Source organism: Oryx dammah, unplaced genomic scaffold, assembly GCF_014754425.2.
Source record: "Oryx dammah isolate SB20612 unplaced genomic scaffold, SCBI_Odam_1.1 HiC_scaffold_28, whole genome shotgun sequence".
NCBI lineage: Eukaryota > Metazoa > Chordata > Mammalia > Artiodactyla > Bovidae > Oryx > Oryx dammah.
The window spans coordinates 20,950,448-21,094,626 of NW_024070212.1; the positions used below are offsets into that span (position 1 = coordinate 20,950,448).

The 144,179-nt window shown below is 43.3% G+C and overlaps 1 protein-coding gene and 1 pseudogene across 3 annotated transcripts; one reads left to right on the forward strand and one right to left on the reverse strand.

The window, feature by feature from the left end:
- Positions 1–2,363: 2,363 nt before the first annotated feature.
- BCL9 (BCL9 transcription coactivator) lies at positions 2,364–97,630 on the reverse strand. 3 transcript variants are annotated; one of them, XM_040230873.1, is made up of 10 exons: positions 97,288–97,630; positions 24,002–24,121; positions 22,058–22,149; positions 17,450–17,762; positions 16,412–16,506; positions 14,581–14,770; positions 13,592–13,691; positions 7,553–9,794; positions 6,066–6,326; positions 2,364–4,724 (listed from the first exon to the last, which is right to left on the reverse strand). In XM_040230873.1, exons 4-10 carry the CDS (start codon positions 17,500–17,502, stop codon positions 3,607–3,609), a joined length of 4,059 nt encoding a protein of 1,352 aa, XP_040086807.1. In that variant the 5' UTR covers positions 17,503–17,762; positions 22,058–22,149; positions 24,002–24,121; positions 97,288–97,630; the 3' UTR covers positions 2,364–3,606. The 3 variants fall into 3 exon arrangements, with proteins under 3 accessions (XP_040086807.1, XP_040086804.1, XP_040086805.1); XM_040230870.1 differs by having other exon boundaries at positions 16,190–16,506; XM_040230871.1 differs by lacking the exon at positions 97,288–97,630 and having other exon boundaries at positions 16,190–16,506; positions 24,002–27,763.
- A 9,796-nt stretch (positions 97,631–107,426) lies between these two features.
- Positions 107,427–108,298, forward strand: LOC120855980 (annotated as a pseudogene).
- The last annotated feature ends 35,881 nt before the right edge of the window (positions 108,299–144,179 follow it).

The window sequence follows — 144,179 nt, forward strand, 5'->3', positions numbered from 1 at the left end:
AAAGGAAAAGGAAGTGACTAAAGGGTAGACGGTTTAAACAGAACACAGCACCCACCCTGTCTGGGGTCACCCCTGGCCACTGGGATGGAGAAAACACGAAGAGAGACCCGGATCCCAGCACTGCTCTGGAGCTACTGAGAATTCTCTTATTCTAAACAGGGCCAGCTGCTTCATTTGTGGGGCCCAGTATAAAAATGGAAATATGGGGCCTCTGCTCAAAGATTATTAAGAAAGTCAACACGTGACAGCAGAGCATTAACCAACCACTCTGGGGCCTGTGCAGCTGCTTCAGTGACAGAAGTTGTGTCATGATCACAACATCTAGAAGTACAGGAGAGTAGGGAGGATGGCAGAAATTTTGGATCAATTTTTTTAAAGAATAGCTTTAAAATATATAAAATTGTTTTAAAAACTTATTTTTCTTGCCCCTTCATAAGGTGTGTCCAGTTTTGTTTGCTTGTTTTCATTTACAGGTGCAGATTCTTTTAAAAAGTAAATCACTTTGTTTCACGTTATTTTAAGGAAAATACCACATATGCTTCATTAGTTCTTAAGAAATGCTATGATCCACAACCTTACCACTTAGCCTGGAATGAAGCAACACATTATTGCACCTCCTTCATTTAATCCCAAAATTTCAGGAGGGGCAGTGGGTGGGAGAGACTGGCTTGGCTTTCATGGGATTATGTTAACATGAAATATTTTTATCACCCTTTTGTGAATTTTTTAAAAAATCTTGCATCATTTATTCTTCATGCAAAAGCATCCAATCTGCCAAACATGACTTTATTTCATAGCAAGATTAGCAAATTGGAAATTGTGACATTTAAACCCTAAATGAAGTTTATCACATCAGATGGATCATGATGAAACATATATGGCTAATGTAAATGAATGAAGATTTATGGTCTTTTCAAAACCCAACTACTTTGAAATGGTTAAGTTGATCTGCACTGCTGCAAGTTCTCCAGCAGGGGAAGGCCATGCAGAGTGCCACATGTCCAGCCTCTCCCAGTGGGGGTCTACAAAGCTCCTACCTGCCTTTGTCTCCCTCCTTGCGACAGAAGCAAAGGGACCACACAGCATCAGTGTCCACAGCACAGTGAGATGCAACAGGGAGTGGGGCTGCCCATGAAGCCAGACCAGTGGACCAACACCAGGTCCCAGCCTTCCTTTCAGGGCTCTCATCTCGCGTGCCCCACGCTTAGCTGTTTCCCTGTTCTTTTTTATTAGTTCAAAGCCTAGAGAACCTCGGGATAGGGCTAAATCCCTGAAACAAAATCCTTGTACTCTAATTTCTCCACAATGTAAAATTTTCACTGCTTAGGTTCATCTGTAAAGATCTGATTGTGTCAGAATTCTTAAGCCAGTGAGCTTGTCTCCAAATGAGATGATTTACTACCTGCTTCCTATGGCCCCTCAAAAGTTTGCAAGAGAACACGTGGGGTGGAGATGGCTGGTAGAGGAGGTGCTCAAATCTCACTTTTGTGGTCTGGGGCTCTTGAGAAGACAGGGTTGCTGAGGGTAGAAGAGAAAGTGACTCTCAAAACCATTTCACGGCGAGAAACGTTCATAGGTCAAACTCAGACTGGGGCTCCGGCAGAGCCCAATCTGTACAAGTCTGTCTGCAGACGACTGCACCTGCTGCTCCTCACTTAGATTCCCTCACCTGGGAGGAAACACGCACACAGATGCCCACTTGCTCAGCTGAAGATGCCTATAACTCAGAAGAAATACATACACCAGAAGAAACCTAACTGCACAGAACACACAAGCAGCCGGGCCCTTAGACGCTGACCTTGCAGGGCTCATACACTGACGTGCTGAAGGCGTGTGTGTGGAAGGGAACTGTGTAGACTGAGCAGGGCTGGCAGAAGGGGACCGTGATAGGCAAGGAAGCAGGGAGGCAGAACGGACCACAGAAACCCACATTTGCACACAGTAATAATATTTTACTTTAACAAGCTCCAGGGACATTTCATAGTTTTTCAAATGACTGTAACTTTGGCCTTCTTGAATACTTCACACCATTACACTGGCCCTCACAAAAATTCCTAGTAAAGACCATGAGCTGCCTCCAGAGATGAGGCCATGGGGACCAGGGCTGCTCTTCTGCCTACAGCTAAGATTTCATGCCTGAGACAGGAACAGCACTGGATCAATCTACAAGAGTAGTTACTCCTCAACAGCAAGCAGTACGCTTCATCTGCAAAAGCACTTTTCTATACTTTCCCTAACTTTCACCCTGTCGATCAAGTCTGATACAACGGCGCTACGTTTCTGGGTCACATGGCAACCACTATGCCTAATACTCAGCAAAGAAACAGGAATCCAAATGGACAAAAAAATAAAAGGCAATCCAATTTTGTAAGAAACAATATATTTTATTTTTCTGACACCACAGCTCTGGTGAGTGGTTTTGTACCAAATTTAATGGAGGTTACACAGAACGTTTTACGCATGGGAGGGGGAGGAAAGGGAAGGAACCACAAAATTAAAAACAGAAAAACAAAATCCTGGATAGCTTTTAGCATCTGTTCCACTCCCACATTAATAAAATTCACTTGGGAATTCCTAATAAAAGGAGAACAGAAAACAAGGTGGGCAGGGAAGAGTAGGATGGGGAAGAAAAGACTAAGGGCAAAGAAGACCGTCGAGCATCCCAAAGACAGACCTTTCCCTCCTGGAGCCGGGACGATGCTCGGCATGAAGGTGAGGCTTGCTTAGATTTATTTCCCCAAAGTATCCCCGTGTATTGCAGCTGCCAAAGGGAAAAAGAGGGAAGCAGGGGGTCACCAGTGAGGGACACAACAGGGGAAACTCACTCAACCAAGAGACGGGGAAGGAGAGGGGAGGGAAAACAAGAGAAAAATGTGCAGGTGGGTCTGTAGACTGGGAGAGGCAGACAGTGCTGAGAGCACTTAAACTGAAAAACAAAAGTCCTAAGCGTCATTATTTTTAAAAAGAAAAATCTCCCCCTCCCCCCACCCCTTGCTGAACTTAGTTCCTTTTTTTGTGCTTTTCATTAATACTCTGCTCTGAGGTTGTAGTTTGGTTTTTCTATACACTGGAGTTGAAAGAAAATAGTCCAAAGGTCTGAAGATGGATTCTCCACCTAAAGTAAACAGCCCAGCATTCCTGTTCTCCTCTTGTCCCAAAGACTAAAGTCTCTGCTAAAATCCCTTTTACAATATAGTACAGTACACAAAAAAATAAAGCCCCAAGCAAAAACAAAACCAGAAAAGAATCCTGGGAGAAGCCAAGTCCAAAGGACGTAAACATACAGAGAACGGTGCAACACGTGACCCATGGCGATTCTCAAAGCACGGCTACAGATTCCCAAAAGGAGGTGCCATCACGGGATACCCAAGTCCACAAAAATAATTTTTAAAAAATAAATCTTAAAAAAAACACACCTGTTGATTAAATGAATAATTTGTTTTCAGATAAATCCATACATTCTCGAGTTCCCCCCGCCCCCAAAGCAGCCCTTGGGTCTCTGTTCTCCTATTGCATGACCAACAGTGCTCCTGGAACGCCCTCATAGCAGCTCTCAGGACCTGGAATCTCATCTCAACAAGGATGGGCACATCCAGTCTTAGCAGCTTAAAACATCATGTTTCCTGGGTTGCCAGGTCCTTGGCTGAATCCACCCATGCCCACATCAGCGGCCATGCCCCGGGGCCTCATCTGTGGGGGGATCATGATGTTCTGTTGGGGTCCCATCATGCCCTGCATGGACATCATCATGCCTGGAGAGCCCACAGGCCCAGGGTGAGTGTAGAGCCCGGCAGGCCCCCGCTCCTTGCCAGGAATCATGCCCACGGCAGCAGCGGGATTGCTCATCAGGGTGGGCTGGCCGGGCATTGTAGATTGTGCTGGTGACATCATCCGATGGTGAGGTCCCATCATGCCTTGCTGGAGAAAGGCTGGTGGTCTCATAGGGTTGTGGCCTGGCATGGATGGAGCTGTACCAAGAGGGATGTCTGGAGTTCCCACGGGCCCTGGACCTCCCATGCCAGGTAATGCTAGTCCCATTCTGGGGGCTTGTTCACCCATCATCCCCTGCATGTGCGAAAACCCAGGTCCAGGACCCTGGGGCTGTTTACGGCCTGGGACTTCCCCTCGAGGGAAATATTGCAGTGTCTGGCTAGGCTTCTCAGATGGGATAATGCGAGACAGGTCAAACTCAGGTATTCCGGTGGCTCCAGGTCGGATGACCTCCTGTAGATCTGGGTCTGTAAACACTGAAGGCATGCTGTTTCCCAGGACAGCGAAGGAGTCAGGACCCCCTGGGCCTCCAGGCTTGCAAAGTGCTGCATCTGCTGAACTTTGGGGCAGGTTGCTGGGGCGGCCAAGAGGCCCTTCTCCTGGGAAACCCATCCCTCCTGGGAAGTTGCCCTGCCCCCCACTGGGGCCATTGTGAGGAAACGGAACCTGCTGTGGAGGAGACTGAACTGGAGGGAAACCCTGGGGAAAACCCATGCGTCCTTGAGGTACCATTGGCGGCTCCTGGGACCCATGCCCCATGATAGGATTGTGTGACATCAAACCAGGCCCCATAGGGACTCCATGAGGAGGTATGCTGGGTCCCATGGCGTTCGGAGAGGGCATCTGATTGGAGTGAGAAAGTGGCTGGGTCATTCCCATTGGGCTGAGGGTTGGCATTGGAACCACGGGGTTTGGACCTGAAATTCGAGGATTCTGTGTATTAATGCCCATTCCTAGAAAAATAAAGATATCAAAGGAATCAATTTCACCAAAAGTAACTGAGAAAAACTATTATAAATCAAATTAACAAAAAAAGTTACTATGCATCAAATGTGCATGGGACTGTGCTGAGAAAATACACAACGCACAATGTACCCTCAGGAAGGTTATAACACATTCTGGGGCACACAAACGAACAGCTCCACAAGACAATGTATTATTGAGCTTTAAACTGTACGACATATATGTATATAGAAGACACCTAGAAAGAAAGTCTCCTGAGTGAAAAGTTACAAGTTAATACACAAATGAGTACAGTCTTCTTCATTGGAGGTATTTAATTCAGAAGAAAACAATTTGCCTAGATGACCTATAGTACGGTCCTTTTTGGAGAAAGAGGATTCATCAGTCCTACAAGTCCAAGAATCAGAAGTAACAGCAATGAGGAAACCAAACAGGCCTTTTTCAATTGATAACGTGGCATCACTATTCCACAGTGCCTTATAGGGAAAGCATTTAAAACTCTAGATTATATAAAATGGTGAAGAAAAGCTTTTAATGGAAAAGGAAAACACACAGGTTCTACCATGGCCTCTGGGACATTTAAATATTTGGTCTCTCCATGAAATTAACCACCAAGTATGGTAAGAATGATGCTTGTGCCATCCACGGAGAATGCCCTAACCTGATTGATGATAAAAAGCATTCTTAACAATCAGAATGGAACTGGAACCAGAAACTCATGGCTGAAGTTATTATGGTCTCTTTGTTGACCACCTTTGCTCTCCCATATCCTTTCCTGTTAGTGACATTTGGGGAGATGGGAGGTGTAGGAGTGAAGGAGAACAAAATGAGGAGGGAAGGGAGGAATTTTATTTTCTCTCTAGGCCTAAACAAAGTGCTTCTCTAGGAAATAGGGGTTTTCCACTGTCTGAAATCCTGTGGCTGCTTGTGGTTTGAGGCTGCTCTTTCAGGAAAATAGTTGAGGACTCAAGACATTCCTATCAGCATATTAAAAAGATACTGCTTTCAGTCTCGCTCCAGGAGGAGCCACCTAAAAATAAGCACATCGAGGTACACAGAAGCATCAGAACTTCTGTTAAGAAAATGACAAGAACTCTAAAGAAACTTGCTTTCCTATCCACACACACAGAATTAAATAAGCTAATCCAAAAAAGTGTTATTCTCTTCCTCTAGGCAAGACATTTTAGTTTTACTGAAACTAACTCAGATGGTATACTTTTTCAATCTGCTGAACGTCCAGCTTATTGAGGTCTACAGATATCAAGAAAACACAAGACGTTTTTCTTTTGTCAACAGCAATAGGGCCATATCCTATCTTCCTGATTTCTTACCTGGCATATTATTCATTGATGGCAAGTTGGGAGAACGAGCTGGAGGGGAGTCGTCATCTGAGCTGGCCACGGTCTTGATGGCATCGTGGTATAACGGGGTAGAACTGGGCATTGCAAACTTGGACATTCGAGACATCATAATAGACAGTGGGTTCTGGGAAAGGGTCGGCTCTGGAGGCATGGTGTAAGGTGTACTAGAGGGAAGACTTCCCGGGATACTCACAGAGGCAGACTGGCTGGCTGTAGGAGGTGGGGGGCCACCTAGGAGAAGAAAGCAAAATAAAACAGGCAGGGAATTAGATTCTCCTGAAGGTTCTTGGGCCTGTGATTATGAACTAGCAGGGCCAGGAATGAGACAAATGAACGGGACAGTGTTATTAGACCCAGGACATGAATCATCAGTCTTCTAGTCAAGCTCCGTGTGTGTGCAGAGGGAGATGGCAGCGTGAGATGGAGGTGACAGCTCAGCAGATGGCAGGACAACGCACCAAGGATGCATGAGAAATATTAGCTCAAACTTGGGAAAACCACGTCTCACAAACTCCTTCACTAAAACAATGAGAAATAAGTGGATCTCTTACCCTTGCCAATCACAATTCAGAATCTGCCTCTGGCGTTAACTGTGCTTAGAAGCCAGATGAGCCATCCCACCCCAGGTACTGACCAAAGCACCCCACACACGCTCCTGACTGATTTCCACCACCAAGATGTCTGCACTGAAAAGGTCTGAGGGGGCTGCTCCACTGGACTGCTTTATAGAGAACTGCTACCCAACGGAGAGACACACTTTAACCTGGTAGGATAAATCTCCTATCTCATTTTGATTCTAGTCTTTCTCAAGTGGAGGCAGCACAGACCTAGTATTTACACCTCAGCGCTCATCTACTGACCGCCTCTGGTCCTGTCCACAAAACCACCATCATCAGTGAGAACTTCCCCCAGGAAGAAAATACAAATAAATTGCAGCTGATCTGTGAGAATAGCAGTCTACCAAGGAGAAGGTTTTGGAAACTGTTTCGATGGTCAACACATATTTACGAGAACCACTCAAGTCTCTCAGCAGTCTCCCCTCTTTGTTTGGGATGACACTCACACTCTCTTAACACAAAAGCAGACCTCTGAAGTGAGCGGGGCTGGTGTTCAAAGGAAACACATTTATCCACTGTTAAGACATTTTATTCCACCAATAAGAGTTCCCTGTGCAAATGTAAATCGTTCAGTGAAATGATATGCATTTCCCATTCTCCTCTGAGTCCTATCCCATAAACATATTTTGCACTGAAGCCCATAAATCTTCACCAGGATTGGACACTTGAGCATAACCCCATGGGAGTACCAACTCTGCACCTTGCCACAAATACATCCATCTTGGCAAAAGCCCCCTCCTCTGGCTACATAATTAGGACACCAGTTTTCTTAAAGTACGTAAACCAGGCTTTCACAATCTCTGGCTGGAAGCGCAACTGTGAGGATGAGAACATACTGACCTGACTCTACACTTGCCAGCATGGCTGGGGAGGCCATGGTGAGGGGCGCTTTGTGGTTTGGAGGGATCCCAGGACTCTGAAGGGGAGGTTTTGGAGACGAGGTCCATCCAGGTGACGGGGCGGGAAGTGATGGAGACTTGAGGTGAACAGGCGAAGCAGCAGCAGACCCCAAGACGGGCGGGGACTTAATGGAAGCAGCGGCAGCTGGGCCCGCCAGCATGCCTGCCAGCTGCGATGGAGTCTGGGGGGACTTGAGGTTCCCCGAGGGTGAGCCCAGCATCGGTGACTGGACTTGGCGCATCGTGGGAGATTTCAGAGGGTTGATGCCTGGGGAATGCACCTGGCTGCCTGCCACAGATATATCCACGGGCTTCCGCCCCAGGCTGCGCTGAACAGGAGGAGCTGTGTTGAGGCTAGTGGGGTTATTGGAAGGGTTGAGAGGTAGTGGTGGCATATGACTGAGCCGGCTGTTAGTCCTTTGGTCAGGCCCCATGGGTTCTCTGAGATTCCGCAAGCCACTGTTGCTGCCTGGACCCTGAGACATGGGGAGGAACGGCCTGGGGCCCATGCCATACTCTTGCTGCGGGTGCTCGCCGAACGGCAGAGGCACCATCTTCTGCTGAGCAGGCAGCATGTCCGCGCCACCCGCACGGAGCTTCAGCATCTCCTCGGGCCCCGCCCCAGCCTCTCTCATCTTCTGAGGTATCATCTGAGAGTTGGATCCCATGCTGACATTTAGACTGACATCTCCCTTCATCCCACTGGGAACCATTCCAAACTCGAGTTCCCGGCCAGCGCCCAGCTGCGGGGGCATTCCTTTTGGAAAGTCACCCCTGGAAGGGCTCAGTGGGCCCTCCACTGGTATTCGCGGGAAGATGGGATTATTCCCTGGCTCCACGTGGCGCTGGGAGCCTGGGATCATCCTGTTCATCTCCATTCCAGGCCTGATGCCTTCCACGCTCATCCCCGGGGGCAATCCCAGCTGCTTCTCTGCCAGCTGCTGTTGAAACATCTCTTCAGACAATCCTTGGGGGTTTGGGAAGCGCTCCCCTCGGCCAGGACCACTGAAGACGCCCTGGCCAGGCGGGAAGTTTCGACCGTCTGGGATTTTTGGCACATCGTCTGGCCAGCTGACTGCAGAAAGACCTGGTCGCGATGCCGGGTTGGGGACATTGGGCCCCTCCATCTCAGAATTTATCATTCCCGCAAATCCAGGGAGGCGCATTTGGCTCCCTGGCATGTTGGGGTGGGGAGCCATGGCTCTCGGGGGCAGAGAATGGGGCATGTTGATCCCGTCAGCAAAGGGCTCTGCGCCCCCTGGCCCCCAGGCCTCACCAGGGGTCATCTGGTACGGAGGGGGCGGCCCTCGGACCACTCCTCGTGGCCCGTGCTGATGGACCATCATGTCCTGGAGGGAGCACTGTTGCACGACCACTTGCTCCTGCTTCCTCCTCTTCTCTTCGTAGAACTCCTGCTGCAATTTTAGCCATGCTATCTGCTCAGGGGTCATGTGATCCAGATGGTCGGGTCCGATGGGCCCAGACTGGGAGTTCATGGGGGGTGGAACCATTTCATCTGGAGAAAAGGGCACATCTCTGTGTCCTTGAGGGCCAAACGGAACCCCCACATCTGTCCGGGGCCCAGGTCCCTTACCTAGGCTTTGGGATTGAACCATCATGGCCTGTATAGGCCCTTCTGGTTTTTTCTGAGGTCCATCTAATACCCCAGTGTTCTGCTGGGGTCCCCCACTCTGTCCTCCCGGGAATTCCTTCTCATCGGGGAAAAGCATTCGCTGGATATCTCTGAGCGTTTGTAAGGAGCGCTCCCGGTGCTCCAGCTGCTCCTGAGACAGTCCATCAGGGTTCTCCCCCAGTGTGGGGGGCTCTCCACTGGACACCGGCGGAGGCGGGGGGGCTTTGGGATCTGCTGAAGAGCTATTGCTCCCCTGAGAGACAGGGGTCACGGCTCGGTTGTTGGGTGTTGAGTTTGGCCCGGTGCTGTCTGGGGGCAGTGGAGTGGAGCCGGCAGGGCTGCCAACAGAAGGGATCAGTTTGTTTTCTACCCCAGGACTGTCCCGGTCCAGGGGACGAGGGGGCGCGGCAGGCTTGGGTGCTGGTGCCGGAATGGGGGGAGTTGGCTGCAGCCTGGTGTTCTGGGAAGAATTCTGGTCCTGGTTGGCTGGAGCTGGGGGCTGTTGTGGGAGAGGTTTCGGATCATTTCGAAGGGCAGATATCTGTGTGTTCTGAAGACAAACGAGATTTTAAAAATCATTGGTAAATTGAACAGAAGGACAATGAAAAGAGCACGCTATCTTATAAAGGACTGGTCCCAGCCATATAAATCTACACTGACACTTGCTGTAGAAACTGCTCATGTACAAACTCCATGGACATGAAGACATTCTGATTTCTTCCCTCACATTTTACTGTCAAACGGTATCCTCTTTCCCAAGCTAAAGATTAGGTTTCAATAACTTTATAAGCATGCCAAGGGAAAGCCACTCTGCTGGAGTGAATACATCTGAGTATCTATTTCGAGGAACAGGTTTGATATCACATGTCTACTATGTGTTTCTGATTCAGGGAGAGATTAGTTTCTTGGTATGTGGGAGGCTGTACCTAACACCTTTTTCTTTCCCTGAAAGTATAAATGGGTATGTAGACTTCTCACTGTCAATCAAAGAGTCTGACATTTTCAACTGAAAAAGAAAGTCCCTGTCACTTCCAGCTCAGTTTGTCTCATCTACCAGCCAGAGGCAGCAGGTGAGGCCGCTCCACTTCACTGTCTGCCCTGGCACAGTGACTAGTGAAGCACTCCTCTCCTTTAGTTTCCAAGGGGCCTGACATCTCCAATTTCTGTTTTCAGTTTGTGATCACTGATTCAATATTTGATAAGAACTTGCACATTAACTGCAGTAAGATAATCTGTAGGCAAGAAACATCTGTGGAGAAATCTGAGGCTAGCTTGTGGTGTCTCTTGATCTGTTCTTTCCAACAGACAGCACATGGCCCTTTCTACAGGCTGGATGAGTGTCTTATTATTATTTATGAAGTACCAAGCCTACATTTAAGTCCTGGATAAAGGCAGGCTCACCTGTAAGAGGTGACATGGATGTTGCCAGTGTTTGGAAGAGGGATATAAAATGTTCTGCATCTATGCCTTGGCCCTGCTGGAGGTTCGGGTACTAGAGAAGGGCGGTACTGAAGAACAGAAGGGCCCAGCCTACCACTCCATCAAGGGATCTCGAGAGCTGCAGGATCCCTTTTTGATGTTCACTTCCTTCTACCTGTTCACTTAATCCAGTCTGTATTTCCAAACCCCTAAGGCTCTTACTTACATCCCCACCTAACTCTCTGGAATGTTTCTCAAGGTACAAATTTGTACAGAAATCATTACATGTATCCCTGAACACAAACAGCTCACATTCTGTGGACATGTACGTAAATGCTCCACTTGCTGGTATTCTCCATGCATCTATGCCTGCAGACCCAGACTGAGGTGGGGCAGACTGGCTGAACCTAGATAACGCTGGACGTCACAGTGTCCTCAGTGTCTCTGACTATTTTACTGGAGTCTGGAGATCACCTTAATTTTCTCTCCAGAGTCAGTTTACTTTGCTTTTGCTGGCCAGGCTGTGTTTTGTGTTAAGGGTGGACACTCCTTTCCTATAAGGGTGACTGTGAGAGAAGAAATGGTTTAGTGCCACTCTTTTTATTTTAGATTTGGAGCAATGGTGACTGGACTATTCCCAATACCCTCCTTAACTCCTCTTCTGATTTCATGTTAGTACTAGAGGAGGTGGAGGTAAAAACTGTATGAAGATCTGTCATTAAGTCAATAAAACACTGGTTTGAGCTGCAAGTGTGCCCTATATATTCCAGAACAATATAAAATATAAATACCTCTAAAGTATAAATTTAAAATATATACACTTAAAATATTATATATACACATCTTCTTCCCTTGAGTAGTGGAGATACAAAGAGACATGCAATTCCTTTGCTTGGTCTGGGAAAGCCCAAGCCCTGCTATGTCACGGGAAGGCATCCTAAGTTCTTATACAACGTGGACAAAATGTCATCTATTCTATACTGAATTGTCACTTCAGTCATTTAACTTTTCCCATGTTTCAGACTCATCCCAGTTTTTTATTTCATGCTTCCTGAAAGCAGGGATTGTGTCTTGAACCTCCAGTGTTCTCACAGCACTGGGTGCAATGCCTTGACAATCTGAGACACAAGAAATACCATCTGGAATGTGAGACACTACATATATTGAAACAACCACTGCAGGCATGTTCTAATGTAGTTTACAGCAGGTGCTTACATTCCAGAGAGGAAACAAACACTAACTATAATTTTGAAAATATCAAGCAATTAAAAACATTCAATGGTTCTCTCACTCTGAAATAACTAAGAATCATTCTGAAAGTCACTGAGACTCTAACTGTGGCATCAGCAGCATGCACCCCAGTCCTGTAGGGCGGGAGTAAACTGTTTCTTCTGTCACCGTCTGTAGGAAACCACTGTCCACCCTTAACTGCTGTTTTTCCTCTGTTCTTTAAGTAACTCAAGAGTATCTGTTTTTTTTTTTAATTCTGCTGTGTACGCAGGGTCTGAACTCGGAATTTCCCAGAGAGGGCCACATTAAGGAAATCCTAAGATATCCATATGTCTCCTTTTTTTATTTTGCACCTCTTCTCTTCTAGTAATTCATCAATATATCAGCATGCTAGCAGAAAAGGCCAGTGTGATGTGCCTAAAACTACACAACTAGGTTAAATGCTCAAAATGTAGCTGATACCAAGACTGTCTCCCTACTGACCCCTCGTGGATTGTTGGTGGGGATGTATATTGGTATAGGCACTATGGAAAACAGTGTGGAGATTCCACAAAGAATTACAAACACAACTAACATATAATCCAGCAAGTTCACTCCTGGCTATTTATCTGAGTAAAACAAAAACACCAATTAGAAAAGATATCTGTACCCTTATGTTGTTCACTGCAGTATTATTTACAATAGCCAAGATATGGAAGCAACCTAAGTGCCCATTAATAGATGAATAAAGACTATACGGTACACACACACACACACACACACACACACACACACACACACACACACACAATGGAGTATTACTTAGCCATTAAAAAAGAATGAAACCTTGCCATTTTAAAAAACATGGATGGACCTAGAGGGTATTGTGCTAAGTGAAATAAGTCAGAGAAAGACAAACATGTGGAATCTAAAAAAAACAAAGCAAATGCTTCAACATAACTAAACAGGAACAGAGTCACAGATATAGAGAACAAACAGGTCATTTAAAGAGGAGGGGGGCCACGGGAGGAGGACATAAACAGGTGATGGAAATTAAGAGTACAATCTTTCAGTTACAAAATAAATGAGTAATAGGCGTGAAATGTACAGTGTGGGGATATAGTCAATAAGTGTGTGATATCTTTGTACAGTGATACATGGTGACTAGACTTATGGTGATCACTTTGAAATGTATAGAAATATCATTTCACTATGTTGTATACCACAAACTAACACAGTATAGGTCAGTTAAACGTCACAAACAAACGCACAGAAAAACAGATTAGATCTGTGATTACCAGAAGTGGGGGGACTGGGGGAGAGGGAATTGGAGGAGGGCAGCAAAAAGGTATAAACTTCTAGTTATAGGATAAGTAAGTACTAGGAATGTAATGTATAACATGATAAATAATTAATGTTGCTGTATGTTCTACATAAAAATTAAGAAAGTACACCTAAGAGTTCTCATCACAAGACAAAGCAAAATTTTTTTGTCTTAATTTTTGTATGTATATGAGATGATGATAATCATTTCGTAATGTATGTGAGTTAAAGTATACAGTATAGTTGGCTGTACACTTTAACTTATACAGTGCTATCCATCAACTACATCTCAGAACTGGAAGAAGGAAAAAAAGACTATCAGTGAATTCATCATCTCTCACCTTTAGAGTCACCTTATAACCTTTAAACCATTATTCCACTTCTAAGATGACATACCAGAGGGGCTGTGCTTCTCTCGGTCTTGCTGTTAGAGATGTTCTGGATGTGGAAAGAGACGATAGTTTCAACCTGGCCCTTCAATACGGCTTCTGCAGCCCTACAAAGAGAGAAGAGATGCACACACTAGGACTTGTTTCTATTTCACTAACTGAAATTCTAAAGCATTTTAACCCCAGATGGAACCGGTATGAGAGAGGAAGAAGTATAAAGAACCACCAGCAATGCCCAGTGAGAAGAAATCAAGATAAAAAGGTTTTCATTACTTGTCTGTTATTTACTGTAACTCTTCTGAAATTTAAAAATAGCCATTAGCAAATCTCAAAAGAGGCATTAAAAAAATCCAGGGATTTTTCCTTTAAATCCATCCACTCTAGTAGGTGTTTTATAGAGAATCCTAGTTCAAAATCCCAACCCAAGAAGGGTAAAATGAATTCTCACACCTTATCATAATTTAAGGTTGCCAAGATTCACTCTATGTCTTAATTTTAAATATGTTAGATGAAAAAAGTCAGAAAACTATGTAGTGTGTATTCACATTTTAAATAAACAAATATCCAATGATGCATCTGTCTACTAGAAACATGTACCAAAACATTCATAAGTTATTTCTGTAAATTCTTGAGATACATTTTCTAATTATTCTAAAATGGACATGTATTACTTATGTATGCCATTTTAAAAAGAATACTGAGTTGCAGAAAAGTGTGTACTGTGCCATCGATCCTTTTTCTTTTTAAAGAAGTATATATACGTGTATATGTATAAGCCTAAAAAGTTTCTCTGGAAGGAAAGCCAAGGACCTACCACCAATGGTTGCCTCTGGGAGTAGGGGAGTGGAGGGTTTATATTTTATTTTACCGCTTTCTGTAGTGTTAACCTTAAGTAATAATACAAGTGGGCAAAAAAAAGTCTCTTCAAAGGGAATAAAAATTTAGATGCCCAAACACGCAAGCCACACCACCATCAAGACACAGCCATGAACTTACTTATTAGCCATCTCAGTAGAAAACACATACACCACTTTGGCAGGAGTCTTCTGAGCAGGTGTGGGCTCCGGGGCAGTAGTCTGGCCATGGGAGGGGGTGGAAGGCCTGGGGGCTGTAGCATTTGATGGGGTCATCGAGTGTGGCGTGTGCTGGGGATCCTGGGACTTTATGTGGTCAGCAGAATTACATTCTAAAAAATAAAAAGAAGGTTCATCTTATAGAAAGTATAAAGCTTTCTTTTTTCTGCCAGCATTTATAGCATCATAATGCAAACACCTTGAAAATTTCAAGGAGGAATTATCTTGTTAAGAGGAAATTCTTCTGTTCATAAAAATACAAATACACTTCTCCCATTTAAATGACTAAGTACAAAGCACTCTTCCCCACATCCTTACTGCTCTACTACATATTCTTTGAAAAGCATGAAGGTGTTAGTTGCTCAGTCCTATGTGACCCCATGGACTGTAGCCTGACAGGCTCCTCTGTCCCTGGAATTCTCCAGGCAAGAATACTGGAGTGGGTAGCCATTCTCTTCTCCAGGGGATATTCCCGACCCCGGGATGGAACCCAGGTCTCCTGCACTGCAGGCAGAATCTTTACCGTCTGAGCACGAGGGTTTAGATATTAGCATAAATGTCCCTCCTTTCTGGAAACCCTTTTGGAAACTCCTGGGCTAGATGTCCCTGCTAGTTAGACCCATAGCCCCTAATTTCCCTCACTTCAGTATTTGTCTGATTTCATTGTAATTTTTAAATGATCTGCTATCTAGGTGCCTTTAAACCCTTGAGGACAGCAACTGTTTCGGTTTTGCTGACCATGGCGCCCCCAGCACCCAGCGTAGTGCTGGTGCTCAAAACAGGCCTCCAACAAACAACCTGAAGAAGAAAGGCAAGACAGGGGAACAATTACCCAGGTACTCATTTCAAATTTGGGTTGGGGAGTCACCGTGCCACTCCTTGAATATTAGTTTCACACTCTGGCCTACAGTTAAGATGTTTTATTTTACACTAAGTGAGGGACAGCCTAAGAGCATAGCCATGGGTCCCATCCCCTGCTTGGCTCACTCCACTGTGGTACCTCCTGGATCTCTACCACATGGAGCCCCTCATTCCCACCATGGTGAAACTGGCTGGGACAAATCTGGACTTGTGCCAGGGCAGCCTCTTGTACCTACAACCAGCAAAATGGCAGCCAGAGCACATGCAACCCACGTCTTGAAGGACTAATTTCATGGAGAAGAGGAAGAGTTGTCAGAAAAACTGCTCCAGTGTGGGCTCTGGCATAGACAAACTGGAGCTACTGGCTTGACACTCAAGTACACAAAAGCACATAGGCCAGAAACATCCATAAGTACATGGTTAGGGTCGTGCAACATCCTTAAACACTTGCATCCTCAAGGGCGAGAACTCAACAAGGTAGTTCCAAACTATTCTTAAGTTCGTAGGAAAATGACCAGAAGGAGTTCCATCTGAATCTGTGAGAACTCCTGGATCTGATTCCTACTCTCCCCACTTGGCTACTATTAGGCTCTCCGGCATCCGTCCATGTCAGAGGCCCTCCCTCAGGAATACCTACTTCCCTCTGAGTCTCAAAGATCTTATAGACATACCTTTCATGTCAGAGTCATCGTTTGGAGTCCCAGGATCTCTCTGATCAAAGGAGTCGGCGGAAATACTTCGCTCCCTTTTCCCCTTGCCCTTGGCACCATTTCCAGCCCCATTCTTCAGCCCCATGCTCCCACCTGGGCCAGGGAGTGCTTTAGGGGTATGGCCCCCACTCTTGGAGTCACAGGGGGATGGCTGGGATTGGCTGGTTGAGCCCCCCTGTTTACCCTGATTGGAGAATTTGGAATCCAGCTGGGGGTTTCCAGATGGGGACATCACTGTAGGGGGACGGACCATCACCTCCTGCTTTGACTTAGGGCTACTAGAAGAGACAAATAACAAAGGGAGATCAGACACCAGACAAGACTGGGCAGCACAAATCAAAGAGGTCTGATTTCTATCACACGTCAGGGAGACCCAGACAGCTAAAGTAACCACCCCACCTTTCACTAAAGCCGCTTGCTTGTTCTCTTCTCCCCATTCTCATCTCAGACCTCTCAACAGAGAGGAGGATTTGGGCAGAGTGGCCTGCCTCGTCTCGGTAACCCTAGAGTCACATGGGGACCCATCGCTAGGGCTTCTGTCAATAAAGGACAACCGTTTCTATGTACATAGAGAAATGACTCTCACACTAAGACTAGCTCAGAGTAAACAAACAGACATCGTTAAGATCAAAATACTACCCACCCCTCGGCTGATGAACAAGGAACAGCTGTAACAAGAGGCTGGCTTCCCTGCTGGAAACTACGAGCAGGTCTGGGCGAGTGTGAGGAAACCCGCTGTTGACTGGCAGGTTGGGGAAACCCTCCAGGACACTAATCACCAAATAAGAAGTATCACACCAGAGCAGACACACTAACCACTGCCTCCAGGGGAGGAGGAAGAAATTCTTTTAAGATATCAATGTTGCAAAACAGAGGAAAAAGCTTCACAGTGGGGGTCAGGGGCTGGTGTTTTAGTTGTAGGCCCTTAGGCCTCCCCAACATTCCAGGTCTCCTCATTCCAAGTTGAGCACACTGTACTGGATGGTTCTTAATGTTCTGTTGAGGAGAGGGGCTATAATGAGGAGCAGTTAGGTAATGATGGACAAATGAATAAGAGGAGAACGCTAACCTAAACTCTGACTCACTATCCTATCACTGTTTACTTGAGTCTTTTTCTTTTCCCATTTGGGTCTCATGATTCAACATACTGTTCCACCAGTGAATGGATAGGGTCCACTATGATGTCCCCAAGGCGCAGCTGGGCCAGGCCCTAGGCCTCACCTCTGTGTGTTTCCTGATGGAGAGTTCCTCACTTTAGGGTTACTGGAATGCATTGATTGAAATCCTGAGCTTGCAGCCACAAACAGGGACGGGCTCACCGAGTTCCTCTCGGGCTGCAGCAGAAACAGCTGCTGGGGGCAGTGGCAGGGGCCCACTGCGTGCTGGGTGCGTCCCTTAGCGCTGGCTGCCTGCACGCCTTTTTCCTCTTTGTTTTTCTCCGCTGTGGAAGTGGGTCCTGTCCCCTTGCGGCTCCAGCATTCTCTGGGTGTGTGCCTCCGGCTGCCAAAGGAAAATCTCGCATCTCCAGGGCACACTGGGAACAGAAACAGAGACATCCAACACCCTTATAGCAGGACCAAGGCTAAAGCCCCACCTCAACAGTGCAGAGGCAGATGGTTCTTCAGCTTTCCTCAGGGTGAAAGGAAAGGGCGATGTTCATATTCTGGCCAAAAGGCTCTAGTGCTAAACAGCGGAAGAGTGACTAAGACTTTCTGCCAGGCATACAAACCTCCCACCCAAGCATCATATACCAGGCGTTTGTAAGCAGATGAGAAAAACATTTTTATCTTTAGCTGTGTATTCTCCCTTACATTTCTCTACTTCCAAATACAAAACCCTCAAAAACTTGGGTTTTTCTTTCTTCAAAACAATGCTCTGAAACCACTGGGTACTCCAAATCCATAGCAACTATCTGGTGCTTCACCTCTGATGGCACTGAAATGTAACAAACCCATCCCAATTTCAAACCATGAAACAAATTACTCTCTGTTTATATTCTCAGGGCCTCAGGGTGGGGAAGACATTAAAGGAGGTACTTCTAAAATCAACTATTGAGCCAATACCAAATACAATCAGTTCTGCCCCCTGATTTCTATGATCTTTCTATTAAATTATGCTGAGTATGTGTCCTGTGTTCTCACTGCTTAATGACAGGAGCTGTAGGCATGGGTAAGCAAGTGAATGATCCATAATGCGGAGGTGAAAGAACATCTTTGAAGACTAAGATATTTTTTGAGCCAATTTGCAAGGCTAATTTGAAGCATAAAGGTCAAAAAAATATTCCCCAACCTAGTAAGAGAACAAATGAGAAAGCCCTTTATTTAGAGAAACCTAAACTGGTTCAGGGGAAACCAAGATACACTTTCAGTCACTGCTTCTTCCAGGGCAGTTCCAATGTGATTTTTTTTTGGTAACCATGGTCCCCTCACCTCCCTCCCTCCTGCTATCTTTACTGATGAGGTATAGGACTGAAGGAGAATATTAGATGCAGGATTAAAGGCTAAAGAATCAAAAGGAGTTAGAAGTTGCTTCGGTGTTACATACACTACAAGAGTTTCAAGAACTGGACTGAAACTGGGAGAAATCCTTATATTCTAGGAATCAGCAATGAGTATGATCATTGTCAAGTATTAAATGTCTATTTCCTCATTTAGAAATAGTCCCAGCTATTTTACCTGACACCATGAGAGGAATTGATGGATGTTCTGAGTGTACACAATCACATTTTTTTTCTTTTAAATGAAGAAGGCAGGAAAAAAAAATAGAGTAAAATGCTATAGAATATTTCTACACTGACCTTAGGAAAACGCATCCTAAAAACATTTGAGCATCAGTTATATTTAGGGGCGTATGTTTATTCCCTACCACCTTTAGCTCCCTCCCCCCAATTTAGATTCTAAAACTGACTATTACTGTGAAGCTCAACATAATATATGATCATAAACCATACTGTACCTCTCACTAAACATCAGGAATCACTGGTAAAACAGAAGTAGTCGATGAATCTTCCATGGACAAAGCCAACAGAAAACACCTCAGGGAAAGAAAAGTTACCACCTGTATAGTCCCTTCTGGTACTTTCTGTCTATATCACACATTTGAGCACTCTAATCATGTGTCAAACTGAATAGTCCCACGTGTATGATTTACCTTCCTCTGAAGACTATGCTCTTTGAAGACAAGAATCTTGTTTTAAACTTCTTTGGTTTTTCTATAATACTCAATATAATGTACTAAGAATGTGGTTAGATCCTAGGTGAGTTACAGAGCAGAAACGCCTGGCACTTGTGTTACACTCCTTCTAAAGAAACTCTAAACATTAAAAGTACCAAATCAACTCAGTCTGCCAGGTATTTCTGATGAGCTGGTAGCAAAGATTATTTCTAAGTAATAATAATGTGAACAGAAAATACTTATTTTCAAAGTATTTCCACATACAGTTTCTTAAACTCACTATACCGTGATCAATGGCATTTTATAGATGAATGGATGGAGCACATGGGCGTGAATGCCTTCTCCCAGGTTTCCAATCAGTGCTCCCTGACCTGCTCTTTCCTCTAAGCCATTACTTTATGAGTGGAGAAACAGCACAGAAGGTTGAAATAAGTGCATGGGCTCACTAGAGATGGGAATAAAATCCAGCTGTTTTAACCCTTAATCCAAAGGAGTTGTTGAAATAGGTCATCCTAGTTTTAGCCTATCTGACACCAAAAACAACTGAGCAAGAAATCTGCCAAGTATCTTATCAGATAACCCTAAAGAATAAAATGCAACTCTTTCAGCTCCTGCGTGTTCAGGTTAGTGCTCAACTGTTTCCCTTTCAGGACTGAAAAAAGAGATCTTCCTCAGAATGGTTAATTTTAGCCAGAGAGAGATATTTCCCCAATAGAACTAAATCTTCTAAGATCTGCTTATAGAATGTTTCTCTCTTTTTCTCTGTAAATAATACTTAAAATATTTACTAACTGCACATCAGGTACTCTTATAAGCACTCTTCATACATATTAACTCATTCATAACAACTGCAGAAGGCAGGTCCCATTACTATCCCTATTTTATTACTTTTTCTTTTTGATTTTTTTTTTTTGCAGTATAGTTGATTCACTATGCTGTTAGATTCAAGTATACGGCCAAGTGAATCAGTTATACCTATATATATATATCCTATCCCTGTTTCAGAGATGAGGAAACTGAGGCTCTTGGAACAGTACGTAATTTGCCCAAGTAAGTTGGTCACACCCTAGTTAAGTGGTGGAGCTGGAGGTCAGCCAGACACTCAGGCTGCGCTCTTCATCACTGCAGTACTTTGTGAAAAGCATGGACTTGGTGGACACGGTGAGCCAGCACGTAGAAAATGCTGAGCAGCACAACAGAAGCGTTTATGTAAACCATCCTCTAGCAAGCTCACTCACCTGTCCTGCCCAGTGGCATTTCGGGCCTTCACCACTGCCAACCATCATCTTCCTCTCACAGTGCATGGCCTTGCCCAGGACTTAATAGGGAGAAGAGAAGTCACCAGGCAGGCCTCCTTACCACCAAATCTTCAAACCTCTGTTTATCATTGCCTATCCCCTCTTTTTTCTCTATTACTGCAAAAAAAAAAAAAAAAAAAAAAGCCCACTTTTCCCCCAAAGGTTAGTCCTACCACAGGTGGTCTAGTCCCATCCCTTTCAGCTGACTGAGTACTCACTCTCTTCCATGACCACCCTTCTACGTCCTGCATCTCCTGGATATTTCCAATCAGCTTTCAGACATGCTATTCCACGTTCCAGATGAAATAATAATGATAAAGCAAAACAAAACTGGCATTCTAGTCCCCTTTGAAGTCAAGTTTCTTTATAGAGTTGACAAGACATAGTCTTCATTTCCTTACCTGCCATTCACCCTTTAACCATCTTAAACCAACTTCTACCCACAGATCACAAAAACCACGACTTTTGTTAAGGTCACCACTGACCACTTTTGTAACCTCACCGTACTCCGTCTCGTAGACTATGCTGGCTGAGCACGCCTTGAAACTCCTCTCTCCTGGCTTCTATAATACCACATTTTTCCAGTCTTCCTCCTTCCTCTCAAGTCACTCTTCATCTGCTTCCTTGCTGACCCCTTTTCTACCCAATCTCTACAATTTCAAGTTCCTCACAGCTCTACCCCGGGTCGTCTTCTCTTCTCATTCTGTAAGTTCTTTCCATGCCAAGAACTCCCAAATTTCCATCCAGCTCAGCTTCTGCTCTGCTGACCTGTATACACAACTGCCAACTTGGCATCCCACTAGAAGTCTGAAACCTAACAAGGTCAAAGATGAATTCTTCATCCCTATATAGCCTCCCTCCCCAACGTATTTTCCCTTCAGCTTTCTACATTTTAGTAAATGGCACCTTCATGCACCCAGCTGCTCATGCCAGAAATTTGGAGTCATTCTTGACACCTCTCTCCCTCACCCCTAACCTTCCCATGTCAAGTTTGAATATTTTTGCTGTTTCACTGTTTCTTCTTCAGAGATAAACGATACTGTAAAGCCACTAATCTAGACGAAATGCTCCATTACATTCTTTTCACAGCATCCTATGTTTTTCTTTTACAACATTTCTCCTGTTGTATAATTATGTGGTCATCTGCATTAACATTCATCTGTCATGCTAGGCTCCATGAAGGTAGGAGGATCTGTAAAGGATCAAGGCTGATTTATTCATCCTTGTATTCCTAGTACTTGCTATAGTCTCAGATACATGCCTTTTGCTCAGAAAGTATTTGTTGAATAAAAGTTGAAGCTTTTCCCTAAACCAGGCCTGCTTTCTAGGGCCCCCATCCATCCATCAGGCTACTCACCAAAACCCCAAGGGTCACGATAAGGCAGTGCTCATCCTGGAGGTGGGGAGCTTGGGGAGTCCAGGAACCCCTGTCTCAGAGGTGACCCTCACCTGGATAAGGATAAAGGAAAGAAGAGTTTCTAAGGAAGGAAAACAAAATCATCAGTGCCACTTAGTTACTATTCGAAGACCCGGTTTCCTATCTACAGAGTATTAGTTTAAGAGGAAGTTGTCATCTCCCATGTAAACAGCATCAGCTTCCAATTATTTCAGGGTATATCATCCAACCTACAGATACCTCAAGGCCCTTGTAACTTTCCCTCCTTCCAAACTGCATATTTTCTTTTCAGAGACTGGAAAATTAAGGGCAAAGAAAATTGATTTGTCTACTTTTCTGAATATTTAGTAGGAAAAAAATCCTCACATTTTTGCTTCTTCCCATTCCTAATTAGTACAGAGAATTGAGAGCTGACTGTAAAGGTGAAAGAGACAAAATTCCAGACACACTTTTGAATTCACAAAGTGCATACCGTTCACAGTTCCTCCATACTCTCAACTGTAACTTTACATGGCAAGCATTCAGCAAGGAAACTTACTTTCACACACTTTTGGGAGAACATATGACTGAACGACAGGGCCACAAGATCTCCTTTGCTTGAGAGCCTACTGTGTATAAAATGCTATACCAAGTTGAGCTAGGTAAATCGGTAAAACACTAAGTAACTCAGGAGGCAAAACTATTTCCAACATTAGTCCTTGTAACTACAATGATAATGCTGAGCCTCCCCCTTCACTCAGAATTTATAGTTTTGAAATGGCAGGGAAAGCCAAGTTCCAGACTGTCTTAAGGCCAAATTTCTTAGGAATCTTTAAAAGGAGATTCTATAAGGTTGCCGTGAAGCTCAGAATCACCTCTACAATTCCAATTTCAACTTTTCCAATGATCCTTTCCCACTCTCCTGCTCTAAGAAGTCAAGTTTATTACAAGTATGTCATGTTTAACAAATTTCATTTCTATGCTATGACCACTACGCCATAAAAGGCATAGTATCAAACTTAGAATGTGGAAATAAAAGGCCCTGGGATTCCATTCTGAGCTCATTCTTAAGTTCTGGCATACCAGCTACTAAAAGGCTTCCTTCTCAGAAAAAGTACACAATAGGAAGAACCAATCTTTCCCAAATATGTGGAGAAAAGAACACTATACTATAGTCTTATGTAGAAAACCTTGGTCCTAACAAAACGCTAAGATATGTTTTCATACTCAAAGGGTAAAAACTCATCTAATGTCCTTCAAGCTAACAAACTTTAAGCAAGCAAATAAATTTGTATCAAGTTCAAGGGTTCTGATAAAATGTAACTAATAAAAAAATGAACATCATCTATCACGCTTTAGAATAATGGCTACCCAAAGTAAAACTTCAGCACAAATGTCCCTTCTTTGTGAAACTTTGCTTGATTCCAAACCATCCCCAGGAATGTCCTCCATGGCCCCACAGCATTATATTCATGACACTTTTAAAACACTTTGAGAATTGTATCCTTGTTATGTACAGCCAGGGAACCTCCTGAGGAAAAGGTCATCATCTCAGCGCCCAAAAGAAGAAACTCAATAATTGCTAGTTGATCTGCGTATGCTAATGAGCGGGGGGCTTGCGTACGACTACTTCTGCTTCGCATCCCCACATAGCAATGATGACACGATAAATACTTGTTCAATTTCTCACCATCTGTCTTTCCTAGGAAATAAGTGACTGCAGAAGTCCCTGTTCACAGAAAAGTACACGGTAACTGCACTTACAGCTATGACGTGCATTTAACTTGATGACCACTGCCTTGGGAACTGCTACAATAATGAACCAATATAGTTTTAACTTACAAGAGACCCTACGGAAGCAGAAACAAAATCCAAAATACACTGACTGAATAACAGAAGTTACATGTTCGTAATTGGGCTCTTTACCTTTCAAGATGTCCAGCTTGCTCTCTCTTCCAACATTGGGACACAGCGATCTGTGCCTCCCAAACAGAAAGGAATTTTTAGGTCAAAGTGGAGTGACACCAGCTAGTCCCACATTCAGACCTACAGGAATGAGAAGAATGGAAAAGTTCATACCCCATCACAACAAGAGCAAAGAAAACCACCATTCCCCAAGGCTCTGGGACCAAAACAATATCTGGAAGAAAGAACAGTAAGAAAAAAATCAGGTCAAAAATGGAGAAGGCAGGCAAAACCACTAAAACTCAAAATGCAAGAAGATGGAGCACTCTAGCCCACATCTGTCCCACTGAACACTGGGAAGTCTAGAAAAGCAAAATCCATCAGATACAAAAGCCTCATCCTAGTCATTGGCTTTAACTTTCTCCTCAACCAAGAACAGTTATCACAGGATGCAAAATAGACGTTTGTTTCATATCTTCTCTATGCTCTTGTTCTTAGCATGGTGAAGATATTGAGGCTTATAAGGCGAGTGGCCATAAGATAACTGACCTTTCAAAAATCAGCTGGTCTATAGCAGGAGCTCTTATCCGGGTATCCACGACCTCCTAAGCAGTCTGTAGAAAGACTCAGAGGAGGGGAGCCAGCTGTGAACTTGGCTGGAGAATATTTTGATCTTCATACTCACTAACCTCCAAGTAAAAGTTAGCACCACCTTCAACAATGAATGCAGGTAACAACCCACAGTAGTATTAGCTATTTTGTGACTATGTCACCAAGAGTAACCACAAGACACTTCACATTACCGTTATCACGACTTCAAAACTATAGTATCTGCAGCTACAGTTTGTTATTTAATGAGCTATAAACATAGAAACTATTGTATCACAAATGTTTTAACATTTTGATAACTGTTTCTGTGTCATTTGTAATTTCATATACTTTATACATTAAAAAAACCCACAATTCTCAGAAGGGGTCCTAAGCTTCATTAAATTGCCAAAGGAAAGAAGATTAAGAATTTCTGATCTAGAGCAAATAAAGTTTCTATAGACCCCAACATAGTTACCAAGGCAGACAGACAAGTCATTCCACCAGCAGTACTTCATAGATGACGAAAATTAAACCACTAGATTTCCCAGGTGGAGCTAGTGGTAAAGAACCTGCCTGCCAATGGAGGAGAGATAAAGAGATACGGGTTCAGTCCCTGGGTGGGGACAATCCCTGGAGGGCATGGCAACCCACTCCATGGCACTCCAACCCACTCCAATTTCATATCCAGCAGAAAGATATGAAATTTTTTCTGCTTGGAGAATCTCATGGAGAGAGGAGCCTGGCAGGCTATAGTCGTCCACTGGGTCGCAAAGAGTCAGACACAACTGAAGCAACTTATCATGTACGCAAACCAGCAGGAAGACAAGCAACATGTCCAAGGTCACACAAATTTAGCGTCAGCTTCAGCTTAGGTTAGCACTCACAGCATGTATAGTTCTACTTTCCCATGGGGACTGTTGATTACATTTCTACAACTGTCATCACTATTCCTGTCTTACCACTAAATGAGGAAGAGGTATCACCTTTCAAAACTCATGTAAAACCCAAACCCAGACAATAGAACAAGGCAGACAGATAGGTAGAAGGTAGAAGGTACTCCTTTTTATTTCCTGATCAAGCACAGGGCACGTTTCCAAAGCTGAATTTGGTCTGTTCCTGAGAGAGCAATTTTTCATAAGTGAGGAAAAAGTTGGTCTACACAAACTTTCATTCCCAGATGTGTCCAAGGCACTTTGCAGATAATCATTAACTTGTTTGGTGCCACAATGCATTATGAGTGATGAGGGCAGTGGCAACCCCGCTTTATAAAAGGGAAAACTGAAGAATAAATATGAGAGATTTGTTTGAAGTCACATATAAGTCAATGGGAAAGCCAGCGTTCTAATACCAAGTTCAAGGCTCAACCAAATCACCATCATCAAATATTTAGTTGATTACAATGCTTGTGAAACCTCTGTACTTCCCCTGCCCCCCACAAGCCAGAGAACATTTGATTCACAGGACCAGACACTTCTGAAGGCTATGGGGAAAGTATCCCATAGAATAGATTCCAACGTACGTAAGTGCTTTTTCACTTATGCTAGTCATGTAGGAATCGAGGTCAGGAATCTTTAGCTCAACAGCCAAGTTACTACATAAAACTTGCCTTATAAGAAGAGAACAGTATGGAAATTGTTTCTTCATCTTTTACTCAATGACCTCCTTATCATCTACCACATGTTTAGGAACTATTATCATCTTACATTCAACACTGTTATTACAAAATAATATCCTAATGGTTAAATACAATCAGATCCTAGATGCTAAAACTATGAAAGGTCATCTCTACGTCAACTTTGCCTTAAATTTCCTCTTTACCCAAAACACCAATTAATGGAATCCTTACTTCCCAAAGCATCCTTATGCCATCTAACTAACTGCTCCTTTTATTAACCCATTTTTGTTTTTTATAGTTGGGTCTTTTTCAACAGTTAGCAAGATCCTTCTTAAATCTGTACTTAGGATGGTAATGTTTTTCACACTTAACATTAACTCCTTTTTACAAATCACGAGCATCCAATCAAAAACCAAAATCAGAACAATCATGTTGTACAATTTCCAAGAAGAGTGAAAAGTTAACCTACACAGGGGTCTTACCTGCCAATACCCATCTGCACCCCCTACCCCTTACTCTCAACTACTTATCCTTCCTACCCGCTAATTCTGATTCATCACTTCCAGCACAGTGGACAAGAGTCCAAATCTCTGACCCAAGAATGAACAGTTAGTTCTTGAACACATTAAATGCTAACAAACACTCCATTACACACAACTGATCAAAACCTAACTCTTTACATAGCCACTCATTCATTTTCCTTCTAAAGTTACTGCCCAGGGATCTGAATATGTTTACCCTAACGAAAGTTTAACTTTGCACCAATTCTACCCCACCTTAGTCTCTCACTACTGACACAAAGTTTCGTCCATTTCTCTACTTTGTCTAGTAAGTTTATCAATCTCCAACGGGGCTGCAGTCTAGGCTCCAAGTCACTCTTCTCTACAGCAGGCAGGGCCTTGGAAGACAGGTTTCAGGCCTCCTCCTTCAGGCTTGGGAGCCTTCACATAAGGGCCCCAGAAACACTATTATAGGCTTCTGGCCCTTCCCTCTGAACATAATAACCAAGTCTGCTGTTTATTTCCATAGAATATCTCCATTTCACGAGGCTGGTCCAACACCAACCAGTGACATCTTTAATAGTCTTTGCAACTTTCAAAGGTCAACGACTACAGCTCCATTCTGGAAATCACTGGTGTGTCCACGACCCCCACAATGACTCAGTGACCTAGACATCACCACCTCACCTGCTGGAGCCCTTTACTACAGGAACATTCCTCTTAGCTTCGGGTTCCCCCACCCTCCAACAAGTCACTGGCCTGCAAACTCCCCTTTACCTCTCTATCCATCTTCTGGGTCTAACAGACCCCACCAAACTCAACTCGAATTCAGCTCTCCATCTCGTCCCTACGATGTCCCTTCATCCCAGGACCCTGGGACTGTCCCATGTCCTCGTTTAGTCTCTCCAAGCACCGCCTGGGACACAACATCTAAAAAGCTGAGAGACGCCTCAGTCTCTCCCCACCGCTGGTGGGCAGAGGACGCCCCCCCAACCTTCCCCCACAGGTTTCTCTAGACTCAACTCTTAAATTCACAACCTCGACCCCCACCCCTTTTCTCCCCTCACCCCAGCCCCTAGCCCTCCGCGGCTTTGGCTATCCCTGCCCTCAAACCCGCGGAAAACACGCGGACGCGGACTCGGCCCCCCCCGCACCCCCGGCTCCGGTCCTTCCCCTCCCCCTCCCCCTGAGGTGCCACTTACCCCCGAGGCAGGAGTGGGGGAGGGGACAGGAGGAGCGGTGTAGGGGAGGGGGCTTCGGTCCCGGGCGGCTTTCAGCCCCGGGGGGCCGGGGCCGGGGCCAGCGGCAGCGGCGGCGCAGCGTCTCCCCCCGGCGGCGGCAGCGGCGGCGGCGGCGCCGGCCCACTCCCGCAGGCACACATAGGCTCCATTGTCCGCCGGCGCCTCCCCCTTTCCGGCACCCCCCTCCCAGTACCGCCCCTTCCCCCTCCCCTAGGCCCTCCCCCAGCCGCACCGCGCCACGAAAGGTACCGCCGGCCCCGCCTCGGACGCGAGCGGAGAAGTGCCCCCTCCCCCGCTGCTCCGACGTCCCGCCCGGCGGGGGAAGAGGGAACTGGCCCTCCCCACCTAAGCGCAGGGCCCAGCCGCAGGGAAGGGCCCGCCCCGCTCCCAGGGAATGTCACTTGTCCCCCTCCCGAACGCGCATAATGGTACCAACCCGGCTGCTTCCTCCTCCCCCTCCCTAGCTTTACCGGAGAGGCACCGCCCCCGAGCCCCGCCCACCAAGTAGCCTCGCCTCCTCGACCCCGCCCCTCCCTCCAGTATTTTACTATGGAACCGCCCACCGTGGGCACCACCTCCTGCTTTGCATGGACACGCCCTCCAGGTCCCCTCCTCAGTTCGTCACCCGGCCAGAGGTGACGCCTACTCCCCACCTTAAAGCGGCAGAGCCCCCCCTTCTCAACTAAAAGAACCTCCCAAAGGGCCGGCAGGGTGGGAGGTGCGGCCAGGGAGGGGCTCTTCTTTCTTACACCTTTATTTTCACGTTCACAGTCACCGGACCTCCCCACCGCCTCCTGCAGCACCGGGGAGCTACACGGTGGAAAAGGCGCGGAGGGGGGAAGGGCAATGTGGAATTTGGCCATCTTTGACAGAAAAGAATTGGGAGCTGCCAAAGGAAGGGGTTCTTCCCTCACACTTCTCTGCTGTCCTGGTCCCGGCCTAGTCCTTAGTCTTCAAGGAGACCCCTGCCTACCTCCAGGATGCGGTTCCACCCTAACCCAATCCCCTCGCCCGTCCCTGGTCTTCACCCCTCAATCTCTGCACTGCCTTTGCGGTTGCCGGCTTTTTCCCCTCCCAAGAGTGCAGGCCCCTTTCGGGGTTGCACTCTCCTCCACCTTCTCCGAGGCACGTTCTAGCCATGTCCTGCAGACACGTTGGGTAGTGCAGGGTCTCTTCTTCCTTTGGAGCCCGCCCAGCCCCACTCATGCAATGCTATCTAGTGCCCACAGAGAACCTCTGCCCAGATCCTAGAATCGCTTCATGACCGCTTTTGTAATAACTTCCCTGATTTTTGGAAGGCCTGTGCTTTGGAGAGCTCAAACCCCAGGCATTCCGGCACTGCCCCCTGTGAAGTGAGAGGGTAACCCATTAGATTGCACTTTTCTCAGAAGGAAAAATGACGGCATCATGGTGAGCGCATGTTGCTGAATAAAGCTCAGATTCCGACTACTCCTGTTTTATCTTTGTGGCCCTTGTTGCTGCTGTGCCCAGCTGCTATTACAAACCCGTCTGCTCCACAGCCCTCCCCAGAACACAGTTTAAATCTCTCTGTTTGTGCTTTGTAGAATTTTGATCTAAGATGTTTCTGTAACTATGTGCACTGGCCCCACAGCTTTTCTCAGTTAAGTGAAGACTGCCTGTGTTATACTGTACTTCGTATTCTCCCTGAAGATAGACGGAGGCAACATGGCCAAGAGAAGCAGATAAAATTTTCTTCTGTATTTGCTTCCATCACCAAGTTTTAACCAGGTACTTATTTCTAAGAAATGTTAGTTTCCCTGTCTAGAAAATGAGAAACGGTCCTTGTGGCAATCTTTTAACAAATGGTGCTGGTGGTAAAGGATGGTACATCCTCAGTCGTGTCTGACACTTTGTGATCCCATGGACTGTAGCCCACCAGGCTCCTCAATCCATGGGATTTCCCAGGCAAGAATACTGGAGTGGGTTGCCATTTTCTTCTCCAGGGGATCTTCCCGGCCCAGGGACTGAACCCTCGTCTCCTGTGTTGGCAGGCAGGTTCTTTACCTTTAAGCCACCAGGGAAGCCCAAAAGGATGATACAGGAGAGCCCTAAATGATAAAACTTTTGAAACAATTTAAAACTCTGGGCTGGTCATGTAAATTTCTATACCATGGCTCCCCAGCTTAGATTCTATGAAAAACTGTTTTTTTCATAGCAGATGTTTTCTCTTTGTCTTATGTTATGACTGAGCATGCTGTGCTGTGCTTAGTCACTCAGTCGCGTCTTTGCGACCCCATGGACTGTTGCCCCCCAGGCTCTTCTTTCCACGAGGATTCTCCAGTAAGAATACTGGAGTGGGTTGCCATAACCTTCTCCAGGGGATCTTCCCAACCAAGGGATTGAACCCAGGTCTCCCGCATTGCATGCGGAAAGAAAAAAGGCAAAAGCTGGTATAAATATAAATTTAAGATCAATTGAAGGATTCCTAATGGAAAAATATTACAATGCTTTTTGTCAAGTTTTGGTGATAGAATATTTGATGAAACATTGTAAGGACCTCTGTTAAAAAAAAAATGGTAGGAGGAAAGTTAGGTCTGGACATATAAAAAGATAATTAAATCCAGAAATACTCAAGAGGCATTTACAATTACTAATGTAGATAGAAAGAAGGGATTCACAGACTTATCTGTAAGAGAAAACCACTACTAAAATAAACTCTGGGCTAGCGTGTTCCAGACCAGATCACCTCTGCCCAGAAAGGTAAAAAAAAAAACAAGCTCATTATAATAAGTCTTAACCATTTTACAAGGCCTTACACCCTCACTTTACTATATATGTCAAAGTTTGGAATTATTTACTGAACCAGAAGAAAAAGCAAATGAATATTAAATGTGCAACACCAGGCTAAAAGAGCAATAATACTGAGAATTTAAGCAAGCTGAAAGTCATGAAATTCAAAGGTTAGAGACTCCATAGTAATGGTAATTTAGCTACATTGCACATGGGATAGAAATGCATTTAAAATATTATTTACTGTAATGAAATAGTTTATCTATTTTTATTAGTTTTTTTCCTCTGAATTTTCTAACTTCCATGCATCTGCATCTTGCTTGAGAAAGAATTCTATCTATTTTACTAGATAGGGATCTAGCATACTGTTTATACACAAATACTAATTGATAATGATGAAGTCGTTGTGAAAAGCATCCTTTAAATAAAAGCTTCAAACTATTTCTCTTACTGTAGAAATTCTAAGAGAAATCATTTTTTTTAATCCAAATGGCCTAATATTGTTAAAAATAAAAGCTTTCAACACTAAAGAGATCTGGGTTTGATTTTTTACTTTCTGAAATGTGCTTCTCCTAATGATGATAAGCACTCACTGTGATGCAAACATGGATGGTATGTCTGGCTTAGTTCTTCAACTAATCACCGCACCTGTTATTTGTGTGTCACTAATGGCACCCCACTCCAGTACTCTTGCCTGGAAAATCCCATGGACGGAGGAACCTGGTAGGCTGCAGTCCATGGGGTTGCTACAAGTCGGACACGACTGAGCGACTTCACTTTGACTTTTCACTTTCATGCATTGGAGAAGGAAATGGCAACCCACTCCAGTATTCTTGCCTAGAGAATCCCAGGGATGGGGAGCCTGGTGGGCTGCTGTCTATGGGGTTGCACAGGGTCTGACACGACTGAAGCGACTTAGCAGCAGCAGCAGCAGTCTTTTTCACTTGTTAAGTTCCACCCTTGAAATGCTTTTGTTCTCTCAGCTTTTGATAAACTATACCTAAATTTCTGGGTTGGAAAGAACCACATCCTATTTTACAGATGAGAATTCTGAGACATAGAAGTTTCATGACTTGCCAAAATTATGCCCATTTTTAGGGACTAGAATTTAAGTCCAACACTCTAGAGCACTGTTCTAACCTCCGAGGATTATTCACTCCTAACAATATTTACTATTGTAGGAGAGAATATTAGATAATAAAATCAAGACTCGGAAAGGCTGAACCCATTCAGTCAGCTGGTGCTAGGGTTAGAAGTATCTTGCTATTTAGTTCAGAAGTCATGTCCGACTCTTTTGTGACCCCATGGACTGCAGCCCACCAGGTTCCTCTGTCCATGGGATTTCCCAGGCAAGAATACTGAAGTGGGTTGCCATTTCCTTCTCCAGGAGGTCTTCCCAACCCAGGGATCGAATCTGAGTCTCCTGCATTGCAAGCAGATTCTTTACCACTGAGCCACCCAGGACAGCATGGGTTATAAGAGGCCCTAACAAATTATTGGCCTTGGTCAAAGTCCTTAGTTTGTTCATGATTTCCTGCTTCTTAAACTATTTCTTATCAATTTATCTGGGCTTCCCCAGTAGCTTAGCAGTAAAGAATCTACCTGTGATACAAGAGCTGCGGGTTTGATCCCTGGGTAGGGAAGATCACCTGGAGGAGGGTATGGCAACCCACTCCAGTATTCTTGTCTGGAGAATCCCATGGACAGAGTAATACTACCAAGATAGTCATTTATGACTGAAAATGAAGGGATAGAATGGACCAGCATCTTGACTTTCATAGGTACTACCCAATGCTGTACTAAAATAGTCAGGAAGGGATTTCTTCTTTAGGCTGCTCATGAAGCAGATTTCACCAGTCCATTTAAGCCAATGAGAAGTTCCAGAGCTTCATCCTTTCCAGGAATATTGAGGGCTAACTGTCCTTTTTGTAACGAAGAAATCAAAATTCCCATCTCCTTCCTTCCTGCTGCTCCACCTGGGGCCATTTGGCACTCTGATGTGAGCTTGGGTCTTGCTCTATGTCCTCACATATCTGCTTTCCACAACCCAGGCATCAGAGGCGCTCTATCTGTAAAGCTCTGACACATCTGTCATGCGACACGCATTTCCCCTTAGAGGGCACCACCAATGTTTCTCCTTTATTTCCACACTCAAACCGACAGGGTTGTGCCTCCTACCCACATTGCCTGCCTTCTAGAAGCCAAGCTTTGTGACACCCAGTCTGCACATTCTTAAGCCCTAATTGATCGATTACTGTGATTGAATGGTTTGCCTTGGAAACGAACAGAGATCATTCTGTCGTTTTTGAGATTGCATCCAAGTACTGCATTTCAGACTCTTTTGTTGACCATGATGGCTACTCCATTTCTTCTGAGGGATTCCTGCCCGCAGTAGTAGATATAATGGTCATCTGAGTTATATTCACCCATTCCAGTCCATTTTAGTTCGCTGATTCCTAGAATGTCGATGTTCACCCTTGCCATCTCCTGTTTGACTACTTCCAATTTGCCTTGACTCATAGACCTAACATTCCAGGTTCCTATGCAGTATTGCTCTTTACAGCCTCGGACCTTGCTTCTATCACCAGTCACATCCACAACTGGGTATTGTTTTTGCTTTGGCTCCATCCCTTCATTCTTTCTGGAGTTATTTTTCCACTGATCTCCAGTAGCATATTGGGCATCTACCGACCTGGGGATTTCCTCTTTCAGGATCCTATCATTTTGCCTTTTCATACTGTTCATGGGGTTCTCAAGGCAAGAATACTGAAGTGGTTTGCCATTCCCTTCTCCAGTGGACCACAGGAATCAAGGTTGCCAGGAGAAATAACAGTAACCTCAGATATGTAGATGACACCACCCTTATGGCAGAAAGTGAAGAGAAACTAAAAAGTCTCTTGATGAGAGTGAAAGAGGAGAGTGAAAAAGTTGGCTTAAAGCTCAACATTCAGAAAACAAAGATCATGGCATCTGGTCCCATCACTTCATGGGAAATAGATGGGGAAACAGTGGAAACAGTGTCAGACTTTTATTTTGGGGGGCTCCAGAATCACTGCAGATGGTGACTGCAGCCATGAAATTAAAAGACACTTACCCCTTGGAAGGAAAGTTATGACCAACCTAGATAGCATATTCAAAAGCAGAGATATTACTTTGCCAACAAAGGTCTGTCTAGTCAAGGCTATGGTTTTTCCAGTGGTCATGTATGGATGTGAGAGTTGGACTGTGAAGAAAGCTGAGTGCTGAAGAATTGATGCTTTTGAACTGTGGTGTTGGAGAAGACTCTTGAGAGTCCCTTGGACTGCAAGGAGGTCCAGCAGTCCATCCTAAAGGAGATCAGTCCTGGGTGTTCTTTGGAAGGACTGATGTTAAAGCTGAAACGCCAATACTTTGGCCATTTCATGTGAAGAGTTGACTCATTTGAAAAGACTCTGATGCTGGGAGGAATTAGGGGCAGGAGGAAGAGGGGACAACAGAGGATGAGATGGCTGGATGGCATCACCGACTCGATGGACATGAGTTTGAACTCCAGGAGTTGGTGATGGACAGGGAGGCCTGGCGTGCTGCAGTTCATGGGGTTGCAAAGAGTTGGACACGACTGAGCAACTGAACTGAACTAAACTGAATTGATCGATACAGAAATGCCAATTCCCCTTCCCCAGCTTTCCAGTTTAGCCATAGTCCATCATGGCTCAATGAGAAACAACCTATATGTTCCACGTGCTCTAACCATTTCTCCCCTAGATCTCTTGGTCTTCAGGCCGGTTCTTCACATCTCTCCTTACAGTCTCATGTCTCCTTTCTTCTTCAGTTTGCACTAATTTACTATTTCATTTTTTATTCTTAACCTCTTTCCCAAGAATAATTCTCTTCAAGTATTTCTACTATTTAATTTCATTTTCTTCTGCTAGACATTTCTCCAGGAATTTTGCCCATCGGATACACCTATTTTATTTTTTCTGGGTTCTGCCTTCACTACTAAAATCTTCCCACTTCCCACAATCAGTCTCTTCCCAGCTCCTCTGGAGTTGGAACCCAACTATTGCAGCTTTGACCTCACTTCCATGGTTTGAATCCGGGTTGCTCTTACTAGCCACACTGCCTTTTCGAATCCTTGACCACCTACCATTCCAGCAATTGACATTCCTATGGCTGAGATGTACCCACATTTGTTTTCACTCCTGGGCTGGCAGACGTTACTAGAAAAAAAAAAAAAAACATGAAACCAAAAAAAAAAAAGGATCTCAATCAAATTTCAGGTGATGAAAACTTCAGTCAAACTTTATTGGGTTTTACTTGGCAATCCTTTTATGCAGCCTCATTGCCTCCTATATCATTTCCTACAGCAATTATTCCAAACTTTGTCTCCTCCTTCTCCTACTCCTAGATGGGTAAGCTGAGTGGATAGAAATGCAAGACCAACCTTGTCGTCTCATCTCAACTTGGAAGGGTTTTGCTCAGTTATCTGTCTGTCTTCAATTTACTTTTTAGAATCTTTAATAAAATCTTTCTTACACAAATACTCTTTTCCCCCCTTTCTTTTAATTCCCAGTTTATCTAAAGGGTAACCTACATTCTCTCCCATTACAATTCCTTTTCTTCCTCTGTAATTAACCCAACCATCTAACCAAAATCCTTTCTCCAATATGGCCAAACCTAATCACCAAATCCATCCAATGAATATCCTTTCCTTACTCTCTTACGGTTCGAACTCCAAGATACAAAGATATTCTTATTTTGTCTAGCCCCCATTCTCCAATTTTATTGAGATATAATTGACATATAACATTGTGTAAATTTAAGGTATATATATAATGATTGAATATACATATATTGTGAAATAATTACCACCTTAACTTTAGTTAACATCCATCACCTCACATAGTTACGATTTGTGTATGTCTGATGAGAGCTTTTAAGACCTGCTCTGCTAGCAACTTTCAAATATACACTACAGTATTGTTGGTTATAGTTACCATGCTGTACATTACACCCTATTTATCTTATAGATAAATAGACATCCTATTTATCTTATAACTGGAAGTTTGTACCTTTTGAATGCATGTGTGTGTGTGCGTGCTCAGTCTCGTCTGACCTGCCAAGCTCCTCCGTCCATGGAATTTTCTAGGCCAGAATACTGGAGTGGGCTGCCATTCCCTACTCAAAGGAATCTTCTGGACCCAGGGATTGAACCCACTTCTTCTGCATCTCCTGCATTGCCAGGCAGATTCTTTACCATTGAGCCACCTTTTAAATACCTTAATACCTTTCCCCCAACCCTCTGCCTCTGGTAATCACCAATCTGTTCTCTGTTTTTGTGAGTTTGGGGCCTTTTGATTTCATATACAAGTGAGATCACACAGTATTTGTCTTTCTCTGTCTGACTTATTTCACTCAGGATAATGCCCTCAAGTTTCATCCAAGTAATGGCAAATGGCATAACTTCTTTTCTCTGGTTGAGTAATATTTCACTGTATATATATAATACATATCTTCTTTATCCATTCACCTGTTACTTGGCTATTGTAAACGGTGCTGCTGTCAACATGGGGGTGCAGATACCACTTCAAGATCGTGATTTCATTTCCTTCTAATAGATACCTAGAGGTCTGTCTTCTTTTTTGACTTAAATACTTCCTTGACCTGAACATTTCTTGAATGTTCCTTCAACTACTTGGTTCTTTGATCTTTTTTTTCTCCACTTCTCCCTAGGATTTCTCTCTCTCACTCTCCTAAGTTTACCTATCACCTCTTCGCAGTTGATCAACCCATCTGCAAGTTTAACACAGGCCTCTCTTGAGCTTAAATCGTGCATTTCTATCCACTCAGCTTACCCATCTAGGAGTCAATTTAATACATCAAAAAACAAACTCACCATCTTTCAAAATTATACACTGTCTCTCACTTAGGCTTGAAACTTCGGAGTAATCCTGACTCAAAATTTCTACCTGCTATGTATTTTACTCAATCATCAGTGTCCACAAACTCCTCCTTAAATCAGTTTCTTGTTTTCTGTTCCCAAGTTGGGACTGTTGTAATAGTTTCTAAATAGACATTCCTGCCTCCAGCTTCTCCTCTCAGTCAATTCTCCACGTTCTTCCTAACTAGATCTTTCCAAAAGACCTGTGTGTGTATACATACATGTACATACGAGTGTGTGTGTGTGTGTGTAATCATTTGTGCAGTGCTAATTCCTCTCTAATTATTTAAGCCCTACTTGTTCTTCTGGAACCAACTATCCTAACATCCCCACAATATAGTATAGCAGGAAAATCAGTGGCTTTAGAGTTACCAGGACCTGGATTTGAATATTAGACTGCATTTTACTGGCCAAATAACTTCAAACTTTATAGAAAAAAAGTTATTTTCTTTATCAATAAGTCCAGTAGTAGGTGTTTGTATCACCTGTTTTAGAACACAACTTAGATATGCAAACGTTTAATATTAATAGCGTGTGTACATGCGTGCAAAGTCACTTCAGTCCTGTCCACCTCTTTTCGACCCTGTGGACTGTAGCCCACCAGGCTGCTCTGTCCATGGAATTCTCCAGGCAAGAATACTGGAGGGGGTTGCCATGCCCTCCTCTAGGGGATCTTCCAGACCCAAGGATCGAACTTGTGCCTCCTGCAGCTCCGGCATTGCAGGAGGATATTTTACTGCTGAGCCACCAGGGAAGCCCAATAATAATATCATCTACCTTTTGTTGTAGTTGCCAGTCCTTCCCTATATCCCGAGAGCAGAATCTGACACCTCTTTGTGTTTTGAAGTCATTTAGTTATTGCTACATTTATTGAGCATCTATTAGGTGCAGGGCATCTTGAGGGGAACAAAAAATGAATTTTGTCTTCCAAGTATAATCAGACTTATATGGAAGATTCATTCATCGGGGGTGGTGGAGGAGAGAAAAAATGCCTAATTTACCAGGTACTTTGCAAAGTACCAAAGATTCAAATAAGAAGAGGACATGTTCCTTGACATTAGAATCTGGGATCTATCCAGTTAGGGATACTGATAAGCAAACATTTATAATCAAGTATAGTAAATGCTGGTTCAATCCCTGGGTTGGGAAGATCCTCTGGAGCAGGGAATGGCAACCCACTCCAGTATTCTGGCCTGAAGAATCGCCATGGACAGAGGAGCCTGGTGGGCTACAGTCTATGGGGGTCTCAAAGAGTTGGACATGACTGAGTGACTAAGCACAGCACAGCCATAGTAAATGCTATGATATGGATACATACCAGGCATTTGGGGAGCACAGAGGAGGGGTATCTAATTCCGACAGGAGAGTCAGGGGACACAATAAGACCTGAGCAGAATCTTAAAAAATGTGTAGCAGCAATCAGGCAAGACTCAGCAACGAGCAAAGGCTTAGTTGGCTGTACGAGAATGTATATAAATAACCGTAGTACCAGATAGAAAGTAATAACTGGCAGAGCAGAAGCAAAAAGTGGCAGTCAAGAGGAGGTACATTCTTGGGAGCTGGGTGAGGTGAACAGAAACTGCTGTGTGGTAGTGGAGGCATTTGAAGCAATCTGAAGGGTTAAGGGGTCAAGTTCAGACATGTAGTGGGGCCAGATGCCTCTTTATCGTCTGAGCATTCTGTGCTGTGCCCTATACACAGTGACATAGGCCCTTGTTTGCTGTGATGATGGCGATGATTATGATGATGGTGGTGATATCTAGGTTTTTATTATGAAGTTGCCCCTTCCCAGACTGTTTACAAGGGGAGAATCATGAATCAAAAAAGCATTTCGGGGTGGAGAGCCTCTCAGTCAGACTGCCTGGCTTGAATCCCAGCTTTCCATTAGAGGGCTGTGTGACTTTAGAAAAATTACTTAACTTCTCTAGGGTTGAGTTTTTTCTTCCATAAAATGGAGTAATGATAGTGTGTGGAACAAATGAATGACTGCATACAGAAATGTAGAAAGAGTGCCTGGCACACTGTAGGTACCCAATAAACATTGGTTATTATTATTACATTTGTGCATCTCTGGATTATCCACAATGCGGTTGGCCTTAAGAGAGATTTTAGGAGCACTGAAAAGGCCATCTCCTCAATACTTCACTTATTGTCACATCACATCTCACTCACTGGTATCTCTTCAACTCTCCTAATACACTCCTTTAAATTCTGTCATTAGACATTCATACCTTTAGATTTGAGATGTCACTTTTCCAATACCTTGGGAAGGAACATAATAAGGGGTCAGCCCTTTGTCACTTTAAAATTTTATCTGGCCAGACCTCTATCCTTCTTAACTGCCAACTATAGTGAGGAAATACAGAGAACAAAGAAAAGGCTAATTCTGAAACTCGGAGAAACTTTTTCCTCAGAAACTCAAGCTAGAAGGAGATACTCAGAGGGCTTCCTGAGGACAGCAGGTCCTCTGGGATTGGAAAAAGAGGTGAGACAGCAGAGAGAGGCCAAGAAGTGATGACGAAAGCAAAAATAAGGTCATTCGTGTCAGGAAAGACACTAACTTAACAAACAGTGCTGATCTTGACTTTGGAACTCTTTAATCACCAGGCCTTTCTCCTCTCTGTGCTGTGTTTTAGAATAAATAATTTTTCTCAGGATAAATCTTGATTCATATTAATGAAGGAGACCATACAGGTGATCAAGAAATCCCTGGTTTTAAATTTTCATCATGACTTTTACATGTTTGCTTTCTGTGTTATCAAAAACTAATAGAACACCTACTATCTGTCTTAATGCCAAATTAAGGAGAGCGAGAATTTCGTTAGAGGCTGAAGAAATAGTCCCTCTCAGGCACCTTACAGTCCAAATGAGGAAGCATAAAAATTAATAACAACTAATTCCTAAACTGTATAACAGATATGACACGAAACTCTAGACTTGTAGGAAAGAAAAAAAAAGCAATGAGTAGAGTTTGGAGTAGCAAGCAATAATCTGAAGGATCAGATTGAACTGGGCCTTGAAGAATAGGTTTTGGGCAGTTCCAAGAGGGGTTGATGACCTCAGGGGAAGAAAGACAAGGAGCAAGCCACGGACTGAAAGGAGCACAGCACGTGTGTGGACAGAAAATGGTAACAGGAAAGGTCATTACCAACAACCATGATGACAGCTGTCATTTATTGAGTATTAGTATCTGCATGTGCCAGGCACTATTCTAAACACTACATTATGTTGTCTCATTTAATACACATAATGACGTCATGAGATACGAACTGTTATTCTCATTTTACAGTTGAGGCGCCAGATGCTTCAAGGAGTAAGTGACTGTCCTACATCACGCAGCTAAGTGGGAGCTGAGTTTAAAACCCAAGTCAGCCTGAGGTGAAAGCTCTTAACCAGCCCACACTACAGCCTCTCTTCAGCATGGGTGTTGGGAAGCAATGGGGCATAGGATTGGTTAGATAAGTTGGGAGTTCATTATGCAAAATATAATTTAGAGAAAGCATACATGGTGAGTTTTAAAAAAGGTCAGATAAAATCAGCTACAAGGATATATTGTACAACAGGGGGAATATAGCCAATATTATATAATAATTGTAAACGGAGTATAGAAAAAGAAAGTGTTAGTCCCTCAGTCGTGTCCAACTCTTTGCGAGCTCATGGTCTGTCTATGGAATTCTCTAGGCAAGAATACTGGAGTGGGTTGCCATTGCCTTCTCCAGAAATGGAATATATGTAACCAAAATAATTATGAATCACTATGTTGTATACCTGTAACTTATGAAATATTATACAGCAATTATACTTCAATAAAAAGAGTAACGAAGACCTTAGTATTAAAAAATAACACGCTTATATGTTCTTCATGGTTTATTCTATTAGTAACTTTCAACTAAAAGATTGCTCATTCTAAATAAAACAATATTGTAAAAAAAAGCTAACATGCTTAAAAATTTACAACTTTTTGATGAATAATTTTATACTGTTATTTAGTAATAGCCATTTAACAAAAATATGTGTATCTGAAAATACTAACAAATACTGCATTAGATGTCTGTATTTATCAAAACAGAACCAAAGTATGCCTGTCGCCATTGTTGTTAATTTGCTAAGTCGTGTCTGACTCTTTTGTGACTCTAAGGACTGTAGCCCACCAGGCTTCTCTGTCCATGGGATCTCCCAAGCAAGAATGCTGACGTAGGTTGTCATTTCTTTTTCCAGGGGATCTTCCTGATTCAGGGATCTAACTGGTGTCTTCTGCATTGGCAGGCGAATTCTTTACCACTGATGTATATATGTGTTTATCTACCCAAATAACTAGCAGTATAAATCTTAATAAAAAAAAAGTCACAGTGTACTGAACACTGCCTATGGAACAGGCACCTTCCTTACAGCATCATCCTGAATGTGATTTATAATTACACCCATTTTATAGACAAGAAAACCCAAATGCAGAGGTTAAATGACTGCCCAAGCCTCACAATACTTAAACAGCACATTCCAGATTTGAATGCTAGGCTGGTGGCAACACCTGTGCCCTTGCTACTAACCTACACAACCTCTCTCCTGAGCAAGGGAAACACTGTGTAAAAAATAACACCACTGCAATTTACATCGTGTCTTTCAAAGCATTTTCATATTCATAGCAACAGCCAACTCTTAGGATAACCACGTGATAAGGTTCAGACGATACCTCCATCATCAGTTCAGTTCAGTTCAGTTGCTCAGTTGTGTCCGACTCTTTGTGACACCATGAATTGCAGCACACCAGGCCTCCCTGTCCATCACCAACTCCCAGAGTTTACTCAAACTCCGTGAATAATAATAGTAGTTATAGTTATCGTTAAAATAATAGTCTTAGTCAGCACTGACTGAGTGTTCCCCGTGCGCCTGGCACTGTACTGAGGTCTTTAAATGGACTACATGGTTGGTTCACAACAACTCTGTAAGATAGGCTCTATTATTATCCTTACCTTGCCCATGAGGAGATGGGGACTCTCCTAACTGGTGTCAAGAGAGGTTAAGTAACTTAATGAAGGAGACTGGGCTCAGATAAGTTACAGAACTAATTCAAAGTCATGAGATAACGAGTGTGATTCCTGGACCAGAGCACACATCCCCCAATTCCATATCCACGAAATATCCTTTTCATGTTATGATACTAACAATGAATCTGCAGCTACGGGAAGGACAATTTGAAGAGAGAGCTACAACCAGCAAGGAGAGCAGCTGGAAGACTAATGTGTAGGAAATGTGAGATGATGCAGAGCCAGGTAGGATGGAGGAGGGAGGAAAAGGTGGCCAGGCCAGGGGCTATCTGAGGAAGATTATGGTAGCTCACTTCTGCAGCATGAAAGTACAAGAGGAAGGGAAAAACAGCATAAGTTTGGCTTCTAGCCACAAAAATCTGTGAAAAGAGGGACACTGTGGTCAGAAATAGGAGTGGTTTGAAAACGGCACTGGCCCACAGTGAAATAACACTACATACCAACTAGGGATACAGTTTTGAAAAGTCAGGCAATAACAAGTGTTGTGTGAATGGAGAGATGCTGTAATTCTCATACACTGCTGGTGGGACAGTAAAATGGCACAGCCACCTTTGAAAACAGTTCTGTAGTTTCTTAAAAAGTTAAACGTAAGTTTACCAAACAACCCAGCAATTCCACTCCTGCATGTCCACAAACACTTGTATGTGAATGTTCTACAGCAACATTATCTCAATAGCCAAAAGGTGAAAATAATCCGAATGTCCACCAACTGATGAACGGATAAATAAAATGTGGTATGAGGAGGGCATGGCAATCCACTCCAGTATTCTTGCCTGGAGAATCCCATAGAAGCCTGGCAGGCTATGGTCCATAGAGTTGAAAAGAGTCAGACATGACTAAAGTGACTTAGCATGTATGCACACATGTAACAATACTGTAGAATATATTCAACAATAAAAAAAAAATCAAGTACTGATACACACTATAACATGGATGCACCTCAAAATCACTTGCTAAGTGAAAGAAAAGAAAAGTGAAAGTGTTAGTCACTCAGTCGTGTCGGACTCTTTGGGACCCCATAGACTGTACTCCTCTGTCCATGGGATTCTCCAGGAGGAGTACTAGAGTGGATTGCCATTTCCTTCTCCAGCAGATCTTGCCGACCCAGGGATTGAACCCAGGTCTCCAGCATTTGCAGATGGTTTCTTTCCCGCTGCCCCTCCTGAGTGCGCAGTGGCCGCTGTGGCGACTGCCAGAGCACCGTGGGCAGAACTTCCCCCCACCCCACCCCCGCCGCTCCGTGGGAGTGTGCCGCTTGTTGTTTTAGACTTCCCTGGTGGCTCAGATGGTAAAGCATCTGCCTACAATGTGGGAGACCCAGGTTCGATCCCTGGGTTGGGAAGATCCTCTGGAGAAGGAAATGGCAGCCCACTCTAGTACTCTTGCCTGGAAAATCTCATGGACGGAGGAGCGTTGTAGACTACAGTCCATGGGGTCGAGAAGAGTCAGACGCGACTGAGTGACTTCACTTCTTTACTGGTTGAGCCACCAGGGAAGATGCCAGATACAAAAGACTATAATATTGTATAATGTTATTTACATGAAATGTCCAAACAAAGCAAATCTATAAAAGAGAGCAGATTAGTGGGACTGGAAATGGGAATCAACTGCAAATGAGTATGAGGGGTCTTTTTGGGGTGAAGCAAAGTTATCAAAATGGGTTTTGGTGATGGTTGCACAATACTGTAAATTTACCAAAAAAAAAAAAATCATTGATTCATATATACACTTAAAATGAGTGAATTTAGGGTATGCAAGTTACATCTCAATAAAGATGTTCTTTAGAAAGGTGAAGCTGGTTTGTGAAGGAAGAGAGTTAAGTTTTGGAATCATAGGTGATCAGTGGACATTACAGTGGAGATGTCCCACCAGGTAAGAGGTGCAGGTGCAGAGGTGAAAGTCGAAAGAATAAAAATGGATGAGCTCACACTCACACACACACACACAGACACAGACACACACACAAACAGACACACACAAGAGGAAGGGAAAAAAGGAAGAAGCCAATGGCAAACGTTTGGTGTAACTACCATTTAGGGGCAGGGATAATAGTTTACCTGGGCTGACATGGTATTCACCCTGGTAGCAACATATCCAGCTAATATTCAAATTTACTTGTATTGTCTAAGCATACACCTACTAATAGCAAAGGTATGTGCCCCACAGCATGGAAAAGAGTGGGGTAAATTTACTCAGGGGAAAATTGCCGCTAAGTGACTAAAATACACAAGGATAACTGGGAATGGACTGAATATGTTCCCTGTATTCTGGTGCTAAAAAGAACTGCACAAACATTTTTACCCAAATTAGAAATAACATCAGCATTAGGGAGTGCAGTTTTCAAGAACAATGATATTTCACTTAGTCACTAGCAACCAAGAAGGATGGATACTGTGCTGGACCACCCCTAGAATCAGACTCTTTGGCCCCAATATTGACTTCTGAATTTAGAAGGAAGCAGCAGAGATTCTCAGATAAACTACAACTGCTTTTCCACCTCAGAATTCGTGGACCCTTCTTCCTCCTGCCCTGACTCCATCCCTAACCAAAGCTTAGAACTTTGGGGCGGAGACTCTCCCAGGCTAGGGACTAAAGACCCATTCCCTCCCCTAAGGCCTGACAATTCTTCCTTTCTCCTTCTTTCACATTTCTGGTTGGTATAAATGAAGCAAAATTAGACTACAGTCCTTGGCTGTGAAAATAAAGGGAAAAAAAAAATTCAAAGACTCATGAAGCTCAAGATAGAAAAGGAAGCCCAAGATTGAAACTACACTGGCTTCAGGACCATCTACCACCCATACCGCTAAGCAATAGGTTCCAAATCCTGGGTCCAAGGTGGACACTGAGATAGAATTTAGATTGGGTGGGGGGAATAAAACTTAAATTTCACTAACTTCTACCTGAAATTTATAATTCCCTTCAATGATGAAGATAGGCAATAGATCAAGGCAGAGCAACCCATGACTTTTCACCAATAGAATCACAGACATTTTCACATCATCTTACAGTTGTGGTAGATATTCTAAATATTGTTTACACTCATCACTATGACAAAATTACAGTAGTTATTAGATCTGCCAATAGACTTTTTTTAAAAAAATTAATGCCCTAATAAAGAAGCACATAAATTACTATATTACAAATTAGAGGCTTTGAATAGTTTTGATATTTCATTATTGAAATTATTTCATTATGCAGTATCTTTGTATGACTATGTATTTTATTATACATGTTTAAAATCATGATTCTGTCCATAGGCTTCATCAGACTGCTCAAGTGGGTCCATGTCACAAAATAGGTGAAGGACTCCCAGGCTGGAAACCACCCCCAGTCCTCATTCACCGCCACCAAAAGTGAGTCTCCCTGGGTGCCTGCAGTCCCACCATTAGTGAACATTTCCTTTGGGTTTTTAAGATTTCCATTAAATTGCAAATACCCCCAGAGGAGAAGAACTTCTCCAAGCGTTATTAGTTAACCCCTTAAATGGGGTTGTTTAGCAGCTAGCTGAGCACAACGCCCTACAATTCAATTAAGCAAGCATTTACTGAGCTCCTGCCACGGGTAAAGGAGCCAGGCTGGGGAACGGGGAGGGAAACCCTGCAAGGCTTCTTCCCTCAAGGGTGCCTGCAATCTAGGAGGCAAAAAAGCAAGTACAGAAGAGACAAGGGAAGAGCAACGCTAAGGGAAAGGGCAAAGATCAAAGATCGTCCTGGGGGAGGGATGCCTCAGGAGAAAAGAGACTCCCTCTTGCTCGCATTCCAGAAGGAGTGATGAGTATCCACTCGGTGCCAGGGCCGCGGAATACCACCTTAGTCAAGGTCACTGCCTAGGATTAAGCTACACGGGTAAAACACGAAGTAAGCTACTGGCATGGAGTTCTCTAGGAGGTATAGGAGGCCGAGGAAGCACAGGGGAGGGAGTGCCTTAGTGCCGGCGGGGGCGGAGAGAGCCTAGTAAGACTGTTGGTTGTGATGAATGTGGCACGGAGGAAGTGACATATGAGCTGAGCCTAGTAGGATAAGTTTTTTTTTTTAAGGGAGACCAAGAAAGAGATGGGGGAAGGGAGGAAGAGGGGGGAGGGGCACCGCATTCCTGGCAGAGGTATGTGTAAAAGAGTCTGTTCTGAGTGCATTTTCAGTGGGAGTTTAAGGATAGCGGAGGAACCTGGGCAGGAGTCGGGACTGGAACTGTATAGCGGGGATGTTCTGTGTGAACGGACCTTACATTTAATGCTGGGAAGTCTGCATCCTCTCCTTTTGGAACAATCTTAAAGGAGGAGATATTTGAGCTGGGCCTGAAAGCATGAGAAAAATTTCAACAGGTGGAGATGGGGCAGGGTGGGGAGTGTTTCAGGCGAAACGAACAGCACAGCCAGGCCCAGGGGCTGAGAGCATGTGCCTTGGTGAGAACAGTGCTGGAGACGTGCGTGGTCCAGAGCGCGCGGCACGCACTGGGCGCACCCGGCCGGGATGGGCGTAAGAGGGATATGGGGGGATGCTTGTTAACAGCGCGGGTTCTGGGCCCGCAGGCAGACCTGCCGACTCAGGAGCTCTCCCCGCAGGCGCCTGGTTATCAAGCTTCTCTATCCTGATGAGCAGTAAAAGCCCGTTTAGGAGAGAAGGCTAAAAGGAAGGTAGGGTGTGAGAACAGGGTAAGAAGTGTTAGTCTCTCTACCATCTCAGCCACCAGGGCAGGGTAAGAATCTGCACTTCAATCGGAAGACAGTGGGGAGCTCTGGAGAATGGAGGCAGAGGGAGAGTGGTATTTATCAAGGCTGTTCTTAGGGAGACAGGCGAGCTGAGGATGGAAAGTGGGGGCCCAGGTAAGGGCTACTGCAGTACTTCAGGGAGGGGTATTATGATTTAGGACAGTGGCAGGGGGAAGAGGAGAGACGTGACAAACGCAAGGACATGCAGGTGACAGAATCTCCACGGCTCACTGGGCAGCTGAGGTGAGTGGAGCGGCTGAGTCACCAATGACTCCAGGGATCTGAGCTGGGCAGTGAGGAAAACAGTAAGGCCTTTAAAAGCAAAGCAGGAGAGAAAGCGCCCTTACCGTAAAGCAGGTGAGGAAGCGAGGTGTTTAGGTGTAAAGTGGTGCCACAGAGTCAGAGGCCAAGAATAGTGATGATTTTTTATTTTAAGGGAGCAGCCCCTGGCTAGCAGGGTACAGGATAAGAGCAGGTCGCCGAGCAACAGGGAGCTGGGATGGAGGAAGGCTGCGAGGGCTGCCTTCATCACCACTTTGCTGAACAGCCTCTAACAAGGCGACAGGAACTCTGAGCTCTAAACCCAGTCCTTTCTCTTCTCACGAGCTCCCATTCTCCTGCTTGATGGAAAAGCGGGTGATAATAAAACTTAGCACCCACTCATCTCAAGGGAGTGCTGTGGAGGGCAACCAATATACATATATAAATAAGTTGAAGGCACTCAGCAAGAACAAAGTGTGCTGGCACTGCTAAACAATAATAAATTCAGCCACCTCCTCCGTCGTCATAGTAAACAAGGTATCTTCCTATAAAGAAGATGTGGTTAACCAGATCCTAAAATTGAGACCATCTCTAACAACAGACACAGCCTCTAACAACAGGTAATTAAATCTAAACTCTTGATTTTCAAGAATTCCTTCGTCAGAGAGTCTCAGAATGACCCTAATATCTCTATCAAGCTGTGGCCTGGACCAGATGGCAATTAATAAACATGAAAGTTACTTTATCGTCCTCCCTCCCATTCTTAGTATCGATGTGTGACTAACATCAGCATCCAAACTATAGGCAGTCTCCACCATCCCCCTAAGCTGTACTCCCTGTCACACCCCTGAGGTCCCTCTCTTGGCAGAATGGTGCCATATAAAATATTCAGATCCTAGGTAGGATGTGTGCAACCTACACGGGAAAGAAGGCTGTCAGGGGAAAAAAAAAAAAAAAACAGCTCTCCTAAAATGACAAAGATAGCAAATCCATTTAAAAGGACCACATCTCTAATTATATGTTCCATGCATAGCAAATCTCTTAATAAATCCCACCACAATCTCTGCTCCCCTAAAGAGCAGACCTGAGAGGCAATAACTCCCCTCCTCTGTGGTAAAATCCAATTTTCACACCTGGTAAATGAAATAACTCCACTGTGAACTAAGGTCGGGTTGGGGTGAGCCGTTAACAGAAGGTTAGGGGCTGCACATCATGTAACAGCTCTTCTGGGAAGCTCTTCCGGAGACTTGCTCCTTTTATGCCTGCTGATACTACTCGGCCAGAAAACCTCCAACCTCCTAGGTTACGAATGCGAAAGCGTTTGTCACCCGGAGTGGTTATAATTGAGTGCTACAGTTCTCCAGTCATATATGTGCAAGGTCTGGCTTTAGCTTTTATCTCTGGTTTGGTATGAAGTTTCCTTACCGTTTGTGTACTTTCTGGGCATAAGCTTATACCACATTCCTGACTAATTGACCACAAGAAGGGGAGATGCTACTGAAATTTACAATGGTAAAGGAGTAAAATACCTGAGGAACAAAAAAATGTAAAGCTTGAAAATCCAACCAGGATGTATACATTGTACAGAACTAATCAGGAACAACAAAGTGGACATCCACAAGGAACACACATACACACACACATTCTTAAAGATAATTGGAATAATCGCCAGAAACACATCTCAGGCAACGTAAGAATTAGTAAAGGTGACATCACAGATAAGTAGAAAAAGGAAGAATTGCTCAAGAAATACTGAAATAATTGCCCTACTCTTTGGAAAAAACTTCACATCCTTATTTCACATCATATGATAAAAAATTCCAGTGGGATTAAAGTGATAAACATAAAAATGAATCCTTTTTTTTAAAAACTAGAAGAAAACATAGATAAATGTTTTTTACCTAGGATCAGACCTTGGGGACAGGCAAAGATATTCTTAGAATAAAATCAAAGGAAAAAATAAATAATTCAATAGATGTGACTACCTAAAAATGTAAATTTCTGTATGTTTAAAAAATCATAAAACTAAAAGACAAACGACCTAATGAAAAAAAATTTTCAACAAATATGACTGAAAGAAGTTTATGTTCTTAGCATATAAAGAGCTCATACAAAGCAATATGCAAAATGTAAATACCTGAGTTGAAGCTGAACACTTTATTTACATAGAAAATTAACAGAAAAAAAATCACTTGAACTTATGAAAAAATTCATTCTAACTTGTACTCAAAGAGGTAATATAATAAATAAATCATATTTTCTATGCAGACCTGGCACATGATAAACATTTGGTAAATACTCACTGACTTGTTCAAATTAACAAAAAATAAGAAAATCCCAATGTTCAGGATGTGATCAAATGAGTGCTCTAACATGCAACTTGTAGGATTACATACAAAAGCAGGGGTCAGCAAACTGCTTCTGTAAAGAGCAGACAGTAAATATTGAGGGTTTGCAAGTCATACAGTCTCTTGCAACTACTGGGCTCTGCCGTTGTAGGCTGAAAACAGCCAGAGACAGTATGTAAATGAACTAACATGACTGTGTTCCAAAAATATTCTATTTATGGAATTGAAATGAGAATTTCATATAATTTTAATTGTGTCATGAAATATTATCCTTCTTTTGATTTTCCCCCAACCACTGAAACATGTAAAAACCATTCTGAGCTCAAGGACTGGACAAAAACAGACCATGAGACAGATTTGGCTTATGGATGGTAATTTGCCCTGTCCTAGAGCAGCATTTCTGGCAATCAGTTTGGCACTGTACATCAAGAGTCTAAAAAAAGACCATACCCAGGCTTGCCAGTATTAAAATAATCTGGTACAAATAATTTTTAAAATAAAAAATGGAAAGTTTGTACTGTTTTCCCTAATTGTCATGTAATTCCCTTTCTAAGAATTATTTATAAGGAAAAACAAAATAAGGAAACTCAGACAGCTATATATACAGAGAAGCAGCTAAACATCCAGCAGAATGGGAATGGTTAAATAAACAACCTTGGTTATGTTCATATTAATATACATATATGTGTACATAGAGAAAAGACTGGAGGAAATATAATAAAATGTGAATAGTGCCCTGGATGCTGAGTTCATGAGTGATTTTATATTTCTTTATTCTTTTCTTCTAACAGTTCTCTATAGTAAGTAGTTATTACCCTTGTAATTAGGAAGATACTCTCATATTATATTTATTTATTTATTTATTTATTCATATTATATTTAAAATAAACTGAAAAAAATAATCCAGAGACTAATTTACACAGAACAGTCAGAGAAGGAGAAAAAAAGAAAACCTGTCCAATGCAACCTAGATGTAAAATCTTGACAAAATGTGCAATGAAAAACAGACTGAAAGTTGCCTGGGTCTAAAACTCAAGCACCACCAAAGTAAAAAAAAAGTTCTGATCAAAAGCAGCTGAGACCTGGAATCTACAATTGACCCTCTACCGAACATAACTCGAAAAGCATGAGATTAAAGGACGTATCCTTGTGCACAGTGTGGCTAGGGGCAGTCAGATGCTTCTTTTTCCTTCTCTGCCAACAACCCCACTCCCCCAAAATAAACTCCAAACAACTGTTGTCTCAAGCTTTAGAAAGACAATTCTGCAAGGAAAGCTTGCTTCTTTTATTTCTGCAGAGGATGGCTTCTCTCTTCCAAGTGTTAACTAGCCATTTACACTTGGATGCATCTTTTGCTGCAAAGGGAGAGAGGAGCTAGGGCAGTTTCAGGAAATGGAAGGCTCCCTTAAACAAACTTCAGCTCTTTGAGTTTGGTCCAGAAGCTGACTTACACACAATGAGTACATGGCTATATTTTGGGGAATTTAAAGTTTGCCAGTCCATTTGCTACCTCTTTATATGGGTTGCTTCTTTTAGTTCCAAAAGGAAGCCGATAAAGAGGATTGATTTTCGTCAACACTATATAAATCAGCAGTCCCCAACCTTTTTGGAACCAGGGACTGGTTTTGTGGAAGACAATTTTTCCACAGACTTGTTGAGGGGAGATTAGGGGTAGGTGGTGGTTTCAGGATGATTCAAGCAGATCACGTTTTTTGTGCACTTCAGTTCTAATATTATTACATCAGCTCCACCTCAGATCATCAAGCATTAAATCCTGGAGGCTGGGGACCCCTGATCTAAGCAAGTGTTGTATCAGTCAAGACCTACCAGATAAGTTAGACCTTAGAGGGGTCAAATAATTTGCCCAGGGTCATCTAGGAAAAGCCTGGTTTCAAATCTTACTTCGAAGTTTGCGGCATCAGTGGCTGAAATGTTTCTAAAGCTAGATTTTAAGGAAAGGCAGGGTAGAGGTCAAATATGTTACCATCAAACCCACCTGAGTTCAAGGTTCAAGATCATGGTATGAGTTGATTTTTCTTATCCTCAGTTTTCCCAGCTACAGAAACAGGGGATATTAAAATCTCTCAAAACTTTTGGAAATTCAGAGACAGTATAAAGAAAATAGCCAGCATATTCTAAGTGCTCAGTGAATGGCTGCTATTAGGAGAACACAACTACTACTCATTTCCTTCGCTAAGTTAAAGCTTAGTCAAAAGGTCTCTTCTAGGAAAACAGAGAGTTAAAGGAGGAAAATTGCTACGGTGACTTGGGAAAAGGCTTTTCCTTCCCTTTATTTCCCAGAGAGCTTTAAGTCTTTGCTTTTCTATTTAAGATAAGGGAAGCCTGTTTGGGACAACAAGTTTGGAAATGGAAGTACTTTACGGCATGTTTATGCTTTAAAAATCAAGTCTCAACTCTGTAAGACCACAAACCACTGCGTATGGTGCTTTTCTCAGAGGATAAGAGCGATAAACGTATTCCTACAGGAAGACGTAGCCTCACAGAGCCCATGAGATGAGCCAAAGGAGACTCTTCTGCCCACAAGGAGGAAGGTGGTAACGTCCTTCACTTCCTTTGTGGTTTTAACCTAAACCACAGCTCCTCCCTTCTAGTTATGTCTTTTCTTTACATACATTCAGATGTGTGTTCGCTTTTTTCCACCTAATATGTCATTCCCTTCCCTGCCATATGGAAAAATAGCATGTGTTTCTCTCCCTCCTAGGAAAGCTCCTGCAGCACACAGGAACGGTTCTGAGGCGCTCTCACAACCCATCTATTCTATCCAGAGCTGGCTGCTTGAGTGTCTGCTCCCAGAGACCTCTGGAAGATTCCAGAGTTCTTCCAATGTCCAGGCCCTTGGCTTGGAGGCAGGGAGGATGAATGTATGAACTATGTATGCGTGCGTGTATGTGTTGTGTGCTCAGTCACTCAGTTGTGTCTGATGTTTGCGACCCCGAGGACTACTGTAGCCCGCCAGGCTCTTCTGTTTAGGGGATTCTCTAGGCAAGAATACTGGAGTGAGTAGCTGTTTCCTTCTCCGGGGGATCGTCCCAACCCAGGGATCAAACCTGAGTCTCCTGCGTTCCAGGAGGATTCTTTACCATCTGAGCCACCAGGGAAGTGCTGTACATCACTTAGGCAAAAGAGGAACAGACTTGCTCTGAAATGAATGAGAACATCACGGCTTCCAGCTGGGGATAAATGGAGGAAATATAATGTCTTATTTTGTTTTTGCCTTTTTTTTTTTTAAAGGAGGAAAGAAGAATGAATGAAAGGGGAAAGAAGCACAATGCTCAAGCCAACTAAAAGAAAATACCCTAAAAGTAGTGATAGGTTCAGGAAGGTGGGCAGACTGCTGTCTCCTAACTGCTGCTGTGGTTCCTGAGTTAATATTTGCCAGACTTAGCATTCCTGGGCGTGCCGGTGGGAAAACGGCCCTGCTCAGCATCACGTGAGCTCTCCATCCCAGCTGAGGGACGAGATTGCAACCGTATCACACACAGCTCTCATTACTTGTAAGGAAATGATCTTCCTGAGGAAAGCAGCACAAACCATAAACACACTTACTTAAAAAGGCAAAGCTGTTAGGTGTACCCCTTAACTTCATGACTAATACAGTGTGCTGTTCTTCGCTGCCAATGTCTGAGTCTGGAATAGCATTTCCCAGAGCAGATTTGAAGACCCTTTCAGGTCATGGGCTATGATACGAGTGGGGCACCCTCGGGTTTAACTTTCTTGCCAGAAGGAGTAGAATAGCAGTCATTTTCTAAGGAGGAATTTATTAAGCACCATCTATGTCAGGCAGCGTATGTATAGCATAATGTAGAAAAAGGAAATTCTTTGCCTTTGAGAACTATCATCTTGTGTTAGTCTTTCAGTCCTGTCTGACTCTTTATGACCCCATGGACTGTAGCCCGCCAGGCTCCTCTGTCCATGGGATTCTCCAGGCAAGAATACTGGAGTGGGTTGCCATTCCTTTTTCCAGGGGAGCTTCCCGACCCAGGGATTGAGCCCATGTCTCCTGAATTGCAAACAGATTCTTTTACCATCTGAGCCACGAGAAACACCCATAATCTTGTTAAGGAACCAATGTGCTAAATATCAATTCTAAGGCTAGAATCATTTGATCCTTTTGCAACTTTTCCCTCCCTCCATCTTTTAGGTTAAACAAAAACAATTACTCTGAAACTTAGGGAGGGTGACTGATTGTCCTCAGTCGCTCAACTAGCAAATTAGCAGAGTTAAAATCAACATTTCATAACTCCAGGTCTGGGTACTGTTCCTTTATGGTTCACTCATACTTCAAAAGGAACAACTTGAACAAATAACTAAACAAGTTAATGTGATACAAACCACGTGTACAGAAGTACTGTGAAAGACAAATTAAGGGAATGCAAAGTCTGATTTTGTTCAGAAAGGTTTCTTTGGAGGAAGGTCTGAAGCATGTGCTGGGTAGGAATTGTCAGAAATTCTGTTTAATTCAACAGCCATTTTCTGAGTGCCGAATGTGTACAAAGCACTAGGCATAGAGAATAGGAAGCCCCAAAAGATGAACATCAGTGTGTACCTTAAAAGCAGTACAAATTAAATTTATTAATGGTGAGAAGGGCATGACTGAAGTAAGTTACACAGAAAGTTATAAGCCAACAGGAGGAAAAAGCAGATTCTTGGAAATATTGTGATGGCAAAGAAAAGCTGGCCAGGAAATATACAGTGAGAAGGAGGATGCAGATTGTATTAATGTTTTACCGGGGACGGAGGTAGGGGGGGCTTCTAAATATAAGCTGGGTAAAAAGGGAAATAATCAATTAACTTACACTTCAAAGATTTTTGGAGTTTGTCCCTACAGACATAGTCTTTTCATTTCTTTTTGTTTTTGACATAATGTCTTGATACATCATACGACTATAGCCAAATTCACTCAGAGATTGGTATCATGAAGGCTTATTTAAAACACACACACACACACACACACACACACAATAGGTAGGGACTTCCCCTGGTGGTGTGGTGACAAAGAATCCACTGCCCGATGCAGGGGACAGGGATTTGATCCCTGGTCTGGGAAGATTCCACATGCTGCGGAGCAATTAAGCCCTTGAGCTGCAACAACTGAAACCCACAGCCAAGAGCCCGTACTGTATAAAAGAGAAGCCACTGCAGAAGAATGCCAACCACCACCAGGAAAAGCAGCCCCCGCTTGCTCCCACTAGAGAAAGCCTGCTCACAGCACTGAAGACGCAGTGCCACCAAAAGTAAACAAATACAATTTTTAAAAGAGAGAGACAATAGGTAGAAAACTTTGAAAGCACTACTCCAAAGCTCATACTGTTAAAATGTTAAAAACAAAAGAGCCCTTCAAGATCACTTGGTCCAACATCTCACTACAAATGGAAAGATTAAGGTCCAGAGAAACAAAGCAAAAACTTAGCTTTTCACTTAGGAAAGTAAAAAAGGATCAGGTCCCAAACTAGAGCCACTTTGTTCTAGCTCTAGTGTTTATATTTTCTAAGTCAAAAATTGGGACACAAAATACAAGAGCACTTATAGACATAATGGAACAGAACATTTAAAATAAAAATAAAAGTTTACTGTGGTCCTTGATGATGCCCTTGATGGTGCTTCCAGAGGATGCCACCATGTTGGTCCTTCTGTTTGCCAAAGACATATTTCAGAAGGTAATCATAGTCTACTCAGAGTCATGAGATCCTTCCACCGTCCTAATAGAAGCATCAGAGTCTATCACCACCCAAGGTGAGCCTTGGTGAAAAGAAATGCTAGAGGGACTACAGGCAAGTTCTTCATAAACAAAATGAGATGATAAATAACATAAGACTTTCAGTTTCCAGGCACCAGATTTTCTACAAAGCCTAACATGTGCAGGGCTCAATAAATTCTAAATATAAACTAGAGTAAGCTGATGATGACCTTGGCCAGGGCACTCCTTGGGCATCATAAGATACTCACTGCAATTTTAACCTGGTTTATCTGTAACTTGTACAAATACAAATCCAATTATTTTAATATCATGGTTAGATCATTTCTGGCTATTCAAAAGTTAAAATTAAAATTCCCCAATATTTATGTAATAACTGTCAGAAGATTTGTGGGTTATTCTTGCACTAAAATAGTCATCCAAGATAAGCATCAAGCCCTGTCCATGAAAACTAATATATAATGGTGATGTCCTTTATGTAGACATTTCTCTTTTGATGGTAATAGATTTACATGAATTCATACTCACTTTCTCACCTAACTCCTCTAGAGACAGAGATCAGCAGTAAGTTAAGTTGCTAACAGTAACTGGAACCCACAGCTGCTGCCTCGTCATGCTGATACTGAACAAAGAGGTATATAGAACCATCATTCTGAGAGTTAGAACAGAACATCTAGGCTGATTCAGGACTCACGCTTGATGATGTCATTACTGTCCTAAGTCACGCAGCATTTCTCATCCATTAGAACCATGTTTCAAATTTCAATAGCCATGATGTTTAGTAGTAGTTTCTAAGAAAATAGACTTAAAGAGCTTTGTGCTTTTGGGTTCTATATATTGAATTCCTCCCTCTCACTTCCTGTCTTTGCCTAGACTAGGAAGTGAGCTAATTCACTTTTATGATTCAGTCTGTACTGTGGTGTTTTATTAAGAGATAATACCTTTTAAAAAGTATATGTTTGCATATTCTTAGACTATATCCAGAAAAACATATGCAAAACTGGTTATCTCTAAAGTGGCTAGGGGATGGGACAAGGTCAAAGGGGGCCTTTTCATTTTTATCTTTCTTTGAATTTTACATTACTTTGTGTATCATCTACTTGTTTAAAGAATATGTTTAAAAATTTTAATGAATAAACAAATATTCTCATCGAGCTTCTTAATCCCGAAATATGTTGCATCAGTGACCAAGAATAAATAGCAGTTGATTTTCGAAGTTTTAAAGGCATCGGCTCCATTCTGGTCTGCTGCTACTGCTGCTAAGTCGCTTCAATCGTGTTCGACTCTTGGCGACCGCATGGACTGCAGCCTCCCAGGCTCCTCCGCCCCTGGGATTTTCCAGGCAAGAGTACTGGAGTGGGGTGTCATTGCCTTCTCTCTAGCCTGCCTCTTATTACTCTGCAATGTTTCTTGTGCCATATGCGTGCATGCAAAGTCACTTCAGTCGTGTCCTAGTGCCTTTTAAACATCCAGCAAAGTTATGAAAAAAAAAATTCTCAAGAATCGTGCGTCACTGTTCAAAATAACTGGACATTCTTGGAGTGTGCCAGAACTACAGCTAGGAATCAATGAAATACAGATTCTAAGAGTGCTAGTTACATTTTTTAAAATTTACAGAATCCAATGACACATAAATGCACATGAATTTTATCTGGTTTACCCCAACTCTCTTGGGTTTATTAGATTCAATTACCTATTATTTGGGGCTTCCCACGTGGCGCTAGTGGTAAAGAACCCACCTGCCAGTGCAGGAGACACAAGAGACTCAGGTTTGATCCCTGGGTTGGGAAGATCCCCTGGAGAAGGAAATGACAACCCACTGCAGTATTCTTGCCTGGAGAATCCCACGGACAGAGGAGCCTGGCGGCTACATTCCATAGGGTTGCAATTAGCATGCAACACCAATTATTTGAATATGGACAAAAATCTCTAAATTGTAAGATAAGGCTGAAGCATTGAATAGATAAATATGATGACTCGTTAAGGGACCTATTGCAAAACTGTAATACAGCATTTTAAAATGAGAGAAAAGAAAATCTATTCCTCTATCCCTCCCCTCCAATGCATATTCATTGTACCTGTACTACCAAGAGACTTAAGCTTGGAATTTGAAAAACTAAAAAAAGGAAGCATGATGCAATGGAAAACACAGAGACCACAGAACCACACATAGCTAAGTTTGAATCACCCGTCTTATTAGTCGGGTGTCTTTGACAATTCATTTAGCTCTTACTTGTTAAATACCTGCTACATTGCAGGCACTTCGCTGGGTGCTGGGCACTCAGCATAGAGTAGAGAACAAAGGAGAAATGAGTTAGTTTATCATTTGGGGGGGAAGACGGACAATTAAATTATAGTGGAGTTTGTGAGGGAAACTGACAAGGAGCTAACCTAGCCTAGGGGTCAGAGGTGGCCTTCTGGAGGAGTGATGCTCAAGGTAAGACTGGAAGGATGACCTGGAGTTGGCAAGTGAAGCAACTCCCTCATCTTCAGGTCCTTGTCTGTAAAGGAGGGATTATGGCTGCTATTATATCTCAGAGGTTTTCTCGAAAGATTTAATGCATTTTGACATTGAAAGCGTTTGGTGCAGCACCTAGCACATAGAACATGCTCAGTGGGTGCATGCTCAGTCAGTCAATCAAGTTCGACTCTGCGACCTCAAGGACTGTAGCCCACCATACTCATCTATCCATGGGATTTTCCTGGCAAAAACACTGGAGGGGGCTGCCAGTTCCTACTGCAGAGTATCTGCCCAGGGATCGAACCTGCATCTCCTGCACTGGCAGGCAGATTCTCTACCACTGAACCCCCGGGAAGACCACACACCCAGTAAACAAGAGCTATTATTGTTTAGCTATTGTTTAATAGCTATTATTGGGACTTCCCTGGTGGCCCAGTGGTTAAGAATTCGCTTAACAATGCAAGGGACATAGGTTCAACCCCTGATTCTGGGAACTAAGATCCCACATGCAGCACAGCCAAATAAATAACAAGTACTTTAAGAAATAAACCATTTGGTGTACCTTCTGGCATGTAGTAAGTGCTCAATAAACGATGGCTAGTATTATTTGTTCACTCTGTACAGCCTTCTCCAGTTTATAGATGAGGCAGCCCTCAAAAGTATAAAACTTACCCAAATGAACCTTCAGCCAAACACTTAGGCTCTCCTGCACGTGCCGCACAGGAGGGGACAGGATAAGCAAGCCAAGTACACGTCCTCTTGGCAGGAACACCCTCAGGCTCAGGGCTGCACACTCACCATGGCAGGGAGGCAGGGGCCCCAAATCTTTTTTGTCACAGGGTTAACATGTTGTATGAGTCAGATCTAAAGTCCTGGCCCCCTCAAAGGCTGCTGGGTCTCCCTGTTTAATCAGACATGAAACAAATCGCGTGCTGCGGCAGAGGCGTACAAACACGCTTTAATTACAATATTGTAACACCAATTAGAGATCTATCTAATCGAGGACTCGGCACTTCCTGCTCGGATATTACTCCCATGTTGGGATAATTACTGCTAATTAAGCTTGGAACTAATTAGGCTAAATGATCTCATTTATACCAACAAAGATGACTTCTAGGAGTTCATAAGAAAAACCAGGGTGATTTTATCATTCTTGGACTATTTGGCATTTCACACTGGAAATAAAGCCCCATCCCCCGCCACCAAGGTGAGCAGATAAGTTTACTCCCCTGGAATGCTGGTCCCAGATGGCAGCAGGTTCTTCATCTGTCTACACAGATTCTCCTCCGCAGAGAAACAAATACTGTAAAAACACTGTCCACTCAAATCACTCTGTGTCCTTCCATGGACGACTGTCACAGCCCCTTGAAGGGGCAGCCACTGAGGTCAGTGTGACTACGCACAGCCTTGTTTAAAGTCCTTTTTGCTTTCCACTTACATGTCATATTCCTCCAGTCTTACCACAGTCAGTGAAGAGTAAGGCATGGGTTTGAGGGGCCAGGCAGGCAGACCTGCGTTTGGGTAAATTATTTATTCTACCTAATTCTCAGTTTGACATCTCTAGTGCAGGGATAAGAATAATGCAGCATTTCTGTGGGGATTAATAAGGCAATACATATGGAATGCAGGATAGTACTTGGCACACGCGTGCGTGTGTGCTAAATCGCTTCGGACGTGTCCAAATCTTTTGTGACCCCATGGACTGTAACCCACCAGGCTCCTCTCTCTATGGTAGTCTCCAGGCAAGAATACTGGAGTGGGGTGCCATTTCTTTCTTCAGGGGATCTTCCCAACCCAGGAATCGAGTGGTGTCTCCTGCAGTGCAGGTGGATTCTTTATCCACTGAGCCACCTGGGAAGCCCCACGTGGCACACAGTAGCCCTCAGTAAGTAATAGGACCTTTTTTTCCCTTTAAGTCACCATCATACTCACTTCTAAGTCCTCATGTTACCTGTCTTGCTACTCTTTTCTGGCATAGCGCAGTGGTGGTGGAAAAAGCACGTGACAGGGAGTTAGGAAACATAGTTATTTTCAGGTTTATCTCTAACTAGCCCTGTGACTTGAGCAAGTCACTTCTCCTTCCTGGAAAATAACATTTGGTGCATGTACTGAGCCAGGTCCAGTACTGACTGTTTTATGTGAATTTTCTGACTTCACCTTTCTAGCAATATTCTTCATTTCAGAGATCAGGAGTCCGAGACCTAAGTAAATAATTTTCAAAAACAAAAGCCAAAATCTGTCACTGTTGTTATAGGACTACATCAGAAATCAAACCTACGTCTCACTCCAGAGCCTACCCTGTTAATCACTGTTATGCTGAATTGCTTTTTTTCCCCTTCCCATTTGTAACTGAAGGAACTGGAGAAGGTATCTCCAAGATCTCTCTTGGCTCTGACAATCTGTGGTTCTGTCCTATGGGGTGAGCCCTCTTTATATATATATGTGTGGACAGTTTTTAAAGTCTTTATTGAATTTGTTACAATATTGCTTCTGTTTTGTGTTTTGGTTACTTGGCCACAAGGCATGTGGGATCTTAGCTCCCAATCAGGAATTGAACCCACACCACCTGAACTGTGAAGTTTTAACCACTGGACCACCAGGGAAGTCCCTCAGCCTTACTCTTAGCCAGCAATACTAATCAATCATGAAGTCTTTATTGTGTGTCTAATATGTGCTGCATTCTAAGGAGAATAAGATGCCTCCTCCCCAACACAAACACCCCAAGAACTTCATTATTAGACCACCTGTCTTAGAGTCCCTGTGCTTTGACAAATGTTTGCCTCATCAGAATTACATATTTTAACTCTTTTCACAACAATGAAACTAACTTCTGTGTTGTAGAAAATCCTTACTGATACTATCTTCTTCAGGCTCTAGCACTTGGACATTTTTTTCTTAGAGAAAAAAGTTCTAGGGACTCTGGTTCTCTATTATCATCAGTCTAATTAGAGCCTCTAGAAATATTGGGTACTTATACACAGATATTCTTTGCCAGATTGTTCTACTGGGGGAAACAAAAACCATAAGCAAAGCCCCAAACTCTGTTCTTAAACATTAAGAGAGAATTGAAACCTTCCACCTTTTCTTCTAGAGAAGTGTTAAGGCGATGAAAAATGCAATGCTGGCTGGTCCACTATGGTCAGCTCAGACCAAGAACTTCCTGCACTCTATCCTGGGAGGAATTTCTGTTGTTGGAGGAGGAGATGAATGTGACACATTGGTCACCTAACTCTTAGGGGCCTTGGCAGCAAAAGCCTGCTCTAAAGCTGGCCTCTAGTCTATACCCCACTAGAACCTAAACTCCAGGAGGACAGAATTGTTTTGTATCATGTTTCATCTCCAGTACCCAGAACAGAGCCTAGTATACAGTAGATGTTCAATAAATGTATGTGGAGCAAATGACTAGGGCTTCCCAGGTAGCTCAGTGGTAAAGAATCTGTCTGTCAATGCAGGAGACGCCGGATCCCCTGGAGGAGGAAATGGCGACCCATTCCAGTATTCTGGCTGGAATAATCCCATGCACAAAGGAGCCTGGTGGGCTGCAGACCATGAGGTCTCAAAGAGCCGGACATGACTGAGCACAGTACAGGAGCAAGTGACTCGCGTACTGGGTTCCAGTACAGGAGTTTGGGGCAAAAACTAAAGAAGCTTCTACACCTTCTCAGACATGGGGAAGTGTGGGAAAGTACATCTTCCCTCCTTTGGTGCATGCTTCCTCTGGTATCTCCCCAGGCGGTAACCCTGAGTAGTGTGGTCTGTTCTTTGACTCCTCTGTCTGGAGGGTTGCCCACAGCCACATCCCATGGTGACTCCCTCACCCCAGAGTCTCTCTGTGGAGGAAAAGGTATGGGATGAGGGAAGAGGTTGCTTTTTCATTTGTTGAGGAAGAATCCAAGAACCTCAACATCACCCTGCAGAAGGGCTGGTGGTAGACCCTGGCCGAAGGCCCAGAACACTAAGCATTTCCTAACCCAGGAGTGTGGCTTTGATGGAAAAAGAGGGTCTCTGTCTGCAGCCAACTCTCGGGAGATTGGAAAACACTTAACTATCCCTGCCTCAGTCTGAGATAGACTGCCCAGGGGTGATTCAAGTTGGTTCCATGCCTGCAAGGTGAGAGCCTCAGAGATGGTTGGTCAGAAAGCACAAAGAGAAGGAAGAAACAGTGGATTTGGGACCAGAAAACTCAAGTCTCAGGCTGGGCAGCTCAACTTCTTTCCAGTGTGCATCCTAAGTCACTTCAGTTGTGTCCAGCTCTTTCTGACCCCATGGACTGTAGCCTACCAGGCTCCTCTGTCCATGAGATTCTCCAGGCAAGAACACTGGAGTGGGGTGCCATTTCCTCCTCCAGGGGATCTTCCCGACCCAGGGAAGAACCTACATTTCCTGCCTCTCCTACATTGCAGGTGGATTCTTCACCGCTCGAGCCACCAGTGTGTTCTTCCAGTGTAAAATGAGGATAAGAGCCATCCTTCTCCCATCCCTCACCCCTACCCAGAGTTATAAGAATCAAAAGGGATAGTAAATGCCACAGCCGATTGCACATTGCAAATGTCATATAACAGTGAGTTTCCACCTCTTGCCCACTAGTGAATCGTCTCTAATTGTAATGGGACCTGGCTAGGAATGTCTGTGACCCACTCTGTCCTCAGGGATGCCTAGGTGGGCCCCACGGTGTACAGCTGGTGGATGGCAGGTATGCAGGCAGGTTCCCTGAGACCAAGCATGACCCTGTCTTTGCCAGAGACTGGTTTGGCTGCTCATCTGGCAGGATGGCTCCGGAGATTCCCACCTAAGAAGCAGATAACACCCATATGGTATTCCTGGCCTCTATTTCTTTGCTGGAGATGGATTTTTATGGATGTAGACTTATGGGAGTTAAGAAGTTCTTCCTTATTTCCCACTGGTCACAAGGATTGGTTCCTTACCATTCCTAAGAGCATGGGCAACCCAGGCAAGTGAGGGATTCAAGAGAAAGGCCCTTAGTTACAGAGAACCCCAGTCTGACATATGAGAAGAACACAATTTTAAGGAATCCTGAAAGGGAACAGGAATTAGCACAGGCCTTAAAATATAATAGGTGATTCTTACATGTGCAATCTAAAATATAGCACAGATGAACCTATCCACAAAACAGAAATAGACTCACAGACATAGAGAACAGATTTATGGTTGTCAAGGAGGCTGGGGGAAGGAGAGGCATAGACTGGGAGTTTGGGGCTGGTACATGCAAACTGTTACATTTAGAATGGGTAAACAACAGGTGCTACTGTATGGCACAGAGAACTATAGTCAGGACCCTATGATAAACCATAATGGAAAAGAATAGGAAAAAAAGAAAGTGTACATGTGTATAACTGAGTCACTATGCTGTACAGAAGAGATTGGTACAACATGGTAAATTAATTATACTTTAATTAAAATGTTTTTAAAAATAATAGATGATTAACTTAAGAGGACAAAAAATGAATAAATAAATATTTGGGTAAAATGAAGAAACCTATAAAAGGAATGGTTGTGCCATCCTCCTGATTGTCATTTTGTCTTTTGTGTGAATACAGTTTCAATGTATCATTTTTGTATCCATAACTCAGCTTTCTGTGCTAGGTAGGGCATGCCAGACAGAGAGCCAAGGGCCTCTGTGACTAGGGTTGTGAGGGAAATATTCTGAACCCCCAAATCACAGCATAGCAGGTCTAAGGGGGAACTTGGGTAAGTCAACCAGCCCCTTCATCTGACAACCGAGGAAACTGGCACAGAAAGGTCACATGATGAACCCAAGTCCAGAGGACTACGCTCCACTGAAGACAGCATGTTGGGGTGTTTGCCCGAGAAAACTATACCAGCTTTCCTCATCTGAAGCAAAAGAGAGACAAAAATGTTTTAGATTTTTTGCTACAGGAGGAAAAAAAAAATCAATAAGTTGCCAAAAAAAACAAGTCCTCCCATTTAAAGGTGTAGGAGAAATGACCCAGTAAATATGGGACTCTGAGCAATCCAAGACCAGTTCCTACGAATGACAGAGGTACCAGGAAGTCCCCTGAGGCAGAGGTGTCAGGGAGACCATGTCTTATCCTTTCACTCCATTTGGCCAGTAAAAGCCCCAAATGGGGCTGGTATCTTCAGGACTATGTAGGTCCATCCATTCCTCTTCAAGGAGTATGCCTGTCCCTGAAAATATGAGACACTGTTGCTTCAAGTATCCATTAGAAGAATATGATCACACATGGGGAGGGCTGCAGGGCTAGAGTTTCCCTAGTAAGAAGCTCATCATGAGGCCGAACTTTAAAATGGGTCATCCCCAAAAGTCCTTCCAGTTAATTTTCCCTGGTAGAAAGAGTGGTTCTTCTTTGAGCTTGGGGGTCTAATTGACACTTCTCAGCCTTCAAGCTTTGGCTCATTCATTTATTCACTAGTCCAGTTGGCACTTACTGGGTTAATTTCTTTCTTTCTTTTTTTTTCCTTTTAAAATATTCTTTATTTGGCTGTGCCAGGTCTTCGTTGTGGCACATGGGGTCTTCAGTCTTCATTGCAGCATGCAGGATTTTTAGTTGCAGCATGAGAACAAACTCTGAGTTGCGGCATGGGGTCTAGTTCCCTGATCAGAGTTTGAATCCAGAACCCCTGCATTGGGAGTGCAGAGTTTTAGCCACTGGACCAGGGAAGTCTCTGGATTTCTATTCTGAGCCACAAAACAGGGTAACTTTGGGAAGGTAGGGGGGCTTCCCTGGTGGATGTGAGGGTAAAGAATCTGCTTACAATGCAGGAGACCCGGGTTCGACCCCTCAGTTGGGAAGATTCCCTGGAGAAGGGAATTCTTGCCTGGAGAATCTCATGGACAGAAGAGCCTGGCAGGTTACAGTCCATGGTGTTGCAAAGAGTCTGACACGACTGAGTGACTAATACTTGGGAAGACAGAATCCTTGCCATGGAGAGGTAATTACTCTTCGGAGTAACTGGTGGCTCAGATGGCAGAGCCTGACTGCAATGTGGGAGACCTGAGTTTGATTCCTGGGTCTGGAAAATCCCATGGAGAAGGAAAAGGTAACCTACTCCAGTATTACTACCTAAAAAATCCTGGACGAGCCTGAAGGGCTACAGTGCATGGGATTGCCAAGATTCAGACACAACTGAGTGACTACACCACACCTCTGAAGACTAGGTTATCTATCACTCCTCTCATCTGAGAAATGTTTTCCTCTGTTGGAGGGGGTGAAGAGGGTAAGTTTATAACTTAATGCATCTGATCATCTTCATGCAAAGGTCACATGTCATCCAACTGGAGCTAAAGTGTCATCCAACTGGAGCTAAAGTGAAGGAAGGAGGTTGGCAGACAGATCAGAGAGCAGAAAGGGCAGACCACAGGCAGAGAAAGGGTTCCATAAGCTTCTGGCCAGCCAAGCAAATGTCAAGTATGAAAAGGTCTTGTCATTCATTCACTCAACAAACGTGCTGAGCATCTGCTGAGTGCCTGACACGACACTAGGGACACAGTTATACGATTAAATAAAGGGATGACCTTATTCTCAAGCCTCTGGATTTAGAGGAGGAAACACGAACATACACAACATTATGAGGAAATGAATTAAGTCCCAGAAGTGCTAGATGGAGAAAGTAAATGCTGAATTTGAAGACTTTTTTTAAGGTAGAGTCAATAGATTCTCATGACTGTTTGGATGTAGAAGGTAAGGAAGAGAAAGAATTCAATGAGCCAAGATTTCTAGCTTAGGAGACCAGATGAAAGGTGGGATTATTTAACTAGGAAAGGAAACACAGGAAAAGATTCTGGATTTTTAGATAAAAGTGCATGCATTTTGTTTTGCTTATGGTGTCCCTGGGTAGCTGTAAACATGTCTAGAATTGAGGGGAGAAATCAGACAACAATGTTGTGTTTGGGGAGGGGGGTGCAAAGGGATAGGATGAGGAAGAGGAACAAAAGTTAGAGTACAAATGTATAAGAATTTGAAAACATGAGCCCTGCTCCAAAGAAGATGATGCAAAGCTCCTGCCTACCCCACTTCATAAAAATAAAAATTGCTTTCATGTAAATCACAAACAGCTTCAAGTTGTCAACTGCAGATGGCACTTTCCACTCTATATTTTGCCTGGCTTTGCAGGATTCACAGTTGTCTCCTCAAGGCCTTTTGTCTCCCTGTAGCTTCTGTGATGCCAGCTTTCTAATTCCCTTCTCACTTCTCACTTTTTCCCAACTTTCTTTTACTTCCATCCCAAGAGTTCTCTTTTCACTCAACCCACTCTTCCGAGGTGGTATCCTATAGCTTCAATTGCCACTGACAAGGAGATAGTTCTCAAGCCAATATCTATAGCCCGGACATCCTGCTGAACACAATAGTTGGCATATAGCAAGTTGCAATCAACATTTATCTGCTGAAGCTAACTGAGCTCTGGCCAGATTTTTCTCAACCACAAGATCCATTAAGACACCAGGACAGGGACTTCCCTGGTGGTCCAGTGGTTAAGACTCAGTGCTCCCAATTCAGGGGGCCCAGGTTCGATCTCTGGTCAGGGAATTAGATCCTACGTGCTGCAACAAAAGAGCTCACCTGCCACAGCTAAGACCTGGAGCAGCCAAATAAATAAATAAAAAAAAATCTTTTTTTTTTTTTTTTAAGGTATCAGGACATCCTGTAGAGTCTTCAGATTCAAGGTAAACAGACGTAATCTTTTGCTGTGGCTGATCGTCCTTTTTAACCCCTATTCTCTCTCTTTCTTTTTTTTTTCCCTTCAGAAAACCACACTTTTAATACCCAGATGCCTAAACCAGAGTTTAGAGTCATCCCAGCCTCTACTGCCTCTCTACCACATTGTCTTTCAGATTCTACCTCCAAAATGTTTAAAATACACCCCTTCCTCCTCATTCTCACTGTCAATGACCCTCACCACCTCTCTCCTATTTCACTCTGACAGCCTGCTATTTACTCTCTCTGACTCTAGTCTTGTGTGCATGCTCAGGCACTCAGTCACGTCCAACTCTTGCCCTGCTCGAAAGTACTGTCAGAATGATCTTACAGGAGAAAGTTCAAAGTCCTTGTCGTAGGACAGATCTTTCTCTCCTGGCTCTTGTTCACTTCCTTCTACCCTCTCCAAAAACAATCCTTTTCAGGAAAATAGTTATTTACTAAAAAGGCTTGGTTCTGGAATGGCTCTGTGACTTTGCACATTCTGTTGCCCTCTTACTGGACGCTTTTCCTCCACTTGCCTTGGTTCCCTATTTGTTCACTCAGAAGACTCCTCTAAACCTGAAAAGCTCAGGCTATCCCAGCTGCCCGGAGGGCACCTTCCCACCTCCAGGCTTCTATTTATCATCTTAATTGCTTTATATTAATATTGGGCTATTTATTCATCACTACACTATGCAGTATGTTCCCTGAAGGGAAGACATTTATCTATGATTCTTAGGGATCCCTATCACCTGGAACAGTAGTAAGTTCTCAGGGAATGACTGAATAAATGAATGAATGAATGAAAATGATGGGAGGGGGCTTCCCTGGTGGCCCATTGGCTTAAGACTCCATGCTCCCAATGCAGGGTGCCTGTGTTCAATCCCTGGTAAAGAAACTAAGATCCCATATGCCACAACTAAGAGCTGGTACAGGAAAATATATTCATTAAATAAATTTTTTAAAAAAGAAAAAAAAAGAAAATGATGGGAGAAACAGAAATGAAACAGACTTCTGTGTATTAATTTTGTAACCTGCAACTTTACCAAATTCACTGCTGAGCTCTAGCAGTTTTCTGGTAGTATCTTTAGGTTCTTTTGTGTATAGTATCATGTCACCTGCAAACAGTGATAGTTTAACTTCTTTTCCAGTTTAGATTACCTTTACTTCTTTTTCTTCTCTGATTGCTGTAGCTAGGACTTCCAAAACTATGTTGAATAAAAGTGGCGAGAGTGGACATCCTTGTCTTGTTCCTGATCTTAGAGGGAATGCTTTCAGCTTTTCATCATCGAGTATGACGTTAGCTATGGTTTTGTTGTATATGGCCTTTATTATGTTGAGGTGTGTACCCTCTATGCCCACTTTATGGAGAATTCTTTTTAGCATAAATGGGTGCTGAATTTTGTCAAAAGCTTTTTCTGCATCTATTGAGATGATCATTGTTTTTATTTTTCAGTTTGTTGATGTGGTGTATCACATTGACTGATATGCGGATGTTGAAAAATTGTTGCATCCTTGGGATGAATCCCACTTGATCATGGTGTATGTTCTTTTTAATGTATTGTTGGATATGAATGGCTAGCATTTTGTTGAGGATTTTTGCATCTATGTTCAAAAATGATGGGAGAAATAGGACACAAATAAATTAAAAAAAAATACTATGGGAAAGAAGGAAGTAGGTAAAAGAAGTTTGTTCAAAGTCCTCTTAAATTTGCCCTCCCATTTCATCTGATCTGTGTTTCTCTATTTGAAAAAAAAGAAGTAAAAGATTTCCATTCAGATAGGTTTCTAGAAATCACAAGCTGTTATTTTGTGTTCTGTTTGGAACCAAGTAAAATGACAAAGAAACTGACCTGGTTTTAGCTTTTCACCGCAACAACTTTTCTGGTTCAACATGCCCAGGTATGAAATTTAATGCAAGAGGGGATTTAAGCATTCATGAGATGTTGGACCCTATAACTCTGAAATTTTGTGATTCCATGAAGGACAGCATTCTAGATTGAGGATCAATAGGATATTTGTTAAGACTTTGCGTTGTTAGGTTATAAAGCCTCTCAAGGCTGTGGAACTCACATTTTACGAGATCGTTTGACCACAGTTCTGCCCTCAAGCACCTAAATCCGCAAACAGAGCCCTATTGGGAGAAGTAAATCAAATCCCTTATGATTATACAGTGGCAGTGAGAAATAGATTTAAGGGACTAGATCTGATAGAGTGCCTGATGAACTATGGATGGAGGTTCCTGACATTGTACAGGAGACAGGGATCAAGACCATCCCCATGGAAAAGAAATGCAAAAAAGCAAAATGGCTGTCTGAGGAGCCCTTACAAATAGCTGTGAAAAGAAGAGAAGCGAAAAGCAGAGGAGAAAAGGAAAGATAATAAGCATTTCAATGCAGAGTTCCAAGAATAGCAAGGAGAGATAAGAAAGCCTTCCTCAGCGATCAATGCAAAGAAATAGAGGAAAATAACAGAATGGGAAAGACTAAAGATCTCTTCAAGAAAATTAGAGATACCAAGGGAACATTTCATGCAAAGATGGGCTCAATAAAGGACAGAAATGGTATGGACCTAACAGAAACAGAAGATATTAAGAAGAGGTGGCAAGAATACAAGAAGAACTGTACAAAAAAGAGCTTCATGACCCAGATAATCACAATGGTGTGATCACTCACCTAGAGCCAGACATCCTGGAATGTGAAGTCAAGTGGGCCTTAGAAAGCATCCCTACGAACAAAGAGGTGATGGAATTCCAGGGGAGCTATTTCAAATCCTGAAAGATGATGCTGTGAAAGTGCTGCACTCAATATGTCAGCAAATTTGGAAAACTCAGCAGTGGCCACAGGACTGGAAAAGGTCAGTTTTCATTCCAATCCCAAAGAAAGGCAATGCCAAAGAATGCTCAAACTACCACACAATTGTACACATCTCACACGCTAGTAAAGCAGTGCTCAAAATTCTCCAAGCCAGGCTTCAGCAATACGTGAACCATGAACTTCCTGATGTTCAAGCTGGTTTTAGAAAAGGCAGAGGAACCAGAGATCAAATTGCCAACATCCACTGGATCATCGTAAAAGCAAGAGAGTTCCAGAAAAACATCTACTTCGGCTTTATTGACTATGCCAAAGCCTTTGACTGTGTGGATCACAATAAACTGTGGAAGATTCTAAAAGAGATGGGAATATCAGACCACCTGACCTGCCTCTTGAGAAACCTATATGCAGGTCAGGAAGCAACAGTTAGAACTGGACATGGAACAACAGACTGGTTCCAAATAGGAAAAGGAGGACGTCATAGCTGTATATTGTCACCCTTCTTATTTAACTTATATGCAGAGTACATCATGAGAAAAGCTGGGCTGGAAGCATAAGCTGGAATCAAGATTGCTGGGAGAAATATCAATAACCCCAGATATGCAGATGACACCATCCTTATGGCAGAAGGTGAAGAGAGGAACTAAAGAGCCTCCTGATGAAAATGAAAGAGAGAGTGAAAAGTTGGCTTAAAGCTCAACATTCAGAAAACGAAGATCATGGCATCCAGTCCCATCACTTCATGGCAAATAGATGGGGAAACAGTGGAAACAGTGTCAGACTTTATTTTGGGGGGCTCCAAAATCACTGCAGATATGGTGATTGCAGCCATGAAATTAAAAGACGCTTACTCCTTGGAAGGAAAGTTATGACCAACCTAGATAGCATATTACAAAGCAAAGACATTACTTTGCCAACAAAGGTCCGTCTAGCCAAGGCTATGGTTTTTTCAGTGGTCATGTATGGATGTGAAAATTGGACTGTGAAGAAAGCTGAGCACAGAAGAATTGATGCTTTTGAACTGTGGTGTTGAAGAAGACTCTTGAGAGTTCCTTGGACTGCAAGGAGGTCCAACCAGTCCATCCTAAAGGAGATCAGTCCTGGGAGTTCACTGGAAGGACTGATGTTAAAGCTGAAATTCCAATACTTTGGCCACCTCATGCGAAGAGTTGACTCATTGGAAAAGACCCTGATGCTGGGAGGGATTGGGGGCAGGAGGAGAAGGGGACGATAGAAGATGAGACGGCTGGATGGCATCACTGACTCGATGGATGTGAGTCTGAGTGAACTCTGGGAGATGGTGATGGACAGGGAGGCCTGGCGTGCTGCAATTCATGGGGTCGCAAAGAGTCGGACACGACTGAGCGACTGAACTGAACTGCATTAGGAGGCAGGAGAGATTGGTTCCTGAGACTGGGGTGAGGGTGGGGGTCCTAAGACAGGAAAAGATTTAGGTTTCATTATGCAGGAACACTGCTTGCTTTCACCTCTTAGATTCTCATTATTTCCTCACATATTTCCCTTTAACAGAGTTAGGCATTATTTCCTACTGAGTGTCAGTTATAAACCAAGTTTGATGGATTTTTGTAATACTAATTGTTGAACATATCTGGTTTTTAAAATAAAATATTTTTTTTCTTGCTCTTAGTGGACTCAGAAATAAATGAAAAAAGAAAAAATATGAATGGGTTCCATTTTGGTTTTCCCTCAGGCATATATCAAGTATGTGTGAAATGTCAACTCAATTAGAATATTTTGGAAATAAGTCATCTATGATGGTGAAAAGTAGGCCAGACTAGAATTCTCTTCCTAAACTTACTGGTGATATTCCTATCGTAACACTATAGATACTACAGATATAGATATAGTATTGTAACAGCATAATACAACTGCAAACAATGTTAGTATTTGTCCCTTCCCTTCATTGGAAGATGTCCTTGGCCCACTCTTTGGCTTCATACCCATCCAGACTCTATTTCCCACAGGGTCCAATTCAAACTTTATGTTCTAACTTCAATACAAGGTTAGTTAAGAAGAGACGCCTGATAAATAACCTCTCATAACCAGAATCCTTCTCTGATTAGCTTTCACCCAGCATCCCACTGCACCCACACCCCACCCCATGGGACGTTGTAAACGTGAAGACACCTTCTTAGTTAGGCCTAAACTTATGAACAAGACAATGAAGCTTTAACCTCACTTTCACAACCCACCCACAGAGTCCTGTACCTAATTAATTTTGAATAATCTTTTCTTCAGGAGGGTCCCATAAACGGAATAAACTTCCAGCTCCCCCAAACCTGGACCCATCTCTGCCTATACATATATTTTGTTTTCAATTACCCAGCTAACCCCTTTTCCAATAAGCCCCAATGGCCATTTCATGTGAAGAATGAACCCCACTGTTGTTTAATTCACACACAGGTATGGAGGGACAGAGCAATCACATAGTGCGAATTTTCTGGGTCACTTCCTACTTCTGTTGTCTCTAGAAATGCTTTTATACCAATCAGATCCTTTGTCTTGATGATAACAATCTTGAACTATCTCCCCTGCTCCCATACCTCTGCAACTGTTCATACACAGGGTCCTTGATTGTAGGCTCTCAAACAAGGTTGACCAAAGAGGTAAGAATTAAAAGCAAAACCAAAAAAAAAAAAAAAGGACTTTGGGGTTCTGGCAACTTGGGAATTATAAGTGTTATATCATTTATCTCAGAAAGGGCTGGCAGCTGCTAAGGGGACGGTAGTGGAAGTGGATAGAGCTGGAGGGAAGGGAACTAAATGTCTACTGGGCACCTACCAAATACCAAGAGCTGTTTACCATTTTACATCCATATTACATATAACCTTGGGAACAGCAATCCTCATTTTAAATTCCCTAGCAGTTTGCTTAAAGATCCAATGTATCATGATTTAAATGAGTGTAAAGAGGAAGTGAGGCCAATCTCAAGGAATTTGATCTGATCTGGGGGATTCATTCAAATTCTCAACCACAGATACTCTGGTTCTCACGGCAGCCAGCCTTCTAGGGCCTTTGTAACTCAACAGAGGCAGTGGTGGAAGGGTGAGGTGTGCCCGCCAGCTTTCACCATGTCTTCACTATGACTTAGGGAGGGCTCACCAGTAGCACTAGGCCAGACAGGAGAAGGCTGCTGAATGGCAATAGCAAGCAACCTGTAAATTCTGTCTCAGACATATTTTCTTCTGAGATGGATGATATCAGCCACCCTCCAGGAGGAAAATAGTGCTACCCTATTACTCGTGTGTTCAGTTAACTGTGCGAAGAGCGGTGGAAATCCATTGAAGAGTTGTATGAGCTCAAGAAAGTGATCTCACTTCCTTGGGGTTAATTTTTTTAGTGTATAAAATTAGGAAGTTGGGGACCTCCCTGGCAATCCAGTGGTTAAGACTGAACTTCTAATGCAGGAAGTACAGGTTCAGTCCCTGGTCGGGTAACTAAGATCCCACATGCCACTTGGCATGGATAAAAATAAATAAATAAGATTAGGAAGTTGGAATAGATGATGGCCAAGGCGACGGCACCCCACTCCAGTACTCTTGCCTGGAAAATCCCATGGACAGAGAAGCCTGGTAGGTCGCGAAGAGTCAGACACGACTGAGCGACTTCCCTTTCACTTTTCACTTTCATGCATTGGAGAAGGAAATGGCAACCCACTCCAGTGTTCTTGCCTGGAGAATCCCAGAGACGGGGGAGCCTGGTGGGCTGCCGTCTATGGGGTCACACAGAGTTGGACACAACTGAAGTGACTTAGCAGCAGCAGCAGCGAGGTAGACAAAAAGAATCCCCAATTTTGCAGTGGAGGAAACTGAGACTCAGAAGTATAAATACCTTGAACCATGTCAGATCTGAAGTTCAAATTCAGTCTGAGTGACTCCAAAGTCTAATCGTGCTCTGCAGTGAAGTGAGGAGTGGGGCAGTAGAGTTTGTGGAGGGTGAGAAGGCAGTGGGAATCTTTCTTTTCCTTTGAACGCAGATGTGACTTCTGGAAACATACAGGAGCTGTAGTTGTGCCACTCAATAAGCATGTAATCTCAGACTAATAACTTTGTCAGCAATAAAATGCTGCTGAGAATGCTGTGTCATAGAATTTGTTCTGTCAAGTACAATCTGCAAAATGCTTGGCACACAGTGGGACTTAATTTTTCCATTTTTTTTTTTCCTCACAAGAGACACACTGCTAACTCTTGATTCTGTCTGGGTTGGACGATCTTCGGTGGTGGATTACTAAGTTCCTTGCTTTCTCCTTGCTTTCTTATTATTATATTATATTGTATTGTTCAACCTGTAACCACTTCTACAATGAAGTTAGGCAAGAGGTTGGATTGGAGGTTGTACTGTGTGTTAAAGGAACTGGAGACATGAAGTCAGAAGTGATTGATTTAAATTACAGCTTCATTTACTGTTTGACCTTGGGCAAGCATCAGGTCTCAATTTGCTCATCTGTAAAATGAGATAATATTACTTGTCTTCTACATCACAGGGTTTTGGTGAGGACCAAATTATAGTCATGAAAGAACTTTGGAGAGCATAAAGTCATATATAATTGTGTGTGTGTGAGTGACTCTGTGGGCAACTCTAAAATAGGGATTTCAAAATTATGTCTGACAAAGTAGCATTTTTGCTAAAGTCTACCAAGTAGAGAGTCTCTGGAGGACAGAAGACACTCACTTAGATAATGGAGGTTAAGTCAGAGATTGTAGGTTTAAGATTAGTTATTGAGGCAGAAACACTAAAGAGATGCCTTTGCTCAAAAAGGCCTAGGAGTTGTAATACATTTCTTGACTTTTCATCTCCTGGAAGACAGATGTCAAACCTGGCCTTCTCCTGAGCTCTCATCCCATATATCCAAGTATTTGTTGCCTATCTCTACCTCAATGTGAAAGTGAAAAAACTGAAGTGTTAGCCACTCATTTGTGTCCAACTCTTTGAGACCCCATGGACTGTAGCCCACCAGGCTCCTCTGTCCATGGAATTCTCCAGGCAACAATACTGGAGTGGGTTGCCATTCCCTTTTCCAGGGAATCTGCCCGACCCAGGGATTGAACCTGGGTCTCCTGCATGGCAGGCAGATTCTCTACCATCTGAGCCACATGAAAGTGACACCTGAATAAAAAGCCAACATTCTTCAAAGAGAATTCATTAATTCATTCAGCAACTACTTATGAAGCACCTCATTATGTGCTAGGCTTGATTCTAATAACTGGGATATAGTTATGATATAGATACGGTCTTAGAGCTCAGTTTTGTTAGAGGGGAACAGATCCAACATAAACGAATAAGATCATTTCAGACTATGGTAGGTGCTATAAAGAAAAAAGCAGGATGATGTGAGAAAGAGTGGCTGTGGGCAAAGGGTATGGTAACTAATTAGTTAGGAAAGTCTTCTCTGAGGAGATAACGTTGAAGCTGAGACCTGACTGACAAGAAAGGTGAGTTATGTGAGAATAGAGTGTTCTGGGCACAGGGTACAGCAATGCAAAGGCCCTGAGGCAGGAATAAAGTTGGTGCTTTTAAGGAACTGAAAGGTGACCAGTGTGGCTAAAGCTGAAGCATTGGAGAGAGTGCCAAGAGACAAGGTTAGAGTAAATCATAAGGGCCAGATCATGGAGCACTTACACAAGTCCATGATAAGGAGTTTGGATTTCATTCTAAATGCAGTGGAAGGCCATTTGGATATTAAGCAGGGGGCAATAAGATCTGATTTTGCCTTTTAAAAAGATTATTTCTAATCCTGCCATCTCCTCACGCAAATACACAAATGTTAAGTACATAAGTGCACACATCCAGTTTCTCTTAAGAGCATCATCATTTTGCCAGTTATCTGTCATGGGTGAGTCTCTCCCCACCCCCACTTAAGCTGCTGCCAAATCCTATCAACTTGGCCTCTCTGAAGTTCTCAGCCTCTCTGTTTCTGAAGTTACTGCTCCATTGCATTCCCATTGCCATCACCCTAATCCAAGTTCTCACCACTTCTCACCGGAACTACACTAGTATTAATAGCTTTCTAACTGGTCTTTCAGACTCTTGACTGACTCTTCCACACCACAGACCATTGCCAAATAAATCTTCCAAAAGTAAAATCTGCTTATGTCACTGTTTTCGCTCAAGAATTTTCAATGGCTCTCCGCTGCCCAAGAAACTCAATTACAATTCTCTAACCCAAGGTTTAGGATCCTCCACCATGTCTCCTGAGCTGCTGTCCCTCCATGCTTACCTACATCCGACCTATGCTTTGGTCAAATGGTCTACTTACTCTTCTCAGCACATGGCTTGCTTTTACTTGTGCCATTTCCTGGCTCTGAATTGATGCCTCCTCCAGTTATATGTAAGATGCCTTCTACTGTCCAATCCCTGGAGTCAAATGATACCATCTTCCTGAGGCTTTCTCTGCTCTTTCTAACTAGATGTGAACCTCCCACGGGATTTGGTCTGACTCTTTTTAAAGCATTTATTAACTTGTTCTCTGTATTACAGTTATCTGGGTAACATGTCTTACTCCTCTACTAAATTAATAGCTCCTTAAGGATGATGAGTGAACCTTATTCATTTTTTTTTTTTTTATGCTTGTTAGTCCCTAGCAGAGAACATAGTGTACAGGAAAGAAAGTGAAAGTGTCAGTCGCTCAGTCGTGTCTGACTCTTTGCGACCCCAAGGACTGAAGCTCGCCAGGCTCCTCTGTCCATGGGATTCTCCAGGCAAGAATACTGGAGTGGGATGATGGGCCTTGATAAATATTAGTTGAATGAACAAATGAACAGAGCACCAGACTTAAAATTCATCTTTAGGTCGTGCAGTTCAATAAGACCATTTTAGAAAATTATGAATAATCATGAGAGAGAATAAGAAGGGCCTAGCCCTTTAATCTTCACATGGCACTTAAGCTCCTGGGAAACACAAATAAGCATGGAAATAGGTTTCCATTGTTTTACATGGAATGGATGTGATGAAAAAGTCACTTGGGAGTTGCTGAAAATCATACACTGTGTTCACAGTGCCTTAGGACCCAGATTTCATGTCTGTGGCTCCCACCACCCACAGTCCTTCGATCCCCAAGGTAGGTTTATGGGAAATAATGTGGAACCATTTCCCTTCGCAATTAATTTTGAGTTGAGTAGCTCCTTTTTAGAAAAAAAGATAAAAGTTTCAGCTAATTCCCTAATTCTTCACTGTACTGTATTAGCATTCCAGAAAGACTGAATTAGTGTGTTGGGGTTTACCTCAATCAATTGTGTGGGTGAGTTCATTTATCTTCAGCGACTTTGCTTTGGAAGAAAGGTACTGAGCGAACTTTCTCACGGAGCAAAGGCTTCTATTTATGTAGAAAATGGGCACAAATTTGTTTGGGAAGCAACAAGGTGACCTTTCCTCATTCCCTATCTTTTGCTTCATGCACAGACCTTGACTCTGTTTATGAAGGAGGATAACTGGATGTCCCCAGTGTTATTTAAATTAGACATATTGTTAGTATATTGCTTAGTTGTAAACCATCTATTATTACTGGAGGAGGAAATGGCAGCCTGCTCTAGTCTTCTTGCCTAGAGAATTCCATGGACAGAGGAGCCTGGCAAGCTATACAGCCCATGGGGTCGCAGAGTCAGACACAACTGACTTGTGTTATTATTATTATTAATTGTGTTTAAGAACCAAGATGCTCCTATGGGGCTTCCCTGGTGGCTCAGTGATAAAGAATTCACCTGTCAGTACAGGAGATACAGGTTCGATTCCTGGTCCAGGAATATTCCACACGCTGCGGAGCAACTAAGCCGGTGCATCACAACTATTGAAATGTGTGCTCTAGAACCCTGAGGCCGCAACTACTGAAGCCGGCGCACCCTAGGGCCCATGTTCCCCAACAAAAGAAGTCATTGCAATGAGAAGCCCTAGCATCGCAACCAGAGAGTAGTCTCAGCTCGCCACAGCTGGAGAAACACAGCAACAAAGACCCAGCACAGCCAAAATAAAGAAAATTATTTAAAAAGGATTTGAGATCATTTATGTATAAAAAAGGATGCTCCCATGAACTACAATGTCCTGTTTTTATGACTATTTTATGGTTTAAAAGACTCCTCCCAGAAGGTTTTAAGGAATCCTCCAAAGGCCAGTCCCTTAGCGAGAGAGCAGCGTGGCAGTCAACACCTCAGCATATGACTCACCTCCCCCTGGACTGGCAGCCCCTTATGTATCTCATTCATGCTCACCCACCTTGGATTGAACAGTAGGGCTGGTTCTCTGCATCTTCCCTAAATCATTTATGCTGTGTTCTTTCTCTTTATTTTTTAACTTTACAATTATAATTTATTTTGAAATATGAAGTCATCACAGCATGTGCTGAGGCACAGAGAGAAAGTAAGGCTTTCTAACTCTGGCGACTTTATTACCAAGAGTTTAGGTAACTGTAGCTTTTACCAGCTTCTTAACATTTCTGTTTCCTCTAAGTCCAAATACTGCTCAATAGCCCTTTACTGTTCAGGAAAGAATCTTCTTTTTCAAACACTGTTTTTGTGCCTGTTTCTAAAAGAAGTCAACGGAAAGGAAAGGGTGTGAGAACTTCCCATCCTTAGAGAGAAGAGAGCTATCCAGTCTCTTGCCTGCGGTTCTCTGGGAAGGAGGAACAGAGGGCACTTCTTTTATGACATCTGGCTCCTTGAGGTCAGAAATGCTCTCCTGTAGTTCAGGAAAATGAGGTAGAAATACTATTTCTGAATTTCAGCAAAAAAAGATTTGCGATGAGTACGTCCACAGTAGAAGAGAAGGAATGTGAAACCATGGGTTGCAAATCCTGGTTCTGCTTCTAACAAACACTCCTGGGTGAGCTCCTTCACTGCCTGAAGCTCAGTTTATCTAACTGTAAAACAGGGACTGTCTAGTCAAGGCTATGTTTTTTCCAGTGGTCATGTATGGATGTCAGAGTTGGACTATAAAGAAAGCTGAGCACCGAAGAATTGATGCTTTTGAACTGTGGTGTTGGAGAAGACTCTTGAGAGTCCCTTGGACTGCAAGGAGATCCAACCAGTCCATTCTAAAGGAAATCAGTTCTGAATACTCATTGGAAGGACTGATGCTGAAGCTGAAATTCCAATACTTTGGCCACCTGATGCGAAGAACTGATTCATTTGAAAAGACCCTGATGCTGGGAAAGATTGAAGGGAGGAAAAGAAGGGGACAACGGAGGATGAGATGGTTGGATGGCATCACCGACTCAATGGACATGAGTTTGAGTAAACTACAGGAGTTGGTGATGGACAGGGGAATCCTGGTGTGCTGCAGTCCACGGGGTTGCAAAGAGTCAGACACAGCTGAGCAACTGAACTGAACTGAAAACAGGGACAGTCATATCTTGTTATGGACATTTTGCCTGGGTAAAATGAGGTGGCATGTGTAAAGCCCCTGATATTCTTATAAACAAGATAGGGAAATGCAGGGCATAGAAGGATAGGACAGAAGAATATGGTTGACTGGTAACTGAACGACTAAAAGATTTTCTATGACCTCCCAGCCAGCTCTGTCTTTGTCCCTACCCAGCTCAATTTGTGCTGCAATGCTTTTTTATTAATGCTCTGAAAAACCTTTTTTTAAAAAAATCTCACTTGTGGATGTTACAAAATTGGGGAGATGAGTATCAAATGCAAAAAAAAAAAAATTTTTTTTTCAAGAAAACAAAGCAAACACATGCCCAAAGTAAAAAATCCTTAATCAATTCTAATGAAATAAATTTTAAAGTTCAGATGGCCTACATAGCAGTAAGGGCGGTGAAGGGGGAGGGGTGGAGAGAGACGGAAGGAGAAGTCTGTACTTCTGTGATGAGGTTCTGCACACATCAAATGTACTCACAGCTTGTGCCAGGAGATGTGCTGGGCTTAGTCTCTCTGTCGTGTCAGATGCTTTGCGACCCCATGGACTGTAGCCTATCAGGCTTCTCTGTCCATGGGATTCTCCAGGCAAGAATACTGGAGTGGGTTGCCATGTCCTCCTCCAGGGGATCTTCCCAACCCAGGGATTTAACCCAGGTCTCCCACATTGCAGGCAGATTCGGGAGGTGACAGATCTCTATTCCATATGAAACAAAATGACTGAGTATGCCTGTTCAGTCGTGTCCAACTCTTTGTGACCCCATGGATTGCAGCCTGCCAGTCTGTCCTGTCCATGAGATTCTCCAGGCAAGAATACTGGAGTGGGTTGCATGCCTTTCTCCACGGGATCTTCCCGATTCAAGGATTGAACCAGTGTCTCCTGAGACTCCTGGGTTGGCAGGCAGATTCTTTCACCACTGAGCCACCTGGGAAACCCTTCTGAATGCCTCTTTTTTCAAAAGAATACAGACAACAAAGGTTCACCTTGGAAAAGATAAGTCTTGGAGGGGCCCTCATACCTGTTCTCAAATATGGGAAGGGCCACGTGGTGCCAAGACAGTGAGGCCAACTCTAGACTCTCCACACACAGAACCGGACCAGTGAAGACATGAAAGCAAAGCTCACAAAAGATGCACCGAGCTGCCCAAGTGGCCCTGCCCTGCTGGTGCTTCTCATAGGCCACAGGGCTCCCTGGGGGAGTGTGATCATCAGCGTTCAACCACCAGACATAGACTGAACCAGAGGAACTCAAATTGTCCTTTTACTCATAGAAACCCATGCCTCTTACTGACTCTAGTGTCACTCAGTTTTCCCCTGACGAAAGGTTTTGGGGAGACAAGTTCAAAGGTGAGTGCTTTTAGTAGAATATACTGTTTTTATGATTTATTTTCTAAAATCTCTGAATCCTGGGCAAGCACTGGTTTCCATCAGCATCATAGAATTATTTAACTGTGAAAAGGGCATAGAACTATGGAACTATGGAAAGGGCAGTGGATTTGGAGACAGATTAATTTGGGTTCAAGTTCTAACACTTACCTGCTACTTGACTTTAGGCAAATGACTTCTCTGAGCCTCAGTTTCTTCATCTGGCAATAGGAATGCTTAATGTAAGGGTCATTGGGAGGATTAAATGAGATACTATATCTCACTGATTCTCTAAGATGCATATTTATCACGTCTTAATAGCTCTGAAATCAAGATATATTTTAACATTGATGGTGTGCTATGGTTAATTGGGAGTTTTTGTTTTTTTCTTTCATAGCGGCACATAAAGTAATGTTGATCTTAAAAAATCAATTGCAACTTATATCCAAAGGAATATGTTGCTGCTGCTACTGCTAAGTTGTTTCAGTCGTGTCCGACTCTGTGCAACCCCATAGAGGGCAGCCCACCAGGCTCCCCCGTCCCTGGGATTCTCCAGGCAAGAACACTGGAGTGGGTTGCCATTTCCTTCTCCAATGCATGAAAGTGAAAAGTGAAAGTAAAGTCGCTCAGTCGTGTCCGACTCTTCGTGACCCCATGGACTGCAGCCTACCAGGCTCCTCCGTCCATGGGATTTTCCAGGCAAGAGTACTGGAGTGGGGTGCCATTGCCTTCTCCGCAGGAATATGCTAAGCTATATTAAATACTTAGCATAATAACTGGCACACAATGAATGCTCAATACAGTGTTAATTCCATTCTTACTTTTCTAGATGACTGCTTCATAACCTCTTGAAGAATAGGGAGGTCCTCAAGAATTAATTATTGGAATTGGCCAACAGGTACACAATATGGAAAATTAATGAGAAGATTCACACCAGCTCCTATGGAGTGTCATTTCTACTGTATACATACACACATACACACACACTATATATATATTTACTTATTTGTGTATATATATACACATATATGTATATGTATATATACACACACATACATATAATAAGCAAATATATATGTGTGTATATATATACACAAATAGGTAAATATATATATAGTTTGGAGATATATATATACATATATATATATATATGTATTTTCCAGTAGTCTTGTATGGATGTGAGAGTTGGACCATAAAGAAAGCTGAGTGCTGAAGAACTGATGCTTTTGAACTGTGGTGTTGGAGAAGACTCTTGAGAGTCCCTTGGACTGCAAGAAGATCAAACCAGTCAATCCCAAAAGAAATCAGACCTGAATATTCATTGCAAGGACTGATGCTGAAGCTCCAATACTCTGGCCACCTGATGTGAAGAACTGACTCATTGGAAAAGACCCTGATGCTGGGAAAGATCGAAGGCGGGAGAAGAAGGGGACAACAGAGGATGAGATGGTTGGATGGCATAACCAACACAATGGATATGAGTTTGAGCAAGCTCCAGGAGTTGGTGATGGACAGGGAATCCTGGCGTGCTGCAGTTCATGGGGTTGCAAAGTGTTGACATGAATGAGCGACTGAACTGAACCGATACTTTTTCTCATCCCATTTCCTCATCATGGAAACTTTCTGTACTTTTCCAACTATGCTTGCTCTGTTAATTTTGTTTCAAACATTTTTTGAGCACAAGGCTAAATGTTTTTGCCCACTGTTATCTTCTTGTTGTTCAGTTGCTAAGTCATATCCAATTCTGCGACTCCATGGATTGGAGCAGGCCATACTCCCCTGTCCTTCACTATCTCCTGGAGTTTGCTCAAACTCATATCTATTGAATTGGTGATGCCATCTAACCATCTCATCCTCTGCTGCCCCTTTCTCCTTTCGTCTTCAATCCTTCCCAGCATCAAGGTCTTTTCCAATGAGTCGGCTCTGCCTCAGGTGGTCAAAACATTGGTGCTTCAGCATCAGTGCTTCCAATGAATAGTCAGGGTTGATTTCCTTTATCTTAGGAAAGAGGAGATCCCTGCCCTCACCAACATTCTACCTGCATCTCCTAAATCTGCCATCGAGTTTAATATCCTTCAGATCTGACTTCTTTCCTCTTCTGGTGCTCAATTCAAGATGATTTAGTTTGTCACAAGAAGCATATCATAAACTCAACGTTGCAAGGATATGTCAGTCAGGGAAATTTTTTCTTGACCCAGCTGGTCCTGAAAGTAATCATCAGAGAGGCTTTTCATAGTCAAATTCTGTGGTTGTAAGTGTGGATTTTTCCTCATGTAAGAATATTATCTAATCATTTATAAGATGTTATCAAATGTACTGTCTCACTATTATTTTGTGCTAGTGAGTTACCCAGGTTAATTACATATTATACAAAATTCACTTCTTTGTATTGCCTTCCATTCAACTCCTAATGGTATATATCATCTTATCCTACAGCAATATTAGGAATGCTTTTGCTAACTCTTTCTCTCTAATCCAACTTCTACACAGAGGATGGTGCTTAAGACCCTCACCAGAAGATGTGCAGCAACAAAGTTGAGTTTTGCTTTTGTTGGTGTAATCAGTTAGCTAGTTTATCAGTGTTAATTGAGGGTCCACTATACACCCACTGGGCTTCCCAGGTGGTACAGTGATAAAGAATCCGCCTGCCAATACTAGAGATTTGGGTTCAATTCCTGGGTCGGGAAGATCTCCTGGAGTAGGAAATGGCAATTCACTCCAGTATTCTTGCTTGGAAAATTCCATGGACAGAGAAGCCTGGTGGGCTACAGGCCATGGTGTCGCAAAAAGTTGGACATGACCGAGCACATACACACACCTATCACTGTACTGGGTTTTGGGACTAACCAAAAAGATAAAAGCTAAAGTTTCAAGGTATTCATCTTCTAGGCCAGACATGGAAAAGAAGCTATACAGAGTCAGGACTCTCTTAAGTGGCCAGCACTTGACTGAGACTCATCTGTGGTCTCCATTCTCTCTGCAAATGTAAAGACCAGGCCCACAGCATGCTGCCTGATCACAGCCAAGAGTGGCTACTCCAGGAGGTCTGCACCCTGCTTGCTTCCACCAGTGGAGAAAACTATTTATGCTAGTTCTTTCTATCATAATTCCACAATTTAATTAAAGTTACTTAAAATAATGAAATATGAGTCCAAAAGAGAAAATTGTTTCTATGAGATCTATCAATAAGTTGAAAGTTTGGGAAAGGCACATTAAAGGTGAGTTACTAAAAAATGCATTGTCAGCTTAGGTTGTGGGGGTTGTTGCTGTTTAGCTGCTCAGGCATGTCTGACTCTTTGCGACCCCATGGACTGTAGCCTGCCAGGCTCCTCTGTCCATGGGATTCTCCAGGTAAGAATAATGGAGTGGGTTGCCATGTCATCCTCCAAGGGATCTTCCCAACCCAGGGACTGAACTCTTGTTCCCTGCATTGGCAGGCGGGTTCTTTACCACTGAACTACCAGAGAAGAGCCATCATTAAATCTGGAAAAACCTGATTGTCTCACAGAATGTCTTTAAGATCCAGCTCCACTTTAAAGAAACTGAGACAAAATGACTGTGAAAGCCTTGGAGGTGTGGCTTAAATGAGAAATAGGATGAAGAGTGCTACTGGGAGGCCCTAAACTCAAAAGACAAGCCTTGGCCCTACATCAAAAACTTGAGGGATGTTTTAAGTGGAAATAAAGGCTTAAGAGATGATTCCATCACTTTGTATGATTCTTGCTTTAACTAACTTGTTCAGCTAAGTCACCAACTATTCACTGAACAGGGTAAAAGGGTTTCTACTGTTGTTAACATAATAACCTGTTAAGAGCTACAAGACAGGGGTGTGAAGGCAGACAAGATGACTTCTGGTGATGAATCCTGAACTGTATGCCAAAGGATAGAGGAGGAGTTCCCAGGGAAATAAGGAAATGCCAGCCCAGCCACTTCCCAGAAAAGGGATCAATATTGTCACATGAGACAATTTTCTAGACTTTTCAAATCAACCCAGAAGCAAGAAAGCAAAGGTTTGACTCTGAATTCTGCCATTACTATGTGTCCCTAAGCAAGGTGTCTGTGCCATAGTATCTGCACTCTGGAAGGTGAGGATAATTGCAGTATGAGCCTTATAGGGCTATAGAGAAAATCACAGGAGATGACCTTTAAATAATCTTGCATTAATAAAAAAAAACACATGCAAAGTTATCTTAAGGTTTTCTGGAAGCAAGGAAGTAGGCATGCTGCAGATGGTTCTGGAGATGAAGGAAATGTTGCATACTTCTAAAACCTCCTACATGAGCACAAGCGATAACAGATTGAAGAGAAGGGAAGAGTGGTGTGAGCCCCCCTTCTCCTCCCTGGTATTGGGAGCCATGTCTGCTCTCGAGATTGGCAAACCAAGTGGGACAGCACTCTTGACAACCAGCTCTCAAATTCATACATGACCACTCACCAACCACTTCCAATGAACGTATGTAGTTTTCCCAACAAGCTATAATTTTACAGATCCTTCATTTTGCAGATGACAGAACTGGGTCTAATAGAAGTTAAGCATATCACTCAAGGTTGTATGGATGATAAACGGAAATGACAAAACAGAACCCTGTTCACCTTATTCCAAATTCTGTGTGTTTCCCAACATCCCACACTGTCTTTCTCATGAGCCATTTAGTTCAAAAACCCTGGGCTGCTATGTCTTGTATTTATTCATCTGTTAAAACTTTCCATAGGACTGGATCCTACAACTAATATCTGAAATGAGGGTTGGAGATTATCAGGGATTTCAATTATCCTGCCTATCTCTGACCTCCATTACCAGGGATAATCAGAAGCCAGCTCTAGCAATTTTATGAAACTTTCATTAATTTTAAATAAATTTATACAATGTCATTCCCCCCCTTTATCCAAATTAAAATGTCCTTGTCATTTTAGTTTCTCATTACAGGCAAATCCCTTGTATGTCTTGGAGACAGTCTGTTGTTTTTCTCTGGATCCTTTATATTTCTGCTTTGTTTTCTCGGAAATGAAAGGACTCAATGCCGAATTCTGATTTTAAGGTGAAGTCATAACATCAATGTATATCATTAAAATGTTTTATTGTAATTACAGAAATAGTCAATGCCAAATTATGTGCACTATATTATCTCCTGCATTATTCTTTATCCCATTCTCAAAGTTAATACAGCCTATTATATCTCATTCATTCTTCTGACTGCTGCTACACAGCGAGCAGATGTCCCCATTGAGCAATCCACAATGAATCCGAGATCTTTTTCCTGAGCACTTACAAGTAGAGTAATTCAGAGCCCATCAGTGAGTATGAGCTGTTTCAATTGTTCCTTCCAGTATACATTAGCTTGTACTTGTCTACATAAAATTTCAAGGAATCATAGATATTAGAGATGGAAAAGACCAGTTAGTTTACCAAGCCTGCCCACTCAGCCAGCAAAAGCAAGTAAAGAAAATAACCCTATCAGTCCATGCTATGTCAATGATGCTTATTAATAATAATTATAATTACTATTTATATTACATGGTTTCTTTCATCCTAAAATCAGTAAGATGATGCTTTTTTTTTTTCTTTTTTTAAAGCAACATTTCTTTTCCAAAAGGGAACTGGGGGTCAAACATCAAGGTTACCATACCCAAAACCAATCCAATAAAACCAAGAATACAATTAAGTTCAGTTCAATAAACATCTCTGAGCATCAACCACCTGTAAAGCAGGGACCCTGCTGGGTATTTTGAAGGACACACAGATGACTAGAACTCAAGGCCCTGCCCTCTTGTTTATTACCTATTAAGGGATTTGTGATAGCAAACACATATAGATATTATGACCATTCCAAGAAAAGAACAAGATTACATGGATACCATAGAGTTGGAGAGATTTCTTGCTAGAAATTGAGAAAGACTTTGTCATAAGGTGACATTTGAGCCAGACCTTGAAAAAAAAAAAGGATGAACATTAAGACAGAGCTTGGGAAAAGGGGACTTGAGCAAAAACCCAAAATAAATCAAAACGATAGATCTTTTTAGCTGGGTTTCTGCTGCTGCTGCTAAGTCGCTTTAGTCCTGTCCGACTCTGTGCGACCCCATAGTCGGCAGCCCACCAGGCTCCCCCGTCCCTGGGATTCTCTAGGCAAGAACACTGGAGTGGGTTGCCATTTCCTTCTCCAATGCATGAAAGTGAAAGTGAAAGTGAAGTCGCTCAGTCGTGTCTGAGTCTTCCCGACCCCAGGGACTGCAGCCCACCAGGCTCCTCCGTCCATGGGATTCTCCAGGCAAGAGTACTGAAGTGCGTTGCCATTGCCTTCTCCGAGCTGGGTTTCTACTTCACAGCATAAACACAAGTATGGACGTTCTCACTGCAAGTGGATAAGGTCCAGAAGTGGAAGATGTCTTCTTGGCCTCTGTAAACAGGATTAAGATGTGGAAACTCCATCTAATTAACAACCTGAAAGAACATTTGGAAACAGACTACCAATCACAAATAAATTTATGGAAAACAAGACAAAAACGTTTTCAATTAGGACTGTCTCCAAAAAAATTTCAGAAAGCCTGATAATGTATGTAAGGAAAACTGGGAATTCCCAGCTACAGAAAAAAATCTCTAATTGAAGTGTAGATGGATAAATGACCTATGCGCTCATACCTAGTTAATACCACTCAATATAGCTGAGAACAGCTACTGGTGTACCATTTGGCCATTGGATGGATTTGCAGGCTCTTGCTGGATGGCTGGACAACTACATATCCCCAACTGAGGATGCACAGAATAGAGGATTCCACATTCTGATCCCTTCAATAATAATATACACAATTGTAGACCAGAAAAATACCAATATACCTCTATGATTTTTTCCTTTAATTTTAAAAATCATTTTTAATTGAAGTACAGTTGATTTACAATGTTGTGTCAATTTCTGCTACACAGCAAACTGATCCAGGTATACACATACATATGTTCTTTTTTATATTCTTTCCCATTTTGATTTATCACAGGATATTGAATCTAGTTTCCTGTGCTATGCAATAGGACCTTGTTGTTTATTCTCTATGATTAATCAGAGTAGATGTTTCTCTACTTTTAGGCAAAGAATTTACTCTTTGAAATCCTATAATCTAGCCATATATTACCACAGTAGTTATCTTCTTTATACCATCCTTTATGAAATCCTTGGTGTGAAGAAAAAGGAAACTATAGAAGGCAGTACTTCCATATCTGTCCCCTCAAAAACCATTGCAAATGCCATCTCCATCACGAAGACTTCCCAAGTTCCTTCCACCAACATACCCTTCATCACCAAATTAATGTTCTCTCTTGACTCCACAGTTCTTTCATCTATTGCCCTCTGCTTTATCACTGGTTGGGTGAGTATCAATCTCCATCCACCAGAATGAAAGCACCTTAAAGGCAGGGAGCCTGCCTTCCTCATCTTGCATTTCCACAGTGCCAAGCCTATTTTTCATTGCCTGACACACAATAGACATTTCCAACACGTGTTTGTTAAATCATTTCAGCAAGTCTGAGATAACTTATTTTAACATATTTCAATTATTTTAAAAAAATTTTCCCTTTGTACCCTTTCCAAAGTTTGCCCTTGCAATCCAATCATGGCACTCAGATTCAGATGCAGCACAAGTGTGTGTACGGCTACCACTATCCTTCATCAGCATGTAGCTCTGGTAATGAACTACAGAATTACTGCCCTAACCAAGACCTTGGTCTTGACTCAGTCATACTCACATTCGTTGATTCTGTGACTTTGGAAAACTTCAGTCAGACTGGTCTAGGTTCAGATAGACTTACACCCAAACTCTGGTTATCACTTACTAGATGTATGATTTGGGGCAAGTTGAACTTGCCAACCAACTTCCCAACTCTAGACCTCAGTTTCCTCAACTAGGAGATGAAGACACGACGAACAGTATCTATCTTGGTTCAAATATGACAACACAAGAAAGGGTTTAGCTCGTGCTTTCCTCACAGCAAATACCAATTCAATATTATTAGTGTATTCTCACTCATAAAGTAGAAATAACAAGTGAACTATATAATACTGTACTTGTACCTCAATAAAAGAAAAAGTAGAAATAATACAAGTCCTGTGGGATTATCCCAAGGAATAAATGATATGACAAGGAAAATTTTGCTCAGAACATTGTTTAGTCAATTCCTTCCTTCCTTTGTGCTAGAATAATTGCTACAATTGACTGAGCACCTAAGACATTCTAAGTAATGTGTACCAGTCACTTTAAATATATTATGCCATCTAATTTAATTCATATAATAAGCTATTGAAATAATAATCATTAACCTATTTTACAGATGAATAAATTGAGTTTGAAAGAGAATAAATAACTAGCCCATGGTCACATCACTAATTCATGACAGATGGTTCCAGAAGCTAAAGTTAAGAGGGATCAAGTACAGAACAGAAAAGAAGAGGGATAAAATACAGGAAGAAAGGATAGGCAGAAACTCCCTAAAAAGCTTAGTATTCCCATTTATCCTCACTCTGGGCCTCAATTCCAGGATTATGCTTGTTTTTTAAACTAGCTTCTGGGATTCATGTCAATATAGTCTCACTTTCACTATTTATCTACCTTCATTCTTTAATAAATGTATGAAATGATGCCACTCATCTAAGAACTAACTCTAATACACTCCCGCTCCCAATTTCTTTCCTGGTTATAAAGTTGCTATTTGTTCCCATGATCTTCTTATCTCAGTTATACTAATCATCATCCATGAAACATTTTAATTTTTAATAATCTGGTTATCCTTAATTTCTCAGTCTTCCCTAAGGACTCATAATAGATACGTCAAGTACATTTGTTGTGAGCTATACGGAAGGGAAGATGGCCCTTCCATAGTTCCTACTAAAAGGCTATCCAGTTTTATACTGACTGACAACCCGTCTGTTCCTACCCACCACCCTCTGCCACAGCATCCTGAACTAAAGGTGCACTTCTGTTCTGTGGGCAACTCCAATCATAGACTGGTTAGAGTCCTATAAGACAGAGCAATGAAAGGCTCAGTTGGATTCTTTCTTGGGAATCTAAATTAGGGAATTCTGAGAATGAAGCAATTCACAGGGAACACTACAAATGAAAGAATATAAGGACAGAAGCCATGGGGAAGAAGCCACGAAGGAAGGAAGGGAGAAAGGGTGTAGGGTTCTCCACATGGGGGGTCCTTGGCAAGTTAAAGAAGCAACAGTTAGGTGTAAACAAAAGCTATGAGATTGAGAGTGATTATTCAGAATAACGTTAGAAGACCAAACCAGCAGGCAGCAAAAGCAGCTCAAGGAAGGCAACAAAAGGAGCTTAAGGAAAGCAAACACACCCTGAGAGGACAGGACTGATGGAAGACAGAAGGTGGTGCCTAGAGTGTCTTCAGTAGCTCAGAGATTTCCAGTTCTAATTCCAGGTTCCATCTGTGAGCGTCCTCACAATGAAAATCCCTTTTCTCGAGGAAACTTCAGTGGCCCAGTTCTTTGCAACCAGAATGCCTTTGTTAGAGGGCTCAGCACTTAAAACCCTTTCTAGAAGAGAAAAATTAGACTGGACTATTCTCCTTCTTTGTTTCAGATGGTTCACAACTACAGTTTCCTGGAAGACAGTCATTTACCTCACTATCCTCTGATTGTCCTGACTTCCCCAAATATCTCTTTATTTTCTGTGTACTGAGGTAGAATAAACTTCTCTTCAGCTACCACTATCAAGACAGACTTCACCAACTCATTTGTCATAAGGGATTCTTTGACATAAGGGCTTCCCAGGTGGCTCAGTGGGCGAAGAATCCATCTGCAATGCAGGAGACGCAGGTTCGATCCCTGGGTTGGGAAGATCCCCTGGAGAAGGGCAGGACATCCCACTCTAGTATTCTTGCCTGGAGAATCCCATGGACAGAGGAGACTGTCGGGCTACAGTCCACGTGGTTGCAAAGAGTAGGACCCGACTGAAGTGGCTGAGCACACATTCTCTGACACAAAAAATAAACTCTTAAGTAAGGGAAGCACAAGGTTCAAGAGTGGGAAACATGGCAAAAAAGCTTTAGGGGAGAAAAACTGGACATAAGAAATAGGAAGGTTCAAGGGTAAAAAAAATACTTCATTATGAATATGTAATTTACCTGCAAATGGGGAGAAGAGTGACTACCCTAATATAAGAAATTTCCTGTTTTTTAAACTTGGGACATAAGATTATATAATCTAAGCCTTTTACCTGCCATTCTTTCTGTATACAGTAAAAACGTTTATCCATTCAACAACATTTATGGATCATCTGCTGTTTCACCCTAAGCTAGGCATTAGGGGTACAAAAACCAAAGACAGCCCCAGTCCCTGATGGGACCACAGCCCAGAGTAGAAGCCAGGTTATTCCAGTGCAGTGTGATGAGGGCCACATAAGTGCACGACCAGCCCAGGAGCAGAGGCAGGGTGCTTTGTTCCTTGGACACTAAGGAACTTCCCAGAAGAAATGGCCAGGATGATCTTGAAGGAGCAGCGGGAGTTGGCTTGGAAAAGACAAGGCAGAAGACCTGGGAACTGGCACAAGAACTAAAATTCTGCCTTCTTTAGAGTATGGTTGTCTTAAACAGCCCAGTATATCATGGATTTCTATATAATAATTCACCACTCCAGGCATCCTTAGGGTGAGTGTGTCCTGCACCTGCATTCAAAAAGTCCCTTGTCCATAGACCCTCTGCAAAGATTTCCTCCTCAAACATGTACTAACTACACAAGCCCCAAGCATAATAGACAGTCCAATAGATCTAGTGTTAGGCAAGATAAAGTAACCTCAAGATTCACAAGTTTCTCTTCTGAGCAAATAAAGGTTTGGCTTCTTTCAACTGTCATTACATTACTGTTAATTTTGAATTTGTGCATTTATTTTTCAAGAAAAAGAGTGATTCTGGCTTTCATGGAAATCAGTAAAGTTCTCCAAACCTTTAGATTAGAGGCATTTTGAATCTTCAAATGAATATCATAAAAACACTTTTGATAATCATTTATATTATTAAAAATTAGTTGACCACAATAATATGTAGAATATTATTTTCCATAATAGTTTAACACTCACCAATAACCAAACATTTCACGTATATCTACAGAGTATATTCTTATATTCTAAAAAGCATGCTATTATACTATTCTACAAACCTATTTCTGTTTTTCCATCTTTAAAGTCAATAATGCCTTTCTCCTATACATCTACTTCTAAGGATTGATGTGTAAGATTAAGCAAAATACCCAAAATTAGAAAATTTAAGCAACCAAGAATGAAAGAACAATATAAGTGAAAAAAATCATTATATGTTGTTTTCAAAATTCTCTTCTCCAGATAGAAAGTAATTATATCTTATACACTATTTTTTTTTCAGATAGAAAATAAGACCAATTCAAAGAGAGTCAGTGATTTACTAGTTGTCAAAGCAGCCTTGAACTCGTCACTCTTGCAACAAGCCAAGATGATATTTCTAAAACATGGCAGAAGAACCTACTCTGGGATTCTAAAAATTGCATTAAAAGCTGCTATGTGAAATTTTCCAATTATATCTTTCCAAATCTTTAACCAATTTCAAAAGAACAGTGCACGGAATTACTCATAGAAAACATGATTAATAAAAACGTCATTTACTCTCGTTTTTTGTCCCACTCTTGGGTGCACTTTAGAAGCAATTTATTACTCACATTCTAAACATATCATATATATATATACATATATATATGCACACATAAATTTATTTATTTATTTGTCATCACATCAGCAAGTCTTCAGCAATATCCGTCAGGAGTTGCATTATCATAAAGATCATCAACAGTCCTGTCATCCCCAAAAGCATAACATTAAACACACAGCGTGTATCATAAACACTATAATTGCTTAAATTGGTCCCTTGCATCCTCAAAACAACATGTAAACACAATGCAAAAAGGAATTGCACAATTTCTATGAAAAAGCATGAGAATAGTGAAGCTAAGAGATGTACCAAGTGTCCGGCCATTTTAAATTCATACTTATTATACAGAAAGACGTACTCAAAATGCATGTCTTTTGAAAATGGTTCTTAAGTCTCCTTCCACATGTGTCTGCATGCCGACTGGCAAATTCTCTTGAAATTCATAAGATAAAATCCTACTTTTCCTTATTGTGCTTTCCACTTCAAAATGTCAACACAGTTTGGATGTACAGGAACAAATCTCATACACCCATAAAATTCACATTTTCCCTTTTGTTAACCATAATTTTTGAATTAGGCCTTGTGTAAGGTGACTGAAAGACCAGACTCATGGAAGATCCTATTCATAGAGTCAGAAATACTGAACAACAGAACTGGAATGGAATTTAGAGAGGATTTAGTCCAATCCCTTCATTCTACAGGGGTTTTCCAGGTGGCACTAATGGTAAAGAATCCACCTGCCAATTCAGGAGACCTGAGACGTGGGTTTGATCCCTGGGTCAGGAAGTTCCCCTAGAGGATAGCATGGCAACCCACTCCAGTATTCTTGTCTGGAGAATCCCATGGACAGAGAAGCTTGGCAGGCTATATATAGTCCATGTGGTAGCAGAGTCAGACATGACTAAAGTGACTTAGCAAAGCACAGCACTTCATTCTATAAGACTTCCAGAGAAATAGATTGGCAAAACCAACACCAGAAACTGGTCCAATGTACTTAGCAAAAAAAAAAAAAAAAAAAAGTAATTATTAACTTGTGTGCTTAGTCACTCAGTTGTGTCCAACTCTTTACAACCCCATGGACTGCATGCAGCCTGCCAAGCTCCTCTGTCCATGGGGATTCTCCAGGCAAGAGTACTGGAGTGGGTTGCCATGCCCTCCTCCAGGGGATCTTCCCAACCCAGGGATCGAACCCAGGTCTCCTGCATTGCAAGTGGATTCTTTACCATCTGAGCCACCAGGGAAGCCCAATAATTAAATTAGAATTGGAGAATTCCTTTCTTTTGATCAACATTCTAAATCTTAGTCTTTAAAAAAGGGGCCAAAACTAAGGCAGTCAGGAACTTCCCTGCAGGTCCAGTGGTTAAAAATCTGTCTTTCAATGCAGAGGACGTGATTCAATCCCTGGTTGGGGAACTAAGATCCCACTTACCATGGGGAAACTGAGCCTCTGTGCCTCAACAAGAGAGCCCTCACGATACAACCAAGACTCGACACAGCCAAAAATTAAATAAATATATTTTAAAAACTAAGGCAGCTATCTCAATGCCCTCTCAACACAGTACCTTTGACCTGAATAGCATGGTGATTGCCTCACTTCTTTGCTTCTCAACTCTTGAAGAGATTTAGTCTAATCGGGAGATTTAATCAGATGGCCATCTTGTCCCTTATTTTCTTGTGCGTCTTTAAGTGAGTCACATAACCTTACTCAAATAAACAGAAGGACAACAACAGTACTTAACTAAACAATATTATTAATACAAGAGAAGTCTGGGACTTCCCTGGTGGTCTAGTGATTAAGACACCATGCTTCCACTGCACCAGGTACAGGTTTGACCCCTGGTGGGGAACTAAGATACCAAATGCCACATGGTGCGATCAAAAATAGAAAAAAAAAATTATAATAGAGGACTAAGCAGATATCATTTTAAACTGCATCAAAATGTCAAGACTTAAAAGAAATGTAGAAAATTTCCATGTTACATCTTATATGTATGTCTCTTGGGGGTTGGGAGGACACAAAATTCCCTTCAATAAAACTACATGCAAAAGCAGTATTTGTATCTAAGTCATTTGAGGAATGTCTTGCATGTTGTATTGGTTTTACCTTCAGCAGGACTTCCCTGGTGGCTCAGACGGTAAAGCGTCTGTCTACAATGAGGGAGACCTGGGTTGGATCCCTGGGTTGGGAAGATTCCCTGGAGAAGGAAACAGCAACCCACTCCAGTACTCTTGCCTAGAAAATCCCATGGATGGAGGAGCTTGGTGCAGGCTACTGTCCATGGGGTCGCCAAGAGTTGGATACGACTGAGCAACTTCACTTTCTTTTCTTTCAGCAGGACTAAAGGCTCTAGCACTTTTATTTATGCAAGTATCCACCCACTGTACCTTTTTAAAATATCATCACAATCTTTGTTCTTATTTCTCTAGAGGTAAGGATGACCAGGATCACTGTTGTCTGGCTCCCTAGCTCTGTTAAATGTTTTCCCCAACCAGATTCTTGTTTTATTCACTGTTTAACTCCCCACTCAGATTACTCCTCTCTTTGGATTACCCTTCCAAGGCAACTCAGACTGCCTCCCCCAGAGACAGCTCCCCAGTGAGTAACACAGAGTTGGGGGGGGAGTGCCTCAGAAGTGATCAAAGACTTGCAAATGAAGTCATACAGCTCACAGAAGGCAATGGCCACAGGTGCCAAATGCAGACGACTACCCAAGCTCCGGAAAGGGTAGCTGCTACAACTACCCTCGCTGCCTAGCAACAATGGGTACATAGAAATGCCTCTTATTCACATGACTTGACCACACAACCTGTGTGGGTTCCCAGAGGATAGGCACCAAACCTATGATTTATGTGTGGGTGGGCATATCTGTCTTCCTTTTAAACTACTAAATTAATCTAAATAAGGATGGATTGACAACATTGAAGACTTCACACGTGTGAGTACCAGAAAAAGACACAATGTAGAAAATGGTGGTATAAGCGTTAACACAAATCTGCCTCCAAAGAAATGACTGGCATTTCACCAAAATATTCTCCCCAAACAAGACCATAAACGTGGGAGTTGAGGGAATTCTCCTACCTTTGACTTCATAAAACCAGTGATATTTTAACAAACCAACCAAAAGTGGACCCACTGAAGAGGCTTTAATTCCCCCCTCACCCCCGCTTTTTAGATATGTGTGCTTGTTGGTAGGAATGGGAAAAGCCATTTTGTACACAAATATCTTTGGAATTCTAAGATGACAGTGATAATGGTGATGTGTCCTGCAGCTAAGTGTTTAGTATCAACTGGAAGAACTATAGAACAAGTGCAATGAGACAAGCAAGAGTCTCCCTAAACACATGTCCCCTCCAATGTCTATTTGGTTTAACCGTGCACAGAGGCTATAGCTAATGTGAATCACCCAGATAATGACTGTTAAATAGGCTGGCTCACAATGAGTATGAAGTTATTTAATAGTATATGTATAAAGGGTTAGCAGACATATTTGTGACTCTTTTGTATTGTGTGGAGGAGGGTGGAGGGAAAGAGAAAGAGGGAATTTTCTGCTGTCTTTACAATCACTGGACTCTATGTGAGTGGAAATGCTACCAGGGAATGGAAGTTGGCCAGGGGTAATAACCTAGCCACAAAGCCAAAAAGACAGTTTATGTCTAATTACAAACTTCAGGTCAATGACTTATACAACTTTATGCCCTGCGTAACAGCATCTGCAAGCCGTTCAATGTATATTATCAATATTATAATTACTACTTTGTGTGGTTCATGTTGATTACACCAATAAGACTGCAAGTTTTTTGAGAGAAGTATAGGTGCATCTGGCCTGTTCTTTCCCACATCCTCAGTTCTCAGCAAGATGCTCAGCACATAGCAAGTGCCCCTGAATATTAGTTGAATAAACAAATGAATACATGTATGAATTTATGCAAATTCATGTTGTGACGCATATTTGCCACGTCTGTGCCATGAGCAGGGCTGAGTGTGCTGCTACAACTCAGTACAGCAGGCAAAACTCCAAAAGGTGCTCATCTTTGGCTGGCTCAATGCTGGGACAGACAAAATCAAATGTGGAGGTCAGGGAAGGATGGTTGGCATAACAACTGACCTGCAGAGCACTCTGAACCCCAGGGTATGGTCCAGATGCAACCACACTTGCTTTGAGCCCCTTCAGATCATTGATGATCTTCTCTAGGCTTTCGTGTCCTCATTTAAAACTTGAGGAATAATCTTTCTTTTCCCTTGCAGTTCTGAAATTCTAACTTTTTAGGAAGATTTCTGGACCCTGAAATCTTGCCAGAGACAAACCATGGTAAGACCTTCTGCTTACAAAGTTGAAAACAATTTCTAAAATATGAAGTTCAGTTCTGGTTCAGTGAAATGTTATGGGGCGGGGGGTGACTTCTTGCCAGATCCAAGCCAGTTAATACCTTCTCTTCATCCTTTTCCACACCCAGAAGTCAGGCTATCTAGGCCTCAATGGGAAGAACATAAATATTCTCAACCAGAGCTGGTGCTTTGCTTCAATCTCTAGCTATCACAGGGAGTCGGTCCGATAAACATTTGCAGTTAGAATGGAAGGAAGCACAGCCTCTCAGACTTTTACAGATTTTTTTTTATGGACAAGTAGGAGAGTCACAGAAAACCTAGAATTAGGTAAGAAAGAGAAATTCCCCCAGAGAATTCAGAGAGAGAAACAACTGAGAGCCTTGAAACAATCACTGTATAAGAACAGAAGAAAGGAAACCCACAATTTGAGAAAATAAGCAGACATATTTTTTTCTTAAAATTTTTTAAAATTAATATTAGGCACTGATTTTAGTCCTCTAGTCCCACCTCTCAAGATGTCACTTTAAAAAGCAAAGGTTTTATCCACAAAACCACCAGTGAGTAAACAACCTTCACATTCTTACCCTCACACACACACAGTTAAGATATTTACTTTCTGATAAACAGCATTTGTAAATAAATCTCATTTAATCTCTAGAAGCCATAATAAAAATCTTTAACCTCCAAGGCAGAGTTTACAGATGTGTCTGCATGCCCTGCTAGAGCCAGAAAACAGAAGGTTTTGAAAAAACTCCTATAAAGGGAGACACATTTTCTCTCTCGAGCATCTTACATTGACCTTCTTCTTCTTTTTTTTTTAAATATGTACCAGGGAGGAGAAAAGGGGAAAACCCAACCCCTCCTACCCCATTCTCTGTACAAATCGGCCAATAAATCTAAGGAAAAGACACAAGAGAAAAGGACAGAAGCCAACAGGTGGAAAAAGGCTTTTTGTTTCCTTAGAAATGCTGAGACACTTGATCTGTGTTCCCGGTCTATTTGTCTCAGGGTGTCTTAATGATGGTTTTATTATCATGATGATGACGATCAAGAACAATGATAACACTTCTACTTTGTGATGCCACAGCATTGCTAGCTCGAAGATTTCTCAACGCATTTGAGACAGAAGGGTATCTGTTCCGTTTTTACCGGATCCCAGAGAGGCGGGCACCATCCCCAGGCGGCTCTCTGGATTTTACAGCTGGGGAAACTGAGGCACGGGGCCGCCCACAACTCCTTCACGGTCTCTACACCAGAGAGATCCCTGAGACGGGAAAAGTTTCTGGATTGTCTTGCGACAGAGTTCTCTCAGCCTCCCTCCTTGCCTGCCATGCCGCTCTTCCTCCCGGAGAGTATGGGCTCGGGTGGTAAGGATGGGGGTACCTCCCCTTCACGACGAGGCACGCCAGGGCAGGGTGTGGGAAGTCCACACACACGCACACGCACACAGGCACACTCGCACACACACAAAGCTCCGTGTAATCTCTGCAGGCACTCGGCGGAGCCCCCGCCAGCCCCTGCTCAGCCTGAGAATGCACAGCGCAAGCTTGCAAGGAGGCCCTCCTTGGGCTCCTGGTTGGGGCTGCTCTGAACGAGGGCTCTGCCCTTCTCTGCCTCTCTTTCAGGCTGCTCTCTCTCTTTCCCCCCTTCACGCCCTCCAATCTCACACCCTCCTCCCATTCCTCTCCATCCACCCCTTCTCCCCCATCAACCCAGAGGCGCAGATCGTGTTACTGGGGTTCCCTAGAAAGAGGGGGCCATCCCCAGCCCGGAGCGCCTGCAAAGACTTCCAGGGGCAAGGCTAGAGCTCCAATCGCAGGCTCCCAGCGCTCCTCCTGAGCAGCGCAGGAATGAGACCCCCACTTCCAGGCACGGGCGAACCAGCCTGCCACAGAAGAAGGAATTGTTAGGGCTCTTACCTTTTTTATGAGGAGAAATTCTGGAGAATCATTTCAGAAACTGAGGGGGGAAAGTGAATGAAGACAAAAAAGACCCTTTTCCTGCAATCCCTGGCCTCCTGGTATCAAGACACTAGGACAACATCAAAGCAACTTAGGGGGAACACTTTAGGGGCCTATTGTCTGCTCTGGTCTGATCTGTTTTTCTTCTGACTCCCCCTCTTGCTGCGGTGACACTTGGTACGGCCCAGGCATTCATGCCAAGTAGCTTTCACACATGGAAGCTTGTCTCAAGCAATTGCTGACAAGCCACAAACAAGACATTCTCCCTCCCTCCTCAGTGGCCCCCCCACTCCTCCCCCCTCCACCTTTTCCTCCCCCTTCCTTGCCTCCCCTCCTCCTTTCTTCTGAATGCAAACTAAAACTCTCCAGTGACAGGCAGGCTCGCAGGCTTGGCCTAGCTGCGCAGGCAAACACACACACACACACACACACACACACACGCGTGCGCGCGCGCGCGCGCTCTCTTTCTCTCTCACGCAAGCAGCTCAGCTAGTTGCTGCTGTACTGGTGGAGTTAAGAGACAGGAAAAAGCCTAGGCTGAGTTGGGGGCAGGGAGAGAAAGAGAGGGAGACGGAGAGCCGCCTCCTGTGTCCTGGTAAAATGGCAGAAGAGAGGTGAGCCCCCTGCAAAAACAGCAGTGGCCACACACGTGTGCACACAGACACACACTGGGAGGCAGTCTGAGCTCCAGAAACAGTGAAATCAATGACTCCACAAAGGAAAAAGCCGCGGCCGGTCAGCTGCAGCTTGGGGGAGTGGGGAGATAAGAGTGGGTGGACCCAGGGCTGGGGTTTCTGTTGAAATGTTTAGATGGTTTTCTTCTTCATAGTAGGAAAAAAAAAAAAAAAAGTGTTCCCTATGGAGCTAGTCTTTCTTCACTGCATAATGGAGCCTAAACCTGAACCACTAGTTAAAATAAAACCAGGAAATGTGTAAATGTGCGCGAGTAAACTTAACTGTGGGTTCAACTTGTACCTAAGATATTTTTAAGTGGATTTTTTTTTTTTTTGTAGAAACCCTAGAGAGCGGTAGCAAGGAGAATAGTAACAAGTAGTGTAAACTCTGAGAGCTGTGAAGTGTGATGCGAAAGTTACTGATTGCCAGGCTGCTGGAATTTATGGAGGGTGGGCATAGCGAGTTGGAGGGGGGAAGGGTGAGTCTCTGTGAGCTGTTTTCGAGGAATGAAGGGGGAATGAGGTAGAATAATGAATATGGCAAGAAGCAAGCAGGAATTTGATTGGTGTGGAGGGAGGAGGAAGGTGGGGGTGTAAAGGAGGGAAGAGAAAGAGAGGAGGGAGAAAAAAAAAACACTGCATGAGAAAGGAAGAAGAAAAATGGAAGCCCAGAGATTGAAACATGCCGAGTAAATGAGATGGCAAAAGAAGGCATAAAATGTGAGCAAAAAGAAGCACAAAGGATGTGCAAATTTGCAGATGGCATGAAATCAGGAGAGCCAATTGAGATCAAGAAGAAGGACAGGATGATTGTGTGACATTCGTATTTTTAGCCTCTTGTGGAGTTATAAACCTGATAAGGTCTCCTTTGCCAGGGCTGGGATGGTCACCCTTCTATAGGCAGGACCTGAATGGGAGCTCAACTCCTAACTGGAGCTACCAGATCTGTGGTTTTGCAGGAAGGTCTCTTGTACTCTAGTCCACATGCAAATTATGTGAACACACATCACTTATTCCTTTGCTGGGGTGCAATAAGAACTAAATTATGACTTTTTACATTTAAGACTAGCTAAAGGCTTCCCTGATGGCCCAGAGGTAAAGAATACGCCTGCCAATGCAGGAAACATGGGTTCGCCCTCTGATCCTTGGAGCATATAAGCCTGTGTGCCACAACTCTTGAGCTCTGTGCTAGAGCCGGGGAGCCGCAACTACAGAGCCCATATGCAGCAGCTACTGAAGCCTGCACGCCCTAGAGCCGGTGCTCCACAAGAGAAGCCAGCACGCCACATCTAGAGACTAGCTCTTGCTCACCACAAGTAGAGAAAAGCCCACACAGCAAAAGAAGTCCCAGCACAGCCAATAAACAAATAAATATATGTTTTTAAAACTAGCTAAATGGCTTGTCACTACGTAAAACTTACCACATCAGACACATCCTTGTTCCTACTTCCTTTTCCCTTTCTCCTTTATGGCAGATCCTTTTAACTGTCTGTTCCGATCCACATGCATGATGATAATGAAAATAATTCCTTTGGATTAAGTATTTACTTGATTCTCAGCATTTTCCAAGCATTTATACCATGAAGTCACTTCTTTTAAGACCATCTCTATTTACAGATGATAAAAAATGAAGCACAGAGAGGCTAAATAACTTGCCGGAGGTCACACAGCAAGGTAGAGATGGAGCTGAAATCAGACTCAGGTCTGTGTGGTTTTAAAGCGGCCTCTGATCTGGGTAGCACATGTTCTCCATGGCACCCCAAGTCCACTCAGCCATAGAAGAGCCCTGTTTCTTTCTGCACCCCAGAGCTAGGTTTGGATCCTCTCACTTTGAGCCAGGGGACCTTCTGACCTCTCCTTAACAGACTACTGACTCACCGTCCACTTCTCCGTGGTGGTGACTCACTATATACAATGAGGCCTTCTAGGCAAGAATTGCATAAAGGGTCAGCTTGACCTTTAATGATTGTATGATTTACTGATTGCCAGGCAACAGAGAAAGGCAGCTAAGACCAGAAAGCCTTCTCCTCCTTAAAAAATGTACAAAGCAAACTAAAAACACCCCCAAGTTGTTGGTAATATTGATGGTGACGATTGGTAACATGTAATGAGCAGGTACATATATTAAACAACCCCATAAGGTATACACTGTTATTGTTCCTGTTTTCCAGATGAAGAAGCTGAGGCACAAAGGTTCAGTAACAGGCTAAGTTCACTCAGTCAGGAAGTGCTAGCTGAGCTATGGCCCCAGGCAGCCTGCCTCCCCGGAGACCAGGCTCTCCCCAAGTCTGCTGATACTGCTGAAGAAGTGAAAAGAGTAGTTTCAATTATGAGAGTGAAAAATCTAACTGCTCAGTGAGAGAAAGGGGAGAGAGGCAGTAATAATCCCCATATATTCAATGATCTCCATGAGTAGCTAATGAAGCAAAAAGCATGTACCAGTGCCCCTAGATGGCCCCAGTTTTCGAATTCCTCTACAGCCCTGCTTGGTAGAGGACAGAGCCTCTCCAGCCTCCGGGTCAGAACACTGGCAGGAAGAGCAGGTCAGATTATCTTCCCTCTGGCAGTGAGGACTTCTACCTACCAAGTCCAAAGAAAGAAAAGACAATCCAAGTGGATAAGTGAACAAGGTCAATGAGTGTTCCTGAGTTTATTTTTTGAGACTTCTGAATGCTAAGCATGGACTGTAGAAGAAAATACCCTAGACTCTTGGGCAGAAGACCTAGTGCCAATTCTACCACTCACCAGGCCCTTGCATCCTCAATTACATAATGAACTAATGACATTAGCTTTACAACCCTCTCCAGGGCGGAAATGCCATCATTCTAATAACTGTCCATTTGATGAGGAAAAGATTAGCAGCCAAGGTAGCTGATACAATGTGTGTTTGGATGCATGTGTATATATGTGCACTGGAGAGGTCAGTGGCATGAAAGGATTGGGGAAGAAAGACTCTTGTTGGCTTGGTCTTCCCATATTATGGCACATCACTTCCAAACTACCTTCTACATAGCAGCTATTTTCACTTTATTTTGTCTCACTGCAAGATGAATGTACATGCACAACTAATAATATTTTTTAAAAATTGAAGTGTTGATTTACAGTGTTGTGCAGCAAGGTGACTCAGTTTTACACATGTATACATTCTTTTTTAAACATATTTTTTTCAATCACAGTTTATCCCAGGAGATTATAGTTCCCTGTGCTATACAGTAGTTCCTTGTTGTTTATCCATTCTAAATGTAATAGTTTGCATCTACCAACCCCAAATTCCCAGTCCATCCATCTCCCTCCCTTCCTCTCCCTTGACAACCACAAGTCTGATCTCTATGTCTGTGAGTCTAAAACTAATAATCTTTTAAAAAAGCAAACCTCTAGCAGGGATAAGGGAAATCAGCTTCTTATACTTCAGTGTGAATTATTTTATTAATCTGCTTTCCTCCAAACCCTTAGTTCATATCCAATAGCTGCTTAATATTTATTTATTTTACTGTTTGGCTGTGTTGGGTCTTCGCTTAATATTTATTTATTTTACTGTACGGCTGTGGTGGGTCTTTGTTGCTTTGCGCAGGCTTTCTCTAGCTGCAGCTAGCACAGGCTGCTCTTCATTGAGGTGTGCGGGCTTCTCATTAGGGTGGCTCTCTTGTTGCTAAGCACGGGCTCTAGAGTGTGTCGGCTTCAGTAGTTGTGGCACTCAGGCTTAGTTGCTCCAAGGAATTGGGATCCTCCTGGACCAGGGATCGAACCTGTGTCCCCTGCATTGTAAGGTGGATTCTTAACCACAGACCACCAGGGAAGCTCCCAATACCCATTTAGATTAGAGGGTGAAGTGGAAAGATGAGAGGGGAGCAGGTAGATAGTTTTAGAATTTAGAGGACTCCTTAATGTAAGGAAGGCCTGATCTGGAGGTCGCTCAGAGCAAGAGAAATAAAGGGGCACTAAAAGCTGGCAATGGACATGAACTTGGGCAAACTCTGGGAGATGGTGAGGGACAGGGAGGCATGGCATGCTGCAGTCCATGGGGTTGCAAAGAGTCAGACACAACTTGGCAACCAAACAACAGCAAAAGATGGCACAAAGTATGAGAAACAGAGGAATTTTCAAGATTTACCAAGATAAAGCAGCAATTTAGAGGCAGGAAAGTTTAGAACTCAATCTGGAAATAGCCACATCTTCTAATAATAATTTAAATTAATTATATAAAAATATACCCCCCCACCATGATTAAAAGACAGTGAGGTTTCTGTTTTCTGGAAGGAAAAGGTTTGAGTTCCTGTTTCAGTGTGCTTATAAGCTAAATGAACTTGGCCAAGTCTTTTAACCTTTCTGAGCCACAGTTTCATGATCCTTCATTTGGTATCATGAAGTAATGAGCTGTTATATCAGTGAGCTTAATAAAGAGGGGTGACTCGATGGTAAAGAATACGCTTGCCAGTGCAGGAGATAGTGTTCAATCCCTGGGTTTGGAAGATCCCCTGGAGAAGGAAATGGCAGCCCACTCCAGTGTTCTTGCGTGGGAAATCCCATGGACAGAGGAGCCCGGTGGGCAACAGTCCATGGGGTTGCAAAAGAACTGGACACAACTTAGCAGCTAAACAACAAAACAAATACAAATTTTAGCTGCTAATATGCAATAATATGTAATATGAATATAAGAGCACTAACTATGAGCCAGGCATGCTCTTCTCATGCATTATCTCATTTAATCCTCATAACTCACCTTATGAGAAGAGTACTACTACAGGGACACAGTATAGTGTGGTTTATGTACTTGGCCTCTAGAGCCAGACATGGCATTGAGTTACAAACTCTGCCACTCTGTGATTTAGGAAAAATTACTCAACCTTTCTGAGTTTCAGTTTCTTCATTTGTAAATGAGCATATTAATAGCATCTTCCTCATAGGATTATTTTGAGGATGAAATGAGATAATGAATGCATGTGACATAATTAGCCCAGTGCCCAGCACATAAAAAGTAATCAACAAATGTTAGATGTTATATTAGTTCTCATTTTACAGACTTGCTGAGATTAAGTGCTTTGCCCAAGGTCATACAGCTTGTAAACATAAGGGGCCCAAAACCTGGTTCTGTTTGATCCAAAGCTCTTGCTCTTTACTGTTCTTTTATATTGTCTATCTTGCCACTGACTTTTCTGAACCACAGATAATTGAAAGGACATACTAATTGCATCAGCATTTGTTTAACCTTTATTAGCTTCCCACTTGAACTATTAGTCTGCAAACACAAGCACTCAGGGAAAATATTTTCCATACAGAGCATCTTAGAGAAGTAATGCTATTACTTAAAAATACTATTTGAAAAGTTCCCTCAACATAGTTCAAACATCTCAGAAAAGCACTGTGACAAACTCATGTTTTAGAAATGAAAAATTATTAGTTTAAATTTCATCTCTCTCTCTCTCTTTTTTTTTTTTTTTTGCCATGCTGTGCATCTTGTGAAATCTTTGTTCCCTGATCAGAGATTGAACCCAGTCTCTTGGCAGTGATGTACAGAGTCCTAACTACTGGACTGCCAGGGAATTCCCTCATCTTCTTTTCGTAGTTAAGCTTCAGGTCAATATGGAGCACTTAGTGGTCAATAGCTAGATTAGAAGAAAGAAGAATAAGGCATCCAGGTAACCCACAAACTATAAGATGCTTCCCCTCAGACTTTAAGAGATGGGTAGAAAATTGCAATGGAGAAGGAAACGGCAACCCACTCCAATATTCTTGCCTAGAGAATCCTGTAGATGGAGGAGCCTGGTGGGCTGTGGTCCATAGGATCGCACAGAGTCAGACACGACTGAAGCGACTTAGCATGCATGCATGCATTGGAGAAGGAAATGGCAACCCACTCTAGTATTCTTGCCTGGAGAATCCCAGGGACAGAGGAGCCTGGTGGGCTGCCATCTATGGGGTCACACAGAGTTGGACATGACTGAAGTGAGTTAGGAGTAGCAGGAGCAGCAGAAAATTGCGAACTACAGTTTTTACAGGGCAAAAAAATGTTTAAAGAACTTAGTTTAAATAACAAAGTTAAAATACATGTATTAACAAGAGATTCATATTACTCAACTCTGGTGAGAGATGACAGGTAAAAATAGACCATCACTGTAGTGAGAAATAGAAATTCCTCGCTCCTTCAGAACAAATGAATACAGCTTCTTCATTCTTTTTAAACAGCAATAAATTAGGAGAATAGACTCACAGGTGGGTAGGCTGAGAGGATAACCATTCTGGAAGTGGCCAACAGATTAAATGCCCCCAATTCTAAAGGAAATCAGAAAAATAAAATCAGTTAATCCTAAAGGAAATCAGTACTAAATATTCATTAGAAGGACTGATTCTGAAACTGAAGCTCCAATACTTTGGCCACTTGATGGGAATAACCAACTCATTGTAAAAGATCCTGATGCTGGGAAAGATTGAAGGCAGAAGGAGAAGCGGACAACAGAGGATGAGACAGTTGGATGGCATCACCGACTCGATGGACATAGGTGTGAGCAAGCTCTGGGAGTTGGTGATGGACAGGGAAGCCTGGTGTGCTACAGTCCATGGAGATGCAAAGACACGACTGAATGACTGAACTGAAGATCTTAACACTACTTTTTAAAGCTCAATTATTTTATTTTTTTCTTTCTCCAGGCAACTTTCTGAAAAACCTCTAATTGTTGCCAAAGATCTGTGGGTGCTTTTAAATGAGTTTGATTAGGTGATCAAGGATAGTCAGAGACTTGCTTGAGTTCAAAGTATTTGGTTTTTATAATTGTTATTTTAGTGGGGGTAAATAATAAATTGGAGTTCTATGCATTTCATAAGATGTGACACCATGTATGTACACACCCACGTACCATCCTCTTGGGAGAAAGATCAGCCTTGAGCTACATTAAGAACCCCAACAATGAAAGTCTTAGAGTGTCTGTTATGAACAGAGTATGTATGTAATAATACAACTGGCATTTTAGTGGGATGGACAGACCATTTTGTCTTGAGTCTTCTCCCTTCTAACCAGGATATAGAAGGGAGCACAGAAGACCCTGAGAAGGGCCTCAGGAATCAATGTCAGCTGAGGCAAGGAAGGCAGAAACCAGCACAGGGTGCATCTGCCGTGGACTGTCTGAAATGCCTCTTCCCTGAGATCTACTTCTGCCTGAAGCTTGCAGCTCATCAGAGCAGAAAGAGGCAGCAGAACTACCGGTGGGAGCAACTGGTTTTGGTAAACAATGAGGCAACTTCTCCCTCAAGAGAGCAGATCAGAGGAGAAATAATAAACGATGGAGAAAAACTCTCCAGCAGTTACAAGACAGCCAGGAAAGGGCCGCCTCTCCTGAATGACCTTGATGGTTGCAGAGGCTGAGCTTTCCTGGCCTTGATAAAAGGGCAGAAAGATTCGGGTATGATCTGGGGCACTCAGCTGCTCCGGGACCTGCGGAGAAGCCAGCATAGGCAGCAGCTATACCTAAGGCTTCCCTGGTGGCTCAGACAGTAGAGAATCTGTCTGCAAATGCAGGAGACCTGGGTTCAATCCCTGGGTTGGGAAGATCCCCTGGAGGAGGACATGGCAACCACCCCAGTACTCTTGACTGGAGAATCCCCATGGGCAGAGGACCCTGGCAGGCTACAGTCCATGGGGTTGCAAAGAGTCAGGCATGATTGACTTTGCGTGGTAAGACAGCACATACCTAGGCCACTAGCCACAGCTAAGTAATTCTCTGCTCACACTGGCCTAGAATTCACTTTGGGCTGACTCTATGAAAGGATTTTTTTGCTAGCCTGGCTCCAGAGTTCGAGTTGCTTCTCCCTGTGGAGCTGGAAGGAGATAATTGCTCTGAAACTATTATAGTTGTATTCATAGTACATCTGGACCTGAGGTTGTTTGACCTCTGAAAACCTGGAATGGAAATAATGCAATTATCTGAACTAAAGACAATTTAACAAAATTAAAAAAAAAAAGAAGCCAGGAAAAGAAAATTTATCTTTTATGCCACATGTCTTTTACCTAGCAATGGAATGTGGATCTTTCATAAAGATTAAAGATACTTAAAGATTGAATAGAAGGTGATGTTTTCAATGCAATAAGTGGTTGCTAATACATGCTGGGTGCAAAACATTGTACTGAAACTGGGGACACGACAATGAGTGAGGCTCTGTCCCTGTTCTAAAGGAGCATGCTGTCTAGATAGTGGAAAAGACAGACAGGCATACAAGTAACCACAACATAAGCCATCATGAGACAAATGAAGCCAGCAAGTATCACAGGCATTTAGAGGTGTCTGCCCAACACATTCCCTCCATTCTTGGCCGGTGACTCCTGGACTACCCACTCAAATCTTCAGCACTTTGTTTATAACATGCATCCAGTGCTCCCAGCCAATAAGATTCTCTCTCCCAGAAATGTAAAATTAGGGCTCTCAGAAGCTAGTTGATCTGTGAGCTATTGAATTGAGAGGATTGCCCTGAAAAGAAAAAGTAATGATATCAGCCTAGTCAAAGAGGTAGAGATGGGAGTCCATTTGGCCTGAGAGAGAAAGAGAAGATCCCTGGTTGTCAGCTTAGGAAACCCTACTTTTAGCTCTGATGGCGGCTTCCTCAATTTAAGTTCTTTAAATGTTCCTGATTCTAAATCACTCCCCTCCCTCCCACTGCACGCGTGCTCAGTCATGTCCAACTCTTCAAGACCATAGGGACTGTAGCCCGCTAGACTCCTCTGTCTGTGGGACATGGGATTCTCCAGGTAAGAATACCGCAGTGGGTTGTCATGCACTCCTCCAGAAGATCTTCCTGACCCAGGGATGGAACCCAGTCTCCTGTGTCCCTTGCATTCCAGGCAGATTCTTGACTGTGAGCCACAGGGAAGGCCCTCTCCCTCCTCCTAAAATAGTGCTAGTGAGTTCATTTTTCTTGCACCTAATAGAGGGATTGTGAAGCTCAGTAATTTGGTCCAATCCTTCTCAGTTGCCAAGCACTGTACTAGTTCCAGATGTTCATCAAATAAATTGAACTCACAGGACTTTGAGGCCTAGTAGGGATTCTGGTAGGGGGAAAAAGTACAGTGTGTCGTACTATAAAGGAAGTGTTAAAAGAATCTGAGAGGGGAACAGCATTGATTTCTTCAGGGGAATTTTGGGAAGATTTCACCAAGGATGTGGCATATGATCTAAACCTTGAGTGGGATTTTAGTGGATTTGGTGGGATAATGCATTTCAAGCAGAGGAAAGGGTACTTCCTACTGAGAAGGCAGGGAGGTTATATTAAGATATTACTTCTACACCTCACTGCCTCTCTAATTTTCAACCAGGCTTCAGAATGACAAGCTGGTTTGCTCCCTATGATCCATGGGCCACATCCAGCCCGTTGCGTTTTTGTACAGTACAGCCTGCAATCTAAGGATAACTTTTGCATTTTAAAATAATGTCTGGGAAGTGCGCTCGGCGGCCCCGCGGATCTGTCTCTTGCTTCAACAGTGCTTGGACGGAACAGACCCAGGGACGCCCCTTGCCCCAGCCTCCGACTACCCTCCAACCTTTTCTCCAGTCGCAACCTCCGGAGTCAGCCACTCAGCTGTCCGCGATCACCGGGACCAGCCACCATTTTTTAACTCCTTATTACCGACCAATCATGAGCTCCCAGATTCGTCAGAATTATTCTACCGAGGTGGAGGCCGCTGTCAACCGCCTGGTTAACATGCAACTGCGGGCCTCCTACACCTACCTCTCCCTGGGCTTCTATTTCCACCGCGACGATGTGGCCCTGGAGGGTGTGGGTCACTTTTTTCGCGAATTGGCCAAGGAGAAGCGCGAGGGCGCGGAGTGTCTCTTGAAACTGCAAAACCAGTGTGGCGGCCGCGCCCTCTTCCTGGACGTGCAGACGCCGTCTCAAGATGAGTGGGGTAAAACCCAGGACGCTATGGAAGCTGCCCCTCTCGTAGAGAAGAACCTGAATCAAGCCCTGTTGGATCTGCATGGCCTGGCTTCTGCCCTCTGAGACCCCCACATCTGTGACTTCCTGGAGAACCACTTCCTAGATGAGGAAGTGAAACTCATCAAGAAGATGGGTGACCACCTGACCAACCTCCGCAGGCTGGCGGGTCCCCAGGCTGGGTTGGGCGAGTATCTTTCGAAAGGCTCACCCTCAAGCACGACTAGGAGCTTCTGGAGACCAGTGGCCGTTGAAGAACCCACCTAACATCAGGGCGGCCTGAAGCCCATCTCTGCAGCCACTAGGCAGCTTTTTAACACCCTGGAGCCCTCTCTCAAGCCTTGGACCAAATGGAAACAATAAAGCTTTTTGCAACAACAACAACAAAAATAATAATGTCTGGAAAAAATCAAAAGAAGAGTAATCGTTCATGACATGTGAAAATAACATGAAATTCAAATTCTGTTCTCTGTTAATAAAGTTTTATTGGAACACAGCCACCCTTATTCCTCCACATATTGTGTACAGTTGTTTTCACACTGCAACCTTGGAGTTAACTAGTTGCAACAGAAACTACATGGCCTAAAAAGTCTAAACTATTTCTATCTGACCCTTTGCAGAAAAAGGCTGTGGACCCATGCCTTATACTTTAGCCTCCAAAGGTTTCCTTTGAACATTTGGGATGTGAAGTTGCAACCTTCAGAGAGGTTACATCAGATATCCATTTATAGACAAAATGGTGTATTAATATGTACTTTGTAGGGTTGTTTTGAAAATCATCCATAATACTCGTCAAGTGAGAAAGAGACATGGAATTATTTACGTATTTTGGACCCCATATTATATACAGACACAGATATAAAGACATTGATATAGACAGAAAAAAACCTGAAGAAATAAGCAAAGAGCTATAGGTAGTAATTACTTCTGAGATGTGAATTATGGAGAACTTTATTTAAAAACTTGGACTGCAAGGAGATCTAACCAGTCAATCCCAAAGGAAATCAGTCCTGAATATTCATTGGAAGGACTGATGCTGAAGCTGAAGCTCCAATACTTTGGCCACCTGATGGGAAGAACTGACTCATTGGAAAAGCTCCTGATGCTGGGAATGATTGAAGGTGGGAGGAGAAGGGGACGACAGAGGCTGAGATAGTTGTATGGCATCATCAACTCAGTGGACATGAATTTGAGTTAGCTCTGGGAGTTGGTGATGGAAAGAGAAGCCTGGCATTCTGCACTCCAAGGGTATGCAGACACTCAGACACGACTGAGTGACTGAACTGATTTAAAAACAGCAACATTAATAATATCAATAATAACCAAGTTATAGTGACTGTTCACTGTATGCCAAGCACTGTGCTCAGTGCTTTATAACATCTTATTTAAATTTCTCAGGAGTCCTATGATATGAGAACTATCATTGCCCTTATTAAACAAATAAGGAAACAGAGGCTCAGAAGAGTTAAGTAAGACATCCCAAATCACCCAGCTAGTGTCAGTAGAGTCAGAATGTAAACGCAGTCAGTTTGAATCCAGTGCTTTCTCGCTTTGCAGCACACCACTCTTTCAATTCTTACGTATTTCTTGTTAGAACTTTTAAACACTGACAACCTTTTACTTTTGTAATTAGGAAAGACACATACTTTATAGGTAAATATGTAGGGACTTCCCTGGCAGTCCAGTGGTAAGACTCTGTGTTCCCAAGGCAGGTGGCCCAGGTTCGATCCCTGGTCAGGGAACTAGATCCCACATGCTGCAACTAAGAGTTGCATGCCACAAAAACAAGGAAGATTCTACATGCCACAAGGAAGACAGAAGATTCCATGTGTGGCAGCTAAGACCCGGTGCAGACAAATAAAGAAACATCTTAAAAAAATAAGTAAATATGTTAGTACATAGCATGGTGCCCTGGCACATAGTGATTGTTGTTGATAATGATGATAAGGAGGAAGATGACGATGACAACTTACATTTATTGACCTCTTCTTGTGATCCAGGTTCTAGTATAAGGTAGCAGGCACTTTGCTAATTTAATAGAGGAGGTATTTGGTAACTTGTTATTCCTATAACCATCAGATGTTCCTCAGAGCTCCAGAGATGGGCTAGGGATGTGTGGATCTGGGATGGAGTATGACCTCACAAGTCTTCATTCCAAGGGCTAGGGAGAAGCTGTTCTTAATACTTCTACTTCCGTGTCTACTCTTACTCACTCCCATTAGGTGGCCTGGGAATGAATAAGTATAGACGGGTGGACCAGATAGCTGCCGTGTCCAGTGAAGAAGGGTTCTAGTCTGATTCCAGTATTTATTTTTCAGCTCTGTGATCTTATGCGAGGTCTTACATTGTCACAGTTGGGCATATTTGTCCTGTTTTTCCAATTCCCCCTTGTATAGCAGGATGTTAAGTGTTTGAGGGTGCTAGGAAGGCCCTGCTGCCCTACTGGCAGGCCTCCCATAGTCTGAGAGTCTCTCATGAAAGATTCGTTTCTTTGGGTTAAAGCTTTGCCAAGGAGAAGCAGCACATTAAGCCACTGACACGGTAGTGATTCAATTTCATGAAATTGTAAGATGTTAGAGCTAAGGAACCACCTAGAGTCTAAAGCCTCGTAGTTCCTACCACTTAACCCATTCTTTCCTATTTCCATCCACAATGGGAGAGATATCCCAGCTCCTGTCTAAGCTAATCCTTCTCCCCATACTCTGGATCCCACCCACCTTCCTTCTCAAAGACCTCCCTTTATCCATTATACCTCCCTTTTCCATACCACCACCTCCCTGGCTCTGCTGGCTTCTTTCCATCAGTATTTAAATAAGCTCAAGTCTCCCTCATTTAAAAAAAAAATAAAATGAAATAAAAAGCCTCTTGGGTCTCATACCCCTCTTGAGCTACTGCCTTGCCTCATTTCCTTGCCTGCCTTGCCTTCTTTCCTTCTCAGCCAAACTTCTTATGAGAATTGCCTATAAACTCTAAGAGGCAGGCAAGAGAACCTCAGGGTTTTAGGATAGGCATATGTTTTGGGGGCCTGGTACAGCCTAGAGGAGGACGAGTAAGTGGCACAGAAAGAGGCTGGGGATGTGGGAGGTTCCTATGGCCAAACTACCTATTCCATACTTTTACCTAAAATCAATACTAACCTTTCACACCAACTAATAATTTATATTGGTTTGGGTACCCTCTCTGAGTATAGCACCAAGGTACTGTGGGGGATACCGTCTAGGACCTACCACATCACATCACTGCCTTTGACTTCTTCACAGTTTCATCTGGGGGGCAGGATATACACACTCAATGAAGATATCAATACAGGCAGTGCATGATTAAGGCTAAATGAATGATACAGATTTGTGGTCCTCAGAACATAGCATCAGCATTACTTTGGAATTTGTTAGCAGTGTAAATTCCCTGGCTCTACCTCAGCCCTACTGAATCAGAGACTGAGGGGTCCCAGAACCTGTGTGTGTTTTAAAATGCCCTTGAGTAAGCAAGGCTAGCATGTACTGTACTGTGCTTAGTCATTCAGTTGTGTTCAACTCTGCAACCCCATGGACTGTAGCCCCCTAGGCTCCTCTGTCCATGGGGATTCTCCAGGCAAGAATACTGGAGTGGGCTTCTATGCCCTCCTCCAGGGGATCTTCCCAACCCAGGGATCGAAGCCAGGTCTCCTGCATTGCAGGTGGATTCTTTACTGTTTGAGCCACCAGGGAAGCCCACCCTTGAGTAAAACAATAGACAATTTCAGATCATTTCCAAACAAATTGTACTTCTCTGCTGGTTGAAGAGCAGGAAGGATCTGAAGTGAACTGGAAACTCGATTGTTATTAATAACAATACTCAAACACGAGCACACAAGGACTGGGGTGGGATAGCTTGAATTTTGTCTGATAGTAAGTTGGACATGAGCTTAAGCCAAAGTTGGTTTTGTTACCAACAGGTTACAGAAAGAAAAACATAAACAAACAAATAATAAATAAAATGCCCTCCAGGTGGTCCTGATGCAGAGCCACAGACCCAGGGCTGTGGGCAAGTGGGACCAGTGGGGCTGGAGGGTTTGGTCAGACTTACAGGGTACGCAGCACTTAAATTTGATTCAGTGAGACAGAGCGAAGGGTAGAGGGTGATCCGGGAAGGATGAACCTGGTGAGTGAATGTTTCAGGGTTGGAACACATAAACAACAGAAAAGCTGGAGGGAGAGGGTATGGTGGATGAGGAAGGTGGAGACCTGGAGCCCTACCCTGGAGGAAGGCAAGGTCCCTGCAGAGGAGGAGGGAGGAGCCAGTGAGCCTTAAACACAGCTATCCTGTGGGGAAATAGAAACCTCTTCAGGTTCTCGCTATAGCAAAGGCTCCACCTCCCACATCTCATTTCTTTCTCTCCTTTACCTTGGCTGGCATTCTCTCATAGCCTCTCATCTCCAGAAGCGAGGATCACCCCTCTCCTTTGATCTTCGCTGCTCTGATCGAGAATCGTGTCTTTTCCCCTGCCTCCCCCATCAGTACTTCCTCCTTCCTCCTCCTAATTCATCTCCTCGCTCCTGCTACAAATGAGAAATTATAAACCACTCCTTTGAAATAAATGTTCCTAGAGAGGCTACATGATATGAACAAGTTCCTATTGAAAGCGTCAGGGGAGCTACACCTGCCTCTTAGATTCTGACAGTGTGTACCAGGAACTCATTCAGCGTGAATCAGAGGTCGGTTGTCGGAGCAGGTTTTTCACTGCGCCTCGAAGTTCAGTTCCACTGGGGACCCGCGCGGAAGGCTGATGCGCGCTGTGGTTGGAAGCAGCTCTCCGTTGAAAGTCCGTTTCCAAGAGTGAAGGAATGCTGGGTGGCCTTGTTTCCCAGAGGGACCTTCTCTCGAGATAAAGACTCCAAAGGCACCTTTAGGCTCTGCTGTTTAGAGCACCTGGTTCCTGAAGAGGCAACTCGATGTTACAGGATGTGCAGTAGTGGGTGATGAAAGCACAAGGGATTCCCTCTTAAAAGTTTTCATGATAGGGCCGAAGTTTTTTGTTTTGCCTTTTTTTTTTTTTGGACACACCTGCCCTCCGCAGTGAAAGTGCAGAGTCTTAACCACTGGACCACGAGGGAATTCCCAGAAGACTGAGGTTTTAAGCTTGAGCTCTTCTGTTTGCTAGCCAGGAGAAAGGGAAAGTGTTAGTCGCTTGGTCTTATCTGCTCCGTCTTGTCCAACTCTTGGTGACCCCATGGACTGTAGCCCGCCATCCCCCTCCATCCATGGAATTCCACAGGCAAGAACACTGGAGTGGGTTGTCCTTTCCTTCCCCAGGGGATCTTCCTGACCCAGGATCAAACCCAGGTCTCCTGCATTGCAGGCAGGTTCTTTACCATCTGAACCACCAGGTGATTTGGTCTGATTTGTTTATCTCCTCTTGCTGCCTTGTTTGTAAAATAGGGATAATGGACCCCACCTGACAGAGTCGCTGTGCAGATCAAAGGAGAGGTGAGCGCACACCATAAACGGCCCGTCAGGTCCGACTTCGGGGATGGCCTTTGAATCAGTTCCCGCGTTCCTCCACCCTCTCCACACTCCATTAGATCCTGTCCGATGTTGTGAACTGGCTTTCCCCAAATATGATTTTTATTATGTGGCAGGATAATACTGCAGGATATTATCCTCTCCCACTCCATCTCATCTCCCAACATTTCTTTTCATCCTTTACCTTTCAGTCACTAAAGTCGTATGAAGAACAAGAAAAACAGAGACAAGCTGGAGCTCCTCCAACCTTTCACCACTTCCAAACCGGGAGACACATCGCAGCCTAGACAAGGGGCTTAGGGCTGGGCCCCTCGTGGAGTGGGCCTGCACACCTCAGGAACAGAGACATCTCAGGGGACCCAGCACGGAGAGTGACAACAGCTCCCGTCCCCAGGGCTTGCTAAACCTCACGGAACCTGGTCTCCACTCCGAGCATGGCAGGGCTGGCCCACCCTTGCTGAGGTGCTGTTTTCACCATAGGGTGGAATGGGGTTTGGAAATCAAGTTCTGTTTTGGTTCTTGAATATTTTAGTCTGATGCTTGACATTTAAAAAGCTGTTGCTGACCATGTGGTTTCCCTAATCAAAGGGCCTCAGTGACTTACTGTCTTCACACTCAAGTCCATATGTCATCCTGTCACCTAGGCTCTCTACTGTCTAATCAGCCCTCTACTCATCCTAGTCAGTCTGTCAGGTTCCCCAGTCTCTTCTTCCAGCCCAGACCTGGTCCTGACCTCTGGCTGGGTCTAACCCACCACCCAGTAGGGAGGGTCCTCAGTGCATTATCTCACAAACACACCTTTACTTCCTGCGGTTCCTCTCACTGCTGACGGCCCCACAGGAAAGAAATGCAGCTATGGGAGCAGAGTTCTGGAGTCATGCTGGTCCTCCCTGCCCTTTAATCTACACATCAGATCAATCCCAACACCCAGTAGGGCCTATTTCCTAAATGGTTTTGAACCCTGTTTCTTTCTCTCCGTTTTCAGCCCCACCACTTCAGTTCTGGCCTCATTATCTTTTATTCTGACCATGACTCTGCCGCCTTCTGTCCCCCACCACTCACTTCCCTCCCCTCCCCAGCCTTCCCACTCTGCAATCAAAAGAGGTAACAGAATATAGGGGTGAAGAGTCTGGTCTTGAAAACCAAAAATCGTCTTCCTGCTCCTCCTGCTGGAGTGACCTTGGGCAAGTTTGTACCTCCCTCTGGAACTGATAAAGGTCATTGTGAGGTTAAGGTTTACAAACTGCAGTTGGCCCCAAATAATGTGAGACACTGTTATGCTTATCTTTCCCAAATGCAAATGTGGTATGTCATCGCCCCTGAAATCTTTTCTGATTGCCTCATCCTCTGAATAAAGTCCAGATTCCATAGAATGTCCTCCAAATGGCTTCGAGATCTGATCTCTAGACCATCTAACTACCTTATTTCCCATCAATCATCATCTGCCCTCTACACTGGCCTCCTGTGTCCTTCCTAAAGAGCCTTGGCATGCTGTCCCTTGCAACTGCAGAGCCTTGGCTCCCTTGTAACCCACTGAGCCCTTCTTCATTCCCTGGGAGGATGACACTCTCTGCATGCTACTTTACACAGGCCTCTGTTGTTATACTCATCACACTCTAATACACATTTTTCTTTATGTGTCTACCTCCCCCATAAGACTACAAACTGCTTGAGGGAAGGAATGACATCCTACTCATCTTTCAGGCCTGTAATAGATGTTTCCAAAAAATTTCATTCAATGCATTAATGAATCAATAAATAAAAACTATGTTCATCCCTGCTTCTGGGAGTTACCCCCCCAGTGACTTCCTACTTGGCATGCCACCCTGTACCCTCATTTGTTTAGATGATACCAAACCTTCACATCAAATCAAGACCCACCAAATCAAGACTACTCAAATGGACCCCTTGTGTGTGTGTGTGTGTGTGCGTGCGCTCAGTCGTGTCTGACTCTTTGCAGCCCTATGGACTGTAGCCTGCCAGGCTCCTCTGCCCATGGAATTTTCCAGGCAAGAATACTGGAGCGGGGTACCATTTCCTACTCCAGAAGATCTTCCCCACCCAGGGATCTAACCCATGTCTCTTGCATCTCCTGCATTGCCAGATGGATGCTTTACCACTAGCGCCACCTGGGAAGCCCCAACTGGACACCTTGGATAATATCAAGCAGGCCTCTTGGACATGACCATGTTCTGCCCTATACTGGAGCCCTGCTCACATAGATCAGCACCAGTGTTAGTCACTCAGTCATGTCCCACTCTTTGTGACCCCATGGACTGTAGCCCACTGGGCTCCTCTGTCCATGGAATTCTCCAGGCAAGAATACTGGAGTGGGTTGCCATTTCCTTCTCCAATCAGCACCAGTTCCTTATTAAAGTATAGGAGGGCAGCATTTAGCTCTCCTGAGCTCCTTCTCCTTCATGGCCTTCAATACAGAGGGTGTTCAGTGTCTATTAAATGAGTGAGTAAAAGAATGTATGGAAGAAGGAACAAATGAATTAAGTCTCCCTGTCTTAATTTTCTGTAGCAGTTACCTGTTTTGACAGACTTGGGGATATATTCATATATGATCTTGGCTTTTTGTCTTATGTGTTCTCACTGCAAGAGATTGTAAGCCCAAGACTCATATTGCTTTTCTATTTCCCGTAACCCTGATCACAATGCTGGAAAAAATGGTGCAGATTTTGTAAATATTTCTTGAGGAATCGACTCAGCCTCTTCGACTAGTAACGCAAGTAACAGACTGTACAGAAGGAGAAATTGGTCTGGTGTATTACAACACATTCTACCCAGCATTGCACTTCTTCACGTCACTGTTTTTCTCCTGTTCCACTCTTGTTTAAGTTTGTTTCTCTAGCCTGCAGCTAAACGTTACAACCAGCTTAGTTCTCACTACTCTCACCCTATTCAATGCCAATAGCACTTTTCCTGGGGTTCCTTCCTCAGTTAATGCCTGCTATTGCCTGTTCCTATTCAAAATCAACCCTGAAGATGAACCTGTAGTCTTATTGTCAGCCTGCAGGCCTGGTGAGATCAGAATGATTTTCTTATAACAAAAACAGCAGCAACAACAATAAGAATAGCTACCACTTAGTGAGAGCTTGTGATATTGCAGGTGATGAGCTAACTGCTTAAAATATTTTTATATTTAAAAATATTTAGTAATAATATCTGATTATATTTTATCATAAGAGTTGCATAGTTTAGAAGTATATGGAATAAAACATCAAATGCTAAACAAAAGGTCCTACTGATTAGCACAAGGAATTGTATTCAATATCTTGTAATAAACTATAATGGAAAAAAATCTGAAAAAGGATATATATATATATTTATATGTATTACAGAATCACTTTGCTGTATACCAGAAACTAAAACAACATTGTAAGTCAACTTTACTTCAATTAAAAAAATTTTTTAAATTAAAAACTCAAATGCTGAACATTTTTTCCTGGATTTTATTAATTAATTCTCTGAACAATAATGATAACTAATAAATAGGCACGTTTTGTACACTTCAGATATATTAACTTATTTTAAGTTGCACCATAATTTGTTGAGGTAGACTTCTTGTTCTTATCACCACTTCACAGGTGAGGAAACTGGGGACAGAGAGGCATAGAGAGATTTACTAGCTTGCTGAAGTTACAGTGGTGGAAGTGGCTGAGTTTCAATTCAGATTAAGGATGTCTCGTTCTACTGTCTATATTCTTCATTACTATGTTTTACTGCCTATGTGTGCATGCTAAGTTGCTTCAGTTGTGTCCGACTCTTTTGTGACCCTATGGACTAAAGCCTGCCAGGCTCCTCCATCCATGGGATCCTCCAGGCAAAAATACTGAAGTGGATTGCCATGCCCTCCTCCAGGGGATCTTCCCAACCCCTGGATGGAATCTGTCTCCTTTATTGGTAGGTGGGTTCATTACAACTAACGCCACCTGAGAAGCCCATTTTATTGCCTATGGAGTAGTGCTAATATTACTGTCACTTTATAGATTTATTTATTCATTCAGCAAATATGTATTGCCAGGTGTCCGAGGAGCCTCTAGGGATATTATAGTGAATAAGGCCAAGTCCCTGTCTTCATGGGGTTTCCAATCTATATGAGGAAACTGAGGCCAGTAAGTAATTGAGTACTGCTGTTCAGGCTGAATACAATAGTGCTGGGACTTTTGGGTCTGACTCTAAGGCCAATGATCCTAACCTTTGGCCATATTGCTTTTCTGAACAAATTCTGTATCAAAGACCCTGGAGGACCTGCTAAGCGTTACTGGAGGTGGCAAGGGGTGGTGACACTGAGTTGTACCTGCAGCTATCACAAAGGTAGAATTCACCTCTGATGGAGGCACTCAGAGCCAGAGAGATTGCTGAGAAGCCCAGCCGCACTGCTGACTTTGGGCATTGCTTTACTCCCTGGTGGCCCAGAGGTAAAGAATCTGCCTACCAGTGCAGGAGATGTAAGAGACCTGGGTTCAGTCCCTGGGTCGGGAAGATCCCCTGGAGAAGGAAATGGCAACCCACTCCAGTTTTCTTGCCTGGAGAATTCCATGGACAGAGAAGCCTGACAGGCTACAGTCCACGGGGTTGCAAAAGAGTGGGACATGATTTAGCACCTGAACAACAAATGACTCATCTCTAAACGTGTTTCTGGTCCTGTTTCTTCTTTTAGCATGACCAGAAACAGTATTTAATAATCCTCCTCTCTACAGTCTCCCTGATGACAGTCTTCCCTGGATCCCCCTGCCACCTCCCCACCAAATTTCAAGAGCTTCATGGCCCTTACAAGGGAGAAATTCCATGTGAACTCAGTCTCTCATACGCTGTCCCATTCCTCCAGTCTGGGTCAGTCTGTCTGAGTCACTGGGACAGTTGGTGTCCTTGTACGTCTTTCCTTTTCACTCAGCATTCAGCCTAGGTCTGTTTCGCAAACTCATATCCCTATGACATCCTCCCCCAGTTCTTATTATCATGCTTCACTCGTGAGGCACAAAATACAAATGGTGTACATTCTGGAAGAATCAGGTCTATTGCTGAGAGCAGAGGAAGTCAGTCTGCTGGCCCTTCCCTGAGCACACTTTCTGGTGAGGATGATATATGGCTGAGCAGTGTGGGGAGCCTGGCTGTGTAACGCGAGCAAGTGCTGATCTGAGGATGGGCTGGGGATCCTGGGAAGATCCCAGCCTTCCTTCCTGAGAGCTGAGATCTGGGGACTTGGAAAGTGAGGGAACTATGGACAGGAGTGCCACCAAGAGTGCTGCAGGCAGGCTGAGGTTGGGCCTCACTCCTTCCCGCAACCCTGGGAACACAAGAACCTTTCAGATTTCACAGCCATCTGGGCAGAGGGGAGGGCGCAGTGCCTAACTGCTTCGCCCTCAGGGAAATGTCCTGTGCCCTACAGATGTGGGATTCCCCATCACTCAGGCCCTCGGGAGCTCTCTGAAGACCTCTTATGACTCTTAAGTCCCCATAGGACAAACCCAAGAGGGAGATGGTCAGAGGCGTGAGAGGGGTGGTGGAGAGAATTTACACTCCCTCCCTGTGTCATACTGTGTGACTTACTCCTGTGTCTAGAACAGCTATTTTTCAGGGATGTACAGAAAAAACAACAAGTTTACTCTTAGTCCAGATTCCTTACAAGACAAGGACTTGTGTGCAGGTGATTAATTGGGGGAAGTGATGCTAAGGAATAATAGAGCGGCGGGGGATGCAGATAGAGGGAGGGTGCCTGTGAAGACTAAATCAGGGAAGAAAGAGAAGCCAATCCATGATGACTTTTGTTATCCGATTATCATTGTGGGCAACCAGAACTCAGTCCTACCTACGACCCTCTAAAGAGCCCTTGTACAATGCCTCAGACTTGGGAGCCTGAAGGATGGAAGAGGGAAGTATTAGTTTGCCAGCTTCCACTCCCCATTGATCAAGTGTGGTTCCTTGGGTGTTAACATCCACATACTTCCAGGTTTGCATGTGTATCAGAACGGCTGAACAGGTCTGCAGGCAGGGAGGGCAGAGAAGCCAGAAAGATAAAGCCATTGCTGCTCAGGGCACCTGAAGTTACAACATTGTCAGATTTCGCTGGTTTACAGCTCCTTTCTGCCTCCGTGGCTGAAATGGTAAAGTGGGCCCAGATGTGGATGTGGTGCCCTGAATTCAGGGGAGGAGTGCTCTTTCCACAACCTGCCTTCTGATTCAGCTCCCCCAGATCCTTCTAAGTTCAGTTCAGTCCTCTCCCATGAGGTTCTCCCAAAGGAATCTGGTTATAGCCAACTTTTCTCAACTCCTGGAGCACAGTCACTTAATTAGCATTTATATCTTGCTTGATTTATGTTATATATTATAATGGTCTCACTCTTTGGATGATGACTTGAAGGCAAAGACTTAATTCACCTCACTCCTAGGGCCTTCAGAGTTGTAGATGTAAAACAGGCCTGTCAATCAGTGTTCATGTAATTGAATGGTATAAACATTATTAGCAATAAGAGCTCTGCAGTTTTCAAGCATCTGTTTGAAAGCATTTGCTTTTTGTTGGCGTCATAGACTAAGCTATAGAGATGGAAGAGGTGAATATGGGTGAAGGTTTTGTTTAGGGCTCTAGATTATAAATGTAGCCACTGGAACCATTATGCTTTCCTACAAAGTCTGTAAGTTATCTCTAGCAGAAAATGTATCCTGTGACCTTCTCTTTGAGAACATGACACGTGCTGGACTGAATGCCCCAGCTGGTCATTTCTTCCTGTGCCCTTGCTGTCACTTCAGCCTGCCTCACCCTCTCCTTTGTAAAGCCTTTTGGGGCTAGATCCACTCAAGCCACTGAATATTGACCCAGAAACTTCTAAGGATAACTCCAGGATTCTGTCCTTTCTCCTGGGAAAAAAAAAATAAAAACAATCAGATTTTCTTCCCCATGTTCTCGAGAGTTAGAATTAGTGAAGGATTTGCTCTGCTCTATTTGTATTCTTTTGCCTATTCCTTGCTGTTGACCATGGCACACATGGAAAAATGGGGGATAAAGGGGGTGGTCTGTATCACTGGAACTAAGATTGCTATTGTCTGGACGAAAATGTAACTACTGGTCTTTTGGGAATTCAACCAGTGACCTTGACCTCATTGGCACAATGCTTTAGCTGACACAGGCTAGCCCATGATGCACTATCTACAGCAAAGGAGGGGAGCCCTGGACATGAATAACAGAAGCCATAGGTAACTCAACAAACAGCTAGCGAGGCTGTATGGCGTGCCAGGTCTGTGTTACACAGGAAGCTGTGTAACGTATTTGGTATTAGAAATCCTGGGTTTGAATGGCAGCTCTGCCACTTAATATCTATGTGCCCTTAGGTGAGTCATTTGACCTCCAAATATCTTAGTTTCCTCATGGGTAGAATAGAAACACTAATTTTTTGCCTACTGGGATTTTTGGAAGAATCAGATGAGATATATGTGAAAGTACTTTTAAAAAGTTGAGTCTGAAGTATTATTTGTATTTATGTAAAGATGAACTGTGGTGTTGGAGAAGACTCTTTGAGAGTCTCTTGGACTGCAAGGAGATCCAACCAGTCCATTCTGAAGGAGATCAGCCCTGGGATTTCTTTGGAGGGAATGATGCTAAAGCTGAAACTCCAGTACTTTGGCCACCCCATGTGAAGAGTTGACTCATTGGAAAAGACTTTGATGCTGGGAGGGATTAGGGGGAGGAGGAGAAGGGGACGACAGAGGATAAGATGGCTGGATGGCATCACTGACTCGATGGACGTGAGTCTGAGTGAACTCCGGGAGTTGGTGATGGACAGGGAGGCCTGGCGTGCTGCGATTCATGGGGTCGCAAAGAGTCGGACAGGACTGAGTGACTGAACTGAACTGAAAGATGAACAACACCCAGTCTCTACCTTTAGGGCTGTTAAATTTTTGGCTGAGTCTGGTGGGGCTAAATTTCTCCCAAAGAGAAAAATGTCCTTGAGGAACAAAGTCAGGCCCCAGCCCATTGGAACAGAAGCAAACTTTCTTGTGGGAATAATTCTTCCCTCCATAGGGGTCTCTCTAGCTTCCTAGCCATGTTAGGTCATCTGAATGGTTGGCAACTAACCACTAGGCGAGGGCCCCCACGCCTGGATAATGCATATGTAAATTATGCAGAACTGACAGATACATTTGGGTAGATCCCCAAATAAGACAGGGCTTCCAAGGTGGCACTGGTGGTAAAGAACCTGCCTGCCAACACAGGAGACGTAAGAGACCTGGGTTTGATCCCTGGGTTGGGAAGGTCCCCTGGAGAACGAAGTGGCAGCTCACTCCAGTATTCTAGCCTGGAGAATCCCATTGACAGAGGAGCCTGCTGGTCCATAGGATAGAAAAGAGTCAGACATGACTGAAGCAACTTAGCACACACACTACTTAGGAAATGTATAGATATTCCAGAGCAAGTCATCTTAGGCAAATGGCTTAAAAATCACATTTGGTGGTATGAGAGAAACCTTCTCCCCACAAATCCTACTTGATTTAAGAAGATGTGTACATTCTTACTAGGGACCAGTCAGACCTTTCACAACTGATTAAGTTGTAGAAATACGCCCTCATTAACATGTTTGGCTAATATGGAACAAAACATACTAAGTGAGAAACTAGTTACCCAAGTTTGGGAACCCTGTAAAGTAATTAGAGTTCAGAAAAAGTTGACCAAAAATACCGGAGACCTTTAAAACAAACCAAGATTGGGGAGGTTAGGGGATTTAATTCATTAGAAAAATCACCAAGCCAGGAATAAATGAAAAAATTGAAGATGAATGAAAAAAGGTATGCTATTTACTCCTTTGACCTTTACTGAGTGTGATGGTGGCAGGAAAGTTCTAGCTGCTAGGGTAGGTGGTAGATCCTCATTACCTGGAGGGCATACCTATCTCAGCCCCTGAGGACTCTCAGCTGAAACCTTTACTGGATCTTGTAGTGGATATCACTCCCCACAGTGATACCTGGGAAGGTGTGCCCCCCTCAACCCCACCCATACACACATACTCGGGGGCCAGCTTGCAGAAAATGAGATGACTGATATTTGTGAGGGTGGTGAAAATTCAACACCTAGCCTCAAGGTGGGACAACTCCATGTTGTCATTCAAGAACTAGAGCTCCTCCCCCACCATCAGACTTAGGCTGAGCCCACAGCTGATCTCAGCTTACCCTATTCTGTTTTCCTCATTCCACAGGTCTCACCTGAAAGTACGCTCTCATTAAATCACATGATAAGAACTTTCATTTTAGGCTGTGCGTCTAAGGACCCCAACTTACAGCAAAGAGCAACATCACAGCAGTTTCCGCCATCCAGAAGCTCAAGGATCCTGACACATAAACAGGTACTTCCAGTGTAGAGTCATGGTGATATTGTCAGAAAATACACAGTGCTCTGGGAACATGGGTGCTCATAGAGAGCTTTTAGAGTTGAAAACTTCTAAGCCGAGAATTGGAGTGTGACTGAGAGTTGGCCGGGTAAGGAGGTGGGGGAAAACGTTTGCCCTGCAGAAGAAAAAGGCACAGAGGTAAGAAGTATGGGAGACACTGCAAGATACATCCTCAAGACTGCAAAGGGTTCAGTAGGACTGAAGCCGCAGGTGACAATGGCAAGGAAAAAGAGCAGAGAGGTAAGATGGTCCAGATTATGAAGGGCCTAGTGACCTATTAGCAAGCTTGTACTGTGTCCAGGCAAAGGAAAAACAATGAAGGGTTTTAAGCAGAGGATACATGATAAGGCTTCTCTTTTAAGAAGAATTCCTGGGTAATAGAATGGTGAAGGGACTTAAAAGGGCAAGGCTAATGGTAGGAAACAACAGCAGTCAATATTTCAGTTTTAATGCAATGGTTATGGGCTAAAGCATCAGCATTAGAGAGATAGGGATTTAAGTTCCAACAACAAACCCACCCAGGTTGGGCAAGTTATTTATTCTCTCTGAGCTTCAATTGCCTTGACTGTAAAATGGGACTATTAACAGCGTTAAAACTCTCAGAGTAGGCATAAACATTGGAAGATCTAATGTATGAAGAGGATTTTATTACTTTTTTATAACACTTTGGTACCATGGAAATACCATCAAAACTATCAATTATTATCCATGTGGTCTGAACTAGGGCAGTAGCAGTGAGAATGGAGAGAAGCAGATGGAGTTAAGAATTGGGGGAGGAGGAACTAAAGGGACATGTAAATCGGTTGGATGTGGAAATGAAGTAAAGAGAGGTGTTGATTTCCGGTTTGGGCAGCAAGTAGACTGCAACATCCCTCATAGCGATGGGACTTTTCAGGAGGAGGTGAGGATTCTGAATGGAAGCTATGGCCAGTTCTGAGCACGCTGCTTTTGAAGAGCCAGGAAATACACAAAGTGGAAATGTCTGGCAAGTAGTTGTCTCTGTGGCCTGGAGTTCAGGAGAGAACTCTGAACAGGAGACGCAGTGGGTGGAGTGTGTGCTGAGGACAGAGGAGAGGGTCAGGCTCCGTGCTGGACCGGGGAACAAAGGTGAGAGGACATGCCTTGTTGCTCAGGGAACTCACAGTCTGGTGGGGGAAGCAGATAATTAAACATTATTACAACACAATGGATATGTTTTTGAACTGAAGCTATGGGGGGCGGATCCCAGGGGTTGAAGGAACTGAGGATGGGCTGACAATTCCAAAGGTCAAAACTAAAATTGGAGGCTGTCAAGGGAGTGGGGTGGGGGTGGGGCAAGGAAGGAAAGGGCGGAACAGCTTAGAAAGTATTTTTTTTTAATATGCTAACTCTGGGACAAAATAATGGACTGTAACATCATCCTAGTATCAGGAAGAGCTTTAGTGCTCTTAAGTTCTGTGCCTTTTGGGCTGTGCTACAGTGGAATCCTCAGAGTTCTGAGTGGCCCCTGTGAGCGGAGACCACCACAGAGTGGGGAACTGAAACCAAACAGACACCCACTGTTCATCAGAGTGCCTGTTGTTGTTTTGGAAATTGGGATTTGGGGACTGTGTGCAAGCTTTTTCTGGAAAAGAGCTGTTGTACTAAACAAACATAAAAGCATAAAGCTATTGACTTAGGTCAATGTACAGATTAAGAATCTGACCATAGAGGTTAAGCAATTTGTTTAAGATTAAACAGCTAATTGGGCTTCCCAGGTGGTACTAGTGGTAAACAGCCTGTTTGGCTATGCAGGAGATGTAAGAGACATGGGGTTCCATCCCTGGGTTGGAAGATCCTCTGGAGGAGGGCATGGCAACCTACTCCAGTATTTTTACCTTGGAGAATCCCATGGACAGAGGAGCCTGGCAGACTAGAGTCCATAGAGTCACACAGACTCAGACACAACTGAAGCGGCTTAGCATTCATGCACTCACATAGGTGTACAGCTAATTAGGGGTCAAGCTGGGCCTAGAATCTAGATTTTTGATTCTCAAGCTAGTGTTGTTTCTTGCTGTATCTGAGACCTTGTAACTCCAATACTTTGGCCACCTGATGCAAAGAGCTGACTCATTTGAAAAGACCCTGATGCTGGGAAAGATTGAGGGCAGGAGGAGAAGGGGATGACAGAGGATGAGATGGTTGGATGGCATCACCGACTCAATGGACATGGGTTTGGGTGGACTCCGGGAGTTGGTGATGGACAGGGAGGCCTGGCGTGCTGTGGTTCATGGGGTCGCAAAGAGTCAGACACGACTGAGCAAGTGAACTGAACTGAACTTCTCATGTGCCCAGTCCACATTCAACTGCATTTTCAAATTTTTCTGAAGTGTAGTGAAAGAGATATATACTTTAAAATATCACAGGTATAAGGCATGGGAGGGATAATTTTATGGCATAGCAATCAAGATCAATGATGGCACATGGTCCTTCACAAGAAAAGACCTTTCACAGCTGAGACCCCTTGTGATTCCTATCAGGACAGTAGCAGAAACTTAACCCAGGAGCAAGCCTGTCAGTCTTGCTGGGGACCCAGGCATTGCTCCCTGTTGAGGAATCCCATTTCGTTAGAAATGATCTAAGTTTGAACAAACACCACAACCTGATGGTGTAAGAAATGTCTACTGTGACTTTTGTGAAAAAGATTATTCTCAAGAAAAGGTAAAATCATGACTCTCAACAGATTTAGAATGAACACTCATTAGAGGTTTTAATTCAGTCAGTGAGGGAATTAGGTAGATGCCACAACTGATTCAAAAGAGAATTCAGAAGAAAACCGACCCATTTCTAGATTAGGAATGTCGATATGAATGTGCAAAAAAGCTGAAAAACTGGCTTCTTTCTTAAGGGACATGAGAGCCAATTGAACCTCTACCAGGAGGGATGGAAATTTGCATGTCTATAGACAAGAAGTGTTTTTGCAATGTTATCAGTTATCTCTAATGTACAGAGTTGTATAATGTACAGCTCCCATTGAATCAAAATCAGATAACGCAAAATGGTATGCTATAGACAACACATAGTTTTCCAGTGATGAGAAAATTTTTTCCTACACCTACAAGGAAAGCAGAGACATCTGACAAACAAACATGGGTTTCTTGGGTTCCTTTCCCTATTGGCATATATATAAATACATGCATGTGTGTATTTACATACACTTTTAGAAATAAAAGTTTTATGAAACAGTACTTTGCCTTATCACATGCAACGTACCCTGATACTTTCTATTCTCATCTTAATGCGGGTACCTACACAAATTAATTTCATGACCGATCAATGGGTTGCTACCCACTCGTGGATCAAAAGTTCACATTTTGAAAGCCGGGGATTAGATCAGTGGTCCTCAAACTATCTCTTGAGAAATACCCATTTTGAAAAATTTTTTTAAAAATTTCCAACCCTTCATGTACAACTGACCTTTGAACAATGTTCAGGTTAAAGGGGCCAACTCACTGCAGTTGAAATCCAGGTGTAACTTAATATCTGTGGTTCTGCATCTGAGCATTCAACTAACCAGATCTTGTATAACGGTGGTCATATTTACTGAAAAAAATCAGCATGTAAGTGGATCTATACAATTCGAACTCATGTTGTTCAAAGGTCAACTGTTCCTCATAATTTTATAAAATAATAAAAATACTAGGAAAATGAACTGGAAAAAAATCCCCACAAATTTACAAAATGCAAGCTCAAATTTTTTATTATTAGATTCAACAGACAAAAAATTGGATGTTGGGGCAAGGCCAAATTCCTGTTAAAATTCTCAAATGCTTACTCAGTTTCCATTCCTAGTTCCCACACACTGGAATGGTGGTGGATTCCACTGGTCCTTGGACCACACTTTGAGTAGCACTGACTAAATGATCCCTAACCACCTCTGACAGTCTTGGAATTTTTTTCCTCCAGGAACCAGTACTCCCTTAGCATACCTCAGTCAGTGGGAGATTACTGAGTCATACCTGTGGCAATAAGAAGAGAGACACATCATACCATCTGGAACAGTGGCCTCACAGTAAGTGAAATGCCATATGGGTACTGGGAGGACTAACCCCAGAGGTGGTCCTTCATCTCCTTCCTGTTCATCACAAGCATGACCAGTCTGTTCTCTTCAGCTGTCCTTCTGTGTTCATTCCCTGTTCATCTGATGCATCTCATAGTACAGATATTTTTCTTTGAGTTTCTCAGTTTAAATTCCTGAAAGAACTTTATTGCCCTATTGAATCATCACTCTTGTTGATGCAAAGCTTTGTGTTCTACTGGGGTTACTTGACAAAATTCAGATCGCCTGCCTTTATATCAGGAGTCAGCTATGCATTTGATCCAAGGGCAGAGAAAAGGTCCTTGTAGTAGGGAACATGGCCACCCTCATTCAAGGCACAGCCACTTCCCTTAGCACAGCCGGGAATGGGAGGACGAAGCCAGTTGTCCTTTAAAAGAAAAATTGACCCATTCAAGATACATTTTATAATTCTCCATTCCAAACTCTGAATAATCTCGAGATGTTACTCCCCAGGAGACTAAAGAAGGGCAGCCCTGTTGTCGCAGCATCTCTAAAATAACTGCGGATACAGGCCCTTCTGTCTTCACCACTATCCTAACCTAGAACTAGATAATATTATGAAAAGACATTGGAGAATTTACCTATATCAGTGGGGTATTTCCTCATCTCTTTAAAATCAGAAACACTTTTGCCTTTGTGAAGTATACGTCTTAAGATCTTTGCAAGTCTTCAAGCTCTCAGTTAAAATAATAGTTGATTCTATCACCCATAAAATGCAGCCAAGCATTGTTCCAAAAGAGTGAGGACAAACTCAATGAAACATATTAGAACAACCAAGTTGTACTGAGATGTAGACAGTGGGCAGTAAGCAATTTCCTCTGAACAGCTAAGAGAATCACTGCCCAGCATAAGTCATTCTGGTGTCTGAGTAAATTACAAATCAATCCGTGTCCTCTGCTTTAAGGGTTGCTCATGAATAGTCATGACTAGTTATGTCAAATCCTTGAATGGTGAAGTTCTTATACCTCAGATCCATACCTTTCATTTACTTCATTTCGTGCCACACGAATGGACATGTTACTTGATGTTTAGATTTCACAGGCTCGTTCATATTTCTCATGATGGTGGTTTAGTCACTCAGTCCTTTGTGACCCCATAAACTGTAGTCTGCCAGGCCCTTCTGTCCATGAGATTCTCCAGGCAAGAATACTGGAGTGGGTTGCCATTTCCTTCTCCAAGGTATCTTCCCAACCCAGGAATCAAACCTGGGTCTCCTGCTTTGCAGGCAGATTCAAGATCTAATGTGTATAAAGTGGTTAATACTATATCTGCCACATAGCAAATACTCAATAGACATTAATTCTGACATACATATATATAAAACCTATACTATCTAGATTGCTTGAGTTATTTTTTGTGCATGTGGTTGTATTAATGCCTGCTTGAGTTATAGCTATCTTCATTATTCAATATGTTCTCCGCTCTTGCTTATATTCACAGAGCTATTGTTTTTCTGCAGCAATCTCTTCCACTAGTTTTCAAGCTCATCTTAGAAGGTCTTTTACAGTCTGGCTAACTCCCTACAGTTATTAGTATCGAGAATGCTCTGTGCACAGTGGGTACGCAGCAAAGGCTGCTGGCTGGCTGACTGACTGATTTACTACCAACTCCCCTCCATCCTATTAAAAGCTTTCATCACTGCAAATATAAGAACCTCCTTATCTACATCTCCTGCCATCCAGAACAGTCTTCCTAGATCTCCCTGCCTCATTGACTCACCATCTCATTTCACCCTTTCTTCCTTTTCCTGGACATTCTAACTTAGTTCTTCTCCCCAGACTATCATTTTAAGTCAGTGCACACATTTTTAGTTTTGGAAAATGCTTCCCATTTGCTCCTGAGTGTTAATTTGGCCATACCCATTTCTATGGAGCCTAGCTGTATAAATGAGACAATGGCTCCAAGAGCCACTTGTAAAAAAGAAAAAAAGAGAAGTTCCATGCAGACTGTCAGGGATATTAAATGCATTTTAGACCAGAAGCTGAATTATGGGAGAGGAAGCTTCCTTAGCTTGTCTCTTCTGCGAAGCTGTATTTGTGGAAATATTTTTAAAGGAATTCTCTGAATATGGAGTGGGGGCTGGGGTGGGATGAAGCCTTCGCCATCTGGATGAGAAAGATTCAGATGCTGAAACAGATCTCTGGAGTTAATGAATTTCACAGTCCTCTGCCCTTACTTTCCTTTCAGTCTCAGTCTAGGAACAGACTCCTGGTTGGAGCTCCTTAAGTGGCAGGCGTAAGTAAGGAAGTGAAGCAGAGGTGAAGCGGACTTCTCTGGGAAGTGCTCTCCTTCTGAAACTAAGCAAGGAGCTCTAGGAGCGAAGGTAACCCAGGCATTCTCCTGGCTCTGTGCTGATCAAGTATCAAGGTTCACCCACATTTATGCACCTGCAGCTTTTTTTTTTTTTTTCCAAATTCAAGTCTGGGCTAATTACAGAATTTCATTGTATTTTCATACATATAATAATTTACCCAGTAAACAATTCATTTACAATTCAATTAAACAGCCAAGGAGAACAAAATGTTAAAATAAACGTGTGTTTAAATAAGATACAATATGTATAATTAGACATAACACATCCCCATATCTTAAGCATTTAATGTGCACAATAACACAAAACAGGTCATTTGAGGCTATGCCAAATATCAGGGATTAGATGACCTTTAAGTTCCTGCCAAGCCGGAGAGTCTATGATTTTGTGTTCTGAATGAAAAATGAAAAATTCAGTGCGTCATCCAAATGTTTATAAGGATCCAGCTGTTTGATGTCAGGTCGACAAAACATCCAGACTACTGACAGAGGCATGTCATTTTCATCCAGATGTTTCTGCATTGTGTTGATTTAGCCTGATGCATAGCAAAGTTAAGTGACTTTCTCAGGATCTGTGACAAAATCTTCTGAATCTACTGTCAGTAAAAGGATTTAGGGGTTTACCATCTTAGTATCCGTAGCACCAATGTTTTGCTCCTGCCCCACTGATAGCTTCTGCCTCCATGAGATGAAAACAGTCCATTCAGTTCTCTTCATTCTCTAGGTCATCACTCTCCTCATCCCCTCTTCCCCTCCCCAACTAAGGTCTGTGTTTAACCTAGGCTCTGACCCATGACAAAGTGGACTCTTCCATCACAGGGCTGTGCGTCGTGGCCTTTGTCTTTGAAGTAACTTCTGTTCACGGTGATCACTGTGTCTCTGGGACGTTATTCTCCAGGCCAAGGGCTGGCCAGATCAAAATTTCTAGCCATCTTAAAGGTTGATTGCCATGCAGGCAGTCACAGCCACCATTCATCCTCCCATTATCATGGTCAATAATACAGCTCATCTAGATTTGGCTGTGATTCACAGGCCTGGCTGAGGTGACTGACGCTGACCAGAAGTCCTATCCACACTCTGTAAATCTAAATGCTGTCCTTGAGTTGCAGCTGCAGCTTCTGTATGCAGAGCCCTGTGCTGCTTGCAAATCAGCCTCTTTGACTCAGCTTCTTCCGGTTGCCTTGACTCCCAGTGAATTTCCCAGTGCCTGATTGCTGCCCATCCCAGGCCCATCTGGTACCTCTCACGCCCAGATGTCTCAGGCTTGACCATTCGGATTGAAATTGTGCGGCTACAGCATCTTCCTCTGCAACCTCTCTCGGCTTCTTTTCTTCTAGCCCCTGCCCCTCACTTCATCATTGCCTCCAACCCTCTGCACAGACTCTGCTGTTGCTACTTGAGTCCCGCCCAAGTCTAGATAGCCTGGCCTTGACTGTCAACAGGGCTGGTAATAGACCAAACTCCCTATGTGACCTTGAGCAAGTCACAACACCTCCCTGCGCCTCACTGTCCTTATCTTAACATGAGAGTGTTGGATTAAATCAGGTCTGAGGCCCCCTCCAGTTCTAAAATTATATTATCTCTCTAATACTGTTAGACTGGCTGCCTTCCAAAGTGTCACTGCTTATCATTCTATCTAGTTGTTATGCAGGAATTTTGGGAGGTGGGGGTGAAAAAAATGAGGCCATGGGACTAATATCTTGAAAAATTATAAAATGTGTCTGCTACCCTTCTCATCTTCATCATTTTTCCCCCTCTGTTGAATTTAAAACTCAGAGACTTAAACATCCACATTATGACAGTTCTGTCACTTCCCCAAATTGCAGGGTAAAAACAGAGAAAGGTGCAGGTAAGCTTAGCACTTTGTTCTACAAGCTATGCTGCTTCTGGGCCCAGGGTGGAGGGTGGAAAGAGGCTCTACACGGGGAAGCTGGGGAGGGGGAGGTGGGGAAGAGAAAGACACAGTGACTGAAGAGAGGTGCTTGCACTCGCGTGGCTCTAGGAGAGAAGGGCTCACCTGGAGTATCCCACCAGTTCTGTGTGTGGAGTTTAGATATGTTCATTTCAAACGAATATAACACTTAAGACACTTAGCATATGTACAGTGTTGAGAGATTTCCAGTGTTTAGATTTCCAGATAAACTATCATCTATGACAGTAAAAGTTTGTCCATTCCTGGTTTGGATGTTCCAGGGAGATCACGTTAACTGCTCTCCCCTCACATGTTTATACAGGTAAAATCGGGTTAGTAAACATCCAGCATAGTTTTCAAGAAATCACAAAGGGTGTTAATCTAAGGAGGGGGTGCCGAAGTGGAGAAGAAGGCACTTACTTCTATAACCTCTTATGTGAATGAGGTTATAGTGTTTTTGCTACCATGATTGTTTTTATAATTTGACACTGCCAGCTGATGTAGTGGTTGACTCTCCCACAACATAACGCTGGTGGTGATTTTTTTTTAAAAGATCACTTGATATTATCTCTGATTTTTTGGCCTCTAAGCTCAGGAATGGTTCTGAATACCTAACTCTGTTTCCAAATTAAATCACAAGAGATCAAATGTATCAATACGTCCTGTGTTGGGTAGCACCAGATGAGACTGGGACCTCCACCTCTTTTCAGAGCTAGCCAGAGACACAACCCTGCTTCGGTGAGGTATATCATTCTCAAGGGAATAGAGTATGACCTGGGAGGATGGATTCAGTACCCTGTTCGCCCAACAACTCTTCTACCCTCACACATACTCCTTGTTTCTCTTTCTTCCGTTTCTCATATCATCTCTAATCTTTCTCCCCTGTAATCTCTGGATTGAGATTTTGCTTTCAAAACCCTTTCAGCTTTCTATTCCTCTCCAAATCAACTTCTCCAATGGCCAGGATAACCTTGGGTTATAACCCTCTCTTGCACTTTCTGGAGTGAGTGAAAGTAAGAGGGGTTGTTAGGGTGGTCAGGAACAGAGATTCTAATCCTTAGTGCAAAGGCAATTGCTAAGACTCCTAAGGGTGGGGAGAATGAGCCAAAAGAACCAAATTGAACTGAACAAGCACGCAACTGTAGATATTGCAGGGGTGAGTACAAAGCTTTGGTATAGCTGCTGATTGAGCCAAGCTGGGGATGGAACTGACAGGGATGATATGGAAGACAACCTGAGCAGTTCTAGATCAGAAAGGCACCTCCAGGTGAGAGAGCACAGGGCAAGTCTCAGCTGACGGGACTTTGATGCATCATGATCTCTCAACTGTTGAGATAGTGGGTCCAGAAAGAGGATGAAAAATCTAGAAAAGTATGGGAGATCAACCATGCATAATTTTTTTGTTGTTGTTGTGGGGGTTTGTTCAATTTCACAGCTTACAAAGTTTAATAACAAATACTATGTCATGCAATTTCCACAATTACCCAATATAACTGAGTAGTAGTTATAATCAACTCTATTTTGCAGTTCATTCATTCACTATACTCTGAGAGCCTTTTATAAACAAGGCGCTGTGCTAGATATTCAAGATACTACAACAGACAAGACTATATCAACAACTGAAAAGTAAAATTGCAATGAAGTGCTACAGATTGTGTTTGAGGAAAATAAGAGTGTCAGCAGGAAGGTTTAATCTGGTGTAGGGAAGTATTCTCAAAAGAAGTGACATTTAAGATGAGAACTGACTGGTAGGTAAGCAAGGTTGAGCTAGGAGAGAGGCAAGGGATGGAAAATATTACAGTTATAGGTACAATTGAAAAAAAACAAAAAAAAAAACTGGAGACAGGAAAGACAGAAAAGGGAAGTGAGCTGGCTCATTCTAGGGTCTGCAAAGAGTGATCAGTTAGGTGAAGACTCGGGGGCTGAATCAGAAGAAATAGAGCTGGAAAGAGAGGCAGGAATCAAGTCTTAAAGGGCCTTTGAAGCCATGTTAGGGAGGGTAAATGAGAGGTGAAAAAGATGACACTGAGTTTTCTGACTTCGGCAAATGTTGGATAATGGTATGATTTTACTGAGATAGGAAGTCTGGGAGGAAGACCGGGAGGAAGACCAGGTTTTGAAGGAAAGATAACAAGTCATATGTGAGACATCATATGTTCCTGTGCTTTGGGCAGTTGGAGAAAAAGACCTGGAGCTCGGGAGAGGAGCATGGACTGAGGACAGAGGATAGTAATATTTCTACATGGATGGTTATTAAAGACAAAAAGTGGGTGAGATTATCCAGGGAGAGATGACAGAGGAGAAACAGGCCCAGGATAGAACTCCATGGAATTCTGAAAGTAAAGGGAAGCGTAGAGGAAGACAGCCTATAAAGGAGAGTGAGAAGCATGTTGTGTCTATTGAGAGAATATGGTTTGGAAGCAGACAACTCTGGCCATATGTCCCTGGGCAAGTTATGTTACCTCTCTCAACCTTGGTCTTTTCCTCTTTGTGTGCATGCGTACTAAGTCACTTCAGTCGTGTTCGACTCTTTGCGGACTCTCTGGGCTGTAGCTCACCGGGTTCCTCTGTCCGTGGGATTCTCCAGGCAAGAATACTGGAGTGGGTTTCCAAGCCCTCCTCCAGGGCATCTTCCCGACCCAGGGGTCAAACTTGTTTCTCTTATGTCTCTTATAGGTACTAATAATACCTATCTTATGGAATAGCGTCTAGGAAGTTTAGCATAATCTTGGCACATAGTAAGCATCAACTAATGCTAGTGATTATTTTAATTATTTTAATAAGAAACAAAAATGATAGAAATAAGAGGAAGCAGCAGCTACAGAAGTCAGAAGAGTATCAGATGAAGCAATATCATAAAAGTTGAAGGGATAGTGTTTAGGAAAAACTGGTCAATAAGGACAAATGTGATGAGAGGTCAAAATTAAAAGGCTGGAAAAGGTCTACTGAATTTAACTGTAGGTAAGACATTGATATTACAACCCAGATAATCACAAAGGTGTGATCACTCACACTCACCTAGAGCTGGACATCCTGGAATGTGAAGTCAAGTGAGCCCTAGGAAGCATCACTACGAACAAAGCTAGTGGAAGTGATGGAATTCCAGTTGAGCTCTTTCAAATCCTAAAAGATGATGCTGTGAAAGTGCTGCACTCAATATGTCAGCAAATTTGGAAAACTCAGCAGTGGCCACAGGACTGGAAAAGGTCAGTTTTCATTCCAATCCCAAAGAAAGGTAATGCCAAAGAATGCTCAAACTACCACACAATTGCACTCATCTCACACGGTAGTAAAGTAATGCTCAAAATGCTCCAAGCCAGGCTTCAGCAATATGTGAACCGTGAACTTCCAGATGTTCAAGAGGGTTTTAGAAAAGGCAGAGGAGCCAGAGATCAAATTGCAAACATCCACTGGATCATGGAAAAAGCAGGAGTTCCAGAAAAATATCTATTTCTGCTTTATTGACTATGCCAAAGCCTTTGACTGTGTGGATCACAATAAACTGTGGAAAATTCTGGAAGAGATGGAAATACCAGACCACCTGACCTGCCTCTTGAGAAACCTGTATACAGGTCAGGAAGCAACAGTTAGAACTGGACATGGAACAACAGACTGGTTCCAAATAGGAAAAAGAGTATGTCATGGCTGTATATTGTCACCCTGCTTATTTAACTTATATGCAGAGTAATCATGAAAAACACTGGGCTGGAGGAAGCACAAGCTGAAATCAAGATTGCCGGGAGAAATATCAATAACCTCAGATATGCAGATGACACCACCCTTATGGAAGAAAGTGAAGAAGAACTAAAGAGCCTCTTGATGAAAGTGAAAGAGGAGAGTGAAAAGTTGGCTTAAAGCTCAACATTCAGAAAATGAAGATCATGGCATCCGGTCCCATCACTTCATGGCAAATAGATGGGGAAACAGTGTCAGACTTTATTTTTCTGGGCTCCCAAATCACTACAGATGGTGATTGCAGCCATGAAATTAAAAGACACTTGCTCCTTGGAAGGAAAGTTATGACCAACCTAGATAGCATATTACAAAGCAAAGACATTACTTTGCCAACAAAGGTCTGTCTAGTCAAAGCTATGGTTTTTCCAGTAGTCATGTATGGATGTCAGAGTTGAACTATAAAGAAAGCTGAGTGCCGAAGAATTGATGCTTTTGAACTGTGGTATTGGAGAAGACTCTTGAGAGTCCCTTGGACTGCAAGGAGATCCAACGAGTCCATCCTAAAGGAGATCAGTCCTGGGTGTTCATTGGAGGGACTAATGTTGAAGTTGAAACTCCAATGGTTTGGCCACCTGATGCAGAGAGCTGACTCATTGGAAAAGACCCTGATGCTGGGAAAGATTGAGGGCAGGAGGAGAAGGGGACAACAGAGGATGAGATGGTTGGATGGCATCACTGACTCAATGGACATGGGTTTGGGTGGACTCTGGGAATTGGTGATGGACAGGGAGGCCTGGCGTGCTGCAGTTCATGGGGTCGCAAAGAGTCGGACACAACTGAGTGAGTGAACTGAACTGAAGACATTGATGACCTTTGCAATATGTTTCTGTGGCATGGATGGGAGGGGAAAGTCCTGGAGAACAATGATTGGGTGGAAAATGATGCTCAGAAGTGTCTGGTGGCTTAACCAAGGTGATGCAGCCAGCAAGCTCTGTCGTCTTGTAGTGATCAAAGCTTATATCATAAGACTCCAAATTTGGTTTTCTTTCCACTTGTATTACTCAAAGAAGGTGGTTTAGTAGGTAAACATGACTCCGTGGCTTATGCTGAGTTAACTGAGGACGGGAACGAATGAAAAAACAAGAAAGGATGGGAGAGAGAGTGATGGGAAGTATCCAGCACGGGACAGAATGAGTCAAGAAGGGGATATAAAATCAACAAATACCTATTGGATGCCTAAGAGTTGGATGGGCTTCCCTGGTGGCTCAGTGGTAAAGAATCTGCCTGCCAATGCAGGAGACATGGATTCGGTCCCTGGGTGGGGAAGATCCCCTGGAAAGGGAAATGACAACCCACTTCAGTGGGTTGCCTGGGAAATCCCGTGGACAGAGAAGCCTGGTAGGCTATAGTCCATGGGATCACAAAGAGTCGGACACGACTTAGTGACTAAACAACAACAAATCATGTGTTAAGCAGGTGGGTGTTGATGAAACAGACATAAGACATGGTTCCTCCTTCCAGGAACAAGATAAAAATATGTAAAAGATGTAAGGGCTAAACCAGTTGTTAAAGGCAATGGTAGAAGAGCCGTCACAAAGCAATATGTGATTTACTGTCAAATGTACAATGGTATTTCATGAATGGATGGACTTCTTCAGACCTTTCCAAGGAAGGGTCACCCAGCAGAGGTAGAGGTCCAAACTGCCAGTTTCACGTAGTTGAACTGGCCCCCTGTCAGTCATCAGGGGACACGTACTGAGGTTTCCTGAAATTGTGTGATAAGAATGGGGCTGCAGAATGGCAGGGTTCAGACCTACTGGTCCATTATTTGGTTGTACGATGAGAGTGCTGTTCTCCACCTGGCTGGGGGAAGTATGGCAGAGGAATAGCAGAGGGAAACTAAGAGACAAAAAGACACAGAAAAACAGACACAGAGATATTATATATATATCTGGAAAAAAGGAATGAAGAACACCCAGCACATAGTGGGTAGTCACTGGGTAAATGAACAGAAAATCTAGGGAGACACAGTCCACAGCATATAGGAAAGGCTGAGCCACATATTGGGAAAACTTCAGACTCAAACTTACCTCTTTTTATCTGTATACATTTAGACAAGGTTATTTAACTTTTCAGGGCTTCCTTTTCTTTGCCAGAAAGCCAGGGTTAGCAACACCTTCTTTGACAGCCTGTTATGAGGCCTGAATGAGATAATACATACATAATATCCAGCACATTGTCTGATCCAAAGTCAATGCTCAATAAATATCATTTGCCAACAACAGTTCAAGGTGATTACAGATGGTCACCTTTTGCTGAAGAAGTTCAAATGTGTCATAACTATTAGAATAGGAAGCTTTGTAAGACCCTGGAAAAGTGGATAACAAATGTTATCATCCCTGCTTTATGCATGGAGAACCTTGGCTCTGAGTATCAGAATTCTACCAGAGAAATAAGCCATTTCGTGGGAGGATGGGAAGAGGAGGAAGAGGAGCCCTCCACAAAGATTCTTGAAGGCTGCCTTCCTTCCCTCCAACCCTCCAGCCAGCTTTCCAGCTTGCCGGCAGGTGGTGGGGTCAGGTTACACTCCTCTAACCCAGCCCTACCACTAGCCTTCACCGGGAGTTTGCAAGGATGCAGTCTAACCCTGGGCATTTATTTCTGAAAAAATCAGGCAGCATTAAGAGAAAAAGTTCTGATCAGACCCAGCATTGGCTCCTTCTGAGAGCAGTTTGCGAATCAGATTCTCTTTGGCAAGCTTTCCCCACCTCCTTCACGACAGCTTGATAATAGTCCGCCCTGGTGGAATTTTCTCCCCCGGGACATTCCTGCAACTGAGTTTCAAAACACGAGCCAGCAGAGCCCGGAAACTGAGACAGCCTTCTGGTCTCATTAGCGTGCTGTTTCCCTGTTGTTCTGCTTTGCTATTGTGGTTTCTATGTGTGAATGTGATCACTTGTTAGAGTGGTCTATTTATATGGTTCTTTTCTTCTGTTTATTCCCATTACTCAGCACCCTAGAAATCAAGAGAAGTCAGTGCATCGCGCTTATGATCCCTGGGGCCCTGGTTGCTAGGTGTGTGTGTGTGAAGACCTGGAGCTTGAGGAGGCGCTCAGTGTCTGAACCAGCGTGAAGCTGTCTCCTCCAACCTGTCCTCTGGCGCACGCACCAGTGACACTCGTTGGTATGGCTGACTTGAGCGTGTGCATCAGAAAGAGGCTCCTGAAGAATGCCAGAGTGTTGGGGTTGAATGGGAACCGCACGCACCCGTGCACAATTGTGGTGCTTCAGAAAGGCCTGGCAGGGAGGAGAGGCCTAGAATATTAATGAAGTGTGGGACCTTCAAGGGGGTGTAGCAAACAGTAGGTGCTCAGCTAGTTAGTGGTTGAAGGTGAAAAAATAGAACCAAACGACCAGGAGAATGGGTTTCCCTGGTGGCTCAGAGGTATAGAATCTGCCTCCAATGCAGGAGAAATGGGTTCTATCCCTGAGTCAGGAACAGCCCCTGGAGAAGGGAATGGCAACCCACTCCACTATTCTCCACTATTCTTGTCTGGAGAATTCCATGGGCAGAGGAGCCTCACAGGCTACACAGTTCATGGTGTCGCAAAGGGCTGGACATGACTGAGTGACTAATACACACACACACACATTCTACGAGAATGGGTCATATGCTAGGTTCTTAGGCCTGAGACTTGGAATGTATTTTCTTCTAGTCACCCCTGGGCCTTGGTTGAGCCCCGACTTCAGCAGGATAAGAAGTAGCTATCTTTTTAAAATTTAAAGCTCTGAAAAGTAGGAAACAGGAATCACTCCTCCCTTAGAACTCAATACATCATCCCTCATCAGGAAATTCTTCCCTCATTTATGAAGCAAGCTCATTTTCTCCGGATCCATCCTCAGAAGAGCTGGAGAGGTACATTTGCTGGCCCATTTTAAGGACCCTCCTTATGACTCATGTTGTGACCTTTTTTGTCCATGATGGCTTGTCTCAGTTCCTTTGGTGTTTGTCAAGGATCTTACTAACTGGCTGTTTACATCATCCTCTTGTCCCTTCCACATCTTCTGTCGAGAAATAATCAGGCTGTATATAATGAAAAGGCTGGAATGCTACTAGTCTTGTTTTATTCACACCAGTTTAGGATTAATAACAATGGCTAAATTCATGGAGCACCGGACCGTGTGCCAGGGTTCATGTGTTTGAATTATCTCATTTTATCTTTCAGCGGCTCTATAAGGAAGGTACTAAGGTATTATCCACAAATAATGGCCAAGAAACACCAGGCACAGAGAGGTTGGGGTACTTGCCCAAAGTCACACTTGAGAGTGGCAGAGCCTGCCACTGTTTGAACTTGAAGTAGTCTAATGTTAGATTGGCACTCCTGATAAACCTACCATGAAGTCTGTGTATGGGTGTCTGTTGTCACACTTCCTCCCCATCACTCCCACTGGCCATTGGTGAACTTGCTTTTGCTTTCTTTTCTGGTCAATATTTTTCCATCTCTGAATGAGCTTTTTATTTTTCCTCTACAGCTTATTTCCTTCATATACTTTGTTCCACAAATGTTTCTTGTTTACCTCCTGAGTGCCGGTTCTTTGGTATTAACTGTTGGAGTTCCAGTGGCCTCTCCCAAAAGCCCTGGTGGCCTTAGTCCACTTTCCTCCTCTTCTCATCTCTTGCTTTTCCTTACTTTACAACATATGAAACAAAGTAAAGAAGGATTTTCAGGGTGTGACATTGAAAGGCCCTCCGAAAGTATCTACCGACTCGTTCACTTACCCATAAAGACCCAAGTTTTAATCTAATTAAAACTTTTTCACTTCTCTCTACTCCTTGCTTTAATCTTAGTATCAGGTACATCATAGACAATGTGTTACTTGGCCATCTGTATTATTCTATGACTCAATTTTTTAGTCTGTAAAATGGGAATAGTATTACTACTCGTCTCTTACAGTTCTAGTGATAACTAAAGGAGTTACTACAGGTAAAGAGCTTAGACTGGTGCCTGGATTAATAAATGTTGGTTTATTATTGTTATTTTTAATTCTACTTCATATTTCTTTATGAGTCAGTGTTTCTAAATATTTGTCATATTAAGGTGGTTTTGAACAGGAACTGAAGAAATGAACTTCAATTGATCTTATGATGCCATCAGTGAATTAATAGAAATTATTTGTACAATTTAGAAAGCACTATGAAGGCTTATCAGCCTTCTTCTCTACCCAGAGACTTTGGCAAGGTCAGGTCATACATTTTCCTTGGCTTCCAGATACCCTGAACATTGGATCATTACCGTTTCCCACTCTCATTCCTAAGACACTGTTGGAACCTTGAGGGCATAGCCTAGACCTGTTCATCTTTTTATTGCCAGCTCTAAGTCCTGGATCTTCCTGGGTTGCGAAGATCCCCTGGAGAAGGGAAAAGCTATCCACTCCAGTATTCTGGCCTGGAGAATTCCATGCACCATTTAGTCCATGGGGTCACAAAGAGTCAGACATGACTGGGTGATTTTCACTTTCAAGCCCTGGATCAGGAAGATTCTCTGGAGTAGGAAATGGCAACCCACTCCAGTATTGCCTGAGAAATCCCATGGACAGAGGAGCCTGGTGTGCTACAGTCCCTGGGGTCACAAGAGTTGGACATTACTCAGTGCACGTGCACACACATGCCCAAGGGTGCAGAAGGTATTCAGCACAGATTTGTTGTTGAATAAAAGAACACAATATCTACATGTTTGTGTTCTTCCCTCCCCAACTTTCTACTATGGTTCACCAACTTCTTTCTAATATATAATATATTTTCCTGGCTTGGCTTTTAATTTGTTTTCTAATTTACCATAGAGTTTAAAACAAAAATATAAACTGTTAAATGCAGCCAGATAGGTGCTTGAATAGAGACCACAAAAAGGAAAATGGAAGCAAAAATCAATCAGAAGTCTCTAATGCTATCAAGAGAAGAAGGTAGTCCAAGTATGGCCAGATAATGTCAGCTTTTTAAGTAGCCCTAATCCTAGAGAAACAGGACAGAGCAGGTGGTTGAGAGCAGTCAGCTTGGTAGTTGGACACACCTGGGTGTGGATGAGTACACTGACCTAGATCTCTAAGCTTCTGTTTTACCACCAAAAATGAGGTGATAACTGGTAACCTTCTCCTAGGACTCCTGCAAAGTCTGAGACCATTTCTGTCCAGTGCCTGGCACATTGAGAGGCCTTGATAAGTATTAGCTGTAGAAGGGAGGCTGGCCTGCCACAGTACCCACACCCACCCCAGGCAGGTAGAATGGTTTCTTGAGACCATTCCATGCCCTTTATTCTAATTTTTTTTTAAAAATTCTATTACTTATTTTTGGCTGTGCTGGCTTTTGGTTGCTGTGCATGGACTTTCTCTAGTTGCAGAGAGCAGGGACTACTTTTCAGCTGTGGTGTGCGGGCTTCTCGTTGGGGTGGCTTCTCGTTGCAGAGCCCTGGCTGTAGGGCGTGTGGGCTTCAGTAGCTGATGCTCTCAGGCTTAGTTGCCCCAAGGCATGTGGAATCTTCCTGGACCAGGGATCGAACCTGTGTCCCCTGCACTGGCAGGTGAATTCTTAAGCACTGAACTACCAGGGAAGTCCCATGCCCTTTATTCTAAACCTGTGGTCACAAAGTGTTTATTCCCTCATGGGACTCGACAGTGAATTCTAGGGATTGGAGAAGGATCTCTCCTTTTCTATGTGAATGTGTTTGCATTCTGGTTTATCAGTCATTTCTAAAAGGAATTTCTTACCTGAGGCTTGAACCTGTACTGACAGAGTTCAAGCGCAGTTCTTGGACCCGTGGTGACTTTCCCTCTCCCGTTCCTATAACTCAGACGAGATGCGGCTACGTGGAGAGAGCCTGTCAGAAAGAGCTGAGCATCTCTCACCACATAGAGAGCAACAGCAGTAATTTTCATCATGACCATCACCATCATAATAGGTTAATAGGGCACGAGTACATTAAGGACAAATGTGAGCCATAAATATAAGAATAATAATTTAAAAGAAATAAGATCATTCATTTTAACTCTGCTCCCTACTCTCTCGAGCTTTGCTGAAATTATACAACCAAACAAGCAGCAGGCAGACACCCAGTTGAATATGGTTACCAGAAAAAACTCCCTGCCTTTACCTTGTGATTGGCTGGGCGTCTCCTGAGGGCCAAGAGCTTTTTAAGCAGCTGGTGCAAATGGATGCCTTTCTGAAATTAACCAGTTGATGAATGTCACAGGCAGCAGGCTCCATTCCAGGGTTGGGCCAGGCTGTGCTCAAACTGCCTGTTTCCCTCACAGCCTCCAGGGTCTATGACTAACGAGGAGATGAATGGTCCAGGGCGGGTGGAGTGGGATGGGGCTCAGGGGCAGTTTGAAGGGAACTGTAAGATGCTCACCCCTTGCGGGCAGGTGCTTCTCTCTCCTGTGCATCCTTGGATCTATGCAATCCCTTCTGAGACCACAATTTCTGGAGATTGGTTCACATAAGGTCTCAGTCCAGGAGGTTTATGTATATGGTATAACGGCCATGTCTTGGCTCAGGTACTTACTTTGTGAACTTGTGCGGTTACTACCCACCCTGAGTTTGAACTTTCTTATCTACTGATGGAGAAACTAAGACCTGCTTCACATGTGCGGTAAGTGATACATATGCTTCACACCACCTGGAATGTACTGCATGTGCATGTGTGCTTAGCTGCTCTGTTGTGTCTGACTCTTTGAGACCCTATGGACCGTAGCCCATCAGGCTCCTCTGTCCCTGGGATTCTCCAGGAAAGAATACTGGAGTGGGTTGCCATTCCCTTCTCCAGGGGATCTTCCCGACCCAGGATCAAATCCATTTCTCCTGCCTTGCAGGCAGATTCTTTACCATCTGAGCCATCAGGGAAGCCCTGGAATGTACTGGGCACTCAGTAAATGGTAGGTCACTGATGATGGTGATGATATTGCTTAGAATTATTACTACTGTTATTGAAGAAGTTGAGGTCAGCTAACTCCAGCTATCAGACTGAAAGTGCTATTGGCAGAGACCTTCTTTTTGGATTCATCTCCTCATGGGTGCTCTTTTAAAATATGGATTCGAGTTTTGCATATACTGAGGTATTAGTAATGCATTTTAGTCACATATCTTGGTGTATTTAATTCCTTCTTGACATGAAAGAGGTGAGAGGTTATAAGACTAGCTTTATTTATATCATGATTTTGCCAAAGGTTGGACCCATGCCTGAGAGCCACTAAAATGAGTCTGATATAAAGCTATATTTTAAAATGAGTCTGGGGACTCCCCTGGTGGTCCAGCGGTTAAGACTTCGTACTCCCAAGGTAGGGGGCCTGGGTTCGATTCATGGTTAGGGAACCGGCTCCAATATGCCACTACTAAGACCCAGCACAGCTAAATAAATTTTTTTTAAAAGACTGCTAAAAATGAGTCTGGTAAATGTGTGTTCCTCGAATTAGCGATTGGAATGGAATCTACACAGGCAATGCTCTGTAGTCCTGGTTGTTCTGTCCTTACAGAGCAACTGGATTAGACCAGGAGGCTGGACTGGTCCTAGATCTCCCACCCTCTACTTGGCTTTGGCAAAGTCTCTCTTTGGACCTCAATCTCCTCATTTGCAAAATGAGAGGGTTGCATTTTATAGGTGACAGACACCAGGAGTGAGAAAGAGTGCTTAGAAGAACAGACAGAGATGAGCCCAGGCCAAAGTTGCTAAAGAGAGAAGCACAGGGCTGGTAAATCTGTTATGAAGAGTAATTCCTGGTCCCCAGAGGACTGGCACTCCAGAAACTAGACTCAACATCTCCGAGCCCACCTTGGGAATGTCATAGCCCACTGCTGGGTAGGCAAAGCTGTGTGTAGCTTAGAGGCAAAGGTTTCATAAGGCTAAACAGACACAAGGAGAGGGAATTAGATTTCAAAGCCTTTGCGTTTGGCCCACTGTTTAGCCACGAGCTGCACCTGTCTTCCTCTTTCTATTAACACAGGCTGCCCCTCAAACACCTATTGACTGTTCATTAATGGCCAGCAAGTCAGCCAACCTGCTAGTACTAACTACTGTTCACAGCCCAAGAGTTTGTGCAGTAAGTTGTATTCTTCTTAGGGGTTGTTAGCATACATATCCCAAGGCCAATTGTTGAGCCTGGCAAGGTGATCTTTTAAGTGTTTACTTACTATTCTGGCCACAACGCTCTGTTGCCTAGAAAAATCCTTAATGAAAATAGTTATATAAACAAACAGATGATCAACGCAGGCATGGTTTTAGGAAAACTGCTGGACATCAGCTGGTTGGTGGACATTTGTTATGACAAGTCAGTCCGTCTAGGACTCCCTTGTTCTTTCAGGTCTTGACCTTGGCTGTGGTGCAGTTATGATGTGCCCTGGACCTCTC

Bases quoted from the DNA above. Each gene is read 5' to 3' on its own strand.
- BCL9 (XM_040230870.1), bottom strand. From the start codon at position 17,502: ATGCATTCCAGTAACCCTAAAGTGAGGAACTCTCCATCAGGAAACACA. The intron at 9,795-13,591 runs GTATGTCATCTT...GTTTGTCTTCAG, and splicing joins AGAGAAGCACAGCCCCTCTG to AACACACAGATATCTGCCCT. The intron at 6,327-7,552 runs GTCAGTATGTTC...TTCTTCTCCTAG, and splicing joins GCTGGCAAGTGTAGAGTCAG to GTGGCCCCCCACCTCCTACA.